The following is a 144,179-nucleotide window of genomic DNA, read 5'->3' on the forward strand; positions in this document are numbered from 1 at the left end:
AGAGAAACTAGGTTTTGATTCTTAAAGAGAATTATTGTTATTTGTAAAGGTAGCTGTGGACAACATTTGAGACGAATTTCAAATGTGTGGAACGGGGCCGCAGTAGAGATGAAAGTGGTTTTGTTCTTAATTAATTTAGAAAGTAGTCTGCCTCAATAGTCAGGCAGAAGCACGTCATGCTTCATGCTATTTTTGTGCTTCCTTGTTTTAGCTCTGAAAGTAAAGCTTCATGTGGAGAAACAAAATAATTTCAGTTCTCTGTGCCTCTTTTCCCCTTTATGTTTAAATGACTGCTAGTAGAACGTGCTGGGCTTATAGGAGCAACTGTAGAGGAAAGATGTTAAAGGCTATTTATGTATCCATAAATCTGTATTCAGCCTTCAGCGTGCCCTGAAAAGGGTTTCCATGGACAAATTTTGCTACACTGAGTTACGTTTTCAGGCAAAAGTTTTTGCCGAATGTTCAGGCGGCGTGCAGTGGTTAAAAAAAAAAACAGACTGTGTCACTGTAGTTTGACTAAGCAATATTAAGAAAGGTCCATAGAAACCATTCTAATCGCCTTTCTCAGTACTAGTGCCCATGTTCTCTGGATCACTTACAGCTGTAAGTCCTTCCCTACAATGACATAACACGGTCTCTATGCCAAAGGCAGCACCAGAGAAAAACTCCTGTTCTCCTCAGTGGGACATGGAGAAGGACTTGTTGCTATGTGGTGACTGGAGATATCCCTCAGGAGTTCTTTAAAAAACAAAACAAAAACAAACAAACAAAAAAACCCAGTCAGACTGATAAAGGAGAATTTATGGAGTAAAAAAATGATATTACCCGGAGGGGTTTTCTGTGGGCTCAGGGGTGAACAACTGAACTGTGATTTTTGGACTGAATGGAACGATTGACATTAATTTGATTTGTACTTCATCTGTGATATGGACTGTTTGTAGCGTGTTTTCATGCAGCTGGCTCTAAGAATCCTTTTGTATAAGACTTCTGGTCTTTTGGTTAGGATTCTCTATTCTCTAATGCTAATCACCTAGACAAATATTGTAAATAACTTAAAATAATTGTAAATCAGGGTTTTACTAGAAATTATTAAGAACTTCCAGAAACCGTAAAATTTCCTTTTAAATCCTGAAAGAATAGGGAAGCATATTTAATGTGGAGGTGCTAAAAGTGAGGAAGGGAAAAGTAGTAAGGCTCTTCCTTCAGTCCACTTGTTGTAAACATGTTGGGCTGTCTTCGTGGGCTAGAACTGTATCATAGTTAAAGCTCACTGGAAGAAAATATTTTTGTCCAGAGATAGATCTGAACTGAAAGCAGGCAGTCGAGTTGATGGGTTGGGGTAGAGGCCAGCACCTCCAGGCTGGCACCAAGGGCTGACAGTTGGAGTTCAGTGCAGCTGCCAAGAAAGCGGGCTCAGACTCATGGCTCTACTAAGCGCTCAGATGCAGCTGGGGGAAGGGCTGCACCCAAGGCCTCAGTACAAGCTCATTGGAAAAGGATGTGGCCCACTGTGTCCTTCTTCCAAACCTGGGGTCTTCCCAAGGACCATGTATGTTTGCTATTCAAGCCCTTGAAGAAATGCTCCACAAAACAAACCTCTAATCTTTTCCCTACATGTACCTAAAACAGAAAAAAAAACCCAGTCTGTGCATTTCAAATAATAGCAGTTTTGTTTCGTTTAATTATTTTTCATTTCCCAAGTAAATATTCTATTCAGATAGAAAATGTTACACAACCATATTTCTGTTAGGATGTTTCTGTACACCAGGACAGCACGTACCCGTGCTCTCCCTCTTCCCACTTCCACCAGAACTGAGGCAACGCAGCTTGTGATTCAAACTGTAAATCCCAACTCCTATAAATCCTTCCCTGCAGCTCCCTTCCCCCACAAATAACAGCACTGTAAATAAGTGGCTGGTCTGAAAAAGAGTAGGTGGTGTGTAATATTAAAAACAGTAGCTTGTTGAGCAAGGCTATTTAATAAGATTCTGAGTACCACATAATGAAGGTACTATCAGCAAATACCAGACTAGCATCTCAGCTAGCTTTACTGGGCTGTGAGTTATTGCTGTGGTCAATAGATCTCTTTTCTGTAGCATTCTGCTTATGTAGGTGATAAATCTTACAGTCTTATGGGAATAGGGTCAGGCTTCTGCTACTCTGCCCCATTATTTTTCTCCTACATCATTTAGAAAACTGCTGGACCGGACCATTTTGGTGCAGCGACTTTTTGTTCAGCTACATACTAAATTTTATTGTGCATATTAAATTTTAGCTCAGACCATGTTTTAAAGTCCATCTTGATAGAAGTTGAAATAAAATCTTAAGCAAAAGAGCAAATAAGTGTAAGAAGTTGAAAACAAACACAAGTGTGAGAACTAGAAAGCAAATGCCGATGTAGTGATTTTTTTTATATGCCCAGTACAGAAAGATAAAAGCAAGTTCTGTTTTTGATGACAATAAGTTTTTGTGAATGCCTGTCGACTCAGGAGCATGAATAACCCAGTAGTATTGGCACTTGTTCAGAGAAATTTTCAGTAATTCCATAAGCTCTGGGAATGTTCTAACCAAGGGGTGGTTTGAAAAGTTCTTGCTGCTAAAACAGAAGCAACATAAGGTGATTTTAGGTAACAGTGAATAAAGCATTCGAATCGTTCAAGTTTTTGCTGTCCCCTCAGTGCAACCACCTTCCAGGAATCGCAGCTCCTGCTCTCCCCGTTTGCACTGGCTCTGATCCTTGTGCTACTTGGAGAGGAGAGCTTACAGCCCTGTGGGTGCAGGCAGTGAGCAGAGAAGGGGAAGGAGGAACGCACTTTGTCTTTTACCCTTACTCTGAGTGAACAGAACAGACCTTTCAGTTTTGTCCTCCATGTTCAGGCAATGGGATGAGACAGACGTGCAGTGGTGTCAAGGTGTGAAGGCAGCTAATAGAGCACAGAATATATCGCAGACATCTCCAGGTGCATTGGCACCTGCTGCTTTTAGTGTATTAGCAATAATGTGTTAAACATCTAGTGCCACAATAAAGCATCGAAGCCCAAAGGGGATGAGGACAGCATTTCACTGCACAGTCACAGGGTAGACATTGCTGGGCAGATGCTTCTGTTGTTTATTTATTCATTAGGCTGTATATAGTGCAGCAGAATGCTAAATTGCATTTATTAACGAAACAACTGTTTTTAAATTATTTCTAACTGTTAAGACTGAAGAGATTGTAAGGACATTTGTTCAAATACGCAACAAGCTGTGAGGAAGAAGAAGAAAGGAATAGTCTGTTTTCTACTTGAATGACTAGAAGTAAATTTTTGCAAGAAAGTTTCAGCCCAGCTGTTAAGGAAAGCCCCCTAATGTTAAGGATAATGAGGCACTGGAATAGGTTACCAGTCAGGGACTCTCCATCAGCAGAGGTCCTTAAGGCAAAAGAGATGTCAGGGAAAAGTGAATGTTTGCAGCATATCAGTACATCCCATCTAGCCCCATTTCTCTTTGATTTTATAATGCAGATTGTATAAGGTTCACATAAATCTTTGTTTCACAGATGCAGTCTGTTAACCCTGAGAAATTGGTTCAAGCATTTTTGTTGATTCTTCTTCTATTTCCTTTACCAAAGAACTATTTTTTCCTTCCTGACGGGAGTTCCTCCATATCTTTTTCACAGATTTTGCTCTTCGCTAGGCCTTTCAAGAAAGTCCTCTGCTGTTGTCGTTAATTTTCCACTCCACAATGATTTAGAACTGTCCATCTAGCTTGCACAGGACAAGTTTTTTCTGTTGCAGTTCTTTGTTCAGTAACTGGAATGAAGTTTGAGTTTCTTGGGTTTCAGATTTCTGTAGAAAAGCTCTATAGCTCTAATACGAGGTCTTCGATTGTATGTTCTTTATATTAGTCCTCAGTGTCACTCTGTTTTCTCAATTAGAGATCACTGCAAAGCATTTGTGCAACTGTGGGAAAATTAGTCAGCCATGCTTTCTGTGAAGAAAAGGTGTGGTGCCTTTGAGCCACCTGTTAGTTTCACTGAAGAAAGTTAGATTATGGAGTTTTGCTGTTTGTTAGCTTTTATTATTATTATTTTTCAGACAGGCTTAGATGAAAGTACTTGGGATGTCTGATATATGTCATATGTTTCTTCATCCGCTATGTCTGAAGTCCTGTAGAGAAAACTTTATTATGTGCAGGGATTCTCTTTAGAAATGATTAAGTGTTCTTGCTGCCATTGGAATTGAAAGGTACGAAATTATAGACCCTCGTGCTTTCATAGCATAAGACTAAAAATATGCAAAAGTCTCTTATGTGTTGGACTTTGCCCGTTCTGAAAAAATGGTGCCCCAGTGTTGCAGTGCACAAACTGCGTGATAGCTGCCTTTTGGGTGCCAATCAGAAGTACAAGTCTTAACTATAAAAATATCTTCCAAAACAAAACCAAAGGAGTACTTTAAACTGGTTCATGTTAATTTTTAACTTGAATAAGCAACATACAAAGAACAATTTTCTTTCATTACTTAAAAATGGTCTTCTACTTTATTATCTAATTTAAGAGTAGTCAGAACAATGACATGGTTTCCTGTAGCATCATTAAAAGGTTCAGATAGTATTATGGGGTAATAAGAATGGGTCTGAGTAATGAAGTGGCCTTCACCAGCTGTGGAAACATACTCTAGCATAAATTCTGCTTTGATCTTTATCAAACTGATGGTCTTTATAAATAGAAGCTCTATTTTGTTTATTAGGGCTATGCAGGTAGGTTAAACTAGGGTTGGAAGGTGATGATCCTTGAGGCCCCTTCCAATCCAAACCGTTCTATGATTCTTCCCAGTACGTTTTCTTTTGTATTTGGTTCTGCAATCAAATCCAAACCCTTCTCATTTTTCCTCCTTTACCTCAGTTGACTCCTGAAGTATTCTTCACACATCTATGACTTGCTACCTCCTCATTCAGCACCTTCTGTTTTTCAAAAAGATGCATGGTTGGAAGACAGGAGACATGCAATGTCACTGTCACAGTGTCACAATCACTTACGGAAGGGAAAAGCCGTTGTGCAGTGATCAGTCCATGAAAAATGCACTTAGCTTATTCACCTGTCTGCTGTAGAGCTGGGATGTGCTTGAAAATTATCAAAGCACGTGAAATCATTGGATAGTTTAGCTATCCTACTCTAGCAGTCACTACCAAGTTTCATAGGCATAGAGGTTGTTCTTCCCATTAATTTGGCTGAATATGTGACTTTGCAGTTACAGTAGGACAGAACTATGGAGATCAGAGTCAACATGAAAATTAAAGTCTGATTAGAAATAAATTACTGTTAACAGCAGGTCTTATTACCTAATCAGATACTACCAGTATTTAATCTAGCTACTCTTTTTTTTTCTCTTTACTATCTTCTAGGCATGCTTTAATCAAATAAAAGTTAATAATTCCAGCTTGCATGAGAAACTGGGAAAAAGTATTTGTCCTGACCTGAAAAGTCAGACGAGGTGATCTAATGACCCTTTCTGTTCCCAACTACTAGGACTCTTCTTGTCCCAGAGGTTGCTGTCGCAGTTGCTGCGAGCTGTAAAGTCATGAAAATAAGAGATGTTTTGTCTCGTACTTCAGCAATCTGCTTCTGCAAGATCACCTGATGACTTGGAAGGAAATAATTTCTTATTGAATAAATACTTTTGGCTCTAACTTCCACATAGTATAATTACTTCTTAACCACGGTCTAAGATGAGCGTGAAACTTACACCTTTACTGGGGCATCTTTATGACATAGAAGTCTGCATGTACAGTTGCAAAACTGTCTGAACAGACAAAACTTAGAGATTGCCATGTGTGGGATACTGCAAAGATGAAGCATGTCACAAGTCCCACTCTTAATGGACTTGGCATATAATTGGAAGAAGCTTTCTCTTTTAAATGCCTCTTACCTTGATTGGCAGGTAATGTTATTGTTTTGACTGGAAGTCCCCAGTCAGTGAATCATGCATCATATTGTAACGCAGATTTTCCTTGATTTCCTGAAGTATATACAGGATTCTGAGTCCTTCGCTAGAGGCTTTATGACTGTACTTTTCAGTGACGGGTAACATACCACAGTTTATTTGGTTTCTCGTAGCTTTGAGAAGTCATTCTCTAGAATTTGTGGCAGCACTAATTTGAGGACACAAAAATAGCTTCTTAGTGTTGTTCAGAGGCTTTGACAGCTGACTCTCAAATCAGAAGACCTTGCAGTTTATTGTATTGCAGCAGTGGGCGAACTGTTGAAGAAGGCACAGTTCAAAATAAGGAACATTTCATGTTGAAAACATTCCAATATTAAAAATCATCTGAGCCTTTCTTCCTGAGAATGTCATCATGTGACCTTAGGAATTTCAGATGCTTTGCGCTGTGAAGTTGAATCCTAAATGACATATCTGACATATTTTCGTGTTTGTTTTTTCTCCATCCAAATAATTTTGGCTTCTGATTCACAGCACAGCACAGTCCTGTATGTATGAAAACTAAAATTAGTACAAAAGGCAAGAAATAAAAATACTTGCTTATATTAACTGGATTAGTTTTGCCTATTTCAGATGTTTCGTTAGACCAGAATGACCTCCTGATATTACCCAGGAACAGGAATGCTGTCAAACAGCTTCAACCAGTTATTGAGCAATGCATGGAAAGAGAGAGGCTGTAATTCTAGGTGGCAATGAATTAGTGATTCCCTGATCCCATGTTGAATTATACTCGGCGTACTGAGAACAATGGGCTGGTTTACTTTCCTAGTCTGATCACCTTCCTAATAGTATGGTATAAACCATAGATCAGTTACTTTTTTTAGTGTTTTCCATTTAAAAACATATCGCATTGGTTGATGTATATATTCTAATGAACAAACCAGGCATGCTAAGGTAAAAAAAACAAACAAAAAAAAACACCTGAGAAAACAAGTTTTCAGAGTGTTGTGAAATCCTATCTAGAATGTGATTTAACTGAAAATAAAACTAATATTGCTGGTCTTTAGTCTGCCTCTAACCCTGAGACTTTAATTTAATTATATGTTCCTGAAAGTCTCTTCATTTTGAAATCTGGTGGCATGAAGTATTGGAGTGGAATGATAGAAAAAAGTCTGTTTTTTCCTTCTTTATCCAGAAGACCATTCCATCATCTTTTTTTTTTTTTTTTTTTTTTTTTTTTTTTTTTGGTAGCAGTGAAGCTTTGAATATTGGTTTTACATACATTTAACTGCCTGCTTGGCCTTTGGAAAGTAAAAGAATACTTATAATTAAATTAGAGTGCTCCTGTTTGTCTTGAGGCTATATTAATTTCTCCAGACAATTATCAGGGCAGTGCATCGGAATGATGATCAAATACTGTCAGGCCAATTTTTTTTTTCCTTACCACTATTTTCGTATGGAAATACTCTAAATTAAATTAGATTAAATAGTTTAGGATAAGAAAGTGTTAAAAATTATTCTCATGATCTTAGTGTAATCGTGTCTTTAGTACTAAATTTTACAAATTTTAGTAATCTTTTATAGCTCATGGTCTCTCTTCTTTCCTTTGTGTAATCACTCCTAACAGATCGTTGGCCTTTCTACGTGTAAATCCTCAGTAAGTGTGTGAGATGCCTCGCAAAGTTACATTAAAGAAATATTCAGAATGGATATTGTTGGTTTTATTCACAAAGCAGGTGAAAACATGGAACGTGAATCTGAGATTGTGAATTAGCTAGGCCAGTGCTTAGAGAATTAGAAAATGCACCATAGGGTAATTAACATTTTATGTTTTTCATGGTTATAAGTATTCAACTCATTGGTTTTCTTGTTAGGAAAGACTTTGATAAGCTTTTCCAGTTCAAGCACATTGAGGACAGAAATTTCTTGATATTGTGCTTCAATTCATTAACTAATAGGTCTTATTTGGTTAAAAATGTATAGTTAAAATGTCTCTTCTGAAAGTCTGTGCAAAAATAATGAGGCATTTATTCGTACATTAATTATGGATTGAAACTGTATCTCAGATTGGAAAGTGTCTTTCTTTTCATAATGTAGCCTGTAGGCTGCTGAGCTCTTCTCGGTTAGGGTAAAGCAGAAAAATACTTTCCATTCCTATATGGATACTGTACTCACTCAGTAATTAATGGCAACTTTCTGTTTGTGGTAAAGTTTAGGGTGATAAAACAGACACTGTATTGGGGTGAAGATTATCAATTCATTGACAGGACCAGGATCACAAATGAAATGCTGGAACAAATTGTTTAGCTCACATAGAAATGGAAGGTGGCTTTGTTGTTGTTTTAGCCTGCTACTTTACTTACAGACACAGTGCAGTTGCTGAAGTGTGCTGGTATATTGAGATGATTAAAGTTGTATAATCTAACTATTAAAAAAAAAAATCTTAAAGCATTTTAATATTCCTGATCCCTTCCTTCATGTATGCATTTAATATTTTATCAAAAAGAGTAACAAAAAAGTTCTTACTATGCGTGAAAAAAGAATAGGAAATTGAGTTAGCCCTTTTCAACTATCTAGAGTAAAAACTCTGTTTCAAGACCTTTTTGAAGCTGGATCTTTCAAAATCTAATCTTACTGATGTTAGTCTCTGTTAATTGGGCAGGTACATAGATACCTGTGCAATAACATGCAGTATATGAGAGAATTTTAAGAAGAAGCAAATTTTGGTTAAGTCAGTGAACCTTTTGGACTTTAAACATGAGATCAAAATTGCTGGGTTACCTCTCATTGCCTAATTTTAACGTTCTACTTCTTTCTCTGCAACCTTTTTGTGAAAGAGACCACAAATACATTAGCACATATTATATCTCATGTATATTTTTAACTAGAAAAACTTTATTAAAATTAAGCCAGGTAATTCCTAATCTCACAGAATCTGCTTCAATTGAATTGTTGTGCAGTGAAGAAGAGCGAAAGACCAAGCTTTCACTTGGTAATTAAGTCCAAACTGCAATCTCTGAAGCATTAAATTCTAGGAAACTGCTTTGTAAATATTATAGAAGCCTATAGTTTATTTGCTCTACCTTATAATGCAATTTCTGAATTAGCAGGTGTGTTTAGTTTTCTTCATTCAAGTATGAGAACAACTTTAAGAGATGCACGAAGAATGGCATGACTTGTTCATTTCACAAGCTTATACAGATCTAGACAACTTCTCACTTTTGAGCATGGAGGCTTTATGAATGGAGATAATAAATCCCCTGTAATACGGTATTACAGCATGTGTGGCAGAGTGTATTCTGTTTATTTGGGTTTGTTTTCAAACCACAGAAGTTGTTATTTTTCAAATGGCAGAAACAAAATGCAGATGACTTTTGTGTAGAAGATAACACAGTCTATGGATTTCCTACATAGAGCCTGGAGATGCAGAACTTCATTTCTTGTAAATGGCAAAGCTAGTCTTACTCTCCCTGCACCAGGCTATTCTGATGTTCTGTGTTTGTGATGACTTATACAGAGTACTTGGAAGAAAATGTCCTCTTCCCTTAAGCTAGACGGTATAAGCACAAGGAGGCTGAATGTTAAACTGGGGGGAAATTTGGTTTGCACCTTTAAGAAACAGTGTTAATGCTATGTTAGACTCCAGATGCTCTTTATCATATAATCGTTATCATAAAAAGTCTTAATGTAAAAGATCCTAATAGAGTCCCACAGTGTCTCAGGAACAACCTGGACTGGCCTTTGCATTTAAATTAGAGAATAATTAGATCCAGGAGGAGAAAAAAATGGTGAAGTGCATTCTGCTTTTCTCCTCTAAGGGAAACACGCACGCAGTCCCAAAACTATTAAATAGGCATTGTGAGAACATAGAATACATTTAACATTTTGGAATGAGAACTTATTTTATCATCCATAACAGTCAGAAAGTGTTGTGTTGTCCTTCATCTGTCCATAAGCTCTCTTCAAATGCTGACTCAGACTTAATCTGAAAACTAACTGAAAGGTAAGAAAAAGGACAAAAGCACCCAAAAAATAGTCCTTTCACTGCCTGTTTCAACAGGGAGTGGCATAGTAATGTGTACACAGATCGTGTAAATTCTTGACTTCTTTTGAAAATGTAATACTGCTGTCTACTAAGGAAAGTAGTGCTACAGTGAAAGACTTCATGAAAGAAGCCTCGTATGTATGGAGAGTTGACTATTTGCTGCTAATCAGAGCAAGGATGTAACACTTCATAAAACTTAGTTATAGGTTACAGACAGTAGTCATTAAGTTGCAGTGGTTCTGGTTTGGTGTTTTTTTTTTTTTTTGTTTTGACATTTAGTAGTTTAGTAATTTTAGTTACTATTAGACTTTGAGCAGTCAAGCACTGGAATGGGCTGCCCAGGGGGGTGGTGGAGTCACTGACCCTGGAGGTGTTCAAGGAACGGTTTGATTTTGTGTTGAGGGACATGGTTTAGTGAGTACTATTGGTGATAGGTGGATGGTTGGACTGGATGATCCTAAAGGTCTTTTCCATCTTTTCCAAACTTGGTGATTCTGCGATTCTATTAACTTTGTTACCTTAAACGCTGTTCTTCATCAGCTTTGGAGAACGCCACCAGTTGCTTACGCCCTACTGTTATCTACTACCCTGTCATTCCTGTATGATACACCTGCACATTCCCTCATGAGGAAAGAAGCTAAGAATTGAAATGGGGTAGAAGTAGAGTTTAGGCCCTCTTCTCTCTGCATTGACTCCTATTGACAGCCTGACTTGCTGAAGGTGAATCGCGTACAACACAAGACCGTCTCTGTAGAAAGTATGCCAGTCAGAAGCACAGTTACCCTGGTTTTCCTCAGAAGGTAGGACACTGAATGGTACTTGAATAGGGCTGGTACTCAAAGCTTGATGGAACATATAGAATGCCCTTTTCAGTAGTTTCTCAAAGAATTTTTGCTAGGCCACATGTGTAGAGATTCAGGCTATTTCTATTGACCACAGCTGTAGGAAAAATAAAATGTACCTTTTGCGTCTCACTCTGTGGCTCACAGTTCATTATCTGTTTCAGTATTGATACTGGGAGAATCTGCTCAGCCTTTCCTGAATTGGGAGTTATAAAAGAGAAGCTTAAATATTTATGTCACCTTGAAGCATGAAGAAATTACTGCCTGTATCACCACCTGTATCCCATTTTGAAGAAGCAAAATGCAGAATCACAATACAGTGTAGCACGTTTTTGTGGTAACAATAATAGAAGATTTTGTGTGTCATGAAGTTGGAAATGAGTGCTAATGCAGAGATTGTTACCACTGTGCTTTATAAATCTGTCTCTATTTTGTTCTTTTAGAAGTTGTAATACTTTCAGATATTCACTGCTTTTCCTGAAGGTTGGGAAATAGTTGTGTGTAGTCACCTGGAGCTGAAATATTTCCTTTTACTCGCCAGTAAGAGATTTATATAGACATCCTTGCTGTAGTGAGAAAATAGCTTCTGTATATGCCCTTAAAAAAAAAAAAAAAAAGCAGTCTGCAGAGAATATGCCTATCTTTGTGTGACAGATAAATAGTTCCATCAGGATGAAGTTAAGGTTAACGTTGTATTACAATGATTTTGTTATTCAACCTACAGTTTAAGCTGAAGAAACTCCTGAAAACCTCTTGAAGATGGAAAAGATTTTATCCAGGTGCGTTTTTCCTTTTGAGATATCATTACGTGCCTATGGTGATTGCCAAGTATCTCCTAATTGACATAGGGCATCCAACGTAATCATGTGAGAACAGAACATGCAAGATCACTCTGTGAATAGCTGTTCTGCTTACTGCAATGGGATTCAGAAAGAAAAGGCAACATTCCTCAGAATGCCCTCTGGAAAGAGCAGACACTTCTTGAATATTCTTGCACTTCTTGGGCAGTGTTTTAAGCGCTGATGTTGAGCCTTCTCCCTCTACTTAGTCTTATTACTTTTTACAGTGGTTTACATCAACAAAGTATTGTAACAATTGACTGTGCTTCCTGAGTTCAGGAGCACTTTATTGAGGTTGACAGAAGCTTTCATTTTTAAACACATTTCTATAAAGTGAACAAAATCTGGAACACCATATTTGGCAGTTTCCTCTCATGCTACCATTTTGTTCTAAATGAAATATGACAACACAATAGCTTGCGGTAATTACAGTAATTGACTTCAGAGAGTTCAAGATGATCATGTAATTAGCTGCTTTATGGGAGAGAGATCACCACCATCTCCCTGTTTCCACGCTTCTGTGGTCTTCAAACATGTTTTATACAGGACTACAATCCACTTCTACCTGAATTCTAAATACAGTTCACAATGCTGACTTGTGAATTTAAAAACAAAATCTACCTGCCGTAAGGAAAAAATGAGCTGCCCTTCCTCAGCTAGGAAACGTTGTCATGTTGGTGCTCTTGCAGAGCCAGCACATGATGAGAGAGGTTGTAGTTGGCAGAGAGATAATTCATTTTAAAATATCTCTTTTACTAAGGAATTGCAGGTAATTTCAAGAGAGTGAATTAGATGCTATAAAGGATCTTTACTGATGTCTTTTCAAACTTTCTATGGGAGAAGCAGAGGGCAAATAGAGACCATGGAGAATTTTTATATAAACTGTGAATGAAACACATAAAGCTCTAATTGTTAGGAAGACAGTGTGCTCTAAGTGGCTCACATATAATAGGATCATTTCTATGCAGCTTCAATAGAACATTCTTCCATTTTCTGGTAAACAGGCTTGTGTGCATGGCAGACAATTTGTGTTTCTTTGCCTGCAAAACCATTTTGCGAAGAAAGATCACTGCTGAAAGAGATCACAATAGAAACGAAGTCTTGTGAGTTTTACTCAGCTGACTGTTAGTTAGAAAAGAAAGATGGATTTCTATGATACATGCAGTAGTAGTAAAGCTTTAATTTTTGAAAAAGCTAAATAGATAAAACCTGTCAAAATAAGATTACTATGGATGTACACAGCTTTGGAAGCTCGAGATACAGTTTTTCCTTTTCACTTTTTGTATCCTGTTTCAAAACAGGAGACATCAAAGCTAAAAAACTTCAAAACATAAAATAAATCACTTGAAGGGGTAATAAGACACCTGAAGCACAGTATGAGTTAGATTCAGGTCTTCAAGTTGATGTTAATACATAGGAAAGACATTCTAAGCTATATATTCTAATTAAAATCCCTATTTTGTTCATACCTGATTTAGTACTGCATTTGTACTTGCAATAAACGCACAGAAGAAATCTGAGCACCTTGATCCAGGGCTGAAACAGGAGATTGGGCCATATGGGCTCTTCTAATTTTTTTTTTCCAATCTAAATTATATTATGATTCAATGATTAACCTCTGTTATCCTCTTAATTCAAGATTATATCTTCTGAATTCAGACTTGAGCATAATTAGCATTAATCATTTCTGTGATCCATGGTTATTAATTGTGTAATTCTGGTCCAGCCCACTTGTCAAGTAAAATGTTAACACAACCACTGCAAGCTCTGGCTTGTATCAGTCCTTGTGATTCTTCCCCCTACAGAGACATTCATTGCAGTAGGCGGTAGGCATGGGGGAAAAATGAGTAGAAAGAAAAGATGGGGATTTCCCAGGTAGTTGGGAGGTTGCACTTGGACATGGCTGTCTCAACACATAGAGTAACTCATAGCATAGTTGTTCCTTGGTATGCAGGCACACAGATACTGCTGGTTTGTTCTTTCCACAAATGAGAAAAGCAGCATGCATCGGCTAGTAGAGATCATAAAAATCCAGGTTCGTATGGACCTACCTCACCATCTGTGAACCAGTTGTTCTTTCAGATCATGCAGTGTGAATTAGCACTTGACTCTCATAGGATCTTTAAAGGGTTTGAAGGTGTAGCAAAGTCAGAATTTCTACATGAAATATGTAGCAGAGCAGTTAGCTAAGCAAGAACGTCTACAGGTTTTAAAAAGCGGCACCACTGGAGTTAGAAAATTAAAAGTGAAATCCTCTTCAAAGTGATAATTGCACTGAAGCCTGCATTAAACAACCTCACAAGGGACTTAAAAATTAATATATATATGTATAGAAAAAAAATATAGAAAGTCTTAGGGGAGGGAGGTTGATTTTCTAACTCATGTTAATTTATGTTGCATTTGCCTTCAAGTTTAAAGTTTCAATGACGTCTTGATCTGTTGCTTAGGATTTTGATGATGTGTTAGCTGTGAACAACTGCATGAGAACTTTTTTCAGATGTAGTTTCAAACGGACATCTGTGTATTCAAAAAATAGAAAAGCAACGTTTTTTTGGTCATTTGAACTCATTTAGTAAGCTTTGTTTCAACGTTAACTATTGCCCAAATGAACCATTTTTATTAGTGTTGCAAATGATCTGCAGTGCAATCATAATATTGTTTCTCAGCCATCTGGGACTCAGTTACTTTTTATTCTCCATTTTCCTGTGGGCATATAGCATTATTTTTTTTCTTGGCTGTTTTTCTGACTTCATCCTTCCTGTGTGTAAAGAAATTATTTTTATCAGATGGGGCTTATCGTTACTGGCAAAGCATGGGGCTGTTATGCTATAACCAACCATTACAAGATCTAACCACTTCTTTTTCTATTGTATTATTAATCACAGGACCAGGTAACCAAACTCAAAACATATTTTCTTTAACTGCTTAACTTTGGAAGGGTTATTTTCCTGCATAGTGATTCTGTTTCTGAACTTCTCCAACTGACATTTGGAAGTCACTGGAAAACATCAGGGCTCTTTGGGCAGAGTGACTCTGCTTGGTTTTACTGTAGTAATCAACCACTGTGAGAGGTACCTAAGTATTTAAATACCTCAAAATGCCTCTTTAGTTTGTTATACAGTAAAAATAAGTGATGGTAGTTTGTGAGAGCTCTCTTCTCTTATGATTCTAATTACCTGATTTCTGTCTTTTGCTGACTAATTTTAAGAAGGCTTAGAAAGCTGTCAGTCTTTCTTGTGTTGTCTCCCAGGCAGCCCCCCTGACTCAGTGAAACTGATTATTGGAGTGCAAATGAATATCCAGAGTAACTTCTCAAAACCTCTGCCTTCAAACAATGTGATCTTATTAAACACTGTTCTGGTGTGCAGTGATCCTTAGGTAGTCTTGCTATAACTGCACATCCAATTAGTAAAAAAAACAAAACCGTGTTTATATGCTCTTTAAAATATTGACCTGTATTGTCAGTTGCTTTAAAATATGACAACATATATTTGTTTTTCGTATACTTTTACTTTTCTCACTGTCTGTGTTGCACATCTGCTAGAGCCTCCCTGTATTTCTGGGATAATTTTCAGAATGAACAGGGGAGCCTAATCAACTTTAACTAAACCAGCCATTACTTCACGTATCTCTGTGGTTCTCCTTTCCAAGAAACCACGAGTGGTTTTCATGTTGGAGACAAAATATTTTCAGCCAGCTGAAAGCTGAATGTAGTGCAGTAAGTGTGGGAGGCATGTGCTGGAAGGGCATTTTTCATTTGTATTAGTGTGCATAGGCTCCACAGGTCCGAATTAAAGCCAGCTGTCAAGGAGGTGGTTTGGCAGGGCTTGAAGCTGCCATGCAGAGCTAGGCTGCTGTAACAGGAGGTAGTCTGGGCAAGTCCAAAAAGGATTAGCCCGAGCACCTTCCATTTTCTCGTTTTGGAATGGATGAACATGGTAAAGCAGTTATTTCCTGTGGTTACTTATTATATGCAATTATGCCAGTTGTGTGAATTATATTTTTTCCTCCTACACAGGTTGCTGCTTGGCTTATGTTGTTTTGTGTGTGTATGTGGTGGTGGTTGGGTTTCTTTTTTGTTTATCTTTTTTTTTTTTTCTTTAACACTTCATAATGATGTGTAACAGAGCTCTTCTGCTTCCCAAGCATCTAATTCCTTCAGCTTTGAAAAAGTGTGTGTATCATGACAGAAACAAGCTAGCCAGCATTTTGGTCATACTCTTTGATTGTCCTAGGTTCGCCATGGTGTAGTTACAATTTCAATGTATTTTAGACCCTTTTGGAAGCTGAAGAGCCTTAGGGATAAAACTATTTACAGGTGTATTGTGTTCCCGTGCCCAGAGCTGGTGGTGGGTCCTCTGTCAGCAGAGGTGGGAGCTGCCCCAGCTCCAGACGCCAGCAGGATGTGGTGAGCCCAGGGAAGTGTACTTGGGAAAGGGCGTAGTGGGGCAGAGGTGAGGGAACCGGTGTGAGCAGCTGTGAGGTGAGACGAGGAGGAGGGCAGGAGGTGCTCTGGGTGCTGCAGCATTTCCTGGTAGCTGCTGGGGAGTCCACAAGGAGCAGGGAGTGTGAGGAAGAAGAGATTGCTGAGAACCACTGTGCCTTTACACCAGCAACCTCTGCTTTGCGCTGCTCTGTTTGTAGAAGAAACTTTGTTGAGTTGCCTTGTAGAAGGAAGTAAGTGAAACCTTCAGTAATAGCAACAGCAAAGGAGAGAATTTTGGAGTGGAGCTGCGCATCAGAAAGGGGAAGGAAAGTTGATCTGCTTCTTTGTAAATATTTGCTGCTTTTCTATTGTTCCCTCCATAAGCAAATCAATACTCAAATATTTATATCAATTGGTAATAAATTAAATTCCCCAAGCCGAGTCAGTTTTGTCCATGATCGCTAAGCGGTTTCCCTCTCTTTGTTTAAACTCTGGAGCACAATCACCTGCATCTGTCTTTCTGTCGGGGTCCTCAGTGAGGCTGGGCTAGTGCTTGACTGCCAACCCCCCACAGCCAGCACTGAGCTCATCAGAAATGTGCCATAGAGGTGCAGGTTTGTCTTGTTTTCCTTTGGATTTGGACAGTTTCTCTACATTTGAAGAGAAAAAAAAAATAGTAGAAATTCCTCCACTTCAGTCCCCGAATCCCCAGTGAAATCTGCTTGCTGGACCTCCTCGATTCCACCCCTGTTCTTAGGAAAAGTCAAATTTGCAGTATTCTGTTCTAGTTAGCAGTGAGATACAAAGTAAGATAGTGTTGCCCATTACTGCTCTTAGCCTCCATCTTAGGGTGTTCCCACAATTAGATATCTCCTGATCACATACAATGATGTTAATTTCCACAAAAGGTGTGAGCTGTTGTTTTTCTCAAACCAGGAAATCTTTCTCAGTTTGACACCATGATTAACATCCTAATTTGTACGATCCCATTTTGTCTCATCTCTGGATCTCATTCAGCTTTTTCTTTAGGCCTTCATCCCACAACACAACAGGGACAAAGCCAGCTTCCTAACAGTTACTTAAAATCAGTAAATTGGCTTTGTGACTGTAAATCAGAGTCAGTAAAATCACAAACTGAGAGAAAAAAGTTTTACAAGTCCTGAAACACCTTATTTTTGCACTTGATTTTTTTAAAATACGTTTTAAAAACATATACCTGCATTCCAGCATTCTTTTTTTTTTTTTTTTTTTTTTTTTTTTTAATTTCACATGTTAAATAATTTTTGAATTTGAATCTCGGTTAAAAGAATTTGAACCTGCCACAAGTACCTGTGTGGCTTCAGCTGCCTCACATGTGAATTTTTTCTCTATAGAAACAGCTCTCTTGAAAATTTTCCTTTGACTCATCTTTTGGCAACCCAAACTGGAATTCTAAAGTGACTTTTGAAAAAAAATTCTAAAATGAAACTGATTTCTCTAGACAACTAAGTAACTCAAAAAATGTGGCATCTCTAAAAGAACTTGTGGCCATATCTACAGGGCTTTAATGGTTCTCTCTATGAGAAGACTTCTCTACAATGTCTGAAAGAGAATTTCTAAAAGAAAATTTAATTAATCCATTGACATCAGCTAGGTCTAGCAGCCTTAGTACTTACAGCTTAACAAATGTAGGGAACTACATCAAAGGCAGAACACCTTTTGCTATTGATTTTGGTTTAGCTCTTTCCATTTGAAACAAGTGTTCAACACATAGCACTCTTCTGATTGCTGAAACACGTTGATCTAAAAGGACAAAAGGATCACACAAGTTATGGGCTAGTATCAGCAATAGAAGAGAATACTTTTTCTTTGATTTATTTCATTATGCAGCTGTGAACAACATGGACTCCAATCTCCTTCTATCCTGGTTATATCAGTATTCCACACCATGACATCATGAGGCAGGCTGTTGGTTGTAGAGACATGGGGCTCTGTGGAGCTGTATTTCCTAGTCTCATGCTCTCTAGCAGTTTCATGTGAGTTCTGATTCTCTAAGATACATAAGATGTCCTACATTTCCCAAGGGCCTCTATGTGATCTACGATTCTGTGTGACGGAGGTAAGGTGGCTTCCAAATTCCAGCAGCACAATGAGCAGCAGCAGCATAGTCATAGCCTTCCTTTCTCTTTTCCATTTGAGTTATTAATTGTAACCCTTTCTTATTATTTTCTGACGTTCTTTTAACATTTGTGAATTTGCTATCCCTCCTTATCTGAAATAGGTTGTTTTTGTTTCCTTTTCCCCAAAAAGGGAGGAAGGGACCCCTAGTTCTGTTGCACTTGAATCCACAACACATTTGAAACACTATTACTAGAGAAAAGCATGTCAACAACAACAACAAAAAAACATAATAGGATTTTGTTGTGGGTTTATTTGTCAGTGTTTTGTTGTTTGTGTTTGTTTCATCACCAGGTGAAATGTTCCTACCTTTTAGTTTCATAGGTATTCCAGTGCTGGCCTTGATGCTCGCTGTATGAATTGTGGCTCTGGTAGCAGTGCATTTCCACAAGGAGACAAGGTGATAACTCTTCTGACTGGTTATCTTTTTTTTTTCTTTTTTTTTTTGTCCCAAGAATAAATCTGGTGGGATGGATGTGTAAAAAATATCATTGGATCAATGGCTTTACAGGCAGAAAAAGATGACCATGCAGAGAAGGATGTTTGCTTGTTTTTCCCTTATTTTGGCAAACGTTATTTCATATTAGCTGCAGATTGTGTAGTCCACATGAGGTAAAATGCAAAGGAAAAAGTAGAAGAAAATGCAGCAATCTAGGGAAGTCGAGTTTTGAATTATAGCATCTCATAAAAGCTGCAATAAAAACTGGGGCAATGGTATAAAAACAGGAAGAAACTGTCTCTTTCCTGAAGAGATTTTAATATTGGGTTCCAATCCTGCAAAGAAATATACAACTCCTAAACTTAATACATAAGTTATTGAAGTCATCAGAATTCCAGGACTCTGAATTGAAATCTTTATTGCCAGAATATTACATCTGTAGGGATGAATGTCCTGTTGAAGTTAATGTGAGTTTATAACGTAAAGAACTAATGTTAACAGGGCCTGCGTGTGCAATCAAGGTTACAAACACCAATTTATGGACTAAGGGTCTAGAATCATATATGAGACAGAAAATAGCTGCTATGATCTCAAGTTAATTCTTTTTGAATACCAGTATCTGTCTTATCAAGCTTTTCACACTTAAATTGAGCATTTTGTTGTTTTCCTCTGACTCCTCATTTTCTCTCCATTTGTTCTCTTAACTATACGCACTGTGCTTTTTCGAGTTGCTCAATTTGGGGGAAAAATTGTAATACGGTCAAATCTCTTGTTTGCAGAACATTAATTTCCAAAGCACAAATCAAACGCTGCTCCCCTAAAATTCATCATGCAACACTTGACTGAAAACTATCTTTTTTATTTACTTGTTTTTCCATTGCAGAACAGTTTGTCAGTACCTTGATTTCTTCCTGTTCTCTTACGACTTGTTTGGTAGTGTTTTTGAATGTCTTTGTCCTGTTGTACTTAAACATGTAACAAAGAGTTCTACTTCACTTGTTTTAATTCCTAACATTCCTTTAAATTAGGATGATAACCAGTTCCTCTGCTTAGTTTGAGGCCTGTATTTCAGTACATTTTACTTAGCAATACTATGCTTACTGGCACTGAGGTTTGATCCAGTCTGTGCCGTTAGGCTGCACTGTTGTGGTGGTCCTCTTGACAAAGGTGAAATTAGTGTATTTCAGGTGTATTTCACATTATGTTAAATCTCCTAAATTCCTTCACTGGTGTGTCTTGACAAAGACTGCTTTTTTGATGCCTGGTTATGCATTGTTGGCTTCTGCAAAGGCTTGGCTACAGTGTTCTGGTGTCAGGGCCAAGGTACAGCAAAAGTTAGTCTAAGTGGCCACTGGCAGAATCCCTGAGACTGCAATTGTTTGGATAGGGAAAAAGCTTGCCTTTGCCATTTTCTTGCAGTGTTGTAGATCCCAGTGTGTCATCAAAGTGCATAGTACACTTGCAAGCAGAATGTCATCACATAAAGGCAAAAATGAAATAACTGAGTGAAGCTGAGAATAAGAGGTATTTGATCTAAAAATCTGTCGCCTTAGATGTGTTGATATTGGAGCCTTTTAGTACAAGTACCTGGGGAGATGGTGGAAGTAGAGTTACAGGAGAGGGGGAAGTCATCAAGTGAAGCCTGTAGGAGTTGCACCTGCTCTTGCTATTTATCAGTCTCTGAAGACTGCAGGAGAGGAGCTCCAGCATCATGATGCTGGGTTGGAATTTGGCAGTGTAAGCAGATGTTATCTTATACCTAACAAAGAGAGGATTATAAACGTGACAGGACTAGGCATAGAGGATAGAGTAATCTTTTGAAAGACTGCAGTTTAGAAATGCCTACCTTCTAACAAGGAAGCAATGGCTGTATTTTCATCACTTTTTTTGAACTTATTTTAAGCATCTGTTGAATTTTTGACACGAGACTCAATGTGTGTTGCAATCTAACATCTCTGAATAAACTAAAGTCAAAACTGAAGGTACTTCAAATAGCACTTGAACTACTTGTGTACTTCACAACTTCTCTTTTTCTCACCAATTTGCCTTTTTACCTGCGCAGACCTACTTTTGATGCCACAAGAGAGCCTGTAAAAGTACCATACAGAAAGTTCTCCAGGAGTAACAGGTCTGTAGGAGTGCAGGTGTGCTCTTAGAAAACAAGTGTCTTCTCAAACATGGGGATCTGATTCTTTCTGTATAGGAAAAGACAGAACCTTATAAAGACTAATAGAGATGTTGTCAAGGAGTAGGCTGATACTTCAAGGTAATGGAAGTTGGAAGATTTCAGGCTATTAACGTACACCTATTATTTATCTTGTGAGGAAAAGGGATAAACTTCAGATCGTAAAGTTCAATAAAGGACCAACAAAGCATACTGAATTACTTGTCTTAGATTTAGTTGCTTTTAAAGTCTATCTATTTCTTCTTAGATCACTTTCCTAGCATAATATAAAATACAGCTCTATTATTAGCCCAGTTGTTTTGTGTTAATCGTCCTTTTATGGTAAATCCTATTCCATATGCAAAGGCCTTCAATCACCTCTTACATAATAGATGAGCAATGCACTTGTTGCACAGTTGGTTTGTCTAGTTATGATTAATAGATCTGTGGACTCTAAAACCCATGTCTTTTGAGTCATGGTTTAATAGTGTAGTGCTTACTTTGACATTTGTTCAGATTCTGCCAAAGCAATTTTAGCTTGAAGGAGACGAGTTCAAGTTTAAATCCCTTTGGCTGTGTTAAAGCAGTGAACCAAACTGAAGGCACAAAGCAGTAGGTCTTATCTTAGGAGGTGAATTTATCTCAAAAAAGCCCCCAATCCAAATCAGATCAGAGGGGCCAGAGCCCTTGAGGATGCTGCTCTGAGCAGCACCACACTGCTACCTGAAGTCATGGCCTGCAGCCAGTCAGGCTCAGGCTCTGGCTGGAGCTACATGGTGGGGTATCTCTTTCCAGTTCCATCTCCTCTTGGGCTGCTTTCAGGTTTCCTGAAATAGCCCGAGACCTGGCTTCTTTTCTGCCTTGCTGAGCACTGAACTGTTTCTGCTCAGGTTCTGAGCATATGTGATTCCTGGTCTTGAACTCATTATGTGGAAGCCAGCCGCTAGTCACCAGTGAGGCTAAACCCAATTTCTATAGAGACAGCTTGTGTTTTTGCCATAATTGTGAAGTAAGGTTGGCAGTGTCAGCATATATTTCACACTTGTGTTATGGCAGTTTCTTCTACTAAGAACATTTTGTGAGGTTATCTTTGGTCTTGTGTCAGTGTTGTTAGCAGAAGAGACAAAACTTGCTTAGCAGATTGCCCTAGTTTTATGTAGATAAGCCCTTTAAATGCTGTCTTGTCCTGTGGCAGACCTGCTTATTCATTTGTAAGGTTTAGCCCTATATAAAATAGGCTTTCTTTTTCACAGAATCACAAAATTACCAAGGTTGGAAAGACCTACAAGATCATCCATTCCAACCATCCACCTATCACCAATAGTTCTCCCTAAACCATGTCCCTCAACACAAAATCCAACCGTTCCTTGAACACCTCCAGGGTCGGTGACTCCACCACCTCCCTGGGCAGCCCATTCCAGTGCTTGACCACGTTCAGAGAAGTAGTATTTCCTAATGTCCAGCCTGAATCTCCCCTGGCGCAGCTTGAAGCCATTTCCTCTAGTTCTGTCACCAGTTACACGAGAAAAGAGGCCAATTCCCAGCTCACTACAACCTCCCTTCAGGTAGTTAGAGAGCAATAAGGTCTTCTCTGAGCCTCCTCTTCTCCAGACTTAACAATCCCAGCTCTTTCAGCCGCTCCTCATTATGCCTGTGCTACAGACCCCTCACCAATTTTGTTGCCCTTCTTGTGTGATGATAAATAGATTTATAAGAATCCAACTGGCATATGAATAGTACAGCTGCAAGGTGCGGCCTGTGGTTATTTGGGAAGGAGATTACCCCTCTAACATACAGTTTACTTTTATTTTATAACAATAATAAAATTTTTGTACTGGCAGGTATAGGTGCCTATATGATCTTCAATAGCTTTCCATTTCTAGCTGTTTTCAGGGGGGAAGGAGAGAAAATTACTAAGTGAGAAAAAGAAAAATAGGAAAGGGAATGGGAAAGAGAGAGAAAGCAAAGCATGACATCCATTTCAACATTAAGTTGAAAGGGTTGACATTGCTGTTCAGTAATTAAATTCTTATTTTTGTTGGACAGAAAGGGGAGGATATTATCACTCCTCTTAATACCTGTTTGGATGGCACATGTTATCCAGCTTTGTGCTCTGGACTGTGCCTTAGTCTGTGCTATAACCTAAACCATCTGCATACTTAAATAACAGATAAGGAAAGCAGAGAGGTAAAATATCGAAGAAATAAGCTGAATCCATGGAGGGTTTAGAAAAATGCCAAGGCTCATACTGTTACCAAGGTATTTCTGTACTGATTCTTGTTTGGCACAGAATAAAGACACACAGCTAAAGAGCGACTACTGTTTAGTGGTAATATCAGGAACATGGTGTTCAGTGAGGGATCTGATCATAGCTGAGGCTTAGGTTATAAGACCAGTTCCTGCTTTTGCTGATAAATGTTCTTCAAACTCATTTTGCATACAGTGTGCAGAAATATATTTTTTGCTTATGGTAGTGATGAATTTCTGACTCAACAAAGAAGACTTTATTTCAGCCTTGGTGTCTTAAAACAATAACATAATCATCTGCCACTCAACATAGAATGGCCATGTTTGCTACATCCACCGTAAATGACGTGCTTACTCAATGTGGCAGCAGTGCTTACAAAATATCATTGCATCTAAATCGATTAAACTCTGACTATTACAATAATTGGCTTTAGGGTGGGAAATAATTTCATTACAGCAGTACCAATATTTACAAACATCAGTAGTGTATTTATAATTGGCCAAATTAGTATAACCATTTTAATGCTAAAATAATTGGGTATCCAAGTACTACTAAAGTGATCTTATGGTTGACGTTGCTGTAGGCAGCTCAGCAATTAAATTCCAGACAGCAGATTCCAGACTACTCAAATTATCATTCTTCTGGATGTAAGGACAAGAAATAAGTAGCAAGGGTTTTAATGTGTGTAAGAAGATCTTCAAAAGCATTTGAAACGAAGCACTGGAAAGAGACTTTGAGTAACGTGATCTGCCTGTTCTTGAGTTGGGAGTGGAAGCATGGTCCAGGGATTACAGAAAGCTGTCATCTCTTATGCTAGGCCTTGGGCACCACATCTGTTTGATATGACTGTGAGAAATTCATTTTTCTTTTGAGCAGGTGCTTGATATTGCTCAAGTTTTCCCCTGTTGTCAATTATAGAGGGACTATTTTATCTGTGTGCTAAGTGTTGAGAGAAACAAGTTTGAATCATAAGCTGCAAACTTTTGCATGAAATTTCCTTTTGAAAGGAAAAATCAAAATCTTATATTTGAAATCTAGGGTTGTTTTTTGATTCTCCCTCTGCTGTTGTAGTTTTCTGAATTGTTGGTAAACATTTGGAAATAATCATCATAAAGACATGCCAAGTTTCATAACCTAGGCAGAATGTTCAACCAAAAAGTCTCCCACCTCAGTCCTATAGGAATTCGAAGAATTAGAAGCATAATGAAAGCAGTGAATAGCGCTGCCTGGCCCCATTCTGCTTCCTGATGAAAAAGAAGTTTCACAGGGAGTTTGATTTCCCTTTACTCTGGGCATACTTGGCTCCCTTCTATTTGTTGGATAATGCTGGCACTTTTATTAATTGAAACCAAGTTGCTTGTACTTAACTGGCTATATCTGCTATTTGCTTAGAGGAGTGGTCAGATTTGTAACGTGTTGACTTTATGGCACACTGGATTTTTTTAATCTAGCAAACATAGCTGAAGTTCACACAGCAGTCCTGCTCACTGATCTTAAAATTCCAATAAAATGCAAAGAAAATAGTTAATTTTCATATGGCATAATGCCTGATTAAACATCAAATTTTAGTTTTACGCTAGATAAGCTTCCTGTGTATTTAGGTAAGGCTTGGCACTACTGGAGTACAGAGGAGTACAGAGGCATAGAGCCTCATTTCTGCTCCTTTCTCATTTTTTTTTTTTCTTTTTGGAAGATGCTTCTTATTGATGTTCATCAAGCCTAAATGTGATTCTTATATGCTAGTAAGGGTAAAACTCTCTTTCCATTAAATAACATGATTAAATAATGCCTTGAATCTCTGTGGTTATTTATGCTCTGATATGTTTGCCAATTTTCTGTTTTCTCTCCAACTTCCCTGTAAGTGTTAGCACTTGGCATCACTGCAAAGAATGGTGCACCTGTTTTAGCTGTGCATTGCTGTTACGAAGGAAACAAATCAACTGGTTTTTTTGATACCAACTGTTTCCAGATGTCCTTATTAGTCCAATATTATCTGATTTAGTAAATGTAGCCCTGCTACTTTACTTAAATGCCACTGAATCTGTTTTTAAATCCGTGGGGTGCCAGAAATACCCTGTTGTTACTCCCTCTGCACATTTTACCAATCATATCTAAAATTGTTTTTGCGCATAGAATTGACAAGATTAGGTCTCAATTAGCTGTGTTTCTGGATTTTGATTGTGTTTCCGTAAGGGTGAAACAGTCTTTCTCCTTATGAGTTGGCCAGCTGTACTAATGCACTTAGCATGCAGCAGTTCGTAGGAAGGGTGGTAGCTTGGAGTACGATTTTAATTATTTGACCAGCTTTGATTTGTTTAGACTTAACACAGCAATTCAGCACACAAATATATTAGCACTAAAGGGAAGAAACAGCAGTAATCTCCTCTACCCTATTCTCAGTTCCACAAAGAATTCTGTGGTAGGTTTTGTAAACCAGATAGATAGGAAATACCCTTCCCTTTTTCTTCTACCCACCACCAAGCAATCTCCCTAGATAGACTTAATCATCAGGGCTTTTTTTATTCGGTAAATAATTTTGGTTTATTTTTGACCTATACGTTTCTTGGGAAGTTTTATTTCATCCTGCAGTTTCTGAACTGTACTGCTCAAGGATTTATTCCAGTTCTACCATGAACTTAGAAGAGATCCGCTCTGAGCAAAGATTATCTGCTATCTGCCTAATGCAGATTTTGCTTCTTCTCCTGAAGTATTTGGTGCCCAGGGCTGAAGAGACATCTTAATGAAATAGACGGTCCTCACATCCAGTCCAACAGAAGCATCTATATTCTTATTTGTCGTTGTTTAACAGCATTATTCTCCCTGAATTTATGGAATAGGAGAACAGATAGAGGGACAGATCCCACGTATGTTGTCATAGCTTTGTCTGGTTTGTTGACACAAACTGAAAACTACCTGGCTGTCTGTTGTAGGAAACGCGATGCCTTCTTATTCCTAGGTAAATGTGGGTGTATGTGCTAAGAAGGCTTACCATTAACGGTCAAGTGAATGGAGAACTTACTGTGCGGAGGCTTGGGAAAGCAACAGAAACATGCAAAAGCCAACTAGTTTGCTCTTAGCTTTGATGAATGCTCTTCAGCTCTGAGATTTGAATGTTCTGTTCACCCTTCTGTATGCCAGTGGAGCTTCCCTAGAGAAATGTGGTGCTAAGGAAAGTGCTAAGGATACTTTACTCTGTGGTTCAGGCAACCCATCACAATGCTCTCGTTTGAAAAAGAAAATTACCAGTGTTTAAAAAACTGTACCTAAAACTTCTGTGGCTTGTCTTCTCAGTCTTGTTGAAAGCAATCGTTGTGTATCATCCTTGTCCCCAACATACAACGCTGCAATTTGCTGTCAGTGTCTCAGGTCAAAATATTCTCCATGCTCTAAGGAGGCCAGTAAAGTTTTATATTTGGGTAAAGGATTGCCCCTTTCCTTTTTTTGTTTGAGAAAGTAACACTCTTCTGGGATACTGTAGATGGCTCACAGTGACTGAGATTAAACTAAAAATGAAAACAAATGGTTTATTTAAGATCTTGGTTTTTCCTATTTATTCTACCTTGATTCTTTGCATTTCTCAACTTCACAACTTTTTTTTTTTTTAATTCCAGGTTGGGCTTATATTCTTGCCTCATGCCTGAACTTTGTGTCCAGTAAAACCTTCCGCTTTCATCAAATCATAAATCTGAATGCCTGAATTCTTCTTAAGTGATTCCTAACACTAACATTATACACATGCATCTAAGTTTCAGTTAAGGTGATCTCAAAAGGGGTTGATTAGAAATTGTAGGAGCTTTGTCTTTGTTGTCAGTGCTTTGAGAGTTAAATTGCCTATGAGACCTTTAAGGGAAAGAAAATCGTGGTAGAATCACATGGCTTGTGTTACTTTGGGTAATCTCTTCAGTTACTGCTTCTTCTAGCTGAGAAAAAAAGTGGTTTCATTTTATTGTGTTATTTTGTTGCATGAGGGAAGTTTGATAATTCTTTCCATACAAGAATGTTATCTTTTCTGAGGTGATATTCGTATCAGAAAACAATGATGCAACTCAATTTGAGGGAAAAACTAAAGGGGAAGAAGGGAGGTCACAGATACAGTGTGATCACGGAAATATACCGCTTCTTGTCACTGAGACCTGTGTAAATTCTACTGCCTTCAGTAGCTGGATACGGTTATGACTCCATCATCTACATTTGTGGTCCAGTGAGGATCAACACATGTTAGGAGTTGAAAGATCTTACCCTGTTTAAAAGGTATTTGGTGTCCGTAAATACCTGTTCTTATGCTATGTCACCAATGGAAGGGAGTAGAATAGAATAGAATAGTGGATAGAATGATTTCCTAGAAGGAAATTATACCTGCTAGTACAATTCTTCATCACATCAACAATATCTCATTTTTCTTACCAGCTTGTTGTATCCTCTACTTTTTTGTCTATGGGGTGGCTCAGGACAGCTTGAACTTTGTAGAGAAGGTCTGAAGTAGATGAAGAAGAGTAATGCGAGCTGGTTCTTCCCCTGAAAAAACAATCAGCCAAAACAATTGGTAGTGGGAATGCAGCTGCTAGACAGTTGTTGCTTGTCTAATCTTTCTGACATGTCAAATTGCTCAGTCCGAGATGCATGAGTGCTCCAACAGATCTGTTCAAGAACATCTGTAAATGGCCAAGACGTAATTCAACTAATGGAGAAATAAAATAAAGAAGAATGAGGATACTAGTTTCTGCAGACATTGCCAACACTGCGCCTTTTTCTTTTTCTTTTTTCTTTTTTTTTTCTTCTTTTGTTAATCTAATGCTATTACTGTAAGAGGCAAGAGGCAGAGTTGATAGATCTTCTTTCTTTGCTGTTGCAGCTTAGGAAAGTTCAAGAAGTCAGCTGTCAGAGTCTGAGGCCCTCACAGGCTAAGGAATTTCAATTTCAAAGTATGAGAGATTGAAGTCTTGAAACAAAAGATCATCAAACACTAATAATTCCTGACTGTTCTTGGAGCTGTGAAGTGGGTAGGCAACAGTGCCTTTTTTTAAGGGCCAGTGAGTGTGACAGTGAATCTTGCACTCAGTTAATTCTGTTGGGCAAGGGAAGGATGATATGGGGCAACTCAGAGATGAATGAAAAAAGCATTTAAAGCCATTGGAAAACCAAAACAAAACATGAATGCCCACAAAATTGCTTTCAAACTAACGGGAGAAGTTATGTGAGAACTGCTCAATCACATTTCCAAAGCAAGACTTTCCTAATAAGTCTTGCTTCAAAGCAAAGTGTAGTGAAACACTGTGTCTCCCTCAGCTCCATGGTAGTATGCGATGTGCCGGCAGCCAACAGAAAAATATATTCAGTTTAGCACGTGTGTTAAATGTGAGTATACTGCAATACATGTGACATTTATGCATTTTATGATTAAACTATGTAAGAGTAATATTAGGCAGACCAAAAATCTGAATTTTCACCTTTGAATGATACCTAAAATTCAGCTTGAATTACTTAAGAAATTTTGCCCTTCCTTTACTAGACTTTGCTAAGTGTACTTTCCAGCAAAAAAGCAATTTGTCACAAAAACTGCAAAACTTTCAATATGGTCACCTTTAAATCTTCTTCGTTGCTGCTTTTCAAGACAAGCTTTTTCAGCCTTTAGGTTTAGTTTGCAGATTTGTTTGCCGATTTAGTAGATTTACTCTGTTACCAGATGTATTATGTTGCATTTGGCTGTATTAAAATGCATTTTTTAGATTGCAAGTGAATCAGATCTCCCTGTAATAGTAACTCCCTTTCTACTTACACTGCAAAAAGATTTGTGGCAACAAGAAACTTTTCCAGTTTAAAGAAAAAAATCATGATATCATCTTACTGCTGATAGAAATCTAAAATGATGCAGGGCCAGCTCTTTTTTATGTCTAGAAAGGGACTGGCTCTGGTTTCTGCATATGAACAACTGCACCTTGAAGTCAGTCATCTGGCCGGTTTGTTAGTACGCCATGTTTACATCATGCAGTGGAAGTTCCTACTAAAAAGTTGAAAGACAAGGCATCATAGCTTCCTCTGTAAAGGCCCTAAGTTGCTTAAATAAACAGACTAGTAAGACAGTAAAGTTTTTGTTCTATGAAAAATGCTGAGTGGATTTTTTTTTCCCGTTGCTGACGGTGTCCTAGACAAAGTATTCAAATGCTTTCTATACCATTAACCAGACTCTTAAGTAACCTATAGTTCTCCATCTCATATTAAAAACAATAAATAAAGATTGACAGTCCTTGCGTATTTTAGAATTTCTTCAGTCTGTTGTCATTTCAGCCAAAAAAAAAAAAAAGAAAGAAAAAAAAGCATTACTAATTTGGGAACCATGCTTGTGAAAATCCTTTAAATCACTGGTGTATATTCTTTAGCTTGGTTGATACATAAAACAATTGAATTCTAGCAAATGGTCCTCACTAGCTTTCTTTTGAGAGAAGATAAGCTTTGTATTCTATACGTGGCAATAAAAGATCCCTTCTTTGTTCTTGTGGCAACTTGATAGCCATGCAGAAAACTAGATGCATTCATCTAAATTTGAGTTTGTTGAGAATAAATACTTCTCTCAGATTTCAAAATGCTTTTTACCACTTTTTTTCTTAAATTCTACTCCAGGACTTCATGGTTCTGTCCTCAGCATGCTTTGAAAGCATCAAGCACATCGCACGAAACATAGCTCTTTAATCTCCTTTGCAGGCAGTCAGATAATCTTACAGTTAATATCATAATTTTGGTTGAAATGTGTGTGGCTGGAGAGCAAGGAGATTTTGCATGAGCTTCTTGAGCTTACTTTAAGACAAAACAACAACAACAGAAGTTAACCTCCAGACCTGAGGTGATGTGGGATCCTCTTAACTTGTGTGATATGTTTCCCATGATAACATGGGAACATCTCCAGGATATACTTAGAATTAGCGCCACCTTGCACTGAATGATTGTTCGGAAGAATCTGTTGTATTTTGTTCTACAGGTTGTGTGGTTTTGAATGGCAGGAGGTACCAACCAGTAGGAGTTTGCAAGAGGTGAATGTTATCCAAGATTCTCAGAACAGGAATTGCAAGAGCAGTTATGAGGGCTATGTGGCTTCATCAAAGATCCGTGGATGGGCATCAGTAGGAATACTCTATTAACCTGGATTTGCTGTGGCTCATAAGAAGTGCATACATAATCACGGAGATGTACAGAACAGGGACTTCTGTGTTGGAAGTGCGTTGGCACAAGGTGTATATTGCTTCTTACTCTAAGTTTGAAGTGCTAACTTCTTTGACTAGTGAGGAAAATGTGCCATAATGCTGGTGAAACTTTTCCCCAGCACATTTAGTCGCAGGTTGCTGTGGAAAAATAGCTTGCGCACAGCACTGTGCTAATCTGGCTGTATTGTTCCCAAAATGAAGTTAGCTTAAGTACAGCCTGCAATGCTACAGGGAGTGTGGATGTATTTCCAGTGTACTACAAGTAGATAGAAAGAGACGGTACTCAAAAGAAAAGAGGATGTATCTGCTGTGTATCAGTAGATTGTCCCAAAACATCACAAAGGGCAAATTACTTCAGAACTTTAATCAAGGGACTGACTTTATCTGGATAAAAAACATTTCAGCTCTGTTTTCACTCAGCAGCCATGTTTGTGTGATTGTTTCATTTTGCATTTATGGGCCTGACACATTGAAGCACCAGCACTCACGTCTAAGATCAGTTGTGTTAAGACTGCATGCTAGGAATTTTTATTTAATCAAAATACTAATTTAAGAAAAAATTGACAGTGGATTAATTAGAGATTACCAAACAGCAAGCAGACCACTTATTTTTTTAAATGTTACCCCTGCCACAGATATCAAAGGGAGACATTCATTTGCATTCATTTCATTTTTTGCCCATTTATTGCATTTTTCTTTAGATTGGAGGCAAAAATAGAGCCCACATCTTGTATGGCTTAATTCATTACCACCATGGTGTGGTAGCTGCTGAGTTCCAGCCTGAATCACTGATTGAGCATCTGGGAAAGGACCAGTCAGCCCTGGGAGCACAGATGAAGGGAATTCAGCTGTGAGACCAGAAGGGGTGGAGCCTGGCTGCACCCACTTAGACCTCCTTTAAGGGCTGAGTAACCTTGGGGAAGGGTCTCTGGTTGGAGATTCCCCTCTTCTGGAGTTTTCCCTGTAAGCCTCCATGTTCAGAGAGGGGTGAGTATATTTTGTTTGTAACATCTTTCCATTGAGATGGTCCTTCTGGTTTTATATTTTCTGTATCGCCATTGCACCAAATTGTTCTCTCGGATTGTTATACATGGCTTTTGGGTTGTTTTTTAAATTTGTTCAAGGAATTGATAAAATAGAGTTGAAACAAGCTGTTTTTAAAATATCTTCATGTCAGAAATGAAAAGTTGGGGTGATTGACTATGCAATGCATCGTTGCCCTCTTTGATTTTACTGCAGTGAGGACCGGTCAGGCAATCTTCACGTAGTTGTGATGCATCTGGTAGATGAGGTGACAGAAGAGGACTTCTTGTTTTTATTTTGGCCTATTAGCACGCTCAGAAAATGGGGCAGAGCTTTTCTGGAGCATAGTCCAAATATGAAAGTAGAGGCAACCAAAGAATGTTGGAGTTTTAAGTTGGGGGAGGGAAGATTTAGGTTGGATGACAGGGGGAAGTTCTTTACAGAGAGAGTGGTGAGGTGCTGGAACAGCTGTCCAGAGAGGCTATGGATGCCCTGTCCCTGGAGGTGTTCAAGGCCAGGTTTGATGGGGCCCTGGGCAGCCTGGCCTAGTATTAAAAGGGGATGTTGGTGGCCCTGCTTGTGGCAGAAGGGTTGGATTCTTGACGTTCCTTCCATCCCTGGCTATTCTGTGAGTGTTGACTGGGTTAGACTATCTCTGAAGTCCTTGCTTTTGGGTAGTAGAGATACAAGGGCAGACCACAGAAAGAAGCCTGCAGCACTGCTCCCCACACTCAGAAATGGTGAGTCACCATGAAAAAGCAGTATCAGCAGTGGCAATAACTGCCAAGATTTATGAAGAGCTTTTTTGTCTGTCTTTTGTGCCAAGAACAGTCTTGCTTTTCTCAGTTGTTGCAGTCTATTCGATAGCTTTTGAGGTGATTAAATCTATAATGCTTAATTTACTTCCCTTCCACCCCCCCATTATTTTTTTGAACTGACTGCAGATAATGAAAGCCATCTTGCATGCTTAGAAAACAGAGGTTTGCAGAAATGTTCTTCATCTCGGTAATGCATGTTTGAGGCCAGTCAGACTGAACATGGATATATGAGCTTCCTCATCTGCAATGCGTGCAGATTACCTCTAGCTGATCTGTGTGTTTTGCATCACTCGCAATGACTTTGCATATGTTGGTTATATTTTAGGACAACGGTATTTAAACAGTGAACTTGTGAACAGCCATAGTTCATTCCTTTGTGTACCAGCCCTACTGCTATTCATTGCACATTCAAGCACTCTACAATACAGAGGATTTCTAGCAAAGAGATTTTTCTAGCCTTTGTAGTGCATCAAGTGCTTTCTAGCCCTATAAAGCATTGTATGTGTGCATAGCCCAAAAGAAACGTAAAGTACTGCATTTTTCAACACTTTCACTCCACCAAGTCCAATATCCTCATCTTTGAGTGTTTTATGGGGAAAAAAAACCCAACCCAGTGCATTTTTAGATGGATTGCACAAGAGCCCAGAATCACGTCTTTATCCCAACAGAAGGCCTGTTTATGATTCTGTGCTTTGTGCATGTTGCAATTAGTGCTGCTAAACTGAAGCAGCTGTGGAATTGAAAAGAGTTGTCCTCTTATTGCAGAATCTCCCAGAAAGTGCAGATTGTGGGAGGAAGATCCATCAGGGCACCGCAATATGAGGACATAAAACTATGAAAGAGAACATTCAAAGGAGGGGTGATCCTTGTGGGTCTCTTAATTTGGGCTGTTTTATATGTCTGTGGTTCTATGGTCTTTGAATTGCTATCCATACCTAACTCAAACCCTGCTGCAGCAGGGAGTACAAAATGCTGGTGTGTATTTTGTGTAAATAAGACAGCAACCATGAGATGCACTGTGAAATGAATGGTGCTCGAAGCATTGGAGTATGTGAAATAATTTAAAAAAATCCACTTTATGTTGGAAAGGCCTTCAGGTTCATAACTGTTGCGTGGAGAAATTCCTGCTTAAATCTACAATGGTACAGTTTTTTGTGGGCATTCAGAGAGCTAAATGTATCTTCTCTGCCACTTGATAAATACAATATTATGAAAAGATGAGGAAATTCTTTGGTAGAGACGTTTTGCTTTCTTGAATGACATCTTTACGCAGTTTTGTGATATCTTGTGTATCTTAGACTGAGAGTATGTTGGTAACTACTGCTATGTAATCTTCAGAAATTGATCGTTTGCTGTCTTTCGTTCTCTGTCAGCAGTGAATCTGTGTGACGTGAGCGAAGGTATGTGTGTTATAAAAGGGCATATTCAGACCAAATAGGAGAAGATGAGGGTGATCACAAGGAATTCATGTCATTGAAGACAAGGATCTGCCACCTACTTCCAAGAAATAGCGTCTTCACTAAGTTAAAATAACAGAAACATTATTCATTTTAGGTTTATAGACTTGAATTGCTTTATGGCTAAGACTTAGCTGATAACATTGGTAACGTGGAATAATGTGTTTGCACTAGGAATAATGGGATTTTGAGATTTAGTCAGTTCTGCCACTGATCTACTGTGTTGGACTTTGCCAGCACTGTCCCTCCATATCTGCTATAAGAAAAGATGGGTGAGAAATTTGCTTCTAAAGATCTAGTGGAGTTTCACTGTATTGAGATCGTAAAGGTTCCATGTAATCATAGGTTAATGATTATTTGCAACATTATTTTACAAGAAAACATTTTGAATTCCATTTCTTATAATATTTTTTCGTAATTAATTTTGTATTTTGCTGGAAAAAAGTAAATATTTGCTGGGGATGAATATTTCCTGTGCCCCCAAAGGAAATACTAATTTACTTTTCAAGGTTTCATTAAACCATCCCGTGTCTTCTGTGGTGATAAGGCAGCTTGTGGCATTCATGGTCAGCCATTAAATCGCTTGTGTCACCCATATGTTGACGTAACACCACTGCATGTAGATTTAAAATCAGTCTTAAACCAGGTATACTATAAATTTTGGATTGATGGCTTTTGGGATTTTTCACATCTGTCTCTGTAGCATGAATTATTGTCAGTAGGATTAACAAGTAACAGAGAGAGCAGGGACTCAATGTGCACCATCTGAGTGTTACGTAGGCTGTGGTCTGAACAGCCTGGGTGAATCCGATGCAAAACAGTTACCAGCACTTGCCACGCTGTTGCCAATCTGCCCTCATAATGGAAATAAGTGTGTGAATGTGATGGCCTTTCTCCCTGTCTGTTGTCCTGAGAAGATTTCATATATTCGATTAATAACAAAACAACAGCAGCAAACTAGAAACTATTTCAAAGATACAGAGAGGAAGAGAAATAAAAATTCTACATACGTGCTCAGGCAGCCTGGATTCACGGGCAGGGGTCAACAGAAAGAGAGAAGGATCATCTGTGGGTAAAATGTTATATGGGGATTAAGATGTGCAGGTTCATCTTTTGGCAAAGGCCTCAAGAGTGCAGCCAGCTTGTGTGCTCTGTGCTCTGCAAATTCGAGATAGTAAAGTTCCTCTTCACTCACCCTTGGCTGGTATTGTCTGCAAGGAGTCTAAGCCTTTGGATGAGGAAGCTGTTTCTTCTGTACGTTGTAGCATGCCATGCAATGTGCTATCCAGCTTCCAGAATAGTTAAGTCAGTGTTTCCACCTGATATGCTCAATGCTAGATATATTTTGGATCAGTGATTTATCATAATTTTGTGGGTTGGGAGGGAGTATCAGCAGACTTCTTGAATAGTGAGATTTGATATATTTTTTTTTTCCCCCTTTTCTTCAGGGTTAGCACTTCATATTATATATATTGCAAGGCAGAGAAATTGCTCACTTGACAGCTGTGGATAAAACATGAAAATTTAGATCTTGTTTTAAATTCACCAGGGACAAACCTGCTTCAAGGTAATTTATAAATTAAACTAAATCCAAATATTGTCTCCTGACATGTAACTGTAATTAGAAAACTCTCTCGAAGAGGAAAGAGATGCCTGGTGTACAAATTATTTTGCAGCTAAAAATAGGAAGTCTAGAAGTTGGGTGATACCAGGCAAATCATGTGTTGTACGAGCTTTCTTCATTTTGCATTTGTTTTTTTTTTTTCCCAGCTCACCAGCTTTACTGGCATCAATCTTTCTATGTAGAAGTAAATGGGAAGGGAGTCATATTATGAAATGTTGAATTATTTGTGACTGCACAGTTTCTTCACTGCAAATTTGATTTCAGACTTCTTTTCCTCCTCCCTTGTTTCTTTGTTTTCTGCCTTTCTGGGGGGGAAAAAAAAAAAAAAAAAAAAAAAAAAAAAAAACTCTCCTTAGAGAAAAGCTCTTGATATTTTTGCAGCTGTTACTTCAGAGCAGTTCACTGTTTCTTTTTCCAAACTTGCTCCTTGTGATAGCAGCAGCGTACAAATGCTTATATGTAAGAAAATGCAAATGCAAGGGGAGGCCATGTAGTGGCCTTGCTTAGATTCAAGGGCTGTGAGCCTCTGGGCTGCCCTGCACAGCTGAGCTTCAGAATTTTGAACTGCTTTGCTCCTCTTTCCTCCTCCTTTCTTTCCACTCCAATTTTATTCAGTGCAAGGCAGTTCTCTTTGCTTTCTTGCTTTTCACCTGCTCTGTGAGTTTATTTCATTTGAGAAGCTGCTTACCTGTCACTGGCTGCGATGGCAACATTTTAGGCATGGAGGAAAGGGAGCTGGAAGATCTTTGTGAATTCTTTCTTACCAGCCTCATAGTTGCATTTGGGCTCATGAATGAGGGCTATGCTGCCAAGTAAATGCCACAGGCTTTCCCAGCTTTACAGTTCAGTTCTGATAAAAATTCTCAGCAGTGAGAGAATCATTCATTCGAACATATGAATCAGAAAAAGAAAAGAAACAGAAATATCCTTTGCAAGTAGGAGTGTGTGGTAACATATCTCCAGCAGATTACGCTTTTATTCAATTGCTTTGTAAGGGGCCATGAGTCAAAAGGTTTTTTTTGTTTTTTTTTTTACCTAGATCTGCTAAAGTGGTATATGGAAGGACAACATATTTTCTTCACCTTTTACCTCGCAGCAGTAAACATTGTTGCTGCAGACCATTAAAAGCTAGTTGTGTCAGCTCCATTTCTAACTCTGGCACTCTTTCAGGGTTAAGTAGCACTGATATTAATGGGAGGTGACACCACTCAAAACTTGTGCCAAATTCAGGTACAGCAGGCTCCAGGGCAACCTGTATTCAGTAGGTTTCTAATTCTGACCTGTAATTGCAGTCGTTTTCAGAGACATAATGCTTTCCAACTGAGTTTTCTTTACTTTTACTATAAGCTTATTTCATTGTAGCTATCCTGCAGCTGCGTTGTGGATAAAGTAGATGAAAAAAAAATATGTAAGAAAGATACATGTCTTCTGTAAGTAAGAATGTGTAGAATTTGGATAGTTTCCAACAAGGAGGAGTTAATATTAATTAGCATTTTAGATGTTCTCTGTTTGACCCTTGGGAGTATGCACAGCAACTCACACACAGAGTTAAGCAACTTAGTTCATGCAAGTCTACATGGAGCAGAAATCCAGTGGCAACTGCTGCTGTGACTGGGCCAATAATAGTGATAACTAAGTTACTCCCAAAAAACGCAGTTATCTTCTTACTAAAACTATTTTGCGTGGTTGTGGTAGTTTTGAAAGAGGGAAGAAATGCTGTTGAATGCAAGTAGCAGGGTTTTCAATTTCCAAAGGAATCTGTATGTGTTTCTGAAGTAGAAATAACTATATGCAATAGGACATAAAAAATATGCATATACAAGATGAAAATTTGTTTTTATTTGGATTGGAAGATGCATTTTATCCTTAACCTGGGATGTTTCAAGGCTTCTAATTCAAGAAGTTAATCTAAAATCTATTCTTGAAATTGTGACAGTTGTAGGGGCATAGACATTCAATTTTATATGGAGGCAAAATAGACAAGATAAACTCTTTGGCACATGTACTTAGAAAAAACCTATGTTGAAACAAAGACTGCGAAGTAAGTAGGGGATCGAATCAGAAGAATGTGTTTGCTAAGTATAAGTTATGTTTATGCCTGTTGGTAGCTTTGCTAACTGTGTGAAGTAGAAGATTTTGCTTGAAGATAAAATGTATATGAACCCCGCCAAATGTTTCACCATCCCTTGAATGAGTCCTCAGTCACCACACATTGCTGACACTGAACTGTAAAACACTCCTGACAAATTGTTAGTCTCAATTTATTAAGCTTTTTACTTCCCTTACAAATAGGCAGGAGCTACCTTGAAGGTTTCTTCTTTATTGTTTTTGGTTCAATGTATTAGCAAAGTAGATGGTTGTCTCTGAGTGTTGCGAAGTGGTTTTTTCTTGTTCCAAGGTGGAACAAGAAATGTAATGCATGTTACCTGAACTAAGATCATAGGCAAAAGAGCTATCTGATGAAAACACTTGAGTTTGAACTGTTTTTGCAACATAGCCCTCAGCTGTCAGTGTTTTTCTTAAGGCAAGATGCAGAAAAAAGTCTTTATTTCATCATCTGAACTACCATATCTTTAGAAAGTAGAGCTTACCTACTGTGTTGAAGGGAAAATCTGGAGGACAAATGATTCTACTTGATTTATTATACAGCAATCAATACAACTGAGAGTTACTTGAAGACTTCTTCATCCATGGAAAATCTGTTGAGGTAAATAGGGAAACAAATCCCTAAGTGTGATTAAGTCTTCATCATTATTGTATAGTGTTTAAGAGAGTAGTAATGAACACGGGTACTTGCAGAATTAAATGCTGAGGGTTACTACTGAAACCATACAGCTCTTTTGCAGACTTCAGGTGATGAAGTCATTTCCAGGCTTGTTTCCAAGATCATCCTTGCACAGTGAAAAGTGGGGGCTTTAAGCTGAGCTGGTGATGTGAACAAGGCCTGTGTGAGGCTGAAGACTGGGATGCTGCTTCCACCCGTGTGGTACAGCTGTGGGACATGGCTTTGCAGTGCAGGAGGGAATGGTCCTTGCTGCGTGCTGCTGGGGTTCAGTTCTCAGCCACAGGTTGGACTGTTTGCCATTTAGCTTTCTAGCAGTGCCAATAGAACTAGGTTATGACTAGAAATACTTTTCTTTCATAGTTTCAAACAGTCATTAAGGTTGGAAAAGAGTTCCAAGAACATCTAGCCCAACTGTCCACCCCTTACCATCATATCACTAAAGAGCGTTCCTAAGAAGCCACGTGTTCACAGTTTTTGAACCCCCCTAGGGGCAGTGGTGGAATCACTGCCTTTTGCCTGGAATCACTTTCTGAGAACTTCTTCCTAATATCCAACCTGAACTTCCCCTGGTGCAACTTGAGGTCATCACTTCTCATCCTGTCAGTGTCACTTGGCTGAAGAGGCTGACCCTCACCTTGCTACAGCCTCCTTTCAGGCAGTTGCAGAGAGTGATAAGGTCTTTGGAGCCTCCTCTTCTCCAGGTTGAACAGTCTCAGTTCTGTCAGCCTGTCCTCAAGCTTGTCCTGAAGCTTGTGCTTCAAACCCTTCACAGCTCTACTGCCCTTCTTTGCAGTCACTCCAGAGTCTTAATGCCTTTCTTGTTGTGAAAGGCCTCTGTTCAAACTGAACAGAGCACTCCAGGTGCAGCCTCACCAGTGCCAATCACAGGGAGGTGATTATCTCCCTGCTCTTGCTGACCACGCTGTTTCTGATAAAAACCAAGTTCCTTTGTTTCTTATCTTTTCTTTTCTGAAGGTATGGGCTCAAAAGCAGAAGAAATTGCAGACAAGCAAGTGAATTCTTGTGAATGAGAAGGTGATAACACCTGAAACCATGCTGGATTGGTCTTTGTAATTCATTTGGTTATCTAGTTTTATATTTCTTCTTGGATTAAGGGGCTCTGAGGAATCAGAAAAATTGATGCGTTTGGCTGCTGTGTATAAGTATTGTTGGATGTGTTGGATGAAGGAGCAATTGTTGAGTGAGTGGACGTAATGCAACTTACCCTCCTTCAGCTGATGAAAGTTAAGAAGCAGAGAAAACACAACAGCGTGCTCCTCAGCTGCCTACGTACTTATGGCTTGTGGTCAGCTTTGGGAATGTGTTAAAGCCTTTGTTGCGGAAATGAGTTTGTTCAGATGTATATCACAATTTTGCCATCACATTCCTGAAAATGTTATCTAGATTCAGTCACAGGCAGTAGACAACGTGCAAATCTTCCAAGTACAGTCAAGGAGTGATTGTGGATTCTTAGACCAGATCCTGTAAGTGGATGTGTGTCATCCCCCGGAAACATGCCTCAGCATTTCTTCATTTGAAGAAAAAGCCAGAAAGCAGAGCTGACTTGGAAGGAAGTTTGTGTCCAGGGTTCATCTAGACTAGGGACTCTGATTGTTGTCCTCAACTCACAGCATTTAGAAAATGTCTTAAGAATTGTGGATGGGTTTGCAACTGATGTAACAACAATGCTGTTGGCCAACAAGCTGTCTTATCTACGTAACCTTGTTTTGCAGCAAGCTGTATTTCAGGGCGTAGCTAGGGTAGAGGTCAGCATTCATCTGTCATAAATTACTGCTATTTCTCTTGGACTGAATGTATTTTCTTCTGTCCATGTTTTCTTACGCTAGCATTTTTAGAAGTTGCTATGTTATCAGACACTATAGAAATGTCTAGGTTATGGTACTGTTGGCCAATTTTGCAAAGGATTTCTTTTATCGGTTTACTAATGGAAGCTAAAATAAAGGAGTGATGGGTCAAAAATATGGCCATGCTTCTGCAAGTAACTTACATTTTAAGGAATTTTTCAGAGCTAACATGAGTGCTTTCTTCAGTTATGTCCAGTGTGACACCAATAGTCTCTGGATTTCATTTTTTTTATTGTAAGGGAGAGTGAAGAGCTTTCAATTAACCCATTCATTTGTGCTAGAGATAGGACTGCCCATGCACTATACATAGAGAAGAAGATAGGATCTGTTTTACTTTTTTAACTTTTTTTAGTATTTGTCTGAATACTGAGCATTCTGTCATTTTCTCAGTCATTTTAAATTCACGTAGGAGCAAGTTTCCTGTATCTTCAAAAATACAGCATTTTTTGCTTCACTGCAGAGGAAATTGCTGCAAACTATTGTTTTTCTGTTTTTCCTTCTAGAACTTAAGCAAAGCTCACTTTAAACTAATACATCTATCTTTGATTTCCATAAACGTCCAACAAACTTTGAATGTCAATAGGTGTGAGTTTTTTATTTATTTATTTATTTTCCCACATGAAGGAATTCGGTGATAAGCCTTTGCTTCATCCACCCTTCTATGTCAGATGCCATTTTGTCAGATTGCTGTTCTGCTGCTATCTGTCACACAGCAGAAAAACGTAACGGGATGTTGGTGGGAAGGTTCAACCTCTACTGCTGTCACACCAACATCCACCTCTGATGTCATGGGCCAACAACATAAAATGAGAGGCTTTCCTTTCAGAACAGCCCTCGTGTATTATTAGCACAATCTGATCATGGGGTAAACAGCCTTGTTCTTCTGAATTTCAAATCTGCATGTGCCCGAAGGTTCTTATTAACCAGCTCCATTTGCTTCAGTCTTAATGTACATAATGTTAGAAGGATGGTCCTGTTTTTTTTTTTAAATGCAGGTAATACTTTTCTTTCATTGTTTTTTTTCTGGTTAGTGGTCAACATAAAATTGAGGAAGGCTCAACTGCAGTTACCAGACTTGCTTAGTAGAAACCAGATGAGTTGAGAAGCAGCTTCAGTGCAAATTGTACCCTGCAACAGCCAGCACAGTAATGCATAAAAAAGACATAATAGATGAACTGCAGAGCAAACTGAATTAGATACAGTTACAGCACCATAATGAACTGGTGCCTTTAGTAATTAGCTAGGACTGAAGTGATCTACTGTGGATTATATTCTTTGAGTCTCTAATAATCTAAGTCACATTTCCCCTCGTTGACATTTACCAAAGGCCTCAAGTTAAATGTATTTTTCTGGTGTTTCATAGCTCACTTTTGAATGCTCAAAACCTGCATGTTAATGTTGAGAGCTTCTGTTTAAATTGTCCTTTCTGCAATTTTGCATGCTTCTAACTTTATTACAATTCTGTCCTTTAAGTCTGATATATCAGACATTACAGCAGTTAAATTACAGTATAAAACTTGTCTGCATTCAAAATTGGTAATAAAATTTAGGTCTTTTTCCCTGAAACTAGATTTTTATAGAGCTATCTCCCCAAGGGAACATCCACCAACTTCTTGAGGGTTTCACCAGTGCCCAGAGCTGTATTTGGCATGCCCAGCATTGAACACACTGCTTCTGGGCCCCATCTGCATGGTGAAGCTTGGTGTACTCAAAAGTGCAAAATGCAGTGCTGCTGTGGCATCGTGCTCAACCTTCCCAAAATTGCTGCTTTTCAGGCTGCCTCCTCTTTTTCTTCTGTTGCTTTATTTTGTAGATTTTACGTTCTTTTTCAATTCAAAAAATATTGCTCACTGTGCGTTTTTATACTTGCTGCACTCTTCAAAGTTCAAAATAATGAAGTTTTATATCATAACATAAAAATGGCATTTTGAGTTTTGAGCATATGTTGCTTACTTGTTAAAATTTGATGGTCCTTGAACTTGTGCGAGTTTTCTCAAGTTACTCTTTCCATTTCTTCTCCATAACTTTGAGGCCCATAGTCTAACTCCAGCAGAGGAGCTGACGGTTTTGTCAGTCGGTTGCCTTTCAGAATGGGAACTTCATGTGGAAAGGTATCTAGTCTCATAACAGTCACATTAACTTGTTTGTTTCTCATGCTAAGGAATCCTGACTCCACTGAAAAGAAAGAGCACTACTCTAGTATGAATAACAGACAGTGATAAGTGCTTAGTTAAATATTTTTACTGTCTTCTCTCTTTTAATGTATCTTTGGAGTTGTCATCTTGTACCTAAACCTCAGGCTGTTGTATGTCAGGTGTTGGCATAAGGATCATGAGGCTGAAAAACAGACTTGAGCAGTCAACAAACTTAGTATTTTCATTTTGCTCGAAACATGTATATGTGGATAGTACTTACTAGCACTTATTTGCATAGAGAAAAAGCCTTTAAATTCTGCTGCTTATCTGGTCTTCAGCCCCGTAGCATTTATAGCAAAGATGCTGTTAGCTGAGTTGTGTTATTTAATCTGGTGTTTAAAAGAAAATGTCAACCAGACCAGCTATGAAAATTAAACTATTCCAATGCCTTTAGGACTTTTCTTCCATTGGCTTCAACCTAAAATAAACAGATTTTTTTTTCCTGTTCTTTACTGAAATCTGTCTTCTGTCCCTGTTTCTCCTTCTGTGTGACTGAACTTCTGCATCTGCTTTTCCTTGCTTCTTTCCAGTATGTTTCATTGCTCCTTGCTTGTGTTGCACTTCATTTCCTCTTCTGTTTTTATACTTAAACCTTTCTAACCACCTGCATTTTTAATGATCTATTTTTTGAGATGAGCCAAATATGCAGCGCTGCTGGGATTTCCTGTCGCTCTGCCTTTCCAGCATTGCCCTTCTTGGCTCTTGCTCCGTGATTTGTGCTGTGCCTGTAGGACTGCTCCTCAGAAACAGGTGGTGGTGCCTTTCTGCACCTTTCTGGTTGGGCTTTATATATATATATTTAAATTTAGCTTCTGGAATGCCAGCCAGAGGATTGTTTTACATTTCAATTTTACAACTATTAGGAATGCAAAAACCATTAGCGCTAGACTGTTTCTTTTCTTCTGTTTGTGCAGCTGATTGAGTGTTTCACACTGAGTTTTCTTACAAATCCAGCTGAGACAATTCTTGATTGTCTGTGTTAGCTGAGGGTAGGGAGTGTTCTATATAAAGCAAATAGCACTGTTAATCCAAACCCTGTCTGTGCCAGTGTGAAAGACTGTGCTGTGAGAGTGGGACTGAGCAGAGCAGGGCAAATGCCAGAAGTGACTGGGAAGCGTAAGGATCCCTGAGCTTCAAGCGTCCCAGTGGAGTACTGGGAAGGAGGGCACACTGCTTCAGGGCCTGGGCGGCTTTGCTGGTGTCTTCACACCTACAGCAGCGTTGGCTGCACAGCCTGGGCTGGGCTGAGGCGTAACCTGCACAGGGGACGGCAGTACTGTGCCACATCGCCTGGGCTGACTGCCCTCTCTGGTCAGATGTTTCTGAATAAGTTTAAATCTAAAACCAGGTCAGCTGAAAGGAGAGAGAGTATGAAATATACACGAAGGAGAAGTTAAATTCTGTGCTGTCCCACGGGCCTTTCTCAGACACTTTTGGTACATCAGTGAGGTGGTATCTCCCTAGTGAGGAGCATGCTGGATGCCTGCTGCATCGTGGCCCTGCTGCCGAGGGCTGGGGCTGTCCCACAGCAGCTGGAGGAGGACTGTTACAGGCTGATCCTCCAGCGCATTCCCTGGCTGCGTTATGACCTGGCATAAATATAACCTGAGGCAAAGGGAAGCAGACTGTCTCACCATAGCCCACCAGGCCCCTGTGCAGAGTGGCTAGTCACAGCACAGCTGCAGAGGGCAGAGGCAGATGTAAGACTGACTTGTTCAGAAATATCTTGCCAGAGCATTCATGCTCTTCACTTGCCTCCTGTGATTTTTTGGACTGTGAATGAGGTACGTAAGATGAATCTGCTGATTTGTAGTATCGTATAGCACTACTGAAATTGTGCCTGAGTTGTTACATTTTGGAAAAGATGCGGTGGAACCTCTACTTGGGTCACTTTAATTTCTTCGAGAGGAGGAAGTTATTAAAAGAGGCTTTCTAATCCCAACCGGTTCCACAGCAAAGTATTTTATTCCATTCCCATCACAAGTGCTAACAGGGATCTTGGCCTCCCCTCCTTTTAAGCCCTGTTGCAGAGGTACACAAATGAAAAGTGGGGATTTTATTAGCACCTTTATTAGCTCTGAGGTAGGTTATTTAAAAGATGGAAACATGACCATTCAAGTGTCCTTTTTAAAGAGAATTGGGAAGATGTACAAGAGTGAGCTGGACTTCTATTAAGATTGAATGAACATTAACAATACTCCTGAAATCTCCTCTTGTGCTGTTGAGTTTTTTTAAATGTCAGTAATCACAATGCAAAGACCTCGTTTTTCTTTTTTGTAAAGTGGGACGTGCCTGCTAACCTGAAGAGCCATCTAGGCAAAGCCATTGTAAGACAATGAAAGTGGAAGTTAGTATTAAAACGAGCTCGTGGTTTGTTTTTCTTCATGTTTGAAGAATGATTGATATTGGAGTGATGGATTTGTGATCATGATAGACTACTCTGTTTGCTGTTGACTCATGAGACATTTGCATTGCACTCACAGTCATATTAGAAATTGGAACAGCCAGGTTGCTGCTGAACAATTTTAATGAGAAGTGTCCTGTAAAGGAAAAATGACAAGTCTGGTTTAGAACACCAGATTAAGGTACTGTCTTTCCTTAAAAGTAAGTTTGGATTATTATTTATAGTTGTACAGTTTCTCAAACCGAACTTAAGGTGAAAAACATTGCATTTGATGCGAGACTTCTCCCATCCCTTATGTAGGTAATAGTTAAGGTTGTTTTTTAAGAGCTGTAAGAAGCCAGAATCAACAAAACCAAGCCATTCATTCAGAAGAGTTTGCAAAGGAACAAATTAATAGAAGGCTCATTTTAAAGAGCAAGTTGACAGTGCTGGTGCCATGTTACCTCTGTGTTTCAGTGCGAATATAACAGCATTTTGCGTATACTTCTGCTTTATTTAAATGTACCCTTTGCACATCATCATAATATAGCTTTGAATGGAAAAATCTGAACTTTGGTTAGTGATATATTGTTGGAAGAATTGTTGGAATGAGGCAAAGGTTAAGGTGGTCATTCATCCAGAACTCCAGCCAAGCTCTAAATGAGCCGTTCTTTATCTCTGGGTAAGTTCAGATCGCTTTCCTTTGTGACTTCTTGTTTAGCTTTGTGTGCTTTCATCTGAGACTAAAATAAAAAGACCTAAATTCTAAAAAGATATAAGGTAGCTCCTTTTCAGAGATTCTATAGATCTGCAATAGTTGGATCTTTCTTTTGGGCATTTATCCAAGCCTAAACAAATCTCTGCGTAGTCTGAGGAACGAGAACTGAATTGATATTACACAAACTGCTTCCAGAATTGAAAATAAAACAGCCAGCAAGCGCGAAAGGCAGAGTAAAACAATTCTGTCTTTCCCAGCTGAATAAGAAATAAGCAGATTGAGCCTCTAGTCTTTTTCCTTTCCACTTCACCTGGAAAAGCTGTATTTTCAGGGCAGAGTATATTAACTCAACTTAGGAAAAAATAGCTCTAACTCTTGGATCATCCCAGTCCACACAACAATGGGGCAGGGAATGGAGCTTGATTTGTTGTTCAAAGCAATCTTCCAAGTGATTTCTACAAATCATTTATGGTCTGTAAATATGGTTCATTTTGCTCTATGCAGAAGCAAACTGTCTCGCTACTCCTTGAGCTTGTACGTGCTGTTTTCATGTACTCCTGGAGTAAATTAATGATTTTGTGTGCACACATTTTCCATTGCTCATTCTGAATCTTCTGCTCTCATTAATACTTGAGTTTAATTGCATCAGTATCAACTCAGTAAAGCCAGTTGTTTCAACTATTTAAAACAAGTTTATAGGATACATTGGCAGTTCTTCCCACTTCTCCCCGGATGTGGTTGATGGGTATCTTAGATTCACCTGTTGTGTTCAGGGAGAATTCCTTCATCCAAGCAAACCCTGCCTTCTTCTCCTTTTAAACATAGAGTTTTGGAGCGTTCCCAATGAGAGAACCAGAAATTCTTCCTCTGTGTGTGAAACACAAAACCATGTGTTTAAAACCTAGATGTTAATTGAATTAAAAAGAAAAAACATTGCTGTTGTCATGGAGAGATGTTCATCTGTGTGTAGTGAACTGCTATGTTTGCTTCTTGTTTGTGTGATGGTATTTACTTAGATTTGGAGTCCTCCTTTTTTGGGGGGGGGAGTGTTACCTATGGCATTGTACTGGAGCAGAGAGGAAAGAAGGATCCATTTTTCTTTGTTCTCCATTTCGCATGCTTGGGCATGAGTGTTATACAGAGCCCCTTCAGTCAGTATCTTTGACTTTGCACTCTTAATTCTGAAGGCATAATCATGATGTTTTCACTGTGTAAGTGGGGAGAATTTGTTTCAGATTTATCTTTCCCCTTGAAGTGATGGTTGTATCTAGGCGCTAAGAATATGCAAGAGGAAAATCTCACATTAGTCAGTCTGCTGCTGGTGGTCGAAAAAGGCTTAGAAACAGCATAAAGGTCAAAAATATTGTAGCTGTAAATGGAAATGTTTAAAGTTGGAGGGAGAGTTATGGATGAGGACAGCATGAATTAGCACTGGAACCATTCTCTTCCATTATTTTTCGAAATGACTCCTTTAGTAGTGTTGAAATCAAGATACTCAAGTTGGAAAATTAATGAGAAGGAACAGCAAATAATTAGGAACAATGCCATGAAGTAGTTAAGTACTCAGTGTACTGAAATACCTGATCCCATAACTGCTTATATATGAGTACAGAACAAAGAGTAGATTGCACTTGTTTCAACAGGCAAAAGTAGTCTTGAATGCAGATAACTTTGGCATTGGATGCTTGGAGGGAGTTGAAACCGAGACAAGGATGCTCTCCTGGTCCTGTACCAGTTAGGAGAGAGAGTCTGCTTCTGACTGGTGAATAAAAGCTAATGGGAGTTGTGTTCTCTTTGCTACCATATGGGATTGAGGGGGATTGAGCGCTTGAGCTTTGCGGAGGCACTCCTGGGTTGTAGTGGGGAGGGAGAAGCAATTTTCTGAAAGAAAGAAATCCAATTCAAAGGCGAATGGGGTAAACTTGAGGAAACTTCCAACCAGACTGCTACAATCCATCTGTGATCTGAACTTTTGTGTCTGCATGGAACATCGCCTTCTCGAGTATGCAAGTCCAGAAACATAACAGGTGGTGCATAACAAATATTGTGTTACACAGTGGTCAGAAAGGAAACATTTCATTTTGCTGTTTAGTGAACTACAGAAAAGTGCTAGAGAATTGGAAATAACCTTGAATGCTCTGTATTACCGCTATGGGTGTTTAAGGATGGAAATTCTTCCAATACCTTACCTTCACGTAAATGGCACTCCTCAGCTAAACCTCCAGATCTACCCAGCTGTTGCTGTTGTCACTGTATGATGAATGTATGACAATACATTATTTTAGCTTTTATTCCCTATTTTAATTGTTTAAAGTGAGCTGTTGGATGAATATTACCTAGAAATTCTTCTGCAAACCCAGAAAAGTATTTTGAATGGCTAAGATCCTCTGTGAGTCACTGAATAACTTTCTTTTCCACTCCTTATTGGGAGAAAAGGAGCCTTAATACAAATGCTTAGCTCTATTGATGAGCCTTTATGATTTATTTATTTTTTTTAATGCATGAGTGGCTTTTGCTTAGAGAAGAATACAAGGATTTCTCAAGGTTTTTCTCTGAAACTCATGTTTAGTTTTCCTTTATGGCCTGGAGATAAACAGCTATCATGTTTTTTTGATTCAGAGAATCCTGAGAGTCGAATGGCCATTTTTAATGGACTGCTGTGTCTTTTGCTTCACTTTGTGTTTTTCTTCTTTGCTGTTAAGAATTTTTCACTTTGGAAATGAAAATTCACAAGTCTCCAAAGCTCTGGGAAGTCACAAAGATCATATGGCTTTGCAGACTTGATTGCACATTCCACAGTGCACCAAGTATGCCACAATGTGAACACTGCTCACAGATTTTACATTTTTTAAAATGCTGCGTTGCTGTTTTGGGACACTATCTGAAGTTGCTCTGCTGTTTTTTTTTTAACTTAGAAACATTCTTGCTCCAGCTGGATAGGTAGTGTAAATGACAACCAGCTGAGACATCACTTCAGCCTTTTGAGTGCTATAAAATGAAATATTTCAAGGCTCTTCGTATCCCACATAGCACATAAATGGTGGAGCAGTTCTGTTGCAAGTTGTAAGTAATAATGACAGCTGATCTGAATTGACTTAAGCATACAGTTAGGATTCACTAACAGCGTAAAGTAATCCAGGAGAAAAGCACTCTCACTGAGCGATGCTGTTGCGGTGCAGTATCTCAAACAGGTTTTGTCATACTTGTTGGGAACACAGCTGTCCATAAATCCCAGCCACAGGACAAACCATGGCCATACAAGAATGAAACAGAAGTAAGTTGAACTTGAAGTGAATTATGAATCTGCTCCTTCACGCATTAACTTTAGTTCTTCAAATAACTTCATATTTTTTATGCTGATGATGCTGTATTCTTCATCACCATAAATCATTGCTTTATGCTGATGACACTGTTTATCTATCACCATTAATCATCTGTAATGCTTGAGAAGGAAATGTTAGTGAGGAATACAATTTATTAAACATCACCCGGTGGGTGGCCTAAGAAGGTGGATTACCTGCAGACCAAAGAGGACCATCATAATGCAATGATCCAGAGAGCTCCAGGCTTGTGAGCTGGGAGTGGGAGCTGTCAGCAGAGGCAAACAGGGCTGGGACAGGCCAGAAGGAGCAGAGATGATGATGATGATGATGATGATACAGAGTAGTTGGAAGTCTGGAGAGGCTGGGTGCAGGGTAGGGGCCAGCGAGGAGCGGGTGATGTGGGATGGAGTTGTTCATAGAAAGGCCACAGCACATCTCGGGAGCAGCGCAGAGTTCTGGTCAGCGGTGCTCTGTGACACTTTGGGAAACTGTGGTTGAAATAGATGGTACTTGAAATTTAACTGTTCTTCCCTTGAGGTCTCCCTGCTCTTCGGAAATACAGAATGCCTTCTGATATTTCACTTGTCTGATCGGGGAATAATCAGTTTTTGCAAATCAGGGAAAAGGCTGACAAAATAAATGCCTCAAGCCATAGCTATTACTAAGAGAGCTCCAGACCTTTACTCGGTTCTTTGATCCAGTCTTTGATTGGATAATCTGTCTGTGCTATGAACTTCGAAGACCACGTTACTTGTTTGTCATCTGCTGAGATTATTTCCATCCCTGTCCACTTGAATCTGTGCATTTCCCATAAGGCACAGATTACTTTTTCATTTTTAATTTTTAATTTTTACCACACTTTGATGGTGATATTATACGGGGTCAGTGCTCAGTCAACTGTTAAATAAATTGCAAATTCTACAAAACACAGCCAGCAGAGTCATTACTAACTGTAATGCTGAAACTTCAAGCAAAATTACATCTGGCTACAATGCTATTCAGATGCATAAATTATACAGCCTCTGATTATCTTAAAGAAAATTCAGCTATTAAACTTACTTTATGGGCACAAAACAAGGGGAACTGCCAAAAGGAATCTGTGCATCCTAAAAGTCACAAGAAGAAAAATAATTGGCAAACCTTTTCCGCCTGCAGTTTTATAGAATGTTCTCTCTCCCTCCTGATGTTCAATCAGCCTCCACCAGTGGCACAGATAAAATCATACAACAGCAGAACTAGTAGGGGAACGCAGCCTGTGTAGCTTTTGAACAGCAGGTGGGTCGAACATTTCAAATCTGACCCCAAACAGCACATATCTTTACATGGGGAGCTAGGAAGGAGGCTCTCCAGGGAAGAATATTGTAATTCAGCGCAGAGCACAATAAGTCAACTTGGTCGCGGGCAGCTACAGAGTTCCTTTGGAAAGCATTCTGGCTGCCACTGTGCACGCAAGGAGTCAGTCCTCTTCACGTGCAAATAGGTCCCTGATGGGTCGTGTCTGTATTAAGGCTGGAGAGGAATGGGGACTGCAACCCACAGTGGTTGTCTGCACAACAGCTGAAATGCATATAGATTACAGATCAAACCTATGTCATTAACCTCTTAAACACAGAGGGAGGGCATACTGCTTCTTTCTTTGTCCTCCCACCCCTAGCTTTATGTCTGTATTAGCAGTGTTAAATCTAGAGCTATCGTTAAAGAATACGTGGGCCACTTGTTTAAAACAGTCCTGTCATTACATCTGCTGAGTTGCTTAAATGTATTTTAAATCATTCACATATTTGACAAGTAATTGCCAAAATAGGTTATATGTCACTGACCTTTATCAAAGTCTGTTTTTTCCGAAGTCTTGTCTCACGGTTCTCTCCTGTGAAGACATTCAGGGAAGATAATTGCTCCCTAAACTAATTGCCTTCTCTGGCACACTTTTCTGGGCTTCTGCAAGATAGGAACTTACACTATTTGTTCCTACAATAGGTCTGATCTCTCTTGTTTGGAAATTAAAGCAGGGACCCAGGTTCAACTTTGTTCCATTTAATTTCCTTTCTTCCTCCCTTTGTGCATTATTTCTTGCATTATGAAGCATTTCTGTGCAGATCTTGCAGAGGACATCACTGTTTTATGGCCTACTATGTGGTATTGTGTTACGCATGTACGTGTGAGTAAAAGGAGTCCCAGATAATGCCCTTGCACTCGCTGAGGAGCGTACTGAATTACTGTCACAAACCGTATGGAATGTAGATCCTCACTGATTAGTGATAGGTATTTGGTATTTCCTTCCATGCTCATCTTTGAGTCTCAGTGAAGTGAAGTTTCTAACAATGTTCTTTGTTTTAACTCAGCGCTATCATAGAGTCCACCTAAATCCACCAGATAGCATACTTTTATCCAAACAAAATGCTTCAGCCACTCATGAGCTGAAGCATTTTGGTAACTCTTAAATGTGAGCAAAAATACGAATGGTATTGAATCATAGCATGGTCTTCGTGTAAACTGTTGTCAGGACACAGAATTCCCATGTTGTTACAGAAGAAGTCTAACTTTGCTTTGGAGACAATTCTGTCTCTCTAGGAAAACATGTGAAAATGCCCTTGCCCAGTCCATTTATTAGCATCTGTAAGCATTTCCAGTGAATTCCATGGGTAGCAGTGAATGTCTTCATTAATAATAATATCATCTTAATTTATCAGAGAGATAGGAACATCTTTTCATTTTCAGCTGCAAGGAAGACAAACATATCTTAAAAATCTGATGCAAAGCTCAAGACAATATCTGCCATTCTCTTTAATTGTTTTCTATTAATTTTAGAGTATTTCGTGAAATAGAATTTGTCAGTTCTTAATTGGTTAATTATGCGAGGCTTTGATTTCCCTACTTTGTTTAAGCAGGACTTGGAGAGAGGGCAGAGTGTGGTTCTTTTTTCTCTCTCAATGACAGTTAGTATTTTCTTAACTGAGAATAGCATGATATACAGAGGAATTATTTCTACTCAATGGGTAACAGAAATTATCAAAGTACTAAATTGCTGAGATGACCTCTTTTGGCTATCTAAAAACAAAAAAAATTAAAAACAAGAATATATTTTAAATATCAATAACATCTCTCAGGTTACCAATGTAGAGCACTTGAAATCTAATGTATACTGCTCACAGCAGGTTAAAATTAAGACAATGGAAGTTGCTGTTCTTACACTGCAAAGCAAGACAGTAGTGGTAGATAGCTGTGAGGTGGCAATTGGTTAAGTCTTTATTTCTATCTCTGCTACTGTTTTCCTGTGGCACTGTGGGGGAAAGCATCTTTTACCTTCTATTTTTACTCTTTTTTTTTTTTTCTTCCCATTCTCTTTATTCCTGTAATCCACCTAATATATTAATTTGCTGTGCTTATTGGCTGTTGCACTGCACTCTGCGTGCTCCATGTTCCAGGAGGTAAATCCTGTTGGTGTAAAATACTGCAGAGGACCTTGTCAGTGGTAGCAGTGGACAGAATCGTGTTCTTTTCTGGAAATCTTACTCAGAAATACCAACTAATTTGGAATACCTCATTTCTGAATACGTTTCCAAATGTTGCTTCATGTCAAAACTCTTTTATGTTCCTGTTTTATTTGCGTCCTGCCGTTACTCTGCTGTATGGAACAGGCTCACTGGTCAGGTTGTAGCCTCCTGATGCTCCAAGGTCTCTGGGGGACAAATAGATTTGTGTCTTGGGAGCAATTCAGGGCAGTGCACTGCGGGAGACAGACTCCATTTTGTGCATTCTAAATTCATGGAAGAAAAAGTTTAGACAGATCTCTGCAGGAGCTATGGAATGATTATAATTCTCAAGAGACACCACTAACTGTTTTTCCATATCTAAATATTTTAGGGGTTTGTTTTGACAGTTCTTTCTAAATTCGAGGAAAGTACACTTTTTTTAAATGAAAAGAAATATTGCAATATTGAAAACCCTGCTGTCAAGTAAGCAAATAAGCCAGCAGCCCTGAGTGTTTGGCCATATTCCTTACGCTCCTTATCGTAAAATACTCATTTTCTGAAAAAAGCTGTTTTCAAGTTCATCACCATTCCAGACGTGTCACAAAGACTGTATTTCCAAGCTTTATGGAAAACAAAGTGCTTGCGTTTTGGTAGAGCACTCATAACAGCAAAATGCTTAGGTAGAAAACATTGCATTCTCAGAAAAGGAAGAATCACGTCCCACTTAGATATGAATCGTAAAAAATCAGATGTCTACTTCACAGGTTCAATGGAGAGCTATTTTAGCATTTTAAGCATCTATTTTCCAATTCCAGTTCTAGTTCTGGTACTTTAGACTGCAGTAAATTAAGAGACAACTGTTAACACATTTCATTGTATCCACCTTGGTGGAGGTCTGGTGGGGTGTTGGACCACTAAACTACAGTGAGTGAGCATTTTTTAAACTGCGGGGTCCCGCAGCCTCCATCCCAAAGTTTGAGAGATTTACTCTGTATTTCTTCTAAACTTTATTCATTCCCTTTCCCATAGCCTAAACTTCAAGTAAATCCACAGATAACTGTTACCCCGGTGTTTTCTATCACTGTACCTGGCTTTCTACTTTGGAGATTCCAGTGTTTGTGATTTTATACTACAGACGCACGCTTCTTCTACAAAATGTAAAAGGAAAAAAAAAGAAATATTCTACTTAGAATCGTAAATATGATTTTTACATGCAGTTAAAATGCATGAATGTCTTCTGTGCGTTTGTTGTGTTTTCCTATCTTTTGTGTTTTTGTGACCTCGAGCTGAAGTTTAAAAAGAAATTGGTGAAACTGTTTCTTTCCATTGAGTGATTTTAAAAAAAAAAAAAAAAAAAAAAAAAAAAAATCTGTTCCATATTCTGGGTTGTAGTAAATGAAATTTTGCACTCCTCCTTCTGGTTTTGCATTTAAGGAGTCTGCATGCTTGGAGGGTGAGAGTGAGACTGTCAGTATTTTTGGTTGAAAACAGTTTTAAAATCCATCTCTAACTGTGAAATACGTCATCTAGGGAGCATATAATTTCTTCTGTTAAAATGCTCTGTGTATATAATTTAAAATAACAATGCAGGCAGATATGCTGATATGGTGGCTTTAATTTCAAGGATCTTAAAAAGAGAACTATTTCTGTTTTCTTGGGATCATAATCTGATGGTCCTTGACATGTGAAGCAATACTTCACTATTTAAGTGCCTCCAGTAAGATCCATGAGTTTACTGAAAACTGTGTCAGATGAGTGAAGTTGTTGATGTGGTGTAGTGAGATCAGTAAGCAGTTGAGAGTTTTGTGCAGTCCACTAAGTAGATTTTTGGGGCTGCAGACTCATGCCTATGCTGTAGGTAGCCATCTGCTGAAGAACTGTTTTGCTGCGAGCGTTGGCAGAAGCACGCATCTCTGCAGGTGTGGTAATGTCTTGTTACAGCTGTGCCAGCTGTGGATTGGGCCCACTGAAGCCTCATTTATCTGAGACTTACATGATTAAAAATGTGCTATTTAATGCACTGGGGAAGCTGCCTTCAGTTTAGAAGTGCTAGCAATTCTTACTCTTTTATATGTTCCGGGAGCCCAATAAACATCATCTCCTTCAGCTATACAGCGTAGCTGTTCTAGATGCCTGGTTGCTTTCTTGTATTCTGCAGCCTTTCTAATTAAATTGGACTTGGGGATTTGAAACTGAATTGTTACGGAATGTAAAACAAGAGGCTGTAGTTGAGGACTGGCAAATCTTGGACTTTAGTACCGTGGAAAGCTAGAGGAGGTTGAATTTGCGTTCCTGTCTTGTGGCCATGTCCCACCACAGGACTATCTGCATGCTGGTCTAATGATGTTTTCTGTCACCTATTATTCTCTAAATAACTCCTGTTTTTAAATGAGATATGGTATTTTTTGCTGTAGTACTGCTTTAAGTGAGATGACATATCCCCAAAGTTGACGACCATTATGAGCATTGATAGACTGAATGACTCTCAAAAGGATCCTAAAACAGCTGAGGCAGGACAAGGCATGACAGAAAGCCACCTCTCTGCTAAGGAGTATAAGACATATGTTCAAAAATAGGAACAAGAAGTATATTTACTAAGTAGCACTACTGTGCATTTATTTAAAATGGACTGCAAATGGAAACTGCAGATCTAATCTACGAGCTCTATTCAGATTGTGGCCGTGTGTTTAATGTAAGCAAGACAGGCCTTCCAGCAATTCCTGTCAGAATAACTGAGAAAGTAAATTATATGACAACAATATCACTTAGGAAAGGGAAAAGATGAATACCTCTGATCACAGTGTAAGAGATGTGACATAGTGAAAGTGGCAGCTATAAACCAAAGAGGTCTGTGGAGGGCAAGTAGTGCTTCAGACAGAAGTGTGAAACAAGGTTCTTCTTGCAGTGTAAAAGGAAAGAGAAGAACATACTGTTAAAAGCTACAGCCTTGGGCTGCATGGCATAGCTTCTGAACAAACGATTGGAGGAGCGCCTCAGTTTTTCAGGAAGATTTCTCTAAGTTTCGGAGAGTTAAAATTACTTCCTTGCGAGCTTCTTGAAGCTTCTAAAGGATGTGCAAGAGTCCATTGCTTCAAATATCTTCCACTATGCAGCAATTCATGTGGGCATCTTAAATATTGCCATTTTGCAATGCTTCATTTCAATTGGATCAAAATCCAATATAAATAGACAAGTCATTGCTGTGATAAATGACAAAGCTGGCATTCACAAACAACGTATTTCATATGCATTTAATTAAAGCACACACACTGTTAGCACATTAAGCTGGAATCAGAAGGGGTACTCATGTATTCATCTGACACACGGCAACTGTTAATGCACAAGGAGATAGGTTGTGGTTTTGATAATGTAGTCTGCGTTAGTGTAATGAAAAGGTTAATGCATAAGCTTAATGCAGCATAAAGATTGCTAGGATATCAAATTTGGACCACCTTCCTATCCTTTCCAACGTGTTTTCTTATTTCATATTCCTGTGATTCTTTTAAATATGTATAAATTGTGCTCAGGTTACAAGGTAGAATGATTTTTACGTGTATAAAAATATGTTGACTAGTACCTAAATGCTAGACTCCATGGCTGTCACCGCCTATTGTATATAATTTTCCTAGACACACAGCTAGCCTTAGGCTGTGAAGGTAGGAGCTCTGTGTCAGAAAGACTTTGACAAAAGATATATAGCTTTTAATTTGCCCAAGGAACAGAGGGAGCAGATTTATGACCTAAAATACAAGGCTGAGAATTGGCTGTATACTTTCAGCTAATGGGTAGAGAAATGAGGAAAGTCGCAATGGCTAGTTCATGTGTAGACTGCCTTTTTTGCATGTTGTATAAACAGTCCAGAAAAATTTACAGAGCTATAATTTCAGAAAAATGAAGTTAATAGTATCCTTGTGAACGTATTCTGTATATTCTACTTTTCTTGAGGTTACTGTTTCATGTAAAAATTCTCTCTCTAGCCTGGTTTAATTGATTGCTTTGTTTGCATGTGTATCAAGCTAGATTATTAGCATTTTTTAAACAAAGATTTATGAGGAGGTGCATTTTCTTTGTTAAAGGCTATTTTTCATTAAGAGCCTTTGCAGACGTTGAAGTCTCAGAAAACGAGCTCACGTCAGCAGCAGATCGGTAGGGCCGGTGCCATATGTTGTATAAAATCCTGTCACCTCTGCCGGAATGAAGGCGCGCAGATTTATGTTGGCTGAGGATTTGGCCCACAGAATTGATCTCAGAATGGCGGAGAGGCTCAGATGATGTCCTCTGTTCTTCAGTCCTTTGACAAAGATAGCTTTAGAAAGCCATTTTGATTTTGTGGATTTATCCTTTGTCTTGACTGTCAGCTGACATAGCACTTCAAGATCAAAGGGGAAGAGATTTGAAGATTAAGCGTCTTTGAACTGGAGATGTCCTGCAGCCCCATAAATTCCAGCAGAGATCACTAAATTGAGTGTGCAATCACTCAATTTTGCCTCAGCTGATTTGTTTTAACGATGCAGAGATCGAAAGCTGCCTCAGAGGTGCTGTGAGCTAAGTGCATGCAGAGCAGTGGTGAAGGTGTGCAGTCAGGACCCCATGCAAGGCAGCCCTTTGATCAGCGGTGCCCACGCATCGCCGTGAGCTGCTGCTGGCAGCCAAGCTGGGGCTCAGCCCGTGCCTCTTGTTCTGCACAGATGTGCTGACCTGATGGATGGCTTTGGCCTCCTGATAGCTGAGGTGATACAGAGCTGTCCTAGAGGCAGAGGACTCGCAGTGACACTGATCTCGTCACTGTGAAGTTAGAGAGAGGGGTGCATGGAGATGGGATTAAGCTCCTGCCTGCAGTTGGGGTGTGGGAGAGCCACAGGGATGCGTCTCCTAATCACTACTAACACCACATTCTCTGCTCTCTTAGTTTCATTTGTTTAAAGACACCAAGGGGTAGAGAATCTACATCGTGTAAGAATGTTTCCAGAAGTTAATTATACTAACAAAAAACTGCTTATTTTTAACTCATCTGCTTCCAAGAGCTGATTGCCCTTGTAATATATCCTGTGCAAGCGCCTTCAGCCAGCCCTGTAACTGCTGGGCTGCAGGAATTGCTGGCTGCAGGAGCAACGGGTGTTTCTTTGGAAGTAGTTGGTAGAAGTGTGAACTCTGATTGAACACAGCTAGAGAAACATTGAGTTACATCATATGTAGCTTTTCAAAAATTTAGAAAAATGAAGAAAGTGTGTTAGCAGAAACTCTGGTTGGATTATTTGGCTATAATCCCTATTTATTCTTTGTTTCTCCATGTAATATTAGTATTTGCATGCTAATTAATTATTAGATCTGAATTTTCCACGAATTTTTCTTTTCCTAACAAAACTCCCTGCTCGATTCATTTGTCATGAATAAACAATCCACTTAAGCCTACATGCCAAAGGATAACATAAAAATTTTATTTGAAAAATAAATTACTGCCTTAAGTAGCTTCTGTAGTGTATCTGCAAAGTGCCAGTTTTAGAAGAGCCATGGGACAATTGATTTAAGCTAAATGGCTAGAGATGATATCATTACGAGTTCTGTGAGAAGCCCTTGTCAAAAGGTTTTGATTGAAATTGTGTGTTTTTTTCATTGTTGTTGTTAGAGTAATTCCTATATATATATTAAAAAAAAAGGAAGAATAAAGAGATCAGGACAGCAATTACTCATATCTTCTGTGAATTTACTGTTTTTGTTAATTTGTTTTTGGGGATGGGCCACTGGCAAAGAGAGGCTTGGATGCTGATGGCAGCTCAGTATTCAGTTTGTACAATTGGTAAAAAAAAAAAAATTTTAGTTTCCAGTTCTTAAAAGCTGGACAACCACTGGAGGAAATAACATCTCTCTAGTAGCGTCCTTCTGGGGTATTGCTGGAATGGGATTTCTAGTACATTGTGCCTGGCATAATCCTGCACAACTGTGTAGATTGTGCTTAAAGATCAGTAGGTCAGGTTTGGTGGTGTTGCCCACTTGGTGGGAGGTAAAAAAAAAAAAAAAAAAAAAAAAAAAAAAAAAAAAATCCTCCTAACTTTACCTTATCTGTCTTAATGATTTCTAAATATCGATTTCCATATTCAGGTGATTTTTTTTTTAATGTCTTTTAATGGGGGAATTTTCTTTTTGGTATTGTTCTGGTATTGTTCTGGTATTCAGTCAGTTCATAAATGGTCAGCCTATGAATCGGGTTCTGTGATGGCAGGTTCTGGTGCGTGAAAGAAAAAGGGCTTTGTTTCTGTTGTAAAAAATTGTATAGACGAAGGGCTACAGAATATTGCGTTTATTTAAAATTCAGATTTATTTCTTTCTAGCTAGTTCTGTGCTCTGAATGTCATATATTGAATGACTGCAATGAAATATAACTTTGTGCAATGAAGTGTAACTGTGCAATGAAATACATCTTTGCACATCTATTAAAAAAAAAAAAAAAACAGCTTATTCTTGCTTTTGGATTATTCGACATTTGGAGCTGTCTCATTGATACTAATTTAATTAGCAGGCACTAAAGTGTTCAGGGCCCAAAAAGCATTTTCTGGGTTTCCATGAAAATTTGTAGCTGATGCTACTCTCAGGAGGTAGATAAATGTCTCTATCAATCAGTGATTAAAAAAGGCAAGAGATCTCTTGTAGGTTGCTAGAAACTTGATGTTACAATTAATCAAAAAGAGGAAATCTTCTAGCTGGAACAGACTGAAACAAAATATATAGCAAGATGAACTCAACCACACAATTTTCTGTTATTTTGTCAGACTCTAATGAAATCCATATAAAAAATAAGCATGAATCCAAGCGAAGTTTAAATATAGAGTAAACCCAATATCCCACTACTGCCAGGCTGCATAGATCTGCACGCTGGCATCCTAAATTCATTACTGGCTTTCTTGGTAACTTGTTTGTCATCTGCACATATGCTTTGTTTTAGCTATGAGCAGGAGGCCAACCCCTTGGCAGCTGGGGCCTTGGTTTCTAAGGAGGTAAAATCCTGGCAGATGAGAGCTGAGGTTGTTTTCAGTGTTTGCAAGGAGCAGCCCGCTGGCAGTGGCTGGCCCAGGGTGTGAAGGGCTGCAACCTGTGAGTGGTGCAGTTCTGCAACTCCTTCCTGGGTGCCCTGAGCTGCTGCCGAGTGCTGCTATATGCAGGCTTGAGAGCAGTGGGGTGCAGTGTGTCCTGCAGGCCTTGCGTAGCCCCGGACAAGTGGCTGCCGTACAGAACGGCTCCCCAGCAAGTTGTGTGTTGGTCCCAGGGTCTGCGCCTGTCTAGCACTTCTGCTCCCTGGTGACCCTTTGGGTTCTTCTCTAAGAGCTGAAGGAGGAAAATTCAGAGCGAGGTTCTGAGACAAAAAGCAGACCCTTAATGGCATTCCTTTAGGGCAGAATTGCTGTTACTGATGCTCAGCTCTCAAGCTAACATGACTATATATACGTCATATATACGTATGCTTTTCCTCTCCTTCGCAGAAGAGAAAACTTCTCTAGGATTTATTTAAGAACCCTTGAAAATCTCTAGGAAAATGAATGGACAGTTTCCCTCCAGAGCTCCCAGCAGGAGGGGAGATTCCAAGGAAATTGGCAGCTTCTAAGTACAAAATTTCTCCCTCCTCCTAACCTCCCCTCCACCTCAAGTACGTCGGGAGGGTAGAGGGGAATAAAGATTTGCTTACTATTATTTTTGTATACATATCCTTCCCATTCACGAAAGGCTTGCGTGGCCCCTTTGTGCTATTATATCTAGAAGTAAGAAGACATTTTTAATAGCACTGTCGCTTTTCAACCAACCCGGTGACAGATACGAGTGAATAATATAAATTCTCTAGCCATTCCTTGGCATTTATTTCAATGTAAGTGTATTTTTTTTTCGAGTAGAAAGCCCAATAGTAATTTATCAAGGGACAAATCATTTTTTCTTGGCAGTGGAGTCTGCAAAATCCCCATTTTTAAAGCACTAAATCTCCCTCCTTTGACAGGAGTAAGAAAGCATTAAAAGCTTTGATTTAGCTGGATCATACAAAATAGTTTCTCATAATTATCCTTTTGGATGATATATGCTTGTCTTTTTTCTCCTTCTTATTAAACCTGAGGTCTCCATTTTTCATCCAGCTGTATTACTAAATTAAATTGCCTTTTGTTGTATTCAAGTTAAGCGCTTTGCCGAAAGCTTTCCTTGTTCAGGGAAATAACATTTACCCAACGTGCTCCCTGTTTTACTGTTTAAATTTACTGTTTGCAATTGTTTGGTTTGCTAAGCAATTTGAGGTTATTGTTTGTCTTAATAGGAATAATGAATCAGTGTAATTTAGTGCTCTATCTTAGAGTACGGTATCTGGAGGAAAAAAAAACCCACACACACAAAAAGCAGCCACAGCTTACTGGGAATTTTTATTCCAAATTGAAATATTATTTGCAAAAATGACAGAAAGCTTCTCGCATGTCCAGCTCTATGAACTTTCTGGTTCTATTGCTGCATGAAATGGCAAGCAAGTTGGCCATGAGAGAATTCCGTAGGGAATATGGACGCAGTCACTGACAAAATAATAGAGAACAGCTCAATGTGTCATCTTGCACAGAAAGTTTGCATCTACATGTTAGAAAACTGCTGCAGAAGCCAGAGGCTGCTTCAGTGATAGTTAGAATTCTGTTCTTGCAAAGAGAAAGCTAATATTTTATTGGACTAAGTTACATCAAAATCTATACCAAAATGTAATAAAAAGCACCCATGATCAGCATAGCAAAATAAATTGCTGATTTAAGGATTTATGAAGTGCTGTCTAAGATGTCATACGAGGAATTTAATTCGGAGGCCAATGTTTTCATGCAGCTCTTCCCAGTGTGTTTTGCCAAGATGAACACTCATGGAGCCCAGTGCCTGTGAACCAACCTCCCTGACCGTGGCCCCTTCTTGCTTTGAGGCATTGCAGATCGTGCCCTGGGCTCACCGCTAGGCATGTCACCGTGTGCCCCTTGCTCAGCTGCAATGAAATTCTCTGCATTGGAACTGGTTTTTCATGGGCTTTACCGGCAAGGTTTTACAGCCTAATTATGGCCTGTGAAAGTGTGCTTTGTTTCACTTCTACATTGATTGCATAGTTAATAACTGTGTGAATTAGAGAATGCCTGATAAGTGTGGAATTGAAGGCAGGAAGACAGGACAGTGCAGCTTTCAAATTCACGTGCCTCATGATCTTTTGAACAAATTGTAAGCATCATGGATGTAGATCTGTCTGTGGGTAGGATATCAGTGGGACGATATCTTAATAACATACAAAGGTAAAGGATCAACACAATACGCCTTTGGATCTAGTGTTAAAGAAAGCTTATGCATGCTGTGGCTTTTCTGGTGTGATCAAGTTAAGGGAAGAACTGACTTTTTATGGAGAGGTCAAAGCGTGGCAGTGAGAAGGATCAGAGATCTGAAAAAGCATCTCTAGTTAGAAGGTTTTGGGGGATGTGTGAATGTTCAGTATGGTACAGGAAGTTTTGGTCTTGGAGGCCTCTGTCAGCCCTAAAATCTATGAATGTGATTTCCAGGATAGCTTTGGAAATTGCTCCTAGAAGGCTCATCTTGCCCTTTGTAACTTTTGTAATAAATTGGAAAGGCATTCCTTTAGAGAGAAACTTTTCCTTCTCATCCACATACTCCCATTTTTTTTTCCTGTTTTTCATCTGAACCCTCCTGCTGTAACAGATGCTGATATGACTACTTGTGCTGATAGTTTCAGGCACAGCATTAATTTGATGCCAATTTGAACTTGTTTTTTGTTCGTTTTTTTTTTTTGTCACTTGTTTTTCTTTTTAAATTAATATTCTATGGTATTTTTAATCATCTTCCTTCCCTGCAGTGCTCCCTATAAAATGCTTTGAAAAGGGCATGCAAGCCTTTGTAATAAGACATTGTGGTAAATATTCAGCCAGTTGTGCAAGCTGGGCATTAGTTTTCCTGCATCGTTTCTAACCTGTGATGGTATAGTAAGTGATTTACATGTCTCAGGAAGGTTCGTAGAGCCTCACTTCTAGGCAGCTAAGTATCTCCTGTAGGATACCTCTTAAACTTCATTATAAACCTAGAGGAATTAGAAGAATTTTTAATATTTTGTTTTATGTTTTGAGTAGTCTGAAGTCACAAGCCATACCTTCTTGTATTTCAGTTTTTCCAGTTCATTTGTATTATAATGCTGACAATAGATAGTTAGATTGAGTCAGTTTTTAAAGAAGTCAAAAATTCTAGAATTGCTGACAAAATTGCACAAGAATTTGATGTGATAGGGGTACACGCGCTTTGTCAGTTGCTAGTGAATGCTAAAATCTGTTATCTTGCAAATTCTCAGGGTTCAGTTAATATTTTCTTCAGTTGCTAAGGGATTGGCACATACAGAATCACAGGATCATAAAATCATCTCTTGAGTTGCAAGGGACCCTTAAAAGCATCTAGTCCAATTCCCCTGCTATGTGCAGGGACACCTAGAGCTTGACTGGGTTGCTCAGAGCCTGGTCCAGCATGACCTTAAATGCTTCCAGGGATGGGACTTCCACCAGCTCTCTGGGCAAGCTATGCCAGTGCCTCAGCACTCGTATTGTAAAAAACTTCTTATGTCCCATCTAAATCTCCCCTCTTTTAGTTAGAAACCCCTAGAAACCCCATTTTCCCCTTGTCCAGTCACATCAGAATCTTTAGAAAAGTCTGTTTGCTTTCTTCTTATAGAGCCCCCTTTAGCCACTAAAAAGCCGCTATCAGGTCTCCTTGGACACTTGCCTTCTGCAGGCTGAACAGCCCCAGCTGCCTCAGTCTCATAGGGAGGTCCATTCCTTGGATCATTTCTGTAGCCCTCCCTTGGACATGCTTCAGCAGATCCATGTCTCTCTTGTACTGATTCCACATCTGGATGCAGTACTCCAGGTGAGGTCTCACAAGTGCAGAGCAGAGGGGCAGGATCACTTCCTTCAACCTGCTGGGCACCCTTCTTTTGATGGAACCCAGGATGCGGTTGGCTTTCTGGGCTGTGAGGGGCACACGTCGAGCTTGTCGTCTACCAGTACTCCCAAGTCCTTTTTGGCAGGGCTCCTTCCTTACATTCACCAGTTTGTACTGATAGCAGGGGTTGCTGCAATCTAGGTGGAGGACTCTGCACTTGGATTTATTGAACCTCACAGATTCTCCTGGCCCACTGCCTGGGCTTGTCTTGATCTCTGAATGGCATCCCATTCCTTGGGTGTATCAGTTGCACCACACAGTTTGCAAAGCTGTCATGTGAAGTCTGTCTTAGAGTAGGAATTTTCTGGGTTTTTTTGCAAAAAAAAAAAAAACAACCCTCCAAATGTTAGTGAAATGGAATTTCTGTGAACTGCTCTAGACATTTGCTCCTATACTTATCGTTTCCTGGTATGAGATTAATCAAATATTAATAAATCAATAATGAATGTCAGATCTACAGAACTATCAGGCATTCTGCTGGATTAACAGCACATTGCATCAAATATGTTAATCTATTTTATGGTCCAAAGCGGATTATTAGTTTCTGAATATTCTGAATTATCAGCAAAAAGGCAGGCATGAAAGTTCAAGTTTTCCTTATTTGAAGTATGCTTTCCATATTAAAGTATGTTGTATAAAACATTTGCCTGCTTTTCAGACTCTTAAGATAAAATCTTAAACTCCAATCTTGATGTTTTAAGCACTGCTTGATGTTTTATGTGGATCTTGGCTGAAATTTGCGTTAAGCTTTCAGATAGGAAGCTCCAATTTGTTTCTAAAAAGTGTATGGGATTCTTCACTACTGTATGCAACTCTCACTTCTCAGCTTCTGTATAGTTCTGCTAATTATCTAATCTAGTGTATATTTTGGATTTTGCTACATTATTAAAAGCATTTAATTGTCAGTTATATGAAGGTGAAAAATCTCTACCAGCATGGAAGTTGGAAAGCTCTGCTAGAGCCATGCTTCACAAATTGTCACTTGGCAATAAGTAATTGGGTGAAAGCAGTGGGATATGAGAATGTTTGTTCATTATATACATTCACAACCGGAAGTTCTCGGCATGCCAATGTGTTGTCAGTCATGTGACAAAATTATATGGAAAGGATAAACTGTTACTTTGTGTGGCTAGAAAGGCATGATAGCAATCAGTCATACAGTGGAGGAATAGATGCGCTGGAATGGTAATGAAAAAGCACGCCTGTTATGCTTGCTGCACGCTCTTCCTTACCAAAGTACCTGCAGTGTCAGCCTTCAGACCTCAGGGCTTATCACTGCACAGGGTCTTCTTCAGTTCTGAGCTTACTGGGGACTTAGATTCTCTACTGGACTCTCTCAGAGGATGAAGAAACCTACCCAGACAAACTAGAGAGCTCTCTAAAAAGGCATTCCAGTGGTGAAAAGCAAAATGGTGTATATATACGTTTTCATGTGGATGTGTCAGAACTTAGGGACTTGGCCGTTCTGCGTTCTACAAATGGATTTAATCTTGTTTGGTGGCTTCAACAGACACGAGTGTGCCTGCCGCAGGGCATCGCGTGCAGCTCTGTGATGTCTGTGCAAAGATGCTATGAAGAGAGATGAAAAATTCACCTGACCACCTAGGTCCACTCCATTGATCAATACACAGACAGCCAGATGACTTTAACTAAGCTGTTTCAAGTTTGTCATTACGATGACAGTGAGGCTCTGATAGCCTCAAGTTATTGGTAAGTGCTGTCCTGGGATTTGTTTCATCTCGTCATCCAGATGAATTTTTGCCCATCTAACTCAACAGTTAGGAAACTTGTAGGGAGTGTCAGGAGCTGCACTCCCAAATGGAACAATGATGGTTCATAATAATGTATCATAATAATGAAGCTACTGACAGACCCTCAGAAGTCCTTGGCATTAATCTCTGCCTTCAGTATGGATGATTGTTATGTACCTTTCCTAAGTAACAGTTGTGATGTGGGGAGAGTGGCTTTGTGTGTTGTCAGCAGTAGGCTCTTATGGTCTATGATGACACTTAACCCTAACCCACTTTGTAATGTCTTTGCAAGCGATTACTTACTGTGTAAGTCAAGTCTTGTTTGGCACTGATTCCAGTCTCCTTTTATCGCGCTCTTTGGCCTGGAGACACCCTCTATTAGAATTTAAGAATGGTCAGAATTGGACAATTCAGGTGGTAGCATTAGGAAGTGACAGAAATGGAAAGGGTGAGTTTTGCATGTTATTTGAGTGATGTTATTTGAGTTGACTGATACTCTAATTTTAGGAATTTTAATTCTGGTATATCCTCTGAGCCTGGAGAAACGTTTCCTTGTCACAACTTAAACTTCAAGTGTTTTTATTGCTTAAAAAACCCTAATCTTCTCCATAATTCCTTTTAACTTAACGCGTTTCTACTGAAAAGAAATAAATCAAAAACAATTCCAAACAGAATCCTTTCAGAGTCTGCTAAATGACCCTTTCCAATTCAAAATAAAATTTAGATTACAAACCAAGATTTCAGAGAACAAGATAGATAGTTGTAGAATACATGGGAAAGCCAGATAAAGGTTGAGAACTCTCAATGCTTTCTTAATTTTTCATGAGATTACACATCTGGAATGTATTTGGGAGTAAACTGGCTTGAATTCAGACTGTTTTAAGTACAGATAAGATGTGACCAAAAGTAAATACAGAACTTCACAGAACTACAAGGCAATTCAGATATTTATTGTCACGAAAGCAATTTCTGACTCCTTGGTATCCCACAGATATAAGTTGAGGGCTTCATTTGTTGCCTGCTGGGGTTTAAAGAGAAGCCACAATTTTTTTTCCCTTGTACACTGGCCTTTTAATTTAAATAGGGAATAATGCAGAATTAAATGCTTTACTTTATGCTGTTATTTAGAGGCACCATGGAAACTTCATTCAGATTCCACAAAAACGTTACGCAATTATTGGATTCTTCAGACTGGCACATGAGATGACAGTAAAGTTGTTAATGGTGGGTTTTTGGACGTTAGAATGACGGTTTAAGATTGCTGATTATTTTTACAGTTATTCTTTTTGCAGTCTGTTTAGATTTATATAAAAGAAAAATCCACAAGAGGAGGAATTGACTTTATTAAAGAATTAGTTGTGTAACTAAATTCCAATGCATAAGTGCTAATCTGTCCTTAAATATCAGGACTTGAATTTATTGAAATTTGTAGGCAACTGTTTATAATTGTAAAGCACAAAGTCCATTCATAACTGTAAAGCACAACTCTGTCTTACTAATATCACAAATGGCTACAATTTTATTGATGTTCTGCTAGCACCTCTGTCTTAATTCATGTGAAATTGCTGTTCTTGAGCACTTCTGATGTTGGAAGTTGAGCCCCCATCTGAGCACCAGCATCCTCCCAGAGGAGCGTGTGAGAGTGAGAGACTGAACATGAGCCAGCAGTGCGCTCTGGCAGCTCGAAAGGCAAATGGGATCCTGGGCTCCATCAGGAGAGGGGTGGCCAGCAGGGACAGGGAGGTGATTGTCCCTCTCTACTCGGCTCTTGTGAGGCCCCACCTGGAGTACTGTGTCCAGGTGTGGAGCCCTCAGTACAAGAAAGACATTGAGATTTTGGAAAGGGTCCAGAGGAGGGCGACTAAGATGATCAGGGGGCTGGAGCACCTCCCCTATGAGGACAGGCTGAGGGAGTTGGGCTTGTTCAGCCTGGAGAAGAGAAGGCTGCGGGGTGACCTCATTGCAGCCTATCAGTACCTGAAGGGAACCTACACCCAGGAGGGGAGTAAACTCTTCAAAAGGGCTGACGACAGCAGGACTAGGGGAAATGGTTTTAAGTTGAAGGAGGGAAGATTTAGGTTAGATGTTAGGGGGAAGTTCTTTACTAGGAGAGTGGTTAGGCCCTGGAACGGGCTGCCCAGGGAGGTTGTGGATGCCCCGTCCTTGGACGTGTTTAAGGCCAGGTTGGACGGGGTCCTGGGCAACCTGATCTGAATGTGTATGTTTGGTGGCCCTGCTAGGCAGGGGGGTTGGAACTACATGATCCTTGGGGTCCCTTCCAACCCGGGTGATTCTGTGATTCTGTGATTCTGTGATTCTGTGATTCTGTGATTCTGTGATTCTGTGATTCTGTGATTCTGTGATTCTGTGATTCTGTGAGCGTCATCCAGGACGAGGCCTCCAAAGTGCTTTCTCCTGCTGGTGCTGGAGTTTGGAGTGAATGGACTTGTATGGGACAGTCTGAGATGCTGGAGTTTCAGCCCAAGCAAATGCTGTCACAGTCATACTTCATTCAATTAACATTTTAATAAAAAGTTGCTTCTAATGTCTGCAGTTGAAGTAGAGAGAATCTTTCTAATCCTCTCTGAGCTGCATTGCTATTCATTTCAAAACAATTTAAGAATGCCGAAATCAAGGGCAAGGACTGAAAATTAACAGTTGTCAATTCAATTCTTTGGCACCTGCTCTTATTGTTGAATTAAAAAGGCTCCAGCAGCCACAACTGGCTCCTCCAGATTAAAGGAGCTTTATTCAGATGAATGGAAAGAGAGCATACCTGATGTTGTAAGGAACATTAATTTTAAAAATAAAGTATTGAGACCACATTCTTGTTAGAACTGATATAATGTAATAGCAAAGAAAAAAGATGCTCTTAAAACTCAAATTTATATGGAATAGGCTCAATTAGAAGAGACGTTCGTGAATACCAGCTCACTAGACCTTAGACACAGGTTTCAGACAACGAATTCTTCTCCTGTATGTAATGGGTGACATGAAAAAATCCTGCTTATTAATACAATTTCTGGACACTTAATCCAGTTGACAATAACATTATCGCTACCTGATTACCAGTCAAAAAAAAAAATCAACATATATTGATCACTGTCTTTACACCTTCGAAGAAATTCTGATTGTGTGCATATTCTTGTATACATACATGGATGCTTGCCTTAAAGGTAATCACAGGATATGTGAATATTCAGAGACTCGCATTAAAACTAATGGGATTTTGATCATGCACGTAATTATACTTGGAATCTTCATTAATATAAAATAGGCTGGTTTATTTTCATTATATATGCTTTTAGTGATTCGTTATGCATCTGCGATGAAGCTTCTCTTCTCTGTTATTGGCCAGGCGCGTGATGGATATTAGCAAGTGCTGCTGTGTATCTCCTTTCAGTTGTGTTTTGGTCTGGAGCAGAAGGGTAAGGTTTATCTCTGCAGTCATTCCTAGAAGGATGTGCTAGGCTAGAGGTTGGTGCAGAATTTTTTCCCTTGTCACTGTAAGTAATGCAATGTCTGTACAGCAGAATCTCCCATGTAACTTTTCTCCTCCAGTAAGTATCACGTTATCTGTGATCTTTATACATTCTTGGAGAGGTGCACAGCAACCCAGTGAAGCTGTGACTTCAGATATATGGCAAAGTGCTCCTTGTGGACAGTAAGCGTGGATTGGGTCCATCTATTTCAAGGTAAAAATTGGCAATCAGGAACAGTCTTGCTATCTATCTGTGAAATTAATTTCTACTTTAGTACTTCTTAACCAGCAGTGACTGAAATCAGTGACTCTTAGCATTCCTCTTCTGAGTCGGTTTATTTGGGCATCTTTAATTAGAAATAAAATAAAAATCAGCAAAAATGCTACTTGAAATCAAGTCAGTGTATTCCATTGGCTAACAGCTTGAAAACAGAAATCTTTTTGTGGAAGTGAATCTCTCCTGTGGATGGTATTTTTCATCATTTATCTCAGAGTGTAATGTGAGAAGGAGTGGACTTGAGACTTAGTGGAAATGTTTCTTTTTTATAATTTATTATGGTTACTCTTAGTATTGTCATTACAGTTCACAAATTTAAGAATGTTTCTTAGTACAAATCTTAAAAATTTCCTGGACGTATTTTGTCCATTACCACCAGCTCTGTAAATAGAAAACAAACAAACAAAAAAAATCAAGGTACTTTCCATCTGCAGTGCTGTAAAAATACATAAATAAAGTAAATGACAATAAATCCATACCCAAGTTGTTGCAAGTCCAGTCATGTTGTAAATCCAGTACAAGGCTCTTTTGATAAGGTCCTAGGGAAGTTCACCGAGACTTTGCCCAAACAGCTTTATGAAAATTGCTGAAGTGCTGATGTGTACAAGATGGCAGATGTTGATCCCAGAGTTTTAGAACATAATTTCTGCATAACTTATCTCCCCTTGTTGTTTAGATATTATTGTTGATTATGCAAGAGCTAGCTAAAGCCTAATTGAGAAATTGCCTGCAGGCTAGTAGTGGATTAAAATAATTTTCAAATTTTCAAATAATTTTAAGTTATCTTGAATTCTCATAATTTTGAGAGGTTATCTCACTTCTGGTTTGACAGATGTCTACAATACACCTCTATGCATCTGATTTATAATTATATTTTAAAAGCACTCCAGTTTACTTTTCAACGTGAACAAAGCCCCAAATTTCTTTCAGTGCAAAAGTAAATTTGTTGAAGTTGACTTCTGTGCTTTTATTGTCTCTGAAGACTCAGCCCCTTGAGGTGAGAGTCTTTTTTTCCCTGATTTAACAGTACCTAGCACGGGGATGACAAGTAACTAATGACCTCCCGCTAACGCAAAGTCACAGTGGCCTTGGGATTTTGTGTATTCCATAAAAGTCTTTCACAGCTATGTGTTCAAAGATTTGAATAGATACCTCTTTGACAGCTACACGATACAGTAAAATGGAGAAAGTGCATTTGGGCAGTAGAACCTTCTTCAGATTATATATTTCAGCAGTCAATGTTGCAAGAGCTATGTAAAGGTAGTTGATCGTTTAAGACCTTAGCGAAATTCATCCTGTTGGGCTTTTTACTGAAGTCTGGGGAATGTGGCTGCTGTGCACTTTAACTAGTCCTATAGCATACTGTCATCCGGCTTGCCTCTAGCAAAGGCAAGTTGAAAGAAAGGTAGATCATCCATCCAGCCCGCTGAACAGAAGAAAAATGGCAATATGAATTTTGTCCCCTCAGTAGATCTGTCTGGCTTCTGAAAGCACTACTGCACTGTTGTTGTTTTTATATATTCTTGTCTTTAATCCAAGTAAAGATAATGAAACAAAAGGGAAAAATCTTCAGAATGTTCCCTGCTTAATCAAATTAAAACTAGGAAGCAATCAGCGTAGTGTGCATCTAGAAATTATATGGAATATGCTTTTTTCTTTGGTTTTTTTTTTTTTTTTTTTTTTTTTTTTTTTTTTTACAGTTCTATTTATAAGAAGTAAGACCTGGAATGAGTTATGGAAGTCATTTCCTTATGTATAGAAGTGAATTTTATCACATCTCTCACCAAGTTTATGTCTTCTACTTTATCACTAGAGTTTCTGCTGGCTTGTAGCCACTGTCCCATTTTAATAAAAGAAAGGAGAGAGGGCCTAATCTAGAAAATGCTTTAAGCCCATTTTTAATTTTAGGGCTGCTGAAGAATTGATGACATTGGTGGAGGCACTCTTTGCTAACATAGAATTTACTATGCATATGTTTAAAGGCTTAGTTTGGTTTGTTCCAAAGGGGATTGTGGAAGTGCTGAGCATTTCAAGTAATGCTATTCTTTCTCACTAATATCAGAAACTTTGCATAAAATATAGCAAGATTTTGCTGGTTTTGATTTGGATATAATACGTCCAGAAATGTTAGTTAACCTTATTGGAAGTGATTATGCAACTGAGAATACTGTGTTGGTTTTTTGTTTGTTTGTTTGTTTTTCAAAAATCATGCCAATTTGTAAAAAGGGGTAAAAGACATAATCTGTTTGATTCTTTATGAGTTTGCTAGAAACACTGAATGAGCTGTGTACTGTGAAACAAAGCAAATCTTCCTTGAATTAAGATTCTGTTTATTTTCCAGTTTGGTAAATCTACACTTTGGAGTAGTGTTCTTTGCTGTGAAAAAACAGTGCTTTCACATGAAAATGCACACATAAGAACATGCTCAGTATTTTTAGCAGCTTCTAGGTTGTTGTTTTATCTATTTTGTTTTTTTTTTTTGTTTTGCAAGATGCACCATAGTTCAGGTGGACTGTGAGAAAATCCCAGGCTAAGCTTTCCTTTTACTCTTTTTTATAGGTTCCGTCTATTGTATTTTGTATATCAAATAATTTCTCATCCTGCTTTGCAGTAGTATCCATGCATGAGCGATACTTGGATTTATCATTCTTTTGGGTTCATTGTAATAAAACACAATACATTTTTTATGCCTTCAGATGCAGAAAATGTAGTTGCCGAAATCCCAGAAATACTGAGCTGATCTAGTTGTTCATCCCTACACGCTCCCAATATTCTGCTAGAAATAATACGCATTTCCATTTAGCTTATGGAAGGTAGTGCATTACAGCAGTGTTCTTAGAGGTGGCATGAGAACATTCAAGAATTGAAACAAATGTAATGTGACATGATTATCCTGAATTAAACTGTAATTAAATCTGGTCAATATTATAGCTTATGGTTTTGTGAAGTAGAATGCTTTTATAACTCCTGTCTTATCTTTAACAGAGGAAAGTGAATCACTCTCTAAAATAGAGTATGTATTTTAATTCTTCACTGATATCACTAGAATTCTGAATTCCATTTAGAACGTATGCTTCAATGTTGTAAAAGGTGGTCATTCCATATACTGTTTTGAATTTCATGGTGATTTCTGCTGAGAACACTGCTGAAGTAATTTGATGAACGTAATATTCTTTTTTTTCCCAATACAAATTGTTTTTTGTTTTCTCAAGGGCCAAACAATTATTTGTAAATAGTTGAAATTGATTGTAAGTAATAGATAATCAAAAGTTGAGGACTTCAATGAATGTATTTCACCTTTCACTCCTTTTCCTTCAATATCATAAAAAAATTAACTTAGTCCAGGAAGGCTTGCTACCAGAATGTCCTTAGAGAAAATGTCAGAGTAAATTACGCACCTAATCTTCAAATATTCGCACTGGCAAAGGAATTCCAAGAACAATGGTTTTAACAGAAAAATAACCTCAATGGTTGTTGATATGGTGAAGATGAATAGATTTAAATTTGACTTGATGCTTTTTGTGCTTCTTTACAACATTGAAATCTGATTCGTTTGGCTCTTTGTCATTTGAAAAGCTAGATCTTTTCTGCTTATCTAGATCCTAGGCCTTTGCATTTCCAGTAATTTCCCAACAATTTTTTTCTCACAATTATGTATGAAATACATGAAATTGTGCAAAGAGCAATGATTGTGATCAATGCTGTTGTATATTTCTGAGCTGCTACTGAGATGTAGCTCCTGCTGCTCACCATCGAAAGTGTGAATAAATGATAGCTGGTTGGGGTTGCTTGTTGATTGGATTTTTCTACTCTAAGCTAGAAAAGACATATGGCAGGCCCCATCCTTGGCACCTTGCTGGGGGGCAATGAGCTCTGTGAGGAAGGCTTAATCACAGCTACTGCCTTGACACGGATAGAACCTTTCTACTTAGCCTGTCAAGCATGGAAGCCATTGCTCTGGGTGAAATCTCATCTTAGTGCAGGCAAGACCAGCTTTCTAGCACTGTGTCAGTGCTCTCTGACACTAGTGAAAGGGGAATACATCCCCAAAATTATTCTGTTTTTTTACAACAACGTTGTAAATGCCTCTTCTTTTCTTAAGCCCTTGCCAGATACTCCTTACATCTTGTGGTACAAAGTAGGGCCTTGGAAGTTAGAAAGGTGAAGAAAAAGGATGGGATGGATTGTTTGTTTAAGGCAAAACCAGAAGAGGGAAAGCAAAATACATAGCACTTTGTGGAAGCAGGCGTCAGCATGGGACTATGTTGGACCACCTGTTGGAATTGCTGTCTCTGGTAGGGCAGTACTGCTTGCAGGGGGCTACAGGAGCCAGGTGGGCACCCTTAGAGCTGCGTGTCCACCTTCACACACAGGCAGAATGCCATTCTGGAAGTCAGGTTTCCTCAACAAAACCAACGTAACAAATTCAACTGAGATGAAAAAGGATAGAAGCAGATGGCTTTTCATGCTGAGAGTGGAGTGGTGGTTACACCCGTGTTGCAGTATAAGCTCAAAAACGGTGGGAAGACCAAATACAGCCAAGCAGGGAGCTGAGGGAGGCAGCTTTACAGCCACGCAGCTTCCTGCCGCGGGGCAGCAGAGCCCACAGGGCTGCATGCAGCCCGGGCTCCATCGGTGTCTTGCAGGGGGCGCTGCAGCCCCCAGCACGGCGGGGAGGCAGGCTCTGATTGGTTGGTTTGAATTTGCTCAAGGCTCAACGGTTCTTGGCTCTGTTCTCTGTGTTCCTGTGTGGCTGTGGTGTCTGAGGCATTCCCTGCGCTGTGTCCCTGAGGGCAGCCCAGCCTGGCCAGCTGCCCCATCCTGCAGCTGTTAGCTGCTCACGGCTGGAGCGAGGAGGCTGTGCTGCCGCAGGCAGAGATCTATTGATCTTGAGAATGTCCTTTCTAGAACATTCTCCTGCTGTTGGTAGGGATGGAACTGGGAAGGTCATCCTGAAATTTCTGAAGGTAAAACAGCAGTGTGTAAAACCCGTACTGCAAAAAGGTCTTGCTGTGGTGGTGGTTTTGCATGCAGTACTCAGCACTCTTACCAGAAATATGCTGTGTGGAAGACTGATAAGGGCTGGTGGCCTGGAGGAGCTTCATCCTTCCTTGTGAGCAAGCTCTTATGTGAAAGACTGAAGTGAGAGAACGGTGTCTGTCTCCTTTGTCCAACAGTACACTTCCTTTTGGTTTCGGGGCAGCTATGGTAATAACGAAACTTGTTATAAGCTTTGTTTCACCTTTCCAGACAGGCAGTTTCTCTTCTTACATAACTAAATCTTCCATGCGGTGAAATGTAGTAATGCATTTTCAAACTAGTGTGGCTTGACCTTGCTAAATTCATTGAATTAAATCTGGCCTTCCTGGTTAGTCAGGCTGTCTAACTGGCAGGGCAGTGCAGTGCTGCTGGGAGAGCATGCAGCTATGGCCAGACTGTTTTCAAGCCTCAGAAAAATCCTTTTAGCCCCTGACCATTAAATGGCTATGTTAGTGACAAGAGCTTTTGAGTAGCTCCAGATAATTTGCTCCACAATTGTTTGGGTTTGGTTGTGTTTTGTTTTGTTTTATTTTTTCCCTGCTGCTCTAGAAGTTTTCTTTATATATTTTAGCATTATTTATAGTAATCTTCGGGGCGTGTAGACTTAGGAGGTCACATGGGATAAAATTTATAGCACAACCACTGAGCCATTAGAGAATTAAATGAACAGCCTACACGGCTAGGATGAGACCTGAGGACTCTCAGAACAGAGGTGAATTTCACCCACTCTCAGGAAAGATCGATTTCTCTAAAAGCTGCTATGCTATCACTGAAGATTGGTTTCTACACAGTATCCTCCTCCTGCATATTTTCAGCAGCTGAAGAGCAACGTGTTTGTAGACAAATTGTAAAGATGAGTTTTTCCTTCCTTCCAAGTCTTCCAAAGATCCCAGTTTGATCTCAGCATGGTTTTGAAAGCTTTGATCTTTTAAGGTTTAATTTAGTCCAATGGCAACTTGGTTCTCCAAGGCAATTCACCTTTCCCTGTCTTGTTTAAAAGGAGGGAAAAAAATAAGGTGAAAAGGAAAGACAAAAAGCACTTTGTAAGTGAGGAACAAAAGCTTCATTAGAGAGAAAGCATCTGAAAATCTGCTCTCCAGCAAAATAACCCTTTGCAATCCTATTAGCCTGCCGTGAAAGAATTGCTCTCTGTGGTGCTAAACTCTCTACACACACCCTTTTAAATCCATTTTGAGATTAAAAAAAAAATCCAAATAAATAGTTTATTTACTGTTTCAGTACAAAGCTAATACATTTAAAAAGTGTAAAATTGTTTCACAGTTGTGTAGGACAACCTTTGCTAAACTCAAATGGAAATAAATAACAGTTCATTGTACACCAGCTGAATTTTTTTTGTCAAACACTCAGATGCAGCCCTCTGTTAAAGATCTCATTATATCTCTCATCACATGGCTGCACGTTCAGTTAAAGTAGCAACACGAATTGGCGGCAGTGGCTGCATCTCCCATAAGATATGACCGTAATAATGAATGTCGCTTTGGAACTTTTTTTTCCTGCTTTCCATCCCTGTATGACACAGAGAAGGTACTGGTAGGAGTCCTGAAATACGCTTGTGCTCTTAGATTTGTTGGTTGTTCAGGGGAGCACTGGGGTGTGTGATTGCAAGCATGGTCTGTTTCATGGTCAAAGAGCACATATAGAAAGGAGGTGATACTTTTTAATGGATGAAATTAAATGGAATAAGAGTGTAAGAGCAGCACAGATAGAATACGGCTAATGTATTTATTTTGTAACATGCTGGTGTGCAGTTGGCATTGTTACAAAGACTGCTGGTCCTCCTACCCCAGTAAAAGTTACTGTACTAAGGGCTTAGAAAGAGCTAAGGAACTATAATGTACTTAACTGATTATGTAATTCTGTTCCCTTAAGGAGAAAAGAGAGTTTCTCAACACAGTTGATGATGAGCTTGCTCCCTAGAGCATGAAACATTAATCTACATTTCTAAAGCCTCTTAGCTGAACGTTAGTGGCCTGTGAACCTGAAAAGGTTCGGAGCTGGTTGAATTACTGGGGGGTTAATGGTGATATGAATTTAGCAGTAACTGAGACCTGCCTTTCTGTGTACTGAATGCTTGTCAAAATTACTGTTATTTGGATCAAATTTTCTTAATTATTTTCTTGAAATTTTGTTTCATCACTCATTTTTTTTTTTCATTTTCCTCCCCCCCCCCCCCCCCCCCCCGTTAATTTACTGTAATGCTAAATCATAATTTACAAATAGTATTTCACCTTGCCATCATGTTAGCAAAGTGCAGTGGTGTTTCATCTTGCCATTGTCTTGGCAAGTGTATGGGAAATCTTATATAACACAAAGAATATGTTTTTGAAGGTGAAAATGGCGTATGGGCCATAAATCCCTGGGTGCTCAGCGAGTTTGTGTCACCAGAGGTGTTTGAAAAGAGACTAAAATAATGTTTGTCTGCACTGTGTCAAGCTTTCCAGGTTAGCAGTGCATACTTAAATAATGCAGTAACAAACTTTTACCTCTTTGCACATCATGCAGTCTTTGAGTTGACTTCTTTGTTCTGTTTTGGTTCTGAAACACTGAACAATGGCTGTAGCTGAAGACAGGTAAGAATCAGGTACACTATGTGATGTGCTGTTATGCTTTATGCAATTAAGATACCTTTCTGCTGTGTGTTGATGATGAGCTAAAGCTTCAACTAATCCCTGGACCTGCAGAAATGCGAGCCCTGCTCAAAGTAGCTGTATCTGTTGCAGTTTTATTTCTGTTCTACAAGAAAGTCGGGAAATGGGGATGGGTGATGTAGTCAGCCATTTAAAATCATCTGAAAAATGGGCCTGCTAGATTCCCTGCTACTGCAGTTACCTAAAATTGTGGTGATATCTTTACTCCTTGTCCAGACAGGCTGTAACATGTTGTGATTGTTGCTGCTAGCTTTTTGCTGTACAGGGGGCTGATCTGTTGGTGCTTGTTGATGGGATGTGTTTGGGGCTACAGTCCAGATCCAAACTGATACTTAATATCTATTTAATATTAATATTCTTCATCAAAGTCACAATGTTATTTAAAATAATGGTTTTCTTTTCATGCTTTTTTTTTCGAGCCATTGATCATTTTATCATGATTTTGTACTCAATATGACAGCTTAGAAACTTTTTATTTTCTAATAATGCAAACTGAAGGTCTCATGTTATTGCTAGAGTCTGGAAATGATAGTTTTAGCCAGCACCAAGAATAATGAGACTTTCAATTTGGTCACAAGAGATGATAAAACTATTTCTTGTAGCATTTCCAATTTTTTTTTTTTTGCCCAGGTGAGAAATACTAGAAAAAATATTCTGATGGGTTTTGACTGTCTGCTCTGTTCCCAAAAGGATAAAAACTCTTTCATATTAACTTAGAAGGAAAGGTTTGGGCTTGTTCTTTCCTGTGATACATTTCATACATTTCAATACCTGAGGTCTAAATAATTTTGAACTTCAGGGATATGTGGAATATAAACCAAGCTCACTATCTGTGATGGCATTTAGGACAAATGGATTCATACCTTTGTTCTGTCCTGTATCTTATCAAATTGGTGATGCATTCACATGAGCTGATATACAACACACAGATCACATATGTAGCATAAAAATCGTATACTTTGTCTCTTCCCATCGTTTGCTAGGTAACTCTCTTTCTCTTAGTCTTTTTAAAGGGAATTATAATAACTTACTGCTTTATCTAATTGCAGAATGCAAAGAAGAATCCACTTAATTAAGACTTTAATTAATTTTATGGCCCTCACTTGCTCATTTTTCCAATAATATTGAAATGAAGCAAGAATTTTTTAATTGAATAATAGTAATTTTGCTAACTGTAATTTTATGGTAAGCTAGGTCAATCTAGAGCAGCCTTGAGGAGGAGGACTTAGGAGTGTTGATGAGTGAGAAGCTCAACACGTGCCAGAAGTAAGCGCTTGTGGCCCAGAAAGCCAACTGTGCCCTTATCTGCATCAAAAGTGAGGTAGCAAGCAGGGCGAGGGAGGGGAATTCTCCCCTTTTACTCTGCTCTTGTGAGATCTCACCTAGAATACTCTGTTCAGCTCTGAAGGTCCCAACGTAAGTGATGTGGAGCTGAGCTGTTAGATTGCATCCAGAGGAGGCCACAAGGATGCTCAGAGGACTGGAGCACCCCTCCTGTAGAGACAGGCTGAGGGGGCTGGGCTTGTTGAGGAAGCCTGGAGAAGAGAAGGCTCCAGGGAGACCTCCTTGCAGCCTTCCAGCGCTTAAATGGGGCTTATGAACAATAAGGCAACTGACTTTATAGACAGGCAGATAGCGATAGGACAAGGGAGAATAGTCTTAAATTAAACTAGGGGAGATTTAGGTAATAGAAATTCTTTACTCAGAGGGTGATGAGGCTCTGGCACAGGATGTCCAGAGAGCTGTGGGTGCCCAAGGCCTGGCTGGGCAGGGCGCTGGGCAGCCTCAGCTGGCGGGTGGCAACCAGCTCGTGGCAAAGAGTTGGAACAGAGTAATGTTAAGGTCATTTCCATGCCAAGGTGTTTTTTGTTGCTATGATAAGTTACAAGTGTTTGTCCTTCTTTGGCTTAAAAAAAAAAAAAAAAAAAAAAAAAAGATTCAATGTGATATTTAACAGTCTGTGTGTATTTCACAACGGTAAAACTAAAAGCACCAGATCACTTAACTATTGTCTTGAAACAAGGTATTCTGGAAATATTTAAATGCTAAGTGAGAGTTGCTTTAAAGGTGTCAAGGATGTGCCATCCCCATGAGAATTTTAGTCAGGATTGTATCAATGACATCTGTCTGAATGACTGGTATCTTGCACTCAGTGAGGATGCCAGAGGCTGGCAGCCACTGTGTGCGCCAATAAGCTGCCCACCATTATAGCATGTAGAAGATGAAGGAGATTTAGCGCCTCCCTTTTGAAATCCCCATCAGCTAAAAAGGCCAGCAGCCGGTGGAGTAAGGTCCTGAAAAACACAGACTCAGAACGCACAGTAACAGTGAGGCTCTAAAGGGCTGCTAAGGTAATTTGACAGCTGCTAGACGAACTGTGCTCTCTGCACCGATTAAACAGGTTGAGTTGCTGGCCTGGGGCTTAGGCTGTGCTTGGGGATGGGATCCGAGTGAGGCTTCTGAGAACAATAAATCTCAGATACATACCAAGAGCAGGGAACAGAAGATGTTGCTGCAGTGAGGCAAGGAGTAAAACTAGACCTCTGTTTGAAATAATAAAGTTCAGTGACTGGGGAGTCTGATGGCTTTCATCTCAGCCTAGAGTGAGATTCAGAGATCAAGTAGAAAATGGAGTCACGGAGGGACGGCATGTCTAACAAGTGGCTTACACAGATAGTAAAAGCACTGCCTGTGTGTTCCTTCACCAAGAGCGCTGTCATGTCCTGCAGCTTTAGTCTCAGTCTACTTTTAGGTTTAAAATTTAGAAAGGAGGGTGCGGGAGTTCTGTAGAAAGTGGGGTGAGATGATTCAGTCAAAAACATACCTACGTATCTAGAGAGAAGATGTATTGTGCCTACATATCTACATATTTGAGGGGTGATCTGATTAATATTTATAAATATCTATAGGGAGGTGGGAGGGAAATGGATGAGGCCAGGCTTTCCTCATTGGTGTGTGATGATAAGAGAAGGGATGTTGGCCTAAAACTTGAACATAAGATGTTCCACACAAACAAGTGGAAGAACTTGTTTACAGTAAGGGTAATGGTGCAGGTTGTCTAGAGAGGTTGAGGAATATCCTTCTATGGAGATATTCAAGATCTGTGGATGCCTGTCTGTGCAATCTATTGTGTAGGGTACCTGCTTATGCTGGGATGTTGGTCTCAATGATCTTTTGAGGTCCCTTCCAACCTCTGCAATTCTGTGATATCATCTGTATAGCCTCAGCCTGGAGGCTAACAGCATCCCATGATACTGCTTTCAGAATTTAGGTTCTGAAAAGAAGCAGTGTAAACCCCATGGGGGATTACAATCATTACCTGTGCTGTATCTCTGAGATTAGTGTTAGTCTTGGCCTAGGATTAGGGTTCAGAGAAGGAGAAATGTGATGCTTATGATGAGGCTGACTTTAACAAGATGAGGGCTGCTTTTACATCCATTCTATGCACAGTTCTCAGTTGTAGTTAGAGCTACTCTTCTGAGCTATGGTTGTCAGCTCACAGTTAGGCTTGGAATTCTGAGAAATAGGAGACCTGTAGGAGGTGTGGGGTAGAGAAGAGACTGCAAATGTCAATTGAGGTCTGCTGCTGGAGTTATCCCCTCAGCGGTCAGGATCCCAGGACCTTACTCTCTGCCTGGTTTGGCAGTTTTGATGAATCTTACACTGAGGGCTGGAGTCTCCCTGAAACTCAGACCTCTCTGACTTCCTGAATTGTGTCTCTTCTGTGCGTTATGGTGCCCAGTCTCACTCAGCACTGAAGCTGGTAGGACTGAGCACAACCTGTGGTGTGCACTGCATTGGTAGCCGTCTGTGGGGACTGCTGCCCCAGCTGAGTGTGTTAGAGCTGCCACTGTGCTAGTCTGTCCTGTGATTTACTGAGGTCTATAATCTACTTTTGTTATTGATGTTCATGTGAATTCTGTGAAATGTCACTGTTGGTTTTTTTCAGTGTTTATATTGATGGTGGTGTTGTTTTTTCTGTTTTGACAGTTTTCCTTGTTAATCTCTTTTTAATAAAAAAAAAGATAAAGCTTTTCTTCTGCACGTGCCCTCAAGCATGGAATTGCAAGTCGTATGTCTCTGCACCTGTCAAAGGTACACAAAGATCCAAAATGCGACACAAACGTGATTGAGGTTGGAAATGTAAAGAGGAATGGGATCCATTCCCTTAGTAAATAGCTCTCTCTGCCATCCGGGCTATTTCAGTGATGCTTTATTTTGGGATGGAAGGATTCTTAGTAACAATTTCTGTTAGCATCGGCGTGAAGCATTAGGGCTTTGAGGATAGGGTGAATTATGTGTCTTGAGTTAAATCATTCATGATATTATTAATAAGTAACTCCAGGATAAATAACTGGAATTTACATTTCTGGGGAAAAAAAATAAAAAAAGTAGGACAACACCAGCTGGCACACGAGGAAAAAAGAACACACTACCTGCTTGTTGATCATTCAGGAACATGCAGTGGGCTAAGCTCTGCTTCTGTACTAATTCACGGCAAATCATTTGCCTAGTTCTGACACTAACAAGAGTCTCTCTCATATTTGCAGGCTCCCAAACCTCCCGTGGTAGTGCATGCATTTCAGCATGATGGCTGATCAGGCCTGCACTCTGACACATCCTGCACTGATCATTTATCACAGTCATATGTGATTTATTTACTTCCGACTCTGTGAGTTAGCAGGCTGCCTTCAGGATAATGTGGCTACTCAGTTTAGCTGTGCTGTAAATTAATACATTTGTTTTACTTCAAACTCGCAGACTGTGCTTGCTTGGGTTTCTTTTTGACTAAAAATGTAGCAGATTTACTGTTGAACTTCGACATGCTGATTTTGACCAAGTTAGCATGGGGTACAACTCTGACTCTGGAATCTTTTTTGCCTCTTGAAAATATGGCGCTCCTTGTGCTCTTTCTGCTATTCCACAGCTTTGTCATATGGTGCCATTGCAGCTGTTCAGCATGGTACAGAAATTTTGTCCCACCAGGTTCTTGGACATGTGTCAGTTTAGGGGCGTTGGGGATAAGATTATAACATGTGAGCTGGAGACAAATTTCTCTTAGGTCTATATTAAAGTGGAGTTGTTGTAACCAATCCCATGTTTCCTTTGTACATGTTAGCAAAGGGAGCATGATGGAGCCACGTGCTCTATGAAATGTGTTCTTCCAATTCTTCCAGAGCTTTTGTACTGCACAACTCTGAGTTACTGCTGATAGTCGTTATATTAATGGCAATTTTTTGGGAATTTTTTTTTTTTCCTCCCATGCAAGTTTACAGACAAATCAAGTTTGAGTGTTTGAGCTTTACTAAGATGTCTGACTTTCTTTTTTTTTTTTTTTTAAACCTTGGAAATTCATTGGTTGATTCTGGGTAGATATTTTTCCTGTCTGTCATCTTAATGTTAGAGGACATTTAAACCCCATCAGAATTTGGGGGTGCCGTGAGGCAACTTTGCTTTAGCTCTCCTTTGACTGCACATATATCAAGTCCTTTAGGCATTTATCATAAAAGCTGCACGTGGCCGCAAAGCTTTCCATTCTGCTGAGACTCCACACACAGCATCACAGGAAGTATCTTCACTGGAATCCATCTTTTTCAAGTGAAAACTCCACCAGTCCAGCATGAAGAAAACAGCGTCAGCATGTATTAAAAGTCTCTGGTTCTTTGTCACATGGACCGTGCTTTATTTGTAATAGATGTGACTTAGGTCATCTTTCCTAAAATGAGTGCACTAGTAACACAGATCAGCAAATGTTACAGCCAGAACTGCATATCTGGTGCATGTGTGTGCTGTAACCTTTTCGACTGAAAAACCAAATGTATTTATATACCTTTCATAATTCTTCCTGTTTGCCTGATCATTGCCCTTGGCGTGCTGCATTATAGCTTCTTATTAGCATTCCCCTTTGTAATGGAATATTTTACGTTGGGTACTCAAATATCTATAAAGACACTAGTAAAAAAGTCGACATTTACAATACCACAAAAAGGGCTGCTAGGGGTGTCTGTAATGTCCCTGTGTTGACATTGGATGTGGATTTAGTAGTGAGATGCAACCTGCATGTTCCAGCAAATGAATTTATTCCATCACCAGTTAGGGAGCAGAATATTTCCATCAGGCCAAGTTAGTGGCCTCCTTTCATAACCTTGGTACTAAATCTCTTAGAGGCTAGAGAGCTCTACATTTTAGCATTTTTCTTTTCCTTCTGCACAATCTTCTTGTCTTTCCTGAGAGGAAACTGAAACCTGTGCATTTGGGGTATGAGAGGCCTGGGCATGGATTTCATTCCAGCAATCCAGCCTTTTCCTTTGAGCAGATTCTGAGCCTTTCTGTAACTCACTGTGTTGGTGTTGTTGTTTTTTTTTTCCCCTACCTGTGGCTGAAGTACATTAGGGAGCTTTAATCACTTTTACGATAAAGCCTAGTTCAAATGCATCTGTGGGCTTTAGAAGTTTTGAATCACTTTTTTCGAGTTCAAAAGATGTGATCCTGGCTGGTTGCTACAACTTTGCTACTACCTGCTTGGGAACCAGTGTGTTTTTTCTGAGATTTGAAGTAAGGTTCGTGATCTGCTGGCCGTGTGCTTATCTGCATTGCTGTTCATTTAGGCTGTGTGTATATCCGTATGCGCGCTGTTATCCCTACCTTCATCAGCTCCCTGCGCTGCATTTCCCTGGAATTTTGGTTGAGAACATAATACCTAAAGATCAGGGATCTGAATAAGCAGTCTGTAGTTGAAGGCTTTGTTTACACATCTGATTAATATTTTAGTATGACTTGCTTTTGAAAGTCACGTTTTTTATTTAGCAGCCAAAGTTTAAGAGCTGTGTTTTTAGAATCTGGTATCCGTCTTTGTTTTAAGGTCAGCTATTCCATTCATCTTTTTAGCTAACTAATAATTGGTGCACTAAGACACATTTGGGTTATTCGGAGACTAAAAAATTCATGGTGTCATAATTTCACTTTATTGGTTCAGTATTGGAAAAGTCAAGAGAAGTCTGGTGCTTCAGATTCATTCGTTTAAAACTAAAATATTAAGCTTCTGACAGTGTGTAAAAATGTTGCCTTTGAAAAGATGTGCTCTGATTTAACTCAAAGCAATTACAATAAATTATCACTAGCATCAGTCTAAAATGCCGAAGAACTTATTAGAAAATGTGTTCCCATTAAATCATGGAAGAGAAAACATTTTTAACTGTATCAATATTTATTGTGAAATTATTTCTTTAAAAGGGAATAAAAAGGAGGTTAAAAAAAAACTTTAAAGTAACTGGCAACCATCGTGCTGCAGAGAAGCATCTCACACAAGTTAATTTTCTCCAACTGAGACGGAACTGCAATTATGTAAGATGTTAAGCCTTTTAGTGCATTAGTGGAGAGTGTTTGAGTACCAGAGCAATAAAGGTGGCGTGAAAGGAAATCTTAGTAATTACAGGCACCCAGAAACTGGAACTTCCCAGAGCTATTTGAGATATTAAGATGCCCAGCTTGTAGGTGAGTCAAATGAGTCCCTGACAGCCAAGGGTTCCCAGCACAGGAGACAGTCTGCTGTCTGTATCCTGTGCAGAACTGCGGCGCCCAGATGCTTTGCTCTGTAACTCAGCACAGGCACCAAACTAAAGCTTTTTTTTGTCTTTGTATTTGCTCAGGTCTGTGCCTTAATCCAGGTCTTGTTTTAATCAGATGTGCGGTAATCAACCTCTGTGGAATTGGTAATTATTTATCGTTTGAGGCCTTCTCCCCTCAAGGCTCTGTCTGTTTGATTTATGTATCTGGCACCTCCTTTACCAGCTGCCGTTCTGGTATGTATTTATTTGGAGCTAAAGAGGAAAGAAAGCATAGTAAGTTCCAAGCCTTTAAGCAATGTGAACATTTCTTTTTATTGCTATGTAATGTTCTCCTGAAGTGTGGAAATCTAGCCAGACAAACTTGGGATGCTAAGAAATGCAGAATACCTTACTTCCTTTTACCAGGAAAAACAATGTTCTATTTTTTTTGAAGTAGGAACACAGCGGTTATTTAACAAACAGGTTTTTAAAAGGGAAGATTCATCTGAAGTCAAAATCTTGTATTTTGTAGTCATTGTGATAAAGCACAACCAACTGGAATGTTAAAGATTGTTTTCTTTTATCCTTTAGATGAAGTTTAAAAGACTTGCTCTCTTTCCACCATGCTAACCACTAATTTTTTATCACTTCAGTGCCAGTTGCTCAATGTCACGAGTTGTGTGTTATGCAGCTCTAGGTACTTAATACGGTCAACAGAATGCACTTGTCTCTAGCACCATTTGACCATGAGTGGCCAAGTTGGCCAGAATGATCCAGTTTGGACATCCCTAGTAATCCTCAAAGACTAGGGAACTGGGCAAGATTGCTGTCCTTAATTCATAGAAGGAGAAGTCTTCCCCTGCCTGCCTACCCACCCAAAAAGGAAACAATTACCTGGTGGATGGAAAGAAATACATGCAGGATCAAGTCATATCTTTAGTACCAAAGAGAACTGCTTTGGTTGTGGTTTTTTGTTTGGTTTGTTTTGTCTGCGGTTTGCTCTGTGTGTGGAAGGGCTGAGCTTGGAAGAAACAGACAAATCCAAACTGGGTTGTGGCTTGATCTTTCTTGCTTAATTTATATTTGGCATCCAGTTTCAACATCCAAATGCAAGGCTGTTTCAGTGCCTGTGAGGTGCCTACAGGGAGTGAAGCCTCCAGCAGAGAGCATAGCCAAGACTCCTTTGGTTAAAATGGCAAAGAGGTGCTGCAGGGAGCAGTGTCTCCCAGGCAATATCTACCCCACAAGAGCCTGGGAAGCAGGAGCTGTCGTTAGGTGCCCTTTGCAGCTCCAACATGTACGAAGTTCAGCTTTAGGCAGGAGCTGCAAGCATAGCAGTGAAGAAGAGGCTGGGAATGCGGTACTTGATTTACCCCTGTATGGCACTTTCAGTTACATTTCCATGTCACATGGTACTTCCATCCGTATGTAGATGTCTTAGTCTGTTAAGTTTGCTTCGTCCATTGATCAGTCAGATGGAATGTTTAATCTCAAAATCTGTCTTGGAAGAGTTTGTAGTAACTACAAAAAAATTGTGTGTTTTAGCCTCTAGGTAACATTTCTCTATCCCTACAATATTGCAGTGCTAAACGGATTGCACAGATCTTTTTGTTGTGAAGCTTTTAGTCTCTTGCACTGTTCTGTCTCTAGTCTTCTGACAGTTTGTATTTGCATGAAAATGTGCTGGTATTTGCCTGATGAAGATGACAAGGAACCATTGGCTATGCAAGTGGCATTTTTATTTGTATGAATGTAGTTCTTCAAAACAGACAGACAAATATGTTGCTTAAAGCATGTTTAGAGTAGATACTGTAAGTATTACACTTACTTGGAGGGTGAAAGTAAAGAAAGAAAAACTCTCAGGATACACTTCAATCGTGTGCACTTTTTTCTTTGGTCTGTGATAATTCTCTGGATGATGCAGCAGTACTTTCTCCCAATAAATTCCAATTAAACTGTCAGAATGTTCAGCTATTCAGTCTACCTCTTCTGATTCTGCTAGTCACACTGCAATAGCATATTTAAAGAACTGCAAACACTTCTCATGTTAATTAGAAGTCTGGGACTTCTTTGTTATTTATCATCATCAAAGGTGATTGCAGTTTTCAAGAATGTGCTGTGTTTCTCATGTTATGATTTCTGTAGAGAAGTTCACCAAATGTATTCTATCAGTTTAGATTCTTGCAGACCTGGGGGAAAAAAAAGCTTTTATTCTTATTTATTACAATAACCTGCTACAGGCATCTATGTGAACACTGCTTTCTTTTGCCCATGAAAATATGGTCAAATGATCTCAACTTGAACACAGCAGGGCTCGGGTACCGCTGATGGTTGCAGAGATGCATGATGTATTTCAGGAAAGAGCCTTTACTTGGGCAGTGAAGTCGGGAAGCAGATAACATTGTTGTCTCAGTCAGGTAGCTGTACCAGACAGGTTGCCCACCCTGCCAGTGTTGACACCATGTTACTGTGCTCATGGAAATTCCTTTCTTCCTCCTCCAGCCAAATGTACCCTGTATATATGCTGTTGTACTATTCAACTTCAGTTCAGAAGCTGTGAATTTAATTCTTTGGCACTTTAAATGATTTCTGTTTGCTTCCCTGCCTTCTGACTGTGCATTTTCTTATGACCCTTCCCTTCCTATTTGCTTTCTGAAATACCAGCGAAAGCTGATTGAGACTTTCAATGTAATCAGTAGAACAGAGAACACAGTTATAAAAGCTTGTTGAGATGTGTCATTATTATGATCCCATACTTTTCAGCAGAAATATCTGCTGGCTTGGGGTGGATGCTGGTGGGAGAAAATATGGGAAGAGAGATTGAAAGGCATCCCAGGTCAAGTGTGTTCCTGCCCAGTCCTTCTGGTCCAGGAAGGCACAGACGGGACACGAGCTGAACAATTCTATGGTTGTTCCAGTGTTTGCAGAGAGAATTATGCCTATGTTCTTCTTGTGCCCTAGTTTATGTAGGGTAGGTAACAGCCCTGTTAAGTGTTTGTTGAGATGGAGATTATCTTGATTTCTAACAGCAGCATGACATGCCAGCAGGCTCCAGTGTAATATTAGGCTCTGTGCAAATAAAGCCCTGGTTCGAATTGCAGGAAGCCATTGTGCCATGGAAGACAATATTTGCTTTTATACTGATTGACATCAAAGTCTATGAAGTCACTGACACTCAGCGTGAATTCAAGAAGCAGAATAAAGCTCCATCTATTTATGTACTGGGAGGTTACAGACAAATCTGAAAAGTTATTTGTTCCAATACTTTATTTTGATAGTTCGTAATTTTTCAATGAGAGATTTATTCAAGTTGGAAAGATCCTTTCTGTCAATGATTAGAAAGTTTCACCAAAGTGCTTCTCACGACCATTCTGGTCATAGCAGCTGAACAGCTTCCAGGTTATTTGGTTGTTCAGAACCCCAGTGGATCCATGTTACTTTGTTAATACCTATGTTTGTTAATATCTATGCCCAACTGTGCTTTCTTGTGTATATGTTGTTATTCTTTCATCAGCTGAATATATAGTAGAAATTTGGCAAGCTTGTCTTCAGAATGAGAGTTAAGAGCAAGTTTATTGAGAATTCTGTCTTTTAGGTGTGTAATTAAATGCATTCCAGCTAGAATCGCTGCACAACTGTTTACCAAGCCAACCTTACAAAGTAGTAAATTATTGCTTAGAAGCTTTTACAAATTCATATTTATGTTATAGCGAAGAAGTTTACCTTGGGAACAGTATATTTAAACTGTCCCTGAAAGATTGCTTTAATGGATTTTCATGTGAGCTTCACAGATAACATCTTGTTTGTGTCAGATAGTACTGTGTAAATAATTGTAGGTAACATTGTTAAACTAAAACATAAATCCCAGATATTAAAGAACTTAGTAATATTTTGTGTGTTTTGATGGAGAGATTTGCCACAGAGCTAAGTAGAAGATAATACATGATGATTAAGATAGAGGGCCTTGTTTAAGATTTCAGTGAACTTCTGGTGTTCAGCACTCTTAGAAAAGGCATTAGCTGATATCTGGGTGGCAAGAAGTTTTGGAACGTTTTTGGAATTATTTTTTTCTGGACTAATGTTGAGAATGATTACTGTAGCAGTATTAACGTGGTAGTTCTTCCTGGCTCTATAGGATCTTGGGGGCCTATTGATCTTATTCAAGCTAACTGTATTACCTGCAGTAATAACAGCATCATTAACTGAGAAGTTCAGATAGGCATCATAATGCAGAACGGCTGCTGTGAATGATACTGTCCAGAATTAAAGTTTTTTATAAGACCTCATTAATGAGAAGTATGGGCAAATGTGAATTTATTAGATATGCTCAGTGAACTAGCCACAGCCTGTAAATGTCACCTGGATTACTGCTTCTACCCTTTTGTGCATTCAAGGCAGTTTAAAACACCACAAATACAACAGTGAAAGTGGGAAGAGAAGCAGGATGTCTCTTCCTATTTGCTGGTCATCAGAGTATCCTTGTGAGACTCTTTCATCAAAAGCAACAAAGTTTCTCTGCTTAATTACTTCCCTGATAACTCACACAGGAGTTGTGCTCTGGGAAATCTTCCAGTAGAGTCATATGTTTTGTGTTGCACCATGAAGATTGCATTGGTCATAGTTATTAAGCTTCTGTAAAATCCTAGGAGGATTTCCTATCAGAAGCAATAAAGTCCCTTCAGCTTACTGATACTCTATCATGTCCAGGGTTTTATTAATCTCTGTTACATATCTGTGAAAAGACAGAAGTGTTCAGCAGTCGTGGATTGCACCTGGAGTCAGGCATGATGCTGCATACCAGAATTTTGGTAGACTTGGTCTTTGCAGTCTGAAGAAGCTTCTATTTGGGAGTTACGCTTAAAGTTTACAATAGCTACCATATTTTCTCGTAATGCTGTCAGCACATCCTCGTGCTTCACTATGGTGGCCTCATTGCAATAAAGCAAGGTGACACCACAAAAAACTCCACCGTGGAAAAATCCATAAAACAAACAGGACAAAAAAAATGCAGATGCTGTTCCAAATCTAGTGAGTCTGGTTTTGAACAGTTTGAAAGCACAACCAGTTGTTTAAACAATAAAGCATCACTTTAGAGTTCTTAAACAACAAGAGAAGAAATGACAAAGCATTGGTGGTGCCTTAAGTTTTCTTTCTGTAAGTTCATTGTTTTTAAGACGTGCTTCAGCCTTCACTTTACCAGTTCCTGACTACCCTGTGGTGCAGAACCCTTTCCTAACATCCAGCCTGACTCTCCTGTGGCTCAGCTCCATGCTGTTCCTTCTGGTCCTGTTACTGCCATCAGAGAGCAGAGCTCAGAGGTGCCCCTCCTCTCCTCTGAACAAGCCAGCTTCCCGTGAGCCATCCCCTCTTGTCTTTTCACTGACACGTTGCTTTCTTTGAACACATAGAAATTTGAAAAGCAAGACTTTGGAAGCTACAAAATTTTTGCTGATTTTTGCTACAAAAATCATTACTGCTGTAGAAAGTTATTGTCATACTTTGGCCAAATGTCAATTGATTTTGTATTTGATACATTTCCAATTTATCTGTAATTAGATTATGTATTTACTTATCCTTGTAACACTTGTCAAATTTCCTTCATCTTTCTTAATACTGTGTTTAGCTAATGTGCCTTAAACTCAGGTATTTATGAACTGTCACACTGAAATATACAAATAAGAGGATAGAAGACCATGCTCTTGCTGTTGGTTTGCTATTATTGTATTTCTTCATGGATCTCCAGAATAATGCCCAACTGCAGATAATTGTTCGGGAACTTTAAAGAAATGGATCATTTTTGGGGATGTTAACACTTGCGTAACACTGGGGGAGGGATCTATGTTGTTATAGGTGCAGAGTTCTAATTCCCATATGTTCTTAATCCTCAGAGAAGAGATCAATTACCGTTTGGGTTTATGGAATATCTTTCTTTTTAAAGTAGTATCTTGCAGATGCCCCAGTCCCACCCCCAGAGATATTCAAGGCCAGGCTGGGGCTGTGAGCAACCTGCTGTGCTGGGAGGTGCCCTGCCTACAGCAGGGGGCTGAAACTAAATGATCTTAAAGGTCCCTTCCAGCCAAAACCATTCTGTGGTATTTTCTATTTTTGACGTATGCAGGTGGTGTTACAATGGAAAAAGAAAAAAAAAAATGATCTTTAGACTTTGATTGTCTGAATTCCCAATTTCTTGCCTAAATGTTTTAACAACTCCTATTCTTTACTAAAATCACTACAGTACAGGAAAGGATTTGATGGCTGTAGAAGGAAAGCAGACTTATACTCAAAGGAAGAATACAAAATCGTAGCTGATGAGGCAAACAATATTGGCAAAATCTGGATCTTTATTGTTCATGCTTTTACTGTTTGTTATACTGACTGGCAAGCAATCTGGTGAATTTGTCAGTCTGAAATGGAGTGTGCTTCGGAACTCAGTGGGGCAGAATGCATGCAGCAAGGGTGTTTCCTATGTAGGACTCAGTGTATTTCAAAGAGCAATCATCAAAACTCCTTGGCTTTGGTGAAATGTTATCCCCGCAATTCGGCAGTTCTTGGGTTTTTGTGCTCTTGCAATTCCTTAAGCTTGCCATCTGTCCAGGGAAACACTACATTCCTTTCCATTGATTGGCATTGAGATGATTGAGCTTCTCATCTGATTCAGCACTAACTGCAGAATACTTTCTGTAGGATCCACCAGGTCATTGCTGGAATGACTCAAGGGTTCCAGCACCAGTGTTGTCTCAGCCTGTCACCTTGATGTGCTTTATCTCTGATATGAATTCTTGGGTTCCGTATTGGAATAACATTTATTCGGTTAATAAATACTCAGATTTTTATTTCTTTTTCCTTCTGCCCTTTCAAATCCACTGTGTTGTCTAACACCTTCAAAGGTACTAAATAATTTGAGTGTATTCAAATGGAATGAGGATTTGTCTGTATCTGAACTACTTCCTTTATTAGGAAAAATAGATTCTTCAGTCAGAATATCTCTCTTCCTTTCCATTGCACTAGTACAACCTTACATCGTTTTCATTCCTGATAGTTCAAGGTCTTACTTGCTGGGTCTCCACATAAAAAGCTATTTTGAGTAAGAAGCTACTATTTTGAGTTAACACAGCTATTTTGATTCTTTTCATGTTTAATGACTTCATTAGGCATAATCAGACAAGTGATGAGGATTCAGCATTTGTTTGAATTGTTTTATAAGAGCATTTACTATATGAGTGCTGCTATTAGTAACAATTTCTTCCCTTATGTAATTAAATTTGCTTACCTGTTTGTATTATTTTCACTACTGAAAATGAAAGTGAGATACCATGTGGAATATTTACACGTACAGCAGAAAATAACTGACCTTTACATCAGGCTCAGTGAGTGCTCTAGACTGATAGATCGTATCCCTCAGTTTGAAACAGGTATAGCTATTCCGAAGAACAGCAATTCATTGTTGCACAACAATTTAAATCCATCTGAAGTTACTGCATTTTAATACTTCAAGTGTGTCTATAATGGCAGAGAGGGGGAAACGAGTCCTTGTTTAGAGTTCAAGGATAGAAAAGGTATGTCAGAAAGCTCTCTCAGTATATCACATTTATTGTGTTCTTATGCTTTGTTGCAAATGTCACAGCACTGCAGTTGCATGGAAAGTGAGTCTTAGCTAACAAAAGGCTTCACCTTTCCTTTTCCTCACTGTACTGTACTTTGTAATAAATACATAAGGAAACAGCATTTCCTATTTCCAAGTATTTCTGCTACACAGTGATGAGATTTCTTCACAGAGGAAATTGTGTTTTCTGTACAGTAATCTACATTTGAAAAGAGTTTTTTCACATATTATTCTTAATATAATTTGCTCCAACGTGAAGAACATAGTATGAAGAAATAAGAACTGAATTTTTAAAAAATGCAAATTGTACTCCTTATTTTTTGAGGTTTTTTTTTTTTTGTCTGGAGATGAACTTACTTGTCTTGGTGAAGTCAACATAAACTCCTAACCAAGAAAGCTAAAAATATATAGGAAAGGTAAATTAAAATGTATAAATTCTGTAAACTCCCTCACAGCGTCATGGGACAGTGAACAAACAGTTGAGAGTCTTTGAGGTTGCTTTGTACGAAGGAGTCATTTAAATGGAAAATTACAGAAAAAGTGCTGACTTCCCTGATAAGCTGCCAATAGGAGATTTAGGGCTCCCCATGTGCCATCAGCATGCTTTAATTGATTACCGTGTTACTATCCTGAGGTGTGCTAAAATAAAGGTTAGAGAAATCCTGAGGATATCGCCTACCTTTTTCAAACTGCACAATTAAGGGTACAGCACATAATCTGAGAACAGAAGTCATCATTCAGAAATAAGTGATCTGCTTTACTTGGAGGAAAGAAGTTTTCTAAAATTCACAGATGAGTCTGCAAAATGGCTGCATAGAGGAGTGGTCAGGAACTGGATTGTTAGGTGTTCCAGGAGAACAGCACCGCAGATTATGGGCTGTATTACACACAGGACTTGGGGAAAGATACCGGCGTCAGAATCTACATGGTTCTTGCCATAAACGTGTTTGTGTTAAAACTGTTCCTTAGTTTTGTGAGCCATTTTGTGGAGCTATTTTTAATAGTTCTACACCGGGTACCAAGAGGCATCACCTGTGGAGCAGTGGCGGGGCTGATTAGAGTTGTATTTAGGTTTTGCAATCTAAGCTGGCTAGTAGTTTACACGCACTTGATTCTGTCTTGTACTTCTTGCTGCCAGGTGTAGCTCAGGAGTGTGCAGATCAGAGGGAGAGGCTCTGCGGTGCTTTTGCTTGTGCTCTAAGCCTGAGCAAGAGGCGAGCAACTTGTCAAGCTTTAGCTACAGGGTGCCAGCAGATGGTCTGCACTGCAAGCGCCCGTCGGTCAGCTGTTGTTGGTCCTGGTGGGATGTCTCTATTCTGCACTGCTGCCTGTGGGTCAGCTTTCAATTACCTGGTGAATTTTTTGCTGAAATAAAGTGATCACAGGTTATCTTCTCAAACTTTGTCAAAAAAGCAGTGCGCTTCTCAAGACTGACAAGTAGTGCCATGGGTGCCCTTCTATTATGTAACTTCCTAAAATAGGTACACACACTGGAAACTGTTTAACAGAGTAACCTTCAGCACTGGAGAAGTTTCAGTGATTAAATATTGGAAAAACTTCTAGTTTCTATAAATGAGAGGCTAGAATCATACCTCTTAATGGAAATGTGTTGTAACTGAAGTCTTCTTTTATCCTGTTTTAAATTAGGTTTTGTTTCTTTGATCAGCTACATTAGGCCAATACAGATATTAGGAAAGAAAAAACACCCAATAAATTACTCCAGGAAAATACCGGGATCGCACCTTTTTCTTCAAAAATCAATGGCACGATTCAGAAGAACACCCATTTAATATACAATATGAAAATATTTCACGTTTTTGAAATTGATTGTTTTCTCTTTAATGTGTTACTAAAGTCAATACAACAGTTCAGCTAAATCAAAACAAATTAAAACACTCCAGGAATTTTCAAAGTATTGGCTTTCGTCTGCAAACAGGTGAAAACAAAATTTTGAAATAGTCTGATAAACGAAAGTTATTCTTTCTCAAACAGCTCTAAATATTGCCTGCTGAAAGATGTTTCAAGGTGTGGAAGATGACAGTAGGTGCTGTGTTGTGGCTTTCATGAACAGCTGCAAGTGGAGTGGTGGTGTAATATTTTTATAACTGCAGTAAACTTAAATTGTTACGGATTGAATGCTTTTTTTCTAGCCAGTAATTAGCATTTTCTAGTGCTGGAGTACTGTGTTTCAAGATATTTATATAAATATATGATAACAACAAGTGAAAATAAAAGGAGATAGGAGGATTTGGTCTATAAAAGATGCTTCTCTGATCAGTTCAAAGTTCTGAATCCCAACAAGCAGCTGCTATTGTCTGCGCAGCTTTTTCAGAGTATATAAACAAGATGGAATTCCATGTAGTAAATGACTAAAACTGCTTTTGATCAGAATGTACGGTAGCAATCATTAAATATATCTTGTGTGGTGACAGCGGAAAGGCATTGTTCTCCATTCTGCTCAATGGTCCATGCTGGAACACTTGTTTCATATCTTGAAACCATTTATGATTGCAGTTAAAGAAGTCAGTGCTCTAACAGTGCCAATGAATCAAGTAAAGTCATCCCATTCATCTGTCTGTTAAAAAAAAAAAAAAATACTGGAGAGAATAAAGACAAATACAGAATCCAACCATACCCAAAGTTGCATTACAGATGGATCAGTGGAATGAGATGGGTCAGGAAGTAAGCAATTTAGGTTTTGTTCGGGCTTTAGTTTTTTACTTCTTCATTTCAAATCTTCTTTTTAAAATAATGATAGTAAAAGTTGACAGCCTGAAGTTTGCATTTTGAACAGCTGTCCACCTGCAGATGTGGCTCTTTGTTAATCAAATGAAGGTTTGTTTTTGTTTGGCTTATTTATATGACCTTGTTGCAGTGTGACTGTTGTCCACCTTTGTAACAGGGGCATAAAAGGGAAGTGGGTTTATGTGAAATAATTCCTGCGAACCTTATTAGTTCAAGGTGAAGCTCTTTGTGTTTGACTGACAGACTTGAGCACACTTTTATGATTTTATTTTTTTTCAGGTAGACTGAAAAAAAACGTACACAAAATATCAGATTCTGCCAGGATGGACAGGGTATTTTGCTTCATGTGTGAAGAGAAGAGCACTGCCTGGAGGATTCTCTTTTCCAGAAAAAGCAGAAGCCGGAGAAGCTTGCCTGACTCAGCTGTAATGAATGAATAGATGACATCTGACTGTTAAACAGAACCACATTTCCAAATGCATCTCCAAAGGGTGTGATGGAGTAGCCAGCATGGATTCCCTGCAATTACTAGACCATGTTCTACAGAGAATGAGTGGCTTCCTGAAATACCCATTCAAGACATGGATTCTGGGTACTGTTTTCAGACTATTCATATGTTCACAAGACCTACTCGGAGCCCCTGAGCAGATTCTGCATTCTTCAAATTTATGCTTCAAGCTCTATTTGCTCAGGATTCTTGTATCTACCTTCACATTGAACCAAACACTAATTTTGAGTTGCACACGCTGAAACATGGATATGAAATATCTGTAAGCTGGTGGGAAGAGAATTAAGTAAAGCAGTTAAAAGATGCATTGTGTGACCGTGCATCCCTTCTTTTTTTATATCTGGTGCATCTCACACTTCACAGTTGAGAGGATGTGGAAAGAATAAAATTTTTGAATTTTTGTCTCGGTGCAAAGCATGGACAGCTGCAGCATGAACCACTACAGGCCCTACTGGACAAGGTCTTAGCTCAGAAGAAAACAACTTGTGTGTGCTGGTGATGTGCATCTCTGTATAAGCACGTTTGGAAGAAGTCTGTTTGTGATTTGGTAAGTAGCTTTTTTTTTTTTCTTAAAATTCTGGACCTTATCTATTTAATGGTCATCTTTTATTAGAAAAGTGGATATAGAATGTCCATATCTAAAGAGCAGAGCTTACCTTGTTAGTGAATTTGAAGGGTCCTTGCTGTTGGCTGGCAGTATCTTTCACACCTTCATCAGTAACTGGTGGGAAGAGTGTTGTCAGCTCCCTACAAACTGTATCTTAGCGTGTCTTAGGGTGAAGAGTTCTTTCTGTGCATATCTGTATTAGATTATTTGGTGTATTGAGCTTGGCTGGCCGTCTTAAAGTCATGCCTCTGTATGCTAAGAAGGCCTTCCAGGCGTCTCTTCAGCAAAGGAAGTAAAACAGACAGGTTCATGGTTCTCAAATATGTTATAGTGACTGTTTGGTAAGTGTTGGAAGTATTGTGAAAAATAATGGCTAGGAGCAAACATAATTGACCTGAAGTCACTGGGACTGAATCTGGGAAAACAGAATTTTGAAAAGCACTGTGTGATAAGCTTAAAATGCTTGTGGTTTAAGTGGTTTATAAAGAAACTAATTAAGCTGTAATTAATTTCTTAAATTGACATCTCTTTTTTTCCTGTTTTCAACTTTTCTGAGAAAAGATTCCTACAATCAGGACTTAGTTGAGAGAATGTGAGTTTCTTTTTACAACTGCACTGTTTTCTTATGAATTTGATTTGCAGAGTTGCTTAGACTTAAGGCTGAGAGGTTGAGATTGAACATATTGGCTTTACATCTGTGGGTGGAACTCTGGCTTTTCATGTTGGATTTCTACTTTTGCTCTTAATTGCTTTTCAAAGCATTGGGTTTGCAGCTGTGAAAAAATCATGGCATGTTATTTTGCAATAACACTGACGGTGGTAGAAAAATTCTGGTGCGAGCACAGGAATGGGAAGGGCCTGCATGATAGCCATAGTGAGATTTACAGTCAGGTAAGTAAATAGGATGACTTTGAAAAATTGGTGAGAGTAATGGAAGTAAATGGAAAAGACTGGAAAGCAGGAATGTATGTAATCTTTGAGATACATGATTAGCCAATGTGATCTTTTACTGAGGAAGGAAGAATGGTTCAAAAGTCAGGGCAAGACTGATTTAAAAGAAAAAAATAAAATTCTAGGTTTACAAATAACAAACCTCTTCCCCAGAAAGCTAATACAAAAACTTGTTTTGAGTTTAGTCACGTCATTTGGTCTGGGCCTCAATGCAGATCTCTTTCAAACTGACCTCATATTATCAATTTTTTTTTTTTTTTTTAACCTTTAGATCTGTAGGACTGGATCTACAGTCCTACAACTGAAAGGCTAAAATTATGTAGTGAAGATGGAAACAGAAACAGTGGTGCATTTCTAAGTGGATTCAGATTTTTATGCTAGGGTTTGGTGAAGATGTAAATTTTGTCATGGTTCGTTAGAATATGTTCCCATGGAAGCAATAATTCAGAATTGATTTTGATCAATAGTCGACTGCTTATGATTTTAAGGAGCCAAACTATGCAAGGTTTTTTTCCTATTTGCATGGTAGTAGTAGTACTATAATTAAAACTTTATTTGAGGCTAAACTAATAGCATTTTTTATGGCTTTGAGTAATAATGCTAATGTTCACGTTGAATGCAAATGGAAGAATAGCATTTTTACAGGCAAATAACAAATGCCTTTTTCTTTCTTGAAAAGGAATAAAGTCTATTGCTAACATGGGCCAAAGATCTTAAGTCAGTAAGAAAATTTAGTCACTAACAGAAGGAGCTGAGTACAGACAGACAGTCACTTCCTTGGTCTGATGAAGGCCAGGATGCCGTTGGCTTCCTTGGCCACCTGGGCACACTGCTGACTGTTCAGCCAGCTGCCAACCAGCACCCCCTGGTTCTTTTCCGACAGGCAAATTTTCAGCCACTCTCCCCCAAGCCCACACCACTGCAGGGTGTTGTGACCCAAGTGTAGCATCCAGCACTCAGCCTTGCTGAAAAGTGGCTTGGCAAGTTCCTCCACCAACTCTTTCCATTCCTTGGATGTATTCCATCCAGCACCATAGACTTACAAACATTCAGAGAGTGGAACAGTTCACTTACAGTTTTCCATTGGATTATAGGGGCTTCATTGCATTCCCAGTCACAAATGTCCATCCCGGGAGGATGGTACCTGGAGAATACTGACCTGACTAATAAAGCCTAAGGCAAAAAAAACATCTAGTAACCCAGCCTTATCCACATCTTTTGTCCCCACATTCCCCTTCACATCCAGTACAGAAGTGAGAATTAAAAATAATCCTTCCTTTGCTTGTTAACATATTTATAAAAGCATTTATTATTGTCTTTTACTGCACTGGCCAAATTGTTTTCCAGTTAGGCTTTGTTCCTTAAAACTTTCTTGCTATGCAGTTTGATAATATTGTTACAGTCTTCCTGAGCTGACCAACCAGAGATCATAAACTCTCTTTCCAAGTTCCTGAAGATGCTCTTTGGTCAGCCAGGCTGACCATGGACAACTTGACTTTCTGCACATCAGGCCTTTAAGCTCATGTTTCTGAAGAAGGCCCAGCCTTCCTGGAGTGCGCTCCCTTTCTGAACTGTATTCCAGGGTGCCCTATCAGCCAGGCCTCTAAATAGGTCAAAGGCTGCCCTGTCCAAATCCAAGGTACCAGTTCTGCTACCTGCCATTCTTAATTCACCTAGGCTATCATTTCATGATCACTGTCCTAACACAGCCCTTACCATCACATTTCACTGCACTTACTGCAATTGACCTGTATCCACTGGGGGCTCGACTGAAACCATCAATTGCTTTTTACAGTAGGACAGTGCCTCCTGCAACCAACTTCCTGTATGTCAACGAGTCATTGAGTTTTGTTGTGGATCCTTGGACACAATATGGTTAGCAGCTGTATTCATAAAAATTTATCATAAAATCGTTTGAGTTGGAAGCGACCCCTGAAGGTCATCTGGTCCAACTCCCCTGCAATGAACGGGAACATCTACAGCTCCATCACGGTACTCAGAGCCCCATCCAGCCTGACCTCGAGTTTCTCCAACAACAGGGCATCCACTGCATCTCTGGACAACCTCCAGCCCCTCACCAATCCTACTGTAAAAGTACTTCTTCCTTATGTCCAGTCTTCCCTCCTTTATTTTGAAATAACCTTCCCTTTTCCTGACACAACAGACCCTGCTAAAGAATCCATCCCCTTCTTATAGTCCCCCTTTAGATCCTGAATATGAATATAGTGCATGAAAGCACTGATCTGTGCCACACGGATGCATCTGCAGAAGCAAGGCCTCAGCTCACTCCATCAACCACCTCATGAAAACCTGCTAACACATAGAAAAGATATACCCAGCTGCAAGAAACTCAACATCTCAGTAACATTTTGTCTACATACACATAGCATACAGTATCTGCAATTAAAATGTTAGAACTCAACGTAGCAAAACTCCTTTTCTTGAACAGATGAGTAAAATAAAGAATTCCAGTCACTGAGAGGTAATACAGGTTTCTAGTGCACCAAGTTCCAACACATGAATGGAAAATGATGACTATACTTACAGGATGTATATATATGTATATATACAGCCTGTAAATACTGCGTACAGATATCAAGTGTTTTAAGTATTTCAGAATAGCATGCAAATTTAAATTTAAATTCCTTCCTTATACAAGCATTTGGTGCAGTATCTGTGGTTTGTTGTCTTTTCTCTCATAAAGTTTCCACCAGTTTTCTTTTTTTTACCCTATTAGCAGAATCTAGGATAAATGCCCTAAGTCTCCTTTTTACTGGTTTTCCAGCTACTCAAACATCTTAATGTTTTGAATGAATACAGCAGTACATCTGTAGTCAGGCAAAGTGTTCTCTGAAGCTGATGGGAGATTTGCCTCAGTTAGGGGTACAGAATTTAGCCAAAGATGTTCGTCTACTTATGTAAAACAGTAAAGTTTCTCTTGCAAATTTCATACCACACTAGACGGAAGTCTGCTTGTTTTACACTATTAAACATCCCATCTTTTGTCACACAGTGAAATTTAAGATAATATATTTCCTCTGCTGGGTGTTTATGCTTGGAAATTATGTTGCTGTATCCATGTATTGAAAATTTATGAAAAGTGCTAGCATATTTCTTGCTAGGTATTTTTTTTTTTTCTGAGCTGTTTTGTAACTTCAGTGTGGCTTGAAAACTACTTCTTGCCCACAGCTAGCAAGAAACAGTGATTTCATATTTCCCAAAGTGGAGGCCAGTCAACAGCATTTCTCTTTATTGCAAAGAGGGGATACAATAATAAAAAGACATTTGCTGGTGGAATATTGCCAATAAAGTGCAATAATATATTAAAGCAGATACTTAAAGTTGAAATTTATGAGTTTGTTTTTCTGTGCCAGTCAACGTATTTTCATATGTTAACATCAAAATGCAGACTCTCAGCAGATCCTTTAATAATAAAAACAGCAGCTGTCAAAAGCAAGTGGAGAATTTTAACTTTTGATATAAGTTTATCTTGCGATTACTTTTTTTTCCTCAAATTCAATTTTCATTTACTATTTTTTTTCTAGTAAAATATTAATCACCTTGTTCCTTCATGTACCCTTCAGTGGAGCTCTCAGACCAATAGTCTTTCTGTTCTGCTCCTTCTCTTCCAGTGAGATAAATTCAGAAAATGAATATTTCACTCAGCGAATAGGGAAACTTCCCAAAGCTAGGGATAGCATTATTTTTAGATAAGGTAAACGATTTATATATTCCACATGTTTGCAGTGCTATCTCCCGTGAGTTGCTCTTTTCTAAATGAAATTACCTCAAGTAAACTTTCCTTTGTTTTTAATGGAGTCTCTTAGTATTTGGTAAACCATTCCAGTTGATATGCACACATGTAACAGAGTATTCAGAATTGAAGGATGCTTCTTTAAGAACCAGGAAAGTGAGGCAGGGTCAAGCTGTTAAATTACCTCACCTGTTTACTGTCTGCTTGCCAAACAATCTGTAAAACAGCGTTGTTTGCAATGTGCACAGAACAAGGTATGGTAAATTTAACTGCTGTGAAGCATGTCATCTGGAGCTCTGTGAAAGGTATAATTAGGTTCCAGAAAAATTGGTTTCAGATATCAAACTACCAGTTTCGTGACCAATAGGATAATGACTGTTTTTCAACCTGCAAACTTTTTTTTATAGATGGCCATATAATGCCATTGATCCAAGATAGATCTGCTGTTGACTTTCATTGAAGCTCTGTACGAGGACTAAAAACAGCGTCCAGCCCAAAGTCTGTAATGGAGAAAAGCAAGACTCGCAACTGCAGTATGTAAATATTGCACCCATCCCAGCAGCGCTGTTCGAAGGCGCACACACAGTGCACACACACATACAGTACAACTCAGTAAATTCAGGTTGTAGTTTTGTGTTTCTATCAATTTCATGTGACTTGAAGATACCTAGGAATGTCTCTTTTAGAAAAGCAAATCATTCTATATGCTTTTTAGTTCTTTAACCTGAAGATTAACAAAAAGCTGCTCAAAATGCTTGGTTTTGGTTGTTATTTGTGAGACTATCTGCCATTCAGGAAAAGCTGTAGGGCTGTGCTTTAGGTAATTGCTTTAACTTAAGCATGTATGCTGTCCCATTGCAACATAGTTACAGGTACATGGAGACTACAGGTTTAGAAAAAAAAAAAGTAGGTAAATGAGGAAACCAGCTGAAGGTCAGTGGGAGCTTTGTTTTTTTTTACAGACAGTGAAAGCACTAAGGATTGTGACAAATTTTTTGTGTTTGAGAGTCAGACAAAACAGAGGCAAAACTTGCATTCTGATGGGCTTCCATGTTGTTTGACAATTGGGAAAGGACGTTCTTGTTGGTTTTTAAAGTAGTGCCTGTTAAAGCGTAATTACGCATGGACAAAAATGAAAGGGGACACCAGCTGTTAATATACTAGATTGTGAAGCAAAAGTGAATGTTTTTAGTTTTATTCACATTGTGCCTTTAACTTACTCAGTTTGGACAAAGTGGACTAAGAAAACATTGTCACTGCAGGTCTTGTTACAAGGGTTCTGTTATTTTCCTTTCCAGAGTGAAGTGTGATGATAGGGACAGATTCACATCTGTGTATAAACAACCGTAAAGCCACACTTATGTGCAATAAAGAAGTGAAGCAAAAAATATTGTCTCATAACTTCCAGGTTATTTTTCTGGTTTAACTTTTTATTTCTGAACCTGCTCAAATTTACATCATAGGAAATATATCAGTAAGGAAAAAAAAATGGCGTTTTATTACTTTAAAACATCAGGGCAATATAGCAAATAAGGCTTTTCTTAAATATCTCTCTATCTCTGATTCCTGAGCCTGGCTATTTTTTTTTTTTTTTTTTTTTTTTTTCAGCCAGCAAGCAGTTTCTTTTTAAGGACTATTTTTTCATCTACATCCATTGTCTGATATTAGCCCTTCCTAAATGGTAGTAAATGAAAAGTTGTAGTTCTGCAGAAGCCTGGCTGCAGCTTTGTCCTTGGCTGCTAAGTATCTATTGAGTGGAGCTTTGTAGGGTTTTTTTTTCCTATTATTCAGATAGAGATACTTGAAATAAATTGAGATTTCCTTCTATTCAGTTAGGTGTGATACTGTGAAAAGGTTTTGCTGTCTCTGGTTTGAATATCCTATGGACAAAGAAATGTCTTTTACCTAACAGAGATACCACATAGAACAAACTTTCATTCCTTATCAGGTAACTTCCTTTCAGAAAGAAGTTTCAGTAAGGAATTTGAACTGCACTGCCTCTGGCCTCCTGGTGCTTTCACTGTGTTAAGTTAGCTGCATTTCTGGTACTTTAGATCTTCAGAATTTCTTTAGTTACTACGTATGCATTAAGCCTGTATACTAATTATGTTTTCTAGTGGGTGATGATGTTAATTGCCAGAAAGAAGTGTATAAAGCAAAGCGATACCCCTTAATATTATTTTACATTTAGCATTGTCATTTTTGTCGTTAGCAATTGTCTCTCCTCTACCCTATTATGTTCCACAAAGAATGCATGTGTGTTTAAAAATATTGAAATACTTCATATTTCATTTGGGTTTTGTTTTGCACTTTGAAGTTCTGAGTGAATGGAGATGATAAACCAGAACTGCTAAAACTGTAGGGTGAAGGAATCTTAAGATGACATAATTTGTCAGTGACAAGTCAAGTTCAAGGTTGTTTCTCAGTGAATGCTTCAAAACAAGAGGTGAATGAAATTGCAGAAGCTAGAGGGAAGTACCTGAGCGCTGTGAAGAACAGTAGGAAATGGACTTGAGTCACTGTAAAGCTTGCCAGTTCTAGAGTTACATGGAACATGCTAATACATGAGATGCACTGAGACATGTCTGCAGATCACGGGAAAGAAAATCACCGGTATCTAATAACTGATGAGAATATATGCCTGTAGAGCTGTAAGGTCATAATAGTGCCATGAGGAGATTGACATTTTGCTGCTTCTTTGCACCTTTGGGGCAAGATCAACTCAGGTGCAGACTGGGAGCTGGCTGGATGAAAACAGTTCTGCAAAGGCTTAGGGGAGGGCAAACAGAACAAATCCCACAAACCACAGATATCTGCTGTGTCGGGAGTGCAGCTAATGGGTGCAGGATGGTTGTTGCAATCTTCTGTGCAGTGCTGATCCAGTTGCCAACAGGACGGCTCTGGTTTTGAGCCCCAGGAATCTGGAGAGATGCTGAGAAGCTGACCTGCTCCTGAGTAGGGTTTTGGGATGGCTGGGAGCCTCCAGGGCATGATGGGTGTATGGAAGTTGAGGGACTGGAACATGCTTATTCCTGCAGAGAAGCCAGAAGAAATCTGATGGCTGCCTCTGACTGAAGGTGGATACAAACACTAGAGAGACAAACTCTTACAGTGATGCTGCCAGCAGACAGACAGAGAAAATGACCATGTACTGTGGCAGGGTTTAGCACTTGATTGTTTGCTAGGGGTAATCCAGGCCCTTTGTTCGTGGAGATCTGAATCTGTACTCAATGTTCTATGTGATCTGCTGAAAGGTGACAAAGATTGTAGCTCAAAAAGGAGCCTTGACTACTGATGGTCCTTGCAGCAGGGCCTGTGTGGGGTCACCAACTGCCCTGCTGCAGGTGTTACCAATTTCTTCATTAGTAGTCATTTCCCAGTGTTTTCATCTGATGACCTTCTGGAATGTGAATTTCTTAGAACTTTCTCACAGCTTTTGCTGTGTTACAGCTCAGCCCAGCTGCATCAGGTCGGCAATTTTTGCTCGTCTGCCATCAATAAGACGACTTCTTTCTATAACGTATATTTTAGAGAGCTTTGTTTAGTTATTCTCAGCTGTGTGCAGACAACAGACCCCAGAGATTTTTAGGCTTTAAACAAAAAGTACATTGTAATAGAAATATGATTTTCTAGATCATATCAAAGTCCTGCTCAGACAGATATTCTCTCTCGTTTATTTTTCTAAATCTTTGACATCAGTAGCTGGCTGTTTGGGCTGGAAGTGTAGGCTTTTAGCTGTAGCTTTATTACCATCTCCCCTATCTGAGGCAGCAGATATTTGATAATATAGTATACGTCTTCCCAGCACCATGTTTTGTAGATTCAGCCCTAACGTTGGAGCCTTCTCCACACCAGTGCATAGCACAGCGCTGCTAGGAGTACAGGACTGTGTAATCTGCTGTTCTTGTTCAAGGTTACCTTACAACCTACAAGCACACCCTCTACAGTCCCTTCTGGTGAAGTTCTAGAAGAAAGGAATATGCTGTATGTGTGTGGGCATGCATTGCCTTTTTCATAGTTGTCTATTTTGAAGTTATTTATAACAAGTAGTTATAAATATCTGCTGGTGACCTACAGTTTGTCTGGTAAGCATGCTTACACGGAGAACCTGGGAGGCAGAGGAATGTTTTTAAATAGCACTGATAGTAGCTCTCCATGTTGGTCATCTAACAGCCTTAGTTTCATCATGTAATCATTTAGAGCTACGCTGGCCAACCTTGCTAATTCATTTCATGTGTTGAGAGGGAAATGTGTGTATGTCATTGATGCTGTTGTGCCAAATAGACTACATCCCACAGGGGCTTCTGAGTATTACTGTGTTCTGTAGTAACCTTAAGGAACTGCAGATCCCTGGAATGCTTGGATGACAGTGAGTGCTAAGAAACAGCAGTGGGAAAGGAAAACTCTTTAGTAGGTAAAGAAAGTCCAAGAATTGTTTTGGAGTCAGGTTTTTTTTTATTATTATCAGGAGTATTTCTGTAAGTATTCACCTCCTTCATTTATACCAACAATAAATCTACCACCATGTGGAGCAGCATGCGTTAAGTGAGCTGATATTTTTTTATGCATAGAAATTTTCCCATGTGATATTTTGTAAAATAATGTGCAAGACCTTTTTTTTTTTGCTTTTGTATTAGCATTACCATAATTGGTTTCTGTGACATTTGATAACTCACATATATATTACATTATTTTTAATTTACCCATTCCTAATGCTTATACATGAGCTTGCAGCTGCTGTGTTGTGTATGGTCATCTCAACCAATAACGGTTTTGGATCACCAAGATTTATCGTTTCTGTTCTGTATGAGCGTTTCTTTTTGAAACAACTTTCCTTAGAGTCTTACTGTACATCACAAGATCGTGATGTACAGCTTCATTAAAATCGCGTTCATTTGTGTAAGGCACTTGGTTTTGTTAGTTTAGATTCCCTTCCTGAGATACAGGTCAGATTTAAATAATAAGTGATGGTTGTAAGATCTTAATTAAAATGATACACTTTGTGAGTAGACAAACGTTCTTTAATTCGTGTTGGGATGGGAATATCTTCTTACTCCTTGGGGAAAAAAAATAAAAAAAAATCCTTGAATATGACAGACCAAATTAATTCCTGTAGTTAGCATTAGTGACTTAATTAAATTAACAAAGATGAGAAATGTGAACTTTTATCCTAACTATGTTTTATTATTTAGAGGAACGCTGGTTCTGTTGGTTTTTGCTCTGTGAGAGCTGGTTGTGTTGTATTGCTTTTTTTGATTGTTTTCTGTTTTCCCCTTTAGTAGTAAAAAACAGCTTAGTAATTCAACAGAAACCCTCGTACCATTCAGTCATTCTTTTATGTGGGATTTACTTCCAAGCTGCTTAGCAGATTTTTTTTGTGATACAGTGGCAGAGGGAATGTTAAATGGCTCTGAATTCCATTTTTAAGAACTCAGTGTCTTTTCCTACCAACTGCCATTCACAGAGCAATGGCACGAGTCTGTGTGACGACAGCGTGGGATGAGATCCTCAGGCAGTCTGGTCTGAAGATGTTCATGTCACAGCACTGCAATTGAGAGCTGCCTGTTGGCATACTTTGCATAGGTGTAATTGTATGGCTGTTCCATGTGCCAAAGCAACAGAGCAACAGCTCCACAGGTTTGGGGTTGGCTTATACTCTACTACATCTCCAGTTTACACAAGTTCCTGAGTCACCTTCAGAGGTACTCTGCTGAATGTAAAAATTATTGCTAATCTCCATGCAGTTCTGAAGCAAGCAGAGGCAATAAAACTCTGGTTGCTATTCCTCCCTCACTGCCCCCTCTTCCCCCCACCTTTTTTTTTTTCCCCTCCTTTGTCCTCTGCAGAGCTGCTTACAAGTACAGCTGGGAAATAATATAATGTCTCATCTAAGAATATATTGTGGAATCCACTGTTTATCCAAGAAAGACTTTTTTTTATGTCTTTGCAATAGCTTCCATGGCAGGCACAATCTAGATTCATTATGGATATGCAGAAGAGGATTGCGTGAGCCCCTGATGTGACTGTTGCTATTCTTTTGTCTCTTTCTCTTGCCCTATGTAAATATAAACAACATGTTCGTTGCTGAGGTTTTGTCTTGTCTACAAAAGCTGCCTTCATGTTATCCATCAGTATTATTTAAGTAGGACATGCTGGGCTGTTCATGATACACTCATACTGTAAGTGATAAGCTGTAACGTATGATATTCATTTACTTCTCCATTCCAACAGTAATACAGTGACGACTATAAATTTTCCTGTTTGTTCTCTGACCCAATGTTCTTGGGTTAAGCAGCATGTTTTGTCTGCATTTGTCAGTTGTTACAAGCTTCTAGCTGCTGTGGATAGGGTATTGATGAAACCTGGAAAATGGAGCCTTGAATAATGTATAAAGCATTAAACATGCAACCATTTCACTGGGAAGAAAAAAAAGGGGGGAAAAATGTATTATATGTTTTCTCTGTTGTAGCTCCTTCATTTACAAAACATATTTGTCAAGTCTTTTGCTAAGAATAATGCCAGGATGCAGTTTCCCATCATTCTTCTTAATGGGACTGTCTTAGTGTTACAGTAAACAACCATAAGTCTTGTGCCACAGCCATTGTGCAGCATGCTTAGCTTTTTCAGCTTCCAATTAAGGGTATTTTAAATTTGTCGTCTACAGTCATAGGAGCGGTTGTACAATTTCTGGTCTTGCATCAGGAGAAGGGCACTAAGAAAAAGAGTGTTTTAAAAGGTAGCAGTGCATTTGCAGGACTGCTGTGTGACAGTAGTGTGTATGTTATTGGGTTCTTAAAAGTTTGGTCCTTGGATGAATACATAGAGGTACTGCAGGAAGGAAATTTTTAAATACAAAACCTGGGGGAGAGGGAGGAACAAAAACCTCTTAATTCTAGCTGTTCGAGCCATCTGTCCTTAAAAACAAGCAGTATGGATTCAAATATTTTGCTGAATGAATTTGTGATAAACCATTAATGTATCTTCACATTAGCAAATGAAATTTCTTATTTGTGAAACCGGAGTCCAAGTCTTCAGTGGTTGTGAACCAATGCAGCTACGTGAGCATCAGCCGAACTGTGATGATTTATATCAACTGAAGCTCTGGCTTGTTAAATTCTTCCTCTTTTGAAAGTGTGTATCAGCAGCAGTGTGTTGTTGGATCTGATTTAGCCCAGAATTCACTATTGCACTGGGAAATTTCAGTGAAGTTGTGACAGTTTTGTTGGTGTGAAGTTTGATTATTTTGGCCAAAACGGAGTTATTTTGGTGAACTGTATGGAGGACATTTGTGGTGCTCCCACTTGTCCTGTTCTGGCTCTGCCCTGGGAGTCAAATTACTTTCCACAAATATCAAATTCACTTACCAATTCACAGATATGATTTAAAAATAAGTTATAGGTGTCATTTTTCTCATGTTAAGCCATTCGTGATTTCATACGGTTACTTCTGTAAAACAAGAAATGCCATACGTAGGTTTCTGCGCATAAATCCCATGCAGATTTGCACTGCAATGGCACATCAGTTTCCTTGAGTCTGACGCTCTTGAAAGCCTGATGCCCTGTGCAGCTGGGAGGAGTAACACTACAAGCACAGAGATGCGGCTGCAGGACTCCTGTTAACTTCAACACAGTCACACAGTTAAATCCTTGCACATCATCCTAAATAGCTGCTTCTAAATGCATTTCTCCTCAAGAAATTATTTGCCAAATACAGAAGTAAAAGTGTGTATGAAACAAGGAGAGGAATGTGCATGTCATTGGAGGCAGCAATATGACATATAGAATGTAAATCTTCTACCTTTCTTGGAGGTTGTCATTGTCCTGCGGATAAGATAAACACCCACTGCAGCAGAATATCTGCTTCACAAAACCGATGGTATCAATACAGAGACTATTTAGGCAGGGTTATTCATCAGCAATGTGATTATATGTAGCATGTATTGCTAGTGAATGGTTTCAGCGATTGCTCCAGAAGCTGAGTGTGGTGGTTTTGGAGTAAGAGTTTATTGTGTTTTAGGATAATTCCTTTTTTTAAGAGAGATGCTTTTCTAAAGCTGTGGTGTTTTCTTCCAATGGCTTTTTAGTTGCTGTTGTGCACACAGTATTCAGTTGCCATGCTGAGGAATGTCCCCAGTGGTAACTTCACAAAAGTCCTTGTGGTTACTGGCATTGCATATCAGCATTTGAAGAGATTAGCTCTCTGTTTTTCATACGGACATATTCTGCCTTTTAGAATTAGTAGTTTGAAGCCTCTCCTATTCTCTGCCAAAGAGATAAGGGTGAATCCATTGTTTGGAGGAGTGCAGGTTTATGCTACTTCTGCGCATGGGTGTCTGTGATAGGCTGATGTTTAACCTTATAACTTCATTACCAGTCTCCATCATACCTAGCATCTCTTGATATTGTCGGTCTATGATTTTGAATCTCTGGCATTACTTTCAGCTTTTGATTTACTGACTATGTTCTTAACATGAACCTTGCTAGTTTAATTCTCATCAGTGCTGCTGTCTGCAATTCATCTTCCGAAGAAAATTATGATCCACTGAAAAGCAGGAGGAGATATATAATTCAAGAAGTTTTCAAGTTCATTTTCAGGAAGATGAAGTGCCGAGCACATTATATGCTGAGTAGGGTTCTTTGAACAGTAACAATGCCACCTGCAGCACTAAACATGTATTATGAATAGATGTTTTATTGCAAGCAAACCAGTAACAGGAGCGGTCAATCATTATTGCCATCTTTCTCAGCAGATTAAAGATTCTTCTTCTGCAGCTGTAATGACTTCCGCAGAAAAGTACACACTAATATAGAACTGGGCTCCATTTCTCTAACACGTTTAAAATAGGTAATGCAGTCCATGCATTCCTAGAAGAGACAAATAGAAAGCATCTAAAGACAAACGCTGTAAAAGATTGGAAAGCGTGGCTGCACTGCTGCAGTGTGCCTGATTAAAGTGGTATTCTCTCCTGAGGGAATATATGGGGGTACCGGTAGGTGCTGCTACCAACTATCAGTAGCACTGGAATAATGTGTTCTGCTCTCCATCCTACTGCGTAATTAAATTAACAGTAGCCCACCTTTACATCATGAATGTTGTGCAGTAAAACAGAATGTGAACATGTAAGTAGGAAGCTACACCTAGGTGACAATGCTGTATGAAGGGATAAAAAACAGACAATTCTGGGATTGTGTAGCATAAGTTATTGCAACTATTCCCAGCAGAACCTGAAGAAAAATTTGGCCTAAAGTACAACACACTGAAAAGCTAATATTTTTACTGCCGTCTTGCCACTTTGCGTTTCTCCAATTTCAAAACACTCTTTTGATGTACGTTAGGAGTGGAAAAACATAACTGGTTCCCAGTAACCAACAGTCCCGATCCTGCTTCTCTGAAAGCAACAGGAACGCTGCCGCTTCAATCCTTGTAGGATCCAGCAGAATAAAAGCTGTGATGTGTGTATGGTACACTGTACGTAGTTACCTGAAAGCACTTTTTTTTTTATCTTGAAATAAAACGTTAAGAATTTCAAATTAAAGTAACAAAGATGTTCTTTTCAAGAACAGTCCTCTAAAACTGTTTTTCCAGATCTCAAGCTGATTAGTAATTTGTAACGGGGCTGACAATAATTTATTTTGCAGCACTTTAGGAGGCTTTCTTAAGAATCTCCTGGATAGAAATTGTTTTGCCACTCTACTTCTCACCTGCAGCTTGCCTGGACCTTGTGTGCGAATGCTGAGTGGAGATCAGTGAGGATTTGGGAACAGGAACAAAGAAAGTATCCTCTGTAGAGGAGAGGCTTGGAGAAATAAGCGCTCCTCTGAAATTCGGAAGTCTCAGCTAAGCTAGTGAGGCTAATTCTAACATGGCTAAATGTCATACATTTTTGATAGTAATCGTTTTTCAAAACAGCAGTCTTTGCAAACTAGCAGTGATAGTTGATTTCTCATTTAATAATACAGAATTTTAGCAGCACACAGGATGCTTCTATGTGTCCCCTTGTTCTTACTGATGACAGTAATGGGTGGTGACACCTGGATTCTGTGTGTCTGCTGCACAGCTTCCCTTGGAGCCCTGGGGAGCGCACGATGCTTTGGGAATGAAACTTGCTTTTCTCTGAGAGATTGGTCAAGCGTAAACCTCTGTTCAGTGAGTCTTTTGCTGTGCAAGTGGAAGACCCGGCATTCATTGACAGCGTTGCTGTACTTTGGGTTTTAAGCAACTAGATGTCACATAAACAGATATATCCCAATTCTGACTGGTGTTTTGGAGTTTTCTTTGGTTGTGTGTGTTTGATTTGTTCTTGTTTTTTGTGGGTGGGTTTTTCTTTTTATTTTCTTACATGCATAGCCAGGCAGTACGCTAAGGTGATCTCCAGAGTGCTTCCTGTGCCCAGCCTGCACGAGGCAGGAGGAAGATCCAGATGTGTATACCTTTTGCCCAGCCAGCACACAGGGAAACTCAGTGGCGTGAGAATGATAGTGCAGGAATGAATTTCCAGCAAGGAGCACCGCTGCTTTCTACAGCCTGGCATGAGGTTGGGACTGCTCTCTTCCATTCCTGCTTGGTTCAGGTATTTCTTGCTTTAAGGCCATTTAGCATCTTAGCAAAAATCCTAAAGTCTCAGCTGCTGGGAAAATGTGAAGAAAGCAACCTTCTACAAGAACTATAGAACTTAGACAAATACATATAATCCCATTCTGTTTGGGATATCTGGCAACGTTAGTCTTTGAAAAGAATTGATCAACATCTAGGAAAGAAAAGGATAAATGCAGTGCCTTATGACTCATATAAACAACTTTACACATGCTTTGGTCTGCATGAGAAATCATATACTCTGAAGTGTGTTTCTTGCAGAGAACTGTCTTTATGGTTGGGGTAAATTCTGAGTTTCATGAGTTTTGTTTTCTTAAGTAAAACACAGAATCAGAGCCTACACAGCATTTTTTTTTTTACATTTTTTTTTCATCCGTGACTTCATCATTCTTCTACTTAGATACTTTTTCTTTCTACACTCTATAAATACATCTGAGAATTTCTGTAACCGTATGTCCTCCACATAAAATTAGAATGAAAAACTTTGTGAACTCCCTTTGTTGAGATGTTTCTTCATTTTGCAGTTCTGCTTGAGCTAGGATTTTTGAATTAGGATTTTTAATAAACATCAACAACTGCATTCTTTTGTATTGTTTTTGACATTGTAGCAAATTGAGTTGATAAGAACGTTTTGGGATCGAGATCCATATGGGATCCATGTGCCCAGTCTGGGAATATGCCCATTTTTGCTTCTGCAGAGAAAATTGAGCTGTGTTTTTCAAAAATTTGGTTAATGTTTTCAGAATCTGTTGTGATTAAAATTTTCTATAAGAATAAATATTAATATACAAGTACTCCTATAATAAAGATTAAAATGTTTCTTCTCATTGACCTTCCAGAGTACCTCTGTGATGCTTTTGTTTTCCTCTTGTTGTAAGATTAGTCAATCCCAGATGAAAATTATGACTTCAGAGTAGCTAATACTTGATTTATACATGGTGAATAAAAAATTTGGCATCTTTACCTTTTGAGAAAGCTGATATTAAAAACAAAAACAAAAAAAAAAAAAAAAACAACCATGGTGATTGGCTGTGTCTTTTACTAAAGATCAAATAAAAATATTTTTATCAGGTGAGTAATTCTTCCTTAATTATTCACCTCCCTCCAAAGTTCTTCTTACTTCTTAGAAAACAAAACACAGTTCTTGTTACTTTCTCATTCAAAGTTGCTGAATGTAAATGAACTTTTAGAAACAATACAGAATCCATTTGTCAGGATAATAACAGTTCTCTGTAACAATTCTTTCCGTCTCTTCCCTCTCCCCCTACCCACATTAATTATAATGCTCTTGCAGAACAGAGCTTGATTCCCTTTTTTATTAAGGTTGTTTCACTCTATTATTGATTAAGCTTATTTCCCATGATAAATAACCTTCCTGTCAAAAAATGATTTATGAAAGCCAGTGGTCTTTCTTTTTCCAGTTTGCTTTTCCTGTGGTTACATATTACATATTATCTCCTGCTGACTGGTTTAGGCAGTCTTTGAATCTACAATTACTGGTCCTCATTAAGAGAGCCAAATTTCAATGCTGTAAAAGGCTTAGAGATTTATCAGGTGAACCATTCAATTTTAAGTCAAAAATCGAAGTATATTTCAATGTGAGCAGACAGTCTTGTGACATCCCTTTACATCTTCAAGTGCAAACAATGTAAGGCCACTCTGCGCTGTACTTCTGAAGCTCCTTGGAAGAGGCATACTCTATTCACTTTTTTCCTTATCTTCCAGAGTAACCCAACAGTTATCCATAATGTCTGCAATAAAAAAATCAACAATTGAAATCATAAACTTTCGGACTGCGAGCAGCCCTATTTGGATTTTAATCTTTCTTTTCCCACGATGCTATGCGTATTAAAAGAAAAAGAGCTTCTTAGAAGGCGGATTTGTGGCAGCTCTAGAGATTGGGGAAGTGCAGTTCTGTTCTGGTGTGATTTGTTCAGTTATGTCTTCATCCTAAAACACCTAATTTTGGGGAGCTGAAACATTTTGAGCTTTTTATTTAGAAACCGTTTTCTTTTATAGGGGAAGGGATTCAGGGCAGGTATCAACTGAGCTCACTGTGGAAGTGGTAGGAAAAGTTAGGGGAGAGAGGGAAACAGGCTTCCCAGAAATGTTATGCATGTCAAGAGAGACGTGTTTTATTTATCTTTTTTTGGTTTAGACTAAAATTTTGAGTCTTATGAATTCTTTTTATTATGTAAACTGGAAAAAAGACAGTATGTCTAACTTGTGTTTATGGATGAAAACTGATCTGCAGCTTTCTTAGTTATGTCAACTGCAAGCAGTGATTTGTTCAAAAACTATCATGTACCTTACTATATTCTTAGACCAAAGTCTTCACCTGTGTTTGGACTCTTCCCTTGTTTTTTCTCATGTCAGTTGTGTTTCCTGGTATTCATTCATGCAGCTTCAAGTGTTTTAAATACATGATGCAGCACAAACAGTTTGTCTTTTGGGTAGCAGGATAGTGACTGCCTATTGATCTCAGCCTAACACTGTGGAGTCCAAGCACGTTTTTTGTGCAATAGAATAACAGAAATGAGCAGTCTTTAAAAATGTTCTATAAAGGAATGTCACTGCTTTTCACAGATCCTGAAGGCTAATTGTACAACGTCACCTTTATTAACATTTGTATATAATTTGCATTACAATTATGTGTAGATAGATACTGCTTTAGACAGACCTATAAATAATCATTTTTAAAAATTGCTCTTACATACTCTTGAACTTTCATATTAAATCTTAGTGCTTATGAGTGAAAAAAACACAAAGCATAACCTAATATTGCCATTGCTTTAATTCTCATTCTTTGTTCCTTCCAGTAGGGACTCTTAATAGAAAGTAATGGTAACTACATAATCTGGATATTTTCTTTTCTGAGTCAGTAGCAGAATTAGAGTCCTGGAAAGATAGCAGGTTGACACTTGATGTTTTTAATACCTAAAGCCAGCTTCAAAGAGAATGAGTCAATGTCACAAACCTAACAAATCACCAGAGACAAATACTTTTTGCCTGTAGCAGCTCTTTCCCCAAATTAGTTTTGATAAGAAGCATTTTACAAATGTGGTATTTTTTTTTTTAACTTGTCTCCTGCTTAGCTTGCAAAAAAAAAAAAAAAGAAAAAAAAAGTTTATTTTTTTTTCTTGTCTCTTGTGGGGCCATAATATTTTACCTTTCACAGATTTTGAAAGGACCGCTTGATCGTCTGACAGCTGATAAAATCAAAGGCGCTGGTAAAGGGCAATCCTTTCTCACTGTCTTTTAGAGTGGCCTCTCTTAAGGTGAGATTCACTGCTCGTGGGCAGCGGGTCCCTGGCCTTCCGAGGTCAGAGGTGCTCCTCCATGTCAAAGATGTTTCTCTTCTCACGTTTCTGTGGTAACTAAACTCTGCAGATTTCTTCACTGTGTTATCCGTGTTTGAAAGACAGGTAACTGGCAGGCAGAGAGCCTGACATTACAGGCAGCCTTTAAGACACAGTGTGCAGGAGCTGAGTCTCAGGCTCTGATCCCACTTGCGGGGCAGGATCTTGGTTGGCTGAGGTGGTGAACGAGCAATAACAGCGCAGTGATGCATACTGAGTCATAAAGCTGCGCAACAGCTTTCACCAATGTAAGAAAACATGATGTATTTCAGTATATCAGGCTAATAAAGTCTTAGAATAACATTTAGATATGCAGATATAGATATCCAATTTTATCTCCTTGTTCAAGTTTAATTACTAGAAGAGTTACTGCCCCTCAACTTAGTAATTTAAGCCTTTTGGTTTAGGTTCACCCCTCAGTCTGTTTAGAAACTTGCAGATGACTGGCTGAAGTTGCTGCTGGTCTGAAGGGAGAAACAAATCAAACACTGAATTGTGAGATTAAAAGGACCAAGTCTGTAATGTACTGTAGGAACCTAGAAACTTACCTAGACTTGTGACTGCTACGGAAGTGTGTTTTTTACTTTCAAATTCATTGTCCCCAGATGAGAAACCTCATGGCTGGTTCGAATTTGATAAACACTGGTCTTCATCTTACAAGCTGATCTATTCTTGTTGAATCCAGATCTTCATTAGGTTTATTCATTGCCTATGTGTTATAAAATATCACTTAACAATAGAAGCATTTATGCCTCTAAGTATCCCAAATTCACTACTCAAAATACCTTGCTGCCATTGAAATAATGATGACTGATAGGATCCTTTTTATTTATTTCTTAGATGCATTGACAGAGGTGAATGAGCAGATTAATTTGATAGCTTCTGAACTTTCAATTTGAAGTAAAGCCTCAAACTGTGGTGTTTACAGTCTCATTCTCCCTCTCTCACTAAGGCAGTCCAACTGGTAGAATCCTTAGAATTGCAAGTTTTAAGAGGTTCTTGGCATCCTAGGATCTGTGTAAACCTGTACTGTGTGTGACATCTTACCAAAGCAGGAGTGAGAACCGACCTTTTATTGTGTGGCTTTATCTTCCCAACATTTATTTTTCAATCTCATTAGATCATTCTTTTTCTCTTGTGCTTTGCTTCAGTGGCACATCTGCGTACATACTTTTTGTTTTAGAAGGAGACATATCTGTGAGAGGAGCTTGATATTTCCAGAGAGAGTGAATTGTTCTGATTTCCAGAAATAGCTACGCTAGGAAGAAATGTGCTGATTACTTGAAGAGCCTGGCACTAGGGATTCAATGGTTAAAAAAAAAAAAAAAGCTACAAAGGAATCCAGAGGCCTTGCAAGGACTCTAGAAATGCAGGACATGTTCATATTTTACCAGTGTTGCAGTGAATGTACTGAATTTGAGAAGACTGGTCAGTTCTTACTAAAAATACATAGGAAGCTATTGCCTGCATCGTGCTTTAGCTCATTGCCATGCAGTGTTCTACTGTCAGTATTACTGCTGTGATCAATCATCCAGATTTCTTTGGCATTATAGTATCATTTTTTTTTATTTATCTAAGATGCCATGGCTTAATAGCACTGAAGAAAATAACGTTCATGAAGTGCATTTTCTAGGAATAAATAAATTGTGTATGTTTCTCCTAGGAATATTCACTGCGTCACACCTCCAGTAACGAGCTATTTAAATAGAAAACACATTGAATGACTGAAGAGAATTTGCTAGGTGAGTCAAATGACCATCACAAGTGCACTTGGATGTTGTATCACAAAAGTAGTTAGGTGTTCCTATGCAGAGTGCCACGTGGCAAGTTTGGACACATTTCTCTCTTTGACCATGTGCTGTGAGGTGCCTGAGAAACAGAGAGGTCCTTAAGTCCTTTCTTGAATACCTCTGATAGGACCTCACCATCATTCTCATAATTGAGATGCCATTTTTCAGCTACTTTGATTTACTTTTAAGCAAAATAATTTGAATTGAATGCCAAGTGAATCTTGTTAAAGTTTTTAAAGTGCTTTCAGACAGTGTGAATGAAAGGTAGAAAGGAGGTGTTGTTTTCTGCAGTCACAATTGTTTGTTTATTTAAAAGCATGCTTTTAGCTTCTTTTTACAATTCCACAAATGTTTCATATTTCTTTTTATTGTAATAATTTATTCCCATTTGTATTCTGAAAGAAAAGTTGCATTGTCTTTTTTTGGTATTTTCTCAAAACTTTCTGGATAGGTTTGTTGAACTCTCTTTAATTTCACAGTGACTTATCACCACTTGCCTCTATATTGGTTGTCTTAACACATATGATAAATTTTGCTTCATTGTTTTTGCTTCTAAGGTGTTTTGCAGATTTTTGTCTAGACTGTAATTTTGTCTAGATTGAAGAAATATTTCTATTATTAATTTCTTTGTGACAAGGACTTATAGGAATGTTAGTTATAAGGCTACATTCATGTTTGAAGTAAAACTTCAGGTGCTTATATCCTGGAGCTCCACTTCCACTCAAAGAACGAAGTCTAATTAGTGCCAACCATCTGGCTATGCTAAAGTGTTTCCTTTAAAAAAAGTTTTTAGGAAGTGCTCTAAAATTATCAAAAACGGAGGTCAAGCAGTGGCTTTATAACACTTCATTGAGTCCTCTACGTGCCAATATACATTTTTCATCCTTAGCTTAAGGTTGTATTAATAAAGAAGAGGTCTGCTGCACATTATGCATCTCCTGATCTCGGCTGTTTCACAGGAACAGTAAGCTATGAAACTTCAGAGTAATTTTTGCTATAATCTGCTTCTGTTCCTACTGATGAGGATCTAGTGCTCCTCTTTCTGACCTTCCATGTTCACCAGCCAATCAAGCCTGAACAGTTTCAGCAGTGTTAAACTTCACAGCTATTTCTGTTACTCTGAGGTCTGTCCCTATCGATTTTTAAAAAGTCAGCATGCCAGGAATTCATGTCAGATGTCAGCAAGCTTCAGAGTCACCAATGATAACCTGCTGTCTCAGCACATCATAGCAGAACAGAGCATTCATGTTGTTCTGTTCCTGATTGTCTAGTGAATTGGGAAAACATTGTGCAAAATACAGCAGCTTCACTGGTGGGAAAAATTGCTGAACAGCCCCTGCATAGTAAAGCAACACCATCTGCTTATTTTTGCTACCCTTTATTTCTGTATCTTGGTATCTGTCTCTGTCAGACAGGATCATACAGCAGTGTCCATGAGATTATGTATGTATCTATATAACAAAGAGAGGGATAAGAGGGAGCTCAAGGGCTGGACCGTGTTTTCCTGCAGCACGGCATTTTCTCCTCCTTCTACAAAATAGCAGCAAGGATGGGAATTGAACGCTACTCATTAAGCTTGGTGGGCTACTGGTGGGAAAAGATAATAATAAAATAAAAATAAACAGCACATCCATGATATTCTTCAACTTTAAATCCATACACTTTAACCAGTCATGGTTGAATGGATGTTAATTCATCTTTGTGAGCATAAAGCATTTTGCTAAGGGTAATCAAGGAGATGCTTCCTATTATCCTCATAAATTGTGTGCGTGGCAGTTTTTATTCTTTGTTGTATGGAATACAGTTAGTGATTGCTTGTACAACCACTGTAGTGGACCAGATGAGTTAATTCCAGGTTAGAAATTTTTATACTCTAGTAAAAGTATTGTCCCTTGACAATATGAACACCTTCTGCAGTGTTATATGGCACTGGAGGAAGTTACACTACACTAAAATTCAGCGACTTCTGTTGTTGTGGGAGCAATTGTGCTCTTCCTTACCAAAGGTTTCATAAACCTATTCGCTGTAACATTCTGGTTAAACCGAAGACAGCTTGTATTGATTTTTTTCTTTTTTTTCTTTTCTTTTTTTTTTTAATTCTTGTGCTTATACATGTGGAGGACAAAGAGAGTATCTAAGTTTGTTTTTTTTTCTTTAATCAGGCTGAGAGAACAGTAGGGTTTCAAGGTCAGTAACAGTGCAAGATGCCTTTTATGACCTCCATCATCCTGTCTATTTCTTCTATTTCTTCTGCCTTAAGAAGTGTTGGGGTTTTTTTGTTGGTTGGTTGTTGTTTTTGTGTGTTTTATTTTTTTCTAAGACACCAATTATGATACACTCTCTTACACAGGGTTTTTCCATTCGGGCTTGTAGTTGCTTTCAAAGTGAAGTCCCAGCTCTCCCCCAGTGTTGTTTTGGTGATGTGAGCTTCTGACCTTTTGGAAACTATCCTGAACTTCATGAATTCCTTCATCCCTCACTTCACTTATTATAGCTGGTAGTTACTATTTGTCTTATGCTGTGTTAGCAAAAGACTGTGCAGATGGGGAATATAGATTTTTTCAGTGAGGCTAAATTGGCAAAATATTTGATGCAGTATCAATTGCCCTTGGTGCCCCAAATTCCTGCCTTTGTTAACTAGGCTGCAGCAGCTATTGAGGTTAATCTGCCCGCTGACTGGGAAAAGAGTGTAAGAGAAAGTGAAAATGTCTGTCTCAGGTATTGTCCAATTTACTGTTTGTTTATTTGGTTCCCAAATGCAGTGCTATCTGAGGTACCCGTGTGCTTCAAAGTAGTTATCGTCATAAGGCCCCTCACAGTGTAAAGTAGTGCGAAATTCCTCGTTTACACAGAAACATGGACTATGGCAAAACTGCATGATTTGGCAAATTAGCCTGATGGCATCCCTGACACAGGTACATGAATCCAAAGTTTTTGCACTATGTGCTGCTCTAACATCAGCTTTTCTTAATTTGAGACATAAGTACGCATTCACTTTGAATGCAACAGAAACAACTCAAGGCATTCTTGCCTTGTATCTGTGTGCTAAGCTGGGGTTAACACAGAGCCTGTAGAAAAGACTTTCCTTAACCTGTGCAGTTACTGAAGGTACCTACCTCAAGCCATGGGAATGATGCCTTCCAACTGAGGGCAGTTCTAGAAAGGTGCTGTGTGCGTTATGATCCCATCTTTATCTTTACAGGATGGGAGATGTTGTCATATTCCGTGTTCATTCTATTTTATGGAAAGAAAGAAAGAAAATGACAAAATCTTCCTGAATTTTTGATAAACAAACCCACTCCCATCACACAGAAACATGTTAGCAGGGATGCATCAAAATAGTTCCTGCTTTTGTTCCCTTTTGTTGTCATCACCATCTATACTCTAATGAGGTTCTTTATCTGTTGGTTATCTTTTCCTCCCAAATTCAACTTTGATCTATTGTCTCTGTTTATCTTTGTGTGTCTTTGTCTTAGGGATCTGTTGACAGTGTGGTTAGAAGTGTTTCAAGGTTATTTCAGATGGTGAGTTTAATACTTCTGTGCATCCGAAAGGAGGCAATATCTTAGTCTTCTTTCTTGTTCAGTGAACTTGCATTTCAGCTTGCTTCTGCTGTTAATCATCTTAAATGCAGTATTTCCCTCGACCCCTTCTTCACCTATACAAGATATTTTACCATTACGGTGTTCAGAAGTTGTACATTGCATAGACTCTTTTGTATTGTTTAGCACAGTTATACAATACAGCAATGTAAATGTAGTTAGATATTATATACCATATATGATCAGATAAATATATCAAATATTATGTTTTGTGAATTTGTTTAATTTACACACTAATGTGATCACCAGACATGATGTGCAAAAATGATGTGTAATCAGTTAGACTTGGAGCTTGGTCACAGGGGACTACCATGTTTGCTTTCTTCTTTGTCACAGCTTTGGTTGTGATTCACTCTGGCTCAGCTGTTCAAATTGCTTCCAAAAAGCTTTGCTCCCTTATCTGTCTTCTACAAGTTGCAGTGCCTGCTTGAGGCCATCAACTTCCTGTCTCAAGGACAGATTCAGAAATGTTAATCTTGTAAGAGGGAGCCCAGTCCCCCTTATATGCTCCTGGGCTCCATCCTCATTACCAAACAACATTTCTGTTGTAAGATGCCTTTACTGGATGATCAGTTACATCTTTCTGCTTTCTAGTGCTGGCTTGGTGGTTTATCTGCATGTCTTAATAGCTACTGTCCTTTCTTAAGTCATACATAACACCTGAAATAGTCACATGTAACTGAAGTGGTACACCAGACAATGCAGCTGTGGAAGTTCAATGCATATAGCCCTTGAAGAAGGAGTTTTTACTGCAGGAGATGGTGACTATCAGTACCCTGTGTTGAGTTTCTTTTCTCTCGTATATGCTGTGAATTGAAGCCATAAGGAAGTGCCTCTGAGAGAAGCAAATACTAGAGATAGTTGTATTTTATTATTTACAGAATGGCTAAGCCTTAAGACTACAGTCTGGAACAAGTGGCTGAAGTCCCTGGGTTTGTTCAGAGCAGAGCAGAGGAGCTGAGGTCTCATTGGCAGCTGCAGCTCCTCACAGGAAGCAGAGGGGCAGCGCTGAGCTCCGCTCTCTGGGGACAGCAGCAGGTCCTGAGGGAACGGCGTGGAGCTGTGTCAGGGGAGGTCAGGCTGGATGTTAGGAAAAGGTTCTTGCACCAGAGGGTGCTGGGCATGGAACAAACACCCCAGTGTAGTGGTCACGGCCTCGAGCTTCTGGAGTCAATGAGTGTTTGGACAATGCTTTCAGACATACGGTTTGGATTTGGGGCGTTCTTGTGTGGAGTCAGGAGTTGGACTCAAAGATTGTTGTGGATCCCTTCTTACTCAGGATTTTCTTCAGTTCTATAAGCAATGAGCCTATGCAGCAGGAAGAAATTAGAAAAGGCTCACTGTGCCAGTGCTGCAAGAGTCATAGAATCATAGAATGAATTGGACTGGAAGGGGGATTTTTAAGGTCATTTAGTACCAACCCTCCTGCTGTGGGCAGGGACACCTCTCTCTAGACCAGGATGTTCACAGCCCCATCTGGCCTGGTTTTGAATGCTTCCAGGGAGGGTGCATTCACAGCCTAACTGGGCAGCATGTTCCAGTGTCTCACTGCCTTCACAGTAAACAGTTTCTTCCTAATATGAAGTCTAAATCTACCTTCTTCCAGTGTAAAACCATTTCCTCTTGTCCTGTTGCTACATGTGCTTATATGCCTCCTCAGCTTTCCTGTAGGCCCCTTCAGGTACTGGAACAGCAAATGATCAAAATGTATGGTGAGAGATAACAGGTGGATGCCAGTCAACTGCAGCAACAAAAGGCAACAGAGGAACTACTGTTTGGTGTGGTAGATAGTCTTGTCTTTGTAGTGGTGTTAATTTAGTTGATACTGAGGATGTTTTGCTCCACATTTTAAGAGGTGCACAAATGCTTTTCCTCTACAACAGTTCAGGCACTAAAATGAAAGTTAGAGCCATCACTAATGCTGCCTTAAGAATTGACTTGTTGAGCTGGTCAAGCAGGAAAGGAGTGCTCTCTGGTTCAGGTTTGGGTACATTCGGAACAAAGTAGAGGCTGCCAGTTGCTCAGCTGTCTTTGTGGATCTACAGGGATGTGACTGAGAATGGAGCCTTGGGTTGTTTCCTCTTACAGGTCTCTGAAATGGCTGTGCACGTTACCCTAACTGTAAAATGCTGCTGAGAGAAAGACTGAATTCATGATGAGGGTGAGAGAAGTGGTGGCAGGGCAAAGACAAAGCGGAGAGGAGGGTAGAGGAGGGTTTATTTAATGCAAAACAAGTCAATAGACTTATCTTAGGATGAAAGTGAATTTAGACACATAATTTTTCATCATGTGCAGCTATAATTGAAGGCCTATTTATATTACTGCCAGTATGATTAGAGTAAGACAATTTAACAGGATTTAGCTCCATTCCTTAGGTCTGCTGGTAGGTATCTGTAGTATTTACCCTCTTCAGCCTACTCAGATTTAAATTCTGAAGTGATTTTAAGTAATTACAGCCTTCCTTTTTTCATTGTTTATCAATTTCAGAAATAACAGATGTTATTTTCTTTTAAATACCATTGCATTGCAGCAGTGTTAACTATCCAGAGATAACAAAGACTAGCATGTTGGGAATTAAGTGTGGGCTATCAAAGTAAATTTTTCCTCTCAGGGCTCGTGCTGTTAAGGGGAATTATTCACAGTCTTTGAAAGAATAGTCTCTGCTGCTTCCATGTTACTCTGCTTGTTCTGGTTACTGCAGCGTGCTATGCAATGTACTTTGCAAAAAAAATTATGCACTCCTTTGAGGTAAGAAAGGATCATTGCATTATGTTGGTTGTTAAATGTTCATTGTTTCTTTATTCCCATAGTTTGCAGCCATGGCAGTTGTTGAATGTTATTTCACAGAGAAACTAAGTGCCCTAATGCCCTCACTCACACAACGGTGCAGAATGTCTTCTTCAAAGACATCCCATCTCAGAGCTGCTCAGAGCCAAAGGCTTAGTGTAGCCCTCCAAGAACACAAGGCACTTGAGATGGATGTGGGGTTTCCTTGCTTCTTCTTGGCGTTTGGTTTTTTAAACGGAGTATTGCTTGTGCACAAATTACAGCAGGGGTGACACCACACGGTGATGTTAAATACCTGGCTCTCAGGATTGTGGCAGGAGTCATCTCCCACCACAACTACGGAGCATAACTAAAACTCAGGAGCCCTCCTACTCAGCCTTGCCCTTTCCAACTACTGCCCCTTAAGGGGCTGTGTACAACTGCTGGGATCTCCTAGAGGTCTAAGACGGTCTCCGTTTGTTCCCTTTTGCGGAGGGAATTTCTTTTGCTGCTTGAAAGCTTTAGAACTGGTTTTCTTATAAAAATGACAGGAAAAAAGCTCCTTAACCATCTGGCCCTAACCTTGTACAATATGTTACATTTCAAACTGTTAAGAAATTTTTATGATCGCGTTATAATTTGTCAGCTGCTTACAGATCTTTGTTTTGCACTGTACATTTTTAACTTTAAATTGCTCTGTAGATTGTTTTCTAAGATGAGTGGAAGGGGAAAGGAGGAAAAAAAGACACTTGAAAGTGTTTTAATTGCACAGGGATGTCATTGCCTCTAGCAAGACTTCTCCTGCTTCTGTCATAAATTTTTCATATTGCCTCGTGAGAGTGAAAACTGGAAACTTTACCCTCTAAGTGAAAGTCGATGAACCTCATACCAGCCTTGGATCCCAGTAGCCTTGCACTCAGGAATATTAATTTAATTAAGATCGCTACAATAAATTCTGCGAGGCAACTCTCCTGGCTCCTAAGGTAACTCGTGCAAAGAAGGAGGGGAAAAAAACGACAGAGCCAGATCTGATAGAGGCAGATACAGTAGTACAGTGTCCTCAGAACACTTGTACACTTATCAGAAGTGACAGCTCGAGGGACATGTGAGACCTTCTAAAATAGATGACAGGTTTTGGTTGGGAAAAAGCATACGGTTACACAGAGCGTAATCATTTTATTTTCACTACACTGACCCATCTGCAGCCTGAGAAAATAATTCAAAAATGCCTTTTAAAAAATTGCCTCTCTCCTGGGGAGTAAGACTTCTTGCAGGACAGTGTACGATTGGACTGTTTGTCCCCTGTAGGAGCCACTTTAACCTATGAAGCCAAGCAAGTGCTGTTTTGCAGGGACTTCTGCAAAAGGGGAGGTGATGACCTCTGCCACATTTATTGAGACAAGAGGTACATTGCTGTAAGCCAGGAATCCACACTTCTCTGAGGAATTGGACCAGCCATTTCAGTTTCCTGTGTTAGATAGAAAGGCAGAGTTAATTGGAATTGTATTATAGGAGCTGGCTAACATGATTTACCCAGGTGTAAAGACAGGAGTTGTGTCATAGCAGTGAACGGCACTGCTTCTTCACAGTCATGCAGTAGAGATTAGCTGAAGCTGTAAGAGGGGCAGCAGGCAGATGCCACATTCCAATCGCTGCTTTTTTTTTCTCCTGAAAATGACAGTTTTGTATGAATTGGAATTAATGCAACAAAAGATAAGAGTTCTGCAAAATTCTGAGAGGAAAACGATATCCCAAATTGCAGCTGTTTCACATGATTGGACATAAAAATAAACAGCTCCCTGGGAAGGGCTTGAGTGATAGACTTGGTGGTAGGAATTAGTATGTGGCATTTACTCGCTGAGATTTGATTAAGACAATCAAATGAACTGTTTTCAGACTCTAATTCTAAACCCAGGATTTTATTTACATACATACATATTAAATTAAATTAATTTTAATGTTTCTGTTTTTGAAGTGTTTATTATAGAATTTGGGTGCTAGGTGTTATGAGAAGAAGAAAACAAGAATAAAAGTTTTGTCTTTTGTTGTATATCTTTTGCTACCTGTAACTATGGAAACAGCAGCATTTATTTTATGCACAGGGACACAGCTCAGCACTCTGCTTCAGCTGGGTTGCTCTTCACGTCATCCAGTTTGAATCGTGGTAGGTTCTTCTGGTTCTTTCTAATTTATTGGTAGGCTCATTTTCTTTGTAGGGATACTGCTAGCGGAATGCACCCAGAAACAAATGGAGGTATCAGGGACAGGCCCATAAGGCTTACTAATGATGTCGGGTGAGCCCAGTGAAGTAAGCAGGTAAGCTTTCAAGCTTCAGGCCACTTGTGAGGTGAAAAGGATACAGATTTTAATAGAAAAAGTCTGCTTTTTATTTCATAAAATATTCCTATAACATGGTTTCTATTTTATTAATGAGATTTAAAACTTGACTTGAAAATCTAAGTTGACAGAGACGACATGATGGCCACAAGGCTGCTAAAAATAAAGCAGCAAGAAGCACAAAATAGCCAGTTGTGTTTTGTTTTTAAACTAAGTAATTTTGGATGTAGCATGATATTTTTTCTTGCCTATTCCTCCACCTGCCCTTTGCTAAATGGCACAGTTCAGTAAGATGCATAGATTGGTGTTACTGCAGCAGTTGTGGAGCCCTTAACTACGAAGTCTGTTCCGCATATTCCTTCAGGGTTTATTTGCAAAAGGGCAACATAGCCAAATGTGATATTTAGGCTCTGGTTCCTATTAAAAGAAAACAAATGCTGTGCTACATGAAGTCGTCCTTGTTCCAAGGCAACCTGTGGCTATTTTTACAAGTAAAATAAAGGTTCTTCCCTGGATCTTAGATTTTATGCATGAAGATGCTAGGCAGGAATTACAGACAGAGAAGACAAAAAGTAAACATTTTCCTGCTTAACCTTACAAGTCACTGAATATCTGCAATAGAAGCCAGTGATTGCTGACAGTGAAATGCCTGTTAAGTTCAGTTCTCTCTTTTTCAAAATCCTAGGTTTGTCTTTTAGTAGCATTGAGTCAACCCTTTTTATTCCTAGGAATAATGATAACCAATTATATTCTTGTTAATACTGTAAAAAGTTTTGATCAACTCTTTGGAGCTGTCTGTATGCCTGCTGTTTTGGGAATGGGGTAGGGCCTAATCTTCCATTTGGCCAAGCTTGCTTTGATTCTTCAGAATTCCCATTTGCCATTGTTTCTGTGGACTTCAGGCCCTGTCCCCTCATGCTCTTTTCACTGGTTTCCTTGTTTCATTCAAGGGCCAACTTCCATGGTTTCAATTCCTATTTCTTACAATTCTATCAAACAAAAAACATTCAAGTCATTGTGTTAAGGAAATTAATGTAGTGGTATTCACTGAAGAAATAAAGATGAATACAGTACAATAACAATGAGTTTGAAACAGTTGTGGCAAACAAAGCGTTAATCCTACCTTTCTATTGTTTCATTGCTAGCACAATATTGCTGATAATGATAGGCACTTTTCAAGTAAGTAAAGGGGATTATATGTATTACCTCAAACATTCAACATTCTGCTTCTGAAAAACAGACAGTATAATCAGTGGGTGTAGATTGTTTTCCTAACAGTGTTGTTGTTCTGGGAGGTTGCTGGACAAGCATTAGAGTTTTAGTTGGTCTGGGTAGACCTTTGTAAGTGTTTATCTTGTACTGAAGTGCTGTCTGATCAGAAGTGTTTATTCTGTAGGTTCTTTGTGGCAACTGTTACTACTGTGAGTATCCTAATTGTTTATGTTGGAGATCATTATTGAATGACAATGATCTCTTTAAATACAGAAGAAAAACTTGACTTTTGCTCCTTCTAAAACTATCTTTCCATCCTCCTCTAACAACCTTGAATCTGGCATTCTGAACATTCTGTCTTGGGGAGTAGCTATCGACTTGCTTTGGTTCATGTACGTAGATTTGACGGCTGCACTATGCAGTACTTAAGAGCTAGGCATTATCTTCTGGTTAGTTTTCATCCTTCCATGTGCATACACTTTGTATGTTACCCTATTACTCCTGTTTAGCACGTGGACAACTTTCCTTGCCTCTTTCTAATTTTTTCATTACCAGAAAATTTTCTATCAAAATGTTTCTTCATGTTTTTTTGATCAAATATAATTTTTTCCTTTTATTCTTTTTTTCCTTACCTGTGAGCTAGTGTCTGGCTTTGTTTTAATAGTCTTAGTTTCTTATTATACACCAATAAAATATGGAAAATGCTGATGTGATTTTGCTTTCAATAAGGCACAATATAATTTGTGGAAAATATAAGAGAGGACTCAGGTTCTCCAAATCATATTTAAGAGATTGATTCTGGTCCCAGTGGCCAATCTTATTATTCTTGTTCACTTCTGGGGATATGGGGAGTGAGAACTTGCTGAGCTGGCATGTTCCAGCACATACAGGTACCAGATTTGCAGCTCCTCTGCAAAATGCTGGCTTTCATTTAGAACTGAAGCTTCGGCCACTGTGAATAGGAATCCAGTTTTTTAATACAAATGTTTAAGTTACCTATTCTAGAAAGATGTCAAAAAATGTATTCAGCAGAACTGAAATGGTGAGCGGGCAAAACTGAATGCATCTTCCTTTGTGCTTTTCTTTGCAACTGTATTTTCTGGGGTTGGAAAAGGGAGAAAAGTCGTGGATCTGGGCCTATGGCCAGGGCTGAGCCTAAAATGTGAATTATTTAAGAAAAAAAATCTCTTCTGGAAATTGCTATGTCCTCAGCAGCATGTCATAAGTTATGTCTAGGGAAGGATGATAAGGCATCAGTTCCTGTTCAGCAATGGATGCAGGCATTCATGCTGTAGAGCCTTGTACTGCAACTTAGTTAATTGGCTCATCAGGAAGCAACAGAAGCAACTGGATATTCACCACTGCATGCTTTTGGGCAAGAGAGCTTGTGGGGCATGGGCACAGTGTGGAGATTTCCCTTCTTCCCTGTGAAGCTTCAGTGGGAGCAGTTAGCCTGTGGCTATTGAGGTGCTCAGTGGGGTTGTCCTGCTGGCTGGGGAAGCCGCCCTTCTTTCCAGGGGACAACCTGCCTGTTGTAGGGCAAGGAAAGCGGGGAGGAGTTGTTTGGATTTGCTTCTTCCTGCAGCACTGGCAACAGCTGCCTCCCCTCAGCATTTCAAGTCAGTTCAGGCATCTGGGCTAAGTGCTGTTTTGAAGGTAGAAGGCTTCATAGTCTGACCTCTCTGACAGGCGGCTTGCAGCCTTCCATTAATGCAGCCATGCCTGCCATTACTCCACCTCCTCAACATTTTTGTGCAAACCCTAACAAAGCAGCCAGTGTCTTCCTCTCAGATGGGCCGTAATGTTTCCCCTCGTGCTGTTACTGTGTTGGCAATTCTGGCTGCAAACATTGTGTTTGACCTTCAGTAAGAGAGCCTGGTGATTTGAATTCATTTCAAGCAGCTTTCTGACAGCAAACCTTAACCAAAGCCCTTAAGGTTTCCCCTACAAAAGCCTCATGACAGCTTTGCTTGAGGCTTACAATGGTCAGTGCAAGGGGAAGTAGTTTGTAAACTGTAAATGGCCTTATTAACTTCCTTGCAGTACTGGAATGAAGCCCAGGCCTTTGTAGGACTGTGTCTCAGGAGCTGCAGCAGGAACCCCTTCACATGTCTCACTATAGCAGATCAAACATGGGCAATGCATGGTACTGCTGAGACTCTCCTGAGAAAAGGTGTGGAGGATGGCTGTATTTGGAAAAGATGTTAATTACTCGAGGTTTCAACCTCTCGCTTATTCATTTGTCATAGTCAAAGCCAGCCAAATTTGTGTTTTGTTTTGGATGGTTCTGTGTGTGTGTGTGTGTGTGTGTGTGTTTTCTCTTTTTTGTTTTGCCTTAGTGCTTTTTTTTTTTTATTATTTTTTTTTCCAGTACAGTGCCTTGCACTGGTATGGTGATGCAAAGGGCATATGGTAATGGATGGTAATGCAAAGGGCAGTCTTGCTTGTTATCTTGCTTTCAGATGATGAGCTGCTTTCCTGCTGTTTTGGATTGCAGTTCTGTGATGACAGCACGTCTTACTCATTCTTGACCAGGACCTGTATGATTAGTTGCACTCCTTATGAGGGCAGGATTTTGTTATGAGCAGCTTGGGTGGGCAGCCACCACCAAAGGATGTGGTGAGCTCCAATACAGTCACTAATCTGGTTGGTATGTATGACTGGAAGATCCCACCAGAGTTCCTGCGTCTGTTCCTCTGCAACTGCAGCTGGTCCAAACCCAGTGTTGCTCCTGCATAAAATACTTCTTCTTAGCAGGAATTGAAAAGATCTTACATAGTGTTTGTTTTTGTTTTAATTATATAGCTGTTTTAGAGCCTTGTAACTCTTATGGGTAAAAGCCCTCTTTAATTTCTCGCCTAAACTTGCAGTTAATTTATAGCTGCTTGTCCTTCTCCTACAACTGCCTCGCAGTATTTATAGCTCTCTTGTCCCAGTATATTTAGAGGACGTCCTCTTAACTGTTATCCTTAATTTTTCTCCCTTCAAAACTTGTTTCATTGTTAGACTTACCAGCTTGCAGTTACCCAACTTGCTTTTATTTTCTGCTTTTTATATTCAACATTTGCTATTTTCCAACTGTACTGTAGCAATTTCAACATCAAAGGATTATTTAAAATGCCCTGAAGCCAAATGAGTGATTTTGGAGCAGGCAGATCCAGCAGTTTACAACTGATGTGAGGTCAGCATTGAATCATTTTGTCTATTGCATTTTATATTTCCTTGCTTGCTTTTGTGAGCTCAGCACAAGTCATGGTTGTCTTCTAACATAACTTGTGTTCTTCATGGTTTCATTTACCTTTTTTTGAAATGTTTTTAATTAAAAAAAAAAATTAAACATTTCTCTGCTGAGAATATTCTAGCCTGAGAACGTACCTCTATGGGATTTCCAGTTTTCTTTGATTAAAGAATTTATTCATTTAGTACGCAATGTGGGAAATGAATGGTAGAGATACTTGGGAGGCGAAAGTATTGAAAAAAAAGCCATGAAGTTTTATTATGTAAAGTTAATAGCAAAGTTTTTGTGAGCAGATGTTTTAGAATTAGGAATTGCAACCAGATGAAATATTGAGCTTTGACTTAACAGAGTTCTGAACAAGAGCATTCTGTCTGGAAAATTTCTGATGAGAAAGGTTGTAATGTGCAACACACACATGGTCAACTTGGCTGGCGGGAATTTAGAGAAAACTGTGGGTAGAGAAGAATCCTTCTCACACTGATTTGAAATTTAAGCAAGATTTTGGGATACCATTTAAATCAATCTGGGGACTGTGGTTGGTTGGCTTTGTTTTGTTGGTTAGCTTGCATAACCTTGTCCAAAAATTGTCTGTGTGACTGAGCAGAAGTCTTCTACTACTGGCAGGTTGAGAGTGCATTACCTTTAGCTCAGTTTCTGCATTGCAACCAAATGTTCCAAGTGCTTTCTAAACCAGCCCTGAAACCACATTAACGCAAATTAGTTTAGCTGTTCTTAGTCTCAAGGACCATGACACAGGCTTTGTGCTGACTTCTACTGAAGTAGAAGTTACCTGAGCTGTTCTGGGGAGCAGTAATGCACACATGGAGGAGAAGTAGAACGAAGTTCAGGGTATCAGCAGCTTCCAAATAAGCTTAAAAAACTTTATTTGGATTTTTTGTTTGTTTGTTTGTTTTCACTGCTAGAAAATATAAAGTGTGTCCTATGTTTGTTAGTCTATCCTTGATGTTTTAACCCATTTTAAAAATGTGTTCTGATATTAAACAGATCCAATAGCTCAGGAATTGGAATGGCACCAGAGGAGCATTCTTGCTAAATATGTAGTCATTGTTTATACTGTTCTGTGTTCTTTTTTTCTTCCATGTTAATAGTACCAAGAATTTTATATGGTCTGCTGTTCAGACAGGAATTCTAGACAGGAATTTCTGTTTTATTCTGCGTGACATCTTGTGTGGCTCCACCTGCCTGATAAATTTGTAAGTAGGCCTGGAATTATTTTGATGCTGATATGTGACATTTTACAAAAATTTTGACTAAGTTCATGGAACTCCTTGTGGGCTGTCCAGTGACAGCACTATATTTCACTGTGAGTGCCATTTCCCAGAGTGAGCTCCTAACCTTTCAGAAGCATGTTCAGGGAGACCTGTCAAAGGGCTGAATGCCCTTCTTCCACAACTGCTTTCCCTCATAATTTCCCCTTGTGAATGTAAGTATAAAATTCAACGTGACTTTGGAAAAAACAAACAAACAAAAACTTTCCATCTTGTTCTTTGGCAAGAGAAATGCCTTTTTAGAGCAGCTTAGAAAGTTGCAACTTGTTACCTCCTAAACAATCTGGAGGCATTCTGACTCTGGGTGCTTTACTGATGGTGTAGGAATTCTGGATTATGTTTTCAGGAAATTGCAATGAAAGACTTGTGTTGAAAAAACATTGAAAGCAATGTTACTGTTGATGTAGGAAATAGAACTTGCACAGAATCAGTTTACATTGTTTTCCCTGTAGCAATTCATTGGAAACCTGGAGAAGAATGGCAATGTGACTGACCTCTCTCAGGACAGATGTGCAGATTATGTGCACAGTATGCTTATGATCTTTCATTTCCTAAGCATTTGACTTTACACAAGAATCTTTTTCTGCTGTAATTTGCCCCCCTCACATCTCATTCAGTTCTGTGAGCTGTCTTGCCATAGTCCATAGAAAGCTGCAAGATGCTATAGGCAAGTGAAACCAAATAGGTGTTAGATGTAAACAGCTTTGTTCATTTTGTATTAAACATTCACTCACCTGAATTTTGCACGTTCAAACAGGAGAAGGCTCCCTGTGTGACATGGCATGGCATCTGTTGATACTTTATTGCCTGAGCCATAGGGTTAATGTGGGTTATGCCTTTTCGTTTTCCTTTTTTGGAATTAATATGCTGTGATGCGACTGAAGAAAAGAGTGTAGTGTAAAGATGTTAAATTATGAAACCAAAATTGAATTAAATTTGAACATCTTAAGGGAAAGTGCACTTAAGAAATCACTTCCTCCTCAGTGGAGCATCACACACACAGGCATGCTGCGTTTGCTCCTTCTTTCATCTTGTTCACTACATTCAGTGATAAATATTGGAATTGGATGGGATGGGTAGCGTGGGATCCCAAACAAAGTACTGGTTCTGTCATCGGTAATAACAGACCGCAGTCTGCAAACATACTTAATTAACACAATAAAATATTTACTGTTCAAAATTTGAAGAAAGTAATTCAGTGTTAATGCTCTGAAAATACTTATTTGTTCTTACAACTAAGTGGATAAATTGCTTAAGGCACCACATGCTTAGAGAATTGAGGCTAATGGAATAACTTCAGTCTGTAGTGGTTTGTTAGCTGGTAAAATTAATCTAGAAAATGTTTTTAAGAGGCAGACTGTGCATTGTGATCCCTTCTGCCTTTGTTTTGCCTTTTTTTTGGGGTGGGGGAGGGGAGAGAGATTAAAATGTTTCTAAAGACCTTATGTTGTTCTTAAAATGCGATGGAATTAACAGAAAGTTTGCATTTATTTCAGAGAAGCAGATTAGGGACTAGATTCCAGAAACTTTTGCAGGAGGCAAAAAATATTCATCAGTGCTCTTTTGCAGGAAGAAAAGAAGTTATTAAGTTAATAAGGATTTTGAGCTGATGTGTGTATGTAGCAAAAGCTTGAGGTATTTGTGGGTATTCTTGTTCCTTTCTTTTGGGTGACTGAATCTGGAGCTGACTCTGAGCTTGTGACATAATTAGTACAATAGTGCAAATCAGCCATTTTTAAAAAGAGTAATTTACTCCATATGCAGCTTCTCACCAAGAGCCCTCATTAATCAAAGAAGGCCATGTACATCAAAGTGTTCCTTGTTTGCTACAACAACATCCATCATACAGCTAGTAAATGTGCTGTGGCAAGGTTTGATGAATATAATGCCTTTGATGTGCTGATAATTCTGTGTGTTGGCATGCTGCTGCCTGGAACTCCCTGGGTATGCACAAAAGCCTGAACCAGACCAGGGCTCTGTTCTGAAATTGTACCTGGGCAAACTCTTACTTTCAAAAGCCGTCTTTGTCTGAAGGAAGGTGGGACTCGAGTGCATTTTCAGTCTCATGCTTCAGTGGGACTGTTTGTTTTTTTTTTTTAATATTATTTTTAATCTAAGTTCCTGTATGTTGCAAACTTCCTTTGAGGATATATTTACACCTAGATGCAGCTTTTGCTGATAAGAGCTTCTGTTAGTTGAGACACTCGTATTTAACATGGAATATTCATTATTCTGCATGAATGTGCAGTAGAAATTTAGTTTAAGAGAATTCAAATGGAATGAAAGGATAAGAATAAGGGTAGAGATGGGAAGGGATGATCATGTGGAAAAGCTTAGTGTGTAAGCTTTGTTAGGTGGAACTGAACTTGTTTTTCGGAGCTCGGTACTTCAGGCACACAGAATGTGATCCATTCATTTCTACTCATTCATTGTCCTCAGTACAATTCGTCTGCTGCCAAAGTGGGTGACTGAAAATTTATCTTCAGTGATTCAGTGAATATAAAGAAAAAAAGATTACATACGAAATTTTGTGGTATTTCTGAGAGAGTGACTCAAATTGTTACTCTGTGTTTAATGTAAATTTCAGGGTTTCAGATTTGAATCTATTAAGAATAGCAGCTGCATGCTGAAAACTTTTGGTGCATTTTCATTTACTTTGTTTACTGGATTCTTTTTTAATGGAGGGGCAACTGAGAAATGGAGAGTTTTAACCCTAGCTATGATACAGGCACAGTAAGTCAAGTTTGTGTTGTCTTTTGCTTTCTCATAACCTGAAGATGCTTTCTGCTCACATTTTTCTAGAGTGGAGTGTGAAGGGAAGGCAGGGAAGAAGGTTGGAGCCAAATTTTGATCCTGGGATGTAGCACAGCCCCTCAGCAGCTGCTGCTTCAGCCTGCGGTGTAGAAAAACATCTGCTACTCCTCCCTTCTCCATCACGTGTGGTGTGTTTGAATTGCAAGACTGGTTAAGAAAGGAACCCAAAGCCCTTTCCTATCACTTTCCTCCTGCTGGGTTCTACTCTATCTTCACCGACCTGTGATGGACCTTAAGTGGGGTGCATGAAAAGCAGGGACAGATGTTATGCTTGCCAGTGCCAGAAATAATTTTGTTTAATTAGAAGGTATCTGAAGAGTAAAGAATGGAGGATGGCAGTGGGAGCGTTTCTGAATAAGATCCCACCTGGCTTCTCTTCTCAGAGGCTGAACAAACTGCTCCTGCCACGTCTGGCTACTGAGACTGACAGTGCTCAAACTCTACGGTTCTTTAATGTGCAGAGACACAAAAAGCATAGCAATGTGTATGGCTGCTGAAATTATTTAATGCCGGTGGTATCTTTGCATTATTCCAACTAATTTTATACCTTTGAGACCTGTGTAACAGTCCTTGTAAAAGCCAGGAGAACAAGTGCGTTCGATTAAGCACAGGTCTCATACAAATGCATAAATATGCACGTTGCAGCTAAGCTTTGCAAAAATGACAGGTGATTTTGTTCTTTTGATTTTTTTTTTTCAATATTCCAGCTTTTTATTGATTATTTAATTGAATATCCATTCTCAGAACCTGCTTCAGAATGTGACCTACATAACAAATGCAAAACATGAATCATTCTAAAATACCTGATTGCTTTTGGAAAATATTCATTTGCCTGCCTTTCCACATTGCTCTGTCATGGCCTAAGGAGAGAAATATGGGCAAATATCACTTATGGTGAAGAACCAGCTCACTGTGAGAAGCACTGGGCTTTGTCTGGATAGGGACAGGATATGGCGATTATAGCACTAAGGACGTTTCTTGCTGTTGTAATATTCACAGAGTAGAAAATCCAGTAAAAAGTTGAACTTAAGCCCTGGATGCTGTATAATAAAGGTCTATATAGAAGTGAAAAAATATAAGTTGAATTTGTATAACAAATAAAGCTGTTGTCCTTCACTAATTTTAGTATGTCAACAGTGATTTCTTGAACTCGAAGCAAAGAAACTACTGATCAAAGCTTTTCCTTTTGAGTGATATAACAACAGCCTGATTCTTGTCATATTTCTAGACGGTGGATATTTCATCATGACGTGTGCTTAAAGGGACAACACCTATCCACAAGGCATCAGACACACATTCATCAGCACATCCAGTTCAGTGCCAGCTTCTGGAGATGCTAAAGAGTTGCAGACTTTTGCTGTATAAAGCATGTTCTTTGTTATTATTTACCTACTTTACAGAGATAATGTAGAAGATGATACTTGCAATCGATTTTTCTTTCTTCCTTTTCAATACTGTCCCCATCCACAATCTGTCGTGCATGCATATTGCCTACCTAAGAGCATCTTATCAGGAATTATAACAGAGTCTATCTTGTGAAGTGATAGGCATTCCCAACTTGTAAGATACGGGACGACGTGAACTGTGAGTGAAAATCACTCATCAAAATCACTAGATTTCCTCTGAGTTTTTGGGTGCATGTACATGTGATTGCTCAATTCTTATTAAACGTTGGATGGTTGCTTTTTTTTTTGTTGTTTTTGTTTTTCGAAATTCATATTGTGAGCATGGAGGCTCTCGTACTGGAAGGGGAGAACATGTGGTACTGCAGTGTGTTAATTATTCTCAAATGTTTTAAGAACGTGATCCAAAATCCTTTGATTTCTTTCATTGGCCTTAAAGGGTTTTGATTTGGGCATCTGTCTGAGCTGAGGTGGGAATGTGTATATGAAGGAAATTTCTCAGTTCTGCCCTTGGTGAGCTTTGGTTTGGAGCAGTTGTGAAATATGACTTCGATACTTACCAGATGAAAATTGACCAGAAGACATTCTCCTCCCAGGCCACGAGATCAGACTAAAGCTAGTTTTAAGACTTCTCTTATGCTCCCATCTCCTACCCCCATCCTGAAAGGCAAGCAGCAACCCCTGCACCGATTTCACAGATCTGCTCCTACTGACCGCTGCTACTCACTGATGTAAATAGAAGCCTAAGACCATGAGTTGCAAAGACCTAAGGATGCATTCAATTTGTTCTTCAGTATCTTTTTGAAACTGAGGTAAAGCAAAACTAGGTGTTCTATAAATTCCTCTATAACTGAAGTAGCATGTGCCTGAGCAGTGAGAATTTGCTATTGTTCTGATATTGAGTCTGTTGTAACATATTTTTAGTAGGATGATGCTCTAAAATACAGAGGAAAAATAAATTCAACAAAATGCGTTAGGGAATAACAATCTCCTAGAAAATATTGAAATACAACATTATTTGTCCAACTGTGACTGTCGACTTATTTTGCCAATTCACATTACGCTGGCATGAATTAACAGAGCAGGAGACTAAAGTTTATGGCTCATTAACAATAACAGTTGTACACCTACACTGTAATTCCTGAAAATGTATTTCCTCCTTTAGTACTGCATATACTGTGTGAAATGACAATAATTACAGAAACTAATTGAATGAGATAGTCATAACTCTAAAAGTCATATTACTCATTTCAAAATGCTTTATTTCCTGAAATAAACAATCTTTACGGAGTGAACAGACATAGCATCCCTTTAAGTTTATTAAAGTCATTAAATTTCTTTAAATATATTGAAAAGTGAGTGCTGTGCACTTAATAGAGGGTATAGATAAATGCAAGTACGACATTCATAAAAATTAAAATCCTTAAAGTGAAATTTCAGTGAAGCACTTTTTTTTTTTTTCCCAAAAGTTTGTTTTTCCTGGCTGGCGGAAAGTAGAAATTATTTAGTAGAAAAAGTTTGAGAAATGAAATCTGTGTTTGTTTCCTTTGTACTGGTCCAGGTGATACTCCTACCCAGTGGAAGTTTGAAACGTTGCATGGTCAACTTATCTACCTTTATGCTTCTTCAGTAGCTGTCTCTTCAGATATGTGGGTGCAGATATGGGAAAAATGTCATGTTCTGGAAATGAACGAGGTGAACACAGTCCCACACATCACCTCCCTGTCTCCCCAGACCTTGAAGTAGCCCAGAGGAAATACCTAAATACATTGTGCTGGGGGTACCTGTATTTGAAGGGTAGAGGGATCAAACAGCGCTTCAGCAAAGGCACACTCTGGCATGCAGCAGTCTGGAAGGCTGCTTGAGGGACAGATGTAGCACTGCTTATGATCTCAATATTACATTGGCAGAAACAGCATTTGCGTGCTTCATTTCACTTTCATGATGTGAAGGTTCTTTCAGCCAAAGGACCCAACCTTGGTGTCCTAGAAGCTGTCAGAGGGGAGAAGAGAAGAGGTGACTGTAGGCTGTGGTTTTAATCAAGAAGAACAAAGACGGCATTTTAGAGCATTATATGGAGGAATATGGAGACTGTTGTATGTGCAAGGTGCTGTGGTGCCGTGCGTGAGGAGCACAGCAAACGCTAACATGTAGTTCCTGTTCAGTCCAGGTAGAACACGTACATGCAATGGAGTGTTGCTTGAGGAATGTATAGTGGGGGCTGGGTGAGTCCACCTGTATTCTCCAGTGCTCTTATAAGGCTGGTGATCTTCAAACATTTGGGTTTACGTGCTTCCTTTTTTTCTGATCGTGAGTAGTTACGCCAGGCAATCCTAATTCTGCATTAGATTCTTGATTTTTAATTGCTAAGTGTCACTTTTCTTTAGTTGTTTAAATAGGCAATGAAGGTTTTTTTGTAGAAGTTAATATTGATCTCTGCAGTTCTAATATCCAGGAGTTGTTTTCGGTTTCAGTTGCAGATGCTATATATGGACTCAGTTAATATGATATGGTTTAACAGTAATGGACTACTGTAAAACAGTGTAATGTACAGTGTTTTTACATGTCATGCAGTCCTCCTCTTCACACTGCATACCTCTGAGATAACATCAGTTTGTTGCTGGTAGTGCTCTCATTTTGCACTGGCTTTGTAATGCCTTGTTTTCAAAAGTTTCAGTCTGATTGCTGTATGCTCACTGCAGGTACGCTGCTTTCTGTCAAGAGAAGCCCACTTTTAGAACAAAGTGAAAAAATGACCTTTAATCAACAGTTGTCCCTTTGCTCCATTTTGTAGGCTGTTTATCTATAAAGTAATCATGTGAATTTCCTCCTGATGGAGAGTCTTTTAATACAAACTCTTTTACTTGAGGAATTGCTTTCACTGACATTGATGCTGACAATCGCCATCAACATTCATCCACTATGTCATATAAAACAAGGTGATAAATGTACCCTTGCACCCTGGGGTGTTGCATGTACAACCATTTTTTCTCCACTTTGCTTTCTTTCACCAGTCACTGTATTGCTGGACTGCAAAACCTAATTGTACTATCTTCTGCTCTTCTAAACAAGCTCATTTTTCTCCAGCCTAACCCATCAGAGATGCTGTCAATCAAGGTGAAACATGTCACACACAGATCAGGGTGGCAAAGGGCTGCAGAATCTAGGCTATTCACAGGAAATGCTTTTAAAGCATTTTGGTTTAAAATCTAAATTTCTCTGTTTACATTCTTATCAAATGAATCCTAAATTTTAATCTGCTTTGTTTCTTCCAAAAAACCATAAATAAAGCATATAAATGCTAAGAATAGGTCTGCATAATAAAAGAAACAGATCCAAAGCTAAGAAGGTATTTTCTCCTAATAATTTTGAATATAGTGCCTGGATGCAGCCAATTTCCCTGTCGTATCAAAAGTGACTATAATGGAATCTAATAACCATTGGAAATTATATTACTCCCTACTCTCCCTGTATCTAAGGGGGACAGAAACCTACGAGCAAGTGGATGGGTCAAAATAGGGTGACTTTGACTCAAACTCATTGGCTACAAGTATTCATTATAAACAAAATCTGTCAAATCTTTTCACTAATAAGGGCGTAGATCTTATTACAGCCTCAGGACAGTAGTAACTTATTCTCTGACATATTATGTGAATTTTATGTGCCTACTCTATAAAAAGTGCACAGTTTCCATAGCAATTTTAATACTTATATGATACATGATGTGACAGCATGTACCATTTTTTCTTCTTCCATGATAAATTGTCTCAACCACTCACACACACTAGATTGCAGTTAGAAATTGGAATTTCATTTTGATGTCACTAAAAGCTAATATCAATAATTAGGCTTGAATGTTGACTCTGGCAAGAATAACTTTTGGATTATTATTACGCAGCTTTGTTACTTATGTTAGCCATTTTTAAGCCATAAGTCAAAAATGAAAGGATGAAATCTTAGAACTGGTTCAGAAAAAAAAAAAAAAAAAGGATAATTCCTGACTGACAAGAAGAAGAGGTCCTTGATCCACGTTGGCACTTTTGTTGGGGAGGAGGAGAAGAGCATCTGTGCACATTTTTGGATCTCTAATCTGTGTTTTCACATACTTAGCCAGAGGCATGAAAGGGACTCATCGAATGGCTCCTCACCCTTGTTGTCTAATAGCATCTTACTGCAGGTGCAGAGGCACAAGTCTGAGGTTTGTTCCAGACTGCTGTGAAACTCATCTCTGTTTAGATTTGCGTGTAACAGAGATGGTCTGATCAGCTCGGGTGGGAAATTGTAACTGGGGGATGCAATGGAGCTTCGAATGCCGTATCGTAGAGCTGACAAAACTGGGTGTCAGTAACTCCAGCTGCTGGTTCAGAATGTGCAAGCTTTGCTTGGGCGCTCTGATTAGACATCCTTGGGAAACATGGAGCAGGCTGTGTTTGAGCAGGAGCGTGCAGCTGCTTGCAGGGCTCCTGAGCCCGCCGTGCCCTGGGCTGCTCTTCAGCTCAGGCCATCCTGTGCGGCGCTTGAATTTCAAGTTAATTTTGTTTGGGGCTTTAAACATAACCTATTCTGATATTCTGTTGTTGTTGCCATGAAGCTCATGAAAACTGATCTAGTGGCTTACTTGATGAACGTAAGAAACCAGTCTGGGCTCATGGAGGTCTGTAGTTCTGTTTTGCTCTTATACTCTTCACGTGAGTGTATAGATGCATCAGAATTCTCAGATCTGTTCCAGCCTTTATAATTCTTTGATTTATGAGAAATTAGGCTTGTTTTATTTTGGTCTTGTGCAATGGCTTTAGCTGTAGCATCTTCCTACCTCTAACATTTCCACAGGTATGGAAAGTCAAAGTAGCAGAGTCATTCGGTAGATGACTAGCACAGAGGGCATCTGAATCCCAAAATCGTGGGTAAGATTGCAGTAGTGTACCACTGTTGAGTAGGATGTGTGCATACTTTGTACAGGGCTGAATTTCTGTTTTCTGCAATGCAGATTTTAAACAAATAAACCCTATATTGTTTTGAATGCATCGGTAGTTGTTTGTAATAGATTATATTAAGGGTAAAATATGGGATTTTGCATAAAAATCTCATTGGTTTTATTACATTATACAATATAGAAGGTACATTGATTTACAGGTGTAATACACTGCTATGTCAGAGAGGTGTATTGGTTTCTGTTAAGTATATTTTCAGTGAAAATTACTCATTCTGCATAAACATATGGATTAATTTGTAGTGCAGTTGGAAGCCTTAGATTTATGTTGATTTTCTTACATGCCAAAAAGTATCAGTCCATATCATATGCCAGTAATACTGGTTTGCATTATTTTTTTCTACGAAAAGAAGTTTATTTCCTATTTATTGATTTACCAACTGATTGCATTGCTTTTATGAAAAAGTCTCGAAATAGAATGTAATCATACTCTGATTGGCTAACACAGATTTCAGTTTATGGAAAGTGAAATAAGAGAAACTTGTCAGCATTATTATTACTTTTATTATAGTTGCAAAAACAGTCTTGTGATATTGTTTTTCAGCAGAATAAATCTGCCTAATGAATCAAATATAACACAGCCTTGTTAGTGCACAATGCCAGCCGTATTTTGAAGTTTCAAGTACACGTATTTCAATTGCTTGGTGACCTAGAAGAAATTATTCAAAAGCTTAACAAAACACCATTAAAGAAAAAGAAAAACAAATAAACATTTGGAACTTAGTCAACACATTATTCTTGATAACATTCAGCTGTGTGCTGACTTGTTCACTATCTTTATGGCGATTGAGGGGCTGTGTGGCATTATACTGTATATTAGCTGTTTTGATTGGGGTATTTGGTGATGCTGTGCGTCCAAGCTCTTGCTATTCTTTGAAGTGTTTTCTATTAGGGCAGGGTGAGCATATAGGTGGAGGACAGGGAAAGAGCAAACAAAGGAACTACTGTGGTTTAACCCAGCAGGTGGCTCAGCACCATCCCTTCTTCACACTGGGATGGGGGAAAGAATTGGGAAAAGAAGTAGAGCTTGTGGTTGAGATAAAACTGTTTATTAAGATAGAGAAAAGGAAAAGGATAATAGTTATGGCCGTATCTATATGCATATGAATGTATATAACAAATGGTACATGAGCTCACTGCTGCCTAACCAATGCCCAGCTAGCCCCCAAGCAATGAAAGAGAGTGATGAGCTCCTACGCCCTTCAAAACTCCTTCCACGTGTTGTCATATGGTACAGAATATCCCTTTGGCCAGTTTAAGTCAGCTGTCCTCATTCTGTTCTCTCCCAGCTCCTCAGGCCCTTTGCTGAGAATGGCCACAGCTCTGTACAACACTGCTAAGCAGCAACTATAAACACGAGTTTAAATAAATCTATTGGGTTTTGTCCTGGAACCAAAAAACATAGCGTCATACAAGATGCTCTAAAGAAAACAATTGCATTCCAGCTGAAGCTAGGACAGGAATGCACTTCCTGTACCCAGTGCTGACTCTTGTTGATAAACTTGCTGTAGGAGTGACAGTCTTCTGTCTGCTCTGACTGACTGCTCAGTCTTCTGTCTGCCACTGCCACCCGAGAGGAAAGTTTTGGAGAAATGTCTAGAAGCAGAGGACTTCAGGTGATGGGTACATTAACACAAAGCAAGTCTGGTTTATTCTGTAATAGCACTTCATGTTTCTGTGAGCTTATAACCAGCTATTTCAATTTACTAATTTGTGTTAGTTTTGGACTTGAATCCTGCAAAAATAGTCTGCTCCTGCTTTCTGTTCATTTCGTACTTACTTTTTTCATGAATTTTATTTGTGATTGGGTGTAAGGAATGATAGAACAGTGGCTGATATTCTTCTTGTTAAAATTAAATCTGTCATCTCTTAGTAGCGAAAGCCTTACCTTGCTTTAATTGTATTGTTTCCTAGCATATGTGCTAATGTGGTGGCAAGTGTGCTCCTCTGCTCTCTTTGCAGATGCAGTTTAACAAAAATAAACTGTATGAAATAGCTTGCATTATCTGAAAAATAATTGGCTAGACAAGCAGTGGGGGTAATTTCACTGAGCTCCATTAAAGTCCCAGTGAATTCCTGAACTTTGCTTTGTTAAACTGAAGGGGAGCACCTGAATGTTGATGTTGGTTTGTGCCATTTTCTTTTTCTGCAAGAGGAGCTTTTGCTGAGGTGTAGCGATGTAATCCTTTGTGAATTGTTGTCTGCTCTGCTTGCTTCTGCCCCACTGCTGTAATCATTTTGCTGGTATACAGAGCTATGTAAAACAGATGATTAGTTAGCAGAGCTATTAGAAAGCTTGTTTATTATTTAATGGAGGTTTAATGACACATTTCATCATGCTTTCTCCCATATGTAAAATTCCAAATTACTGTGGTCCTTCAAATCAAGCTTTGCATTTGGGTTATGTGGCAAGTTGTTGTGAAACTTAGAAAAGAAAGTAGTTTGAACCTGAGGACTAATTTGATAGAAGTCAACCTGTTTTCTGCATTCATTAGAATCTGATCTGCTTTAATAATGTCATTTCTACATTCAAAGGGCTAGAAACCCAATAATTCATTTTGCTTATAGTATCTTTATGGATTAGATGCATCCACTTAATTATCTCGGTAGTCCTCAGTTCTGCATTGTAATGAATTCCTTCAACTATTGAGAAATGACAAATGAGAAATGACAAGTATTGATCAGATATTTTCAACGATCAAATTTTTTCAGATAAAACTGAAATGCGAAAATGGAAACGCTTTTCTGAATCATATCTCTTTTCAATAAGTTTTCTGTGGAGAAAGCTCTGAAGATTTCCCTATCGTCGTCTTTTTGTTAGGATTAATTTCATTCTGACTCTTTTTTTTTGTAAAGTGAAATCAATAAGAATACCTTACAAATCACTGTAATACCAATGAGTGTGTTACATGTAAACAAAATTATGTACATGTAGATCAGAGAACTGTGCAGTAAAATCAAACTCAAATAACTGTAAAGCAGCAGCTTGGTAGAGATCTCACATAAACCACCATGTTTCATTGACAAAGCAATATATTTAAGAGACAAAATAATATGTAACTCTAATGAGCTGTTTAAATTTCAGTCTGTGTTTCACCTTGTAGTATTTCTGTTTTATGAATGAACAGAACCATTAAATTAAAAATGAAATGAGGTGGTAAATCATTGATTTAGTTGTATGTGAAGTTTTCGTATGCCTCTGGATTTTTCTGAAAGAAAAACCTTTTTCAAGTCTTTTCTACAAGCATTGCCCTTCAGCTGGGCCGTTTTGCTTTCATTTAACTATAACCTCATTCCTTCTTTATATTCTAGTCTCTTGGAAATTAACAACAGAAACTTAGGTGATCTTATGTTTGACCTGGTCTAATAATCACAGATATCAAACCACTGAAGCATTGGTTATCTTGTTATGTTTTTTTTTTTTTTCCTCCAAGTAAATCACTGCTATTCCAGAAATCTATTTCACATCATAATGGTTCTCACTCTTCTAAGGATTTCCGCTGTCTTTTAACAATCAGGGTTGGAGTTTTAGAATACAAGGCAGATCTTTACAGGGGCAATACAAAAATCCAGGGTGACACCTCGTTTCACCTGCTGAAGAACTTGTAGCTGGGTTACTGGTTTCAGGAGGGCACTGACCAGCACTTCACACAGCCCAGTTAGACACCCCTGTGCCCTGGTTGCTTTGTAGCTATAGTGCTGAATTATTTAGGGTATGAGAGCAGAGCAGCGTGGGTCTGATGCCAAGAGGAGTCTGAGATCTTGCTGATGCTTTAAATATTCAGAAGAAGCCCTAAGATGGAAACCTCACAGAATTCCGTTCATTGTCAGCGCACTGAAGCCTTCAGGTAGCACAGTTTCTGGCTAGACATAGCATGGTAAAAATCATCTTGAATTCTGTGCTGAGTACGAGTCACTTTGTTTCACCTTTGGCTGAAGTAAAATGTTTTTAAACTACAGGTTCTTCACACCTGGGCTGCTCTGTCATTTGAATGCAGAATCTTTTTGTATTCCTTCAAATACCAACCAAAATGCCAATATTTGATTCAGTTTCAGCCCTTCAAAGGGGATGTACTGGATAATGTTTCAGTAGGTGATGCTGACAAGAAAAAGCAGTATGCCACTCCTTCAGGCTGCCGCTATTTTCTGCAGACGAGATGCTATGTGTTTTTGGTAGTGATCCTGCAAGCTTTAAATCCACGTGTCCTGGAATGTGTCTGCAGGACATTCGTAAAATCAGATGTCCTGTCAAAACACTGTGAAACATCTGCTTCCTCTGTAAAAAGTGACCATTCTCTTCATATGGGTGGAGGCTGTAAGTGAAAATCTTTTTAAGAAGCGTGTGAGCCCTAACAAGACTGTTATTGCACCTGGCTTAGTTTTCTATCTTCCAGTTCAGCTCAGAGCTGCTCAGTGGCCTCCAGCAGATCACACATAAATCATTCTGTCCAGGTACTTATTCTTTTTCTGCTGTTACAGTAAAGGCATGATGGTTCTCCACAATTCCAGCCTTCATGACATTTAAAGAGTTCTTTAGGGTCAGCAGTCATAGAAATAAGAGAGTTTTTATGAATTGCGATGACCTTGAAGTCTGCAACTGCCACTTTTAAGTGAAATAGAAACAAATGGTACTGTCTTTCTCTGGAAAATTTTTGATGGACATGAGGGTTTAATAAAAAAAAAGATGAAACTTTCTGCCATCAAACTCTGGTAGCACGGAACTGTCCAAACCGCTTCTAGTATTGCAGCTGGGACAGCAGATGCAATGCTGCAACCCGTGCAGCGGTAGAATTTACATTTGAAATAGGAACTATGTGATAGGCTTCAAACTTAATGAGAAGACTCAGAATTTCAAAATGTCTCCTTGTTCCATTAAATCAGCGGCATCAATAGAAGATATTATCTGTGCCTGGTGTCTTGAGCGCTGAGGAT

The 144,179-nt window shown here is 39.0% G+C and overlaps 1 long non-coding RNA gene across 1 annotated transcript; it reads left to right on the forward strand.

Moving 5' to 3' along the window:
• Window positions 1-32,885: 32,885 nt before the first annotated feature.
• LOC125700881 (uncharacterized) lies at window positions 32,886-101,286 on the forward strand. The gene is made up of 3 exons (XR_007380075.1): window positions 32,886-32,974; window positions 94,314-95,089; window positions 100,262-101,286. It is a non-coding gene; the product is annotated as an uncharacterized LOC125700881 (long non-coding RNA).
• The last annotated feature ends 42,893 nt before the right edge of the window (window positions 101,287-144,179 follow it).

The sequence above is a fragment of the Lagopus muta genome, chromosome 15 (assembly GCF_023343835.1).
Source record: "Lagopus muta isolate bLagMut1 chromosome 15, bLagMut1 primary, whole genome shotgun sequence".
In the NCBI taxonomy this organism is placed as follows: Eukaryota; Metazoa; Chordata; class Aves; order Galliformes; family Phasianidae; genus Lagopus; species Lagopus muta.